The 144,179-nt window shown below is 23.6% G+C and overlaps 20 protein-coding genes and 1 non-coding gene across 21 annotated transcripts in view; 12 read left to right on the forward strand and 9 right to left on the reverse strand.

Moving 5' to 3' along the window:
- Positions 1–1,777: 1,777 nt before the first annotated feature.
- Bma-suf-1 (Suppressor of forked protein, putative) lies at positions 1,778–9,520 on the reverse strand (the record flags this gene model as incomplete). Its single annotated transcript, XM_043079382.1, has 20 exons — positions 1,778–1,945; positions 2,072–2,190; positions 2,309–2,437; positions 2,551–2,715; positions 2,789–2,876; positions 3,448–3,643; positions 3,724–3,793; positions 4,032–4,134; positions 4,310–4,453; positions 4,674–4,825; positions 5,125–5,274; positions 5,403–5,484; positions 5,613–5,771; positions 6,007–6,133; positions 6,243–6,344; positions 6,708–6,805; positions 7,317–7,349; positions 8,342–8,398; positions 8,777–8,872; positions 9,428–9,520. 20 exons carry the CDS (start codon positions 9,518–9,520, stop codon positions 1,778–1,780), a joined length of 2,331 nt encoding a protein of 776 aa, XP_042935316.1.
- A 1,403-nt stretch (positions 9,521–10,923) lies between these two features.
- Bm7317 (NADH:ubiquinone oxidoreductase 17.2 kD subunit family protein) lies at positions 10,924–12,250 on the forward strand (the record flags this gene model as incomplete). The annotated part of the gene is made up of 3 exons (XM_001895143.2): positions 10,924–11,072; positions 11,656–11,782; positions 12,077–12,250. 3 exons carry the CDS (start codon positions 10,924–10,926, stop codon positions 12,248–12,250), a joined length of 450 nt encoding a protein of 149 aa, XP_001895178.1.
- A 660-nt stretch (positions 12,251–12,910) lies between these two features.
- Bm7316 (ATP synthase mitochondrial F1 complex assembly factor 2, putative) lies at positions 12,911–14,734 on the forward strand (the record flags this gene model as incomplete). The annotated part of the gene is made up of 6 exons (XM_043079383.1): positions 12,911–12,991; positions 13,171–13,263; positions 13,405–13,535; positions 13,850–14,022; positions 14,240–14,448; positions 14,585–14,734. The coding sequence occupies 6 exons, from the start codon at positions 12,911–12,913 to the stop codon at positions 14,732–14,734; spliced, it is 837 nt and encodes a 278-aa protein (XP_042935317.1).
- Positions 14,735–17,341: 2,607 nt separating this feature from the next.
- On the forward strand, positions 17,342–19,965 carry Bma-plpp-1.3 (Uncharacterized protein; the record flags this gene model as incomplete). Its single annotated transcript, XM_043079384.1, has 5 exons — positions 17,342–17,545; positions 18,236–18,454; positions 18,644–18,746; positions 19,097–19,213; positions 19,727–19,965. The coding sequence occupies 5 exons, from the start codon at positions 17,342–17,344 to the stop codon at positions 19,963–19,965; spliced, it is 882 nt and encodes a 293-aa protein (XP_042935318.1).
- A 1,317-nt stretch (positions 19,966–21,282) lies between these two features.
- Positions 21,283–26,146, forward strand: Bma-sinh-1 (PAP2 superfamily protein; the record flags this gene model as incomplete). The annotated part of the gene is made up of 14 exons (XM_043079385.1): positions 21,283–21,389; positions 21,704–21,791; positions 21,886–22,103; positions 22,171–22,237; positions 22,662–22,834; positions 23,301–23,471; positions 23,582–23,715; positions 23,908–24,015; positions 24,124–24,240; positions 24,459–24,557; positions 24,871–25,017; positions 25,304–25,458; positions 25,598–25,672; positions 25,910–26,146. The coding sequence occupies 14 exons, from the start codon at positions 21,283–21,285 to the stop codon at positions 26,144–26,146; spliced, it is 1,896 nt and encodes a 631-aa protein (XP_042935319.1).
- A 981-nt stretch (positions 26,147–27,127) lies between these two features.
- On the forward strand, positions 27,128–30,349 carry Bm2742 (Adenosine/AMP deaminase family protein; the record flags this gene model as incomplete). The annotated part of the gene is made up of 9 exons (XM_043079386.1): positions 27,128–27,168; positions 27,437–27,521; positions 27,633–27,781; positions 27,987–28,047; positions 28,390–28,627; positions 28,865–29,010; positions 29,351–29,495; positions 29,865–29,965; positions 30,143–30,349. The coding sequence occupies 9 exons, from the start codon at positions 27,128–27,130 to the stop codon at positions 30,347–30,349; spliced, it is 1,173 nt and encodes a 390-aa protein (XP_042935320.1).
- A 5,777-nt stretch (positions 30,350–36,126) lies between these two features.
- On the forward strand, positions 36,127–37,442 carry Bm17564 (Uncharacterized protein; the record flags this gene model as incomplete). Its single annotated transcript, XM_043079387.1, has 3 exons — positions 36,127–36,238; positions 36,693–36,784; positions 37,359–37,442. 3 exons carry the CDS (start codon positions 36,127–36,129, stop codon positions 37,440–37,442), a joined length of 288 nt encoding a protein of 95 aa, XP_042935321.1.
- Positions 37,443–39,583: 2,141 nt separating this feature from the next.
- On the forward strand, positions 39,584–42,613 carry Bm2303 (Uncharacterized protein; the record flags this gene model as incomplete). Its single annotated transcript, XM_043079388.1, has 9 exons — positions 39,584–39,625; positions 39,906–40,014; positions 40,242–40,411; positions 40,512–40,682; positions 40,747–40,882; positions 41,413–41,532; positions 41,632–41,824; positions 41,946–42,153; positions 42,485–42,613. 9 exons carry the CDS (start codon positions 39,584–39,586, stop codon positions 42,611–42,613), a joined length of 1,278 nt encoding a protein of 425 aa, XP_042935322.1.
- A 1,296-nt stretch (positions 42,614–43,909) lies between these two features.
- Positions 43,910–46,087, reverse strand: Bm832 (Uncharacterized protein; the record flags this gene model as incomplete). Its single annotated transcript, XM_043079389.1, has 3 exons — positions 43,910–44,047; positions 45,444–45,509; positions 45,989–46,087. 3 exons carry the CDS (start codon positions 46,085–46,087, stop codon positions 43,910–43,912), a joined length of 303 nt encoding a protein of 100 aa, XP_042935323.1.
- Positions 46,088–46,492: 405 nt separating this feature from the next.
- Bm17565 (Uncharacterized protein) lies at positions 46,493–53,853 on the reverse strand (the record flags this gene model as incomplete). The annotated part of the gene is made up of 9 exons (XM_043079390.1): positions 46,493–46,617; positions 47,136–47,248; positions 47,676–47,760; positions 47,899–47,986; positions 48,360–48,548; positions 49,184–49,311; positions 49,783–49,907; positions 50,524–50,647; positions 53,778–53,853. 9 exons carry the CDS (start codon positions 53,851–53,853, stop codon positions 46,493–46,495), a joined length of 1,053 nt encoding a protein of 350 aa, XP_042935324.1.
- Positions 53,854–58,350: 4,497 nt separating this feature from the next.
- On the reverse strand, positions 58,351–64,846 carry Bm13712 (Prenyltransferase and squalene oxidase repeat family protein; the record flags this gene model as incomplete). Its single annotated transcript, XM_043079391.1, has 12 exons — positions 58,351–58,484; positions 58,836–58,944; positions 59,209–59,399; positions 59,840–60,015; positions 60,294–60,564; positions 61,303–61,513; positions 61,787–62,273; positions 62,361–62,511; positions 62,728–62,818; positions 63,175–64,013; positions 64,322–64,449; positions 64,752–64,846. The coding sequence occupies 12 exons, from the start codon at positions 64,844–64,846 to the stop codon at positions 58,351–58,353; spliced, it is 2,883 nt and encodes a 960-aa protein (XP_042935325.1).
- Positions 64,847–65,791: 945 nt separating this feature from the next.
- Bma-mrpl-37 (putative immunogenic protein NIP-2, putative) lies at positions 65,792–69,045 on the reverse strand (the record flags this gene model as incomplete). The annotated part of the gene is made up of 9 exons (XM_001895521.1): positions 65,792–65,898; positions 66,071–66,291; positions 66,778–66,945; positions 67,220–67,357; positions 67,553–67,627; positions 67,782–67,954; positions 68,128–68,262; positions 68,387–68,494; positions 68,920–69,045. 9 exons carry the CDS (start codon positions 69,043–69,045, stop codon positions 65,792–65,794), a joined length of 1,251 nt encoding a protein of 416 aa, XP_001895556.1.
- Positions 69,046–70,593: 1,548 nt separating this feature from the next.
- Positions 70,594–84,300, forward strand: Bma-che-11 (Uncharacterized protein; the record flags this gene model as incomplete). The annotated part of the gene is made up of 30 exons (XM_043079392.1): positions 70,594–70,764; positions 71,745–71,883; positions 72,191–72,282; positions 74,189–74,277; positions 74,742–74,848; positions 74,995–75,113; positions 75,187–75,294; positions 75,759–75,899; positions 76,347–76,496; positions 76,707–76,834; positions 77,047–77,179; positions 77,391–77,542; positions 77,629–77,749; positions 78,395–78,526; positions 78,649–78,762; positions 78,902–78,978; positions 79,150–79,330; positions 79,481–79,564; positions 79,706–79,812; positions 79,909–80,004; positions 80,234–80,366; positions 80,679–80,822; positions 81,078–81,206; positions 81,409–81,591; positions 81,742–81,823; positions 82,153–82,274; positions 82,644–82,856; positions 83,529–83,704; positions 83,818–83,959; positions 84,085–84,300. The coding sequence occupies 30 exons, from the start codon at positions 70,594–70,596 to the stop codon at positions 84,298–84,300; spliced, it is 3,981 nt and encodes a 1,326-aa protein (XP_042935326.1).
- A 2,943-nt stretch (positions 84,301–87,243) lies between these two features.
- Positions 87,244–87,724, forward strand: Bm146 (Uncharacterized protein; the record flags this gene model as incomplete). The annotated part of the gene is made up of 2 exons (XM_043079393.1): positions 87,244–87,361; positions 87,534–87,724. The coding sequence occupies 2 exons, from the start codon at positions 87,244–87,246 to the stop codon at positions 87,722–87,724; spliced, it is 309 nt and encodes a 102-aa protein (XP_042935327.1).
- Positions 87,725–90,368: 2,644 nt separating this feature from the next.
- Bm8392 (haloacid dehalogenase-like hydrolase family protein) lies at positions 90,369–102,606 on the reverse strand (the record flags this gene model as incomplete). Its single annotated transcript, XM_043079394.1, has 20 exons — positions 90,369–90,431; positions 90,948–91,166; positions 91,568–91,736; positions 91,997–92,196; positions 92,589–92,752; positions 93,089–93,191; positions 93,548–93,700; positions 94,087–94,187; positions 94,443–94,644; positions 94,926–95,037; positions 95,652–95,785; positions 96,288–96,408; positions 96,842–97,067; positions 97,665–97,859; positions 98,534–98,750; positions 99,193–99,412; positions 100,141–100,253; positions 101,233–101,490; positions 102,009–102,128; positions 102,541–102,606. The coding sequence occupies 20 exons, from the start codon at positions 102,604–102,606 to the stop codon at positions 90,369–90,371; spliced, it is 3,156 nt and encodes a 1,051-aa protein (XP_042935328.1).
- Positions 102,607–103,122: 516 nt separating this feature from the next.
- Bm16785 lies at positions 103,123–103,176 on the forward strand. The gene has a single exon (XR_006228097.1). It is a non-coding gene; the product is annotated as a small nucleolar RNA Bm16785 (small nucleolar RNA).
- A 12,528-nt stretch (positions 103,177–115,704) lies between these two features.
- Positions 115,705–118,804, reverse strand: Bm9759 (LD45826p, putative; the record flags this gene model as incomplete). The annotated part of the gene is made up of 6 exons (XM_043079395.1): positions 115,705–115,903; positions 116,139–116,263; positions 116,483–116,708; positions 117,085–117,275; positions 117,757–117,867; positions 118,580–118,804. The coding sequence occupies 6 exons, from the start codon at positions 118,802–118,804 to the stop codon at positions 115,705–115,707; spliced, it is 1,077 nt and encodes a 358-aa protein (XP_042935329.1).
- Positions 118,805–119,812: 1,008 nt separating this feature from the next.
- Positions 119,813–123,219, reverse strand: Bm4956 (Uncharacterized protein; the record flags this gene model as incomplete). Its single annotated transcript, XM_043079396.1, has 8 exons — positions 119,813–119,969; positions 120,372–120,528; positions 121,072–121,302; positions 121,709–121,782; positions 121,884–122,044; positions 122,429–122,576; positions 122,888–122,987; positions 123,099–123,219. The coding sequence occupies 8 exons, from the start codon at positions 123,217–123,219 to the stop codon at positions 119,813–119,815; spliced, it is 1,149 nt and encodes a 382-aa protein (XP_042935330.1).
- A 932-nt stretch (positions 123,220–124,151) lies between these two features.
- Bm16919 (Uncharacterized protein) lies at positions 124,152–124,974 on the reverse strand (the record flags this gene model as incomplete). Its single annotated transcript, XM_043079397.1, has 2 exons — positions 124,152–124,164; positions 124,886–124,974. 2 exons carry the CDS (start codon positions 124,972–124,974, stop codon positions 124,152–124,154), a joined length of 102 nt encoding a protein of 33 aa, XP_042935331.1.
- Positions 124,975–128,453: 3,479 nt separating this feature from the next.
- On the forward strand, positions 128,454–133,561 carry Bm11612 (Uncharacterized protein; the record flags this gene model as incomplete). Its single annotated transcript, XM_043079398.1, has 8 exons — positions 128,454–128,597; positions 129,065–129,250; positions 130,360–130,510; positions 130,871–131,057; positions 131,328–131,451; positions 132,117–132,254; positions 132,780–132,959; positions 133,337–133,561. The coding sequence occupies 8 exons, from the start codon at positions 128,454–128,456 to the stop codon at positions 133,559–133,561; spliced, it is 1,335 nt and encodes a 444-aa protein (XP_042935332.1).
- Positions 133,562–137,461: 3,900 nt separating this feature from the next.
- The window catches only part of Bm8113 (Uncharacterized protein), a gene marked incomplete at both ends in the record, with an annotated part of 19,895 nt that continues 13,177 nt past the window's right edge, over positions 137,462–144,179 (forward strand). The window contains 9 exons of the mRNA XM_043079399.1: positions 137,462–137,540; positions 138,112–138,207; positions 138,342–138,465; positions 139,115–139,308; positions 140,709–140,891; positions 141,104–141,367; positions 142,071–142,282; positions 143,131–143,355; positions 143,848–143,984. Of these exons, the coding sequence (XP_042935333.1) occupies positions 137,462–137,540; positions 138,112–138,207; positions 138,342–138,465; positions 139,115–139,308; positions 140,709–140,891; positions 141,104–141,367; positions 142,071–142,282; positions 143,131–143,355; positions 143,848–143,984 (1,514 nt within the window). The remainder of the gene's footprint in view (positions 137,541–138,111; positions 138,208–138,341; positions 138,466–139,114; positions 139,309–140,708; positions 140,892–141,103; positions 141,368–142,070; positions 142,283–143,130; positions 143,356–143,847; positions 143,985–144,179) is intronic.

The following is a 144,179-nucleotide window of genomic DNA, read 5'->3' on the forward strand; positions in this document are numbered from 1 at the left end:
AAATTTCATTTAATTTTCCTAATTTAATTTTTTGCACTTCCTCTATTTTCTTTTTAAATTTCAAATATTAACAAGCATAAATTGGTTCTCTGTATAATTTTAATTTTAAAGATATTAACAATATAAGTGTAATATTATGTTGAAAATTAAATTGCATCTTATAAATTATAATTAACAATTATTATTACCACTAATAACCATTCAGAAAAAGCTGAATACATAACTTTAAGTCCCACTAATTTATAATTAATTAATTTATAATTTTACAATTGTCAATTCAAATATCATTTAAAAATTATACTCAACTAAAGATAAAGTATCTCAGCTATTTTCATTTCCATCAATTAACAATTTCTAAGTTTCACATCAATTAATGAATCTTTTGTCTTTTCTTCTTTACAAAAAAAAAACCAGTATTGCAAGTACAATTTATCACTTTTATGTTTATTTTTCCTTCCCAACAAATAAGGTAATAATTTTAAGCTAATTGAATATTTGCGCTAACTAAACAGAACATTTAGATATTTGCAGTATTTGTAACTTTCGTCATCAAATAAATAATGCATTAATGATTTGTTGATTGTTAGAAATGGAAATTTGCAAATTATAAGTGGCAAAATTTGCATTAGTAAATGCTTCAAATCGATTATGATGGCGCAATAAGTTTAGATATGATAGATCAAATAATTGATAATAAAAGTTTATGCAAATTTGTGCATGAAAGCTCAGTGTGTGTTTATAATTTCAGTAGAAATGTTTTAATTTCAAAATCACTTGGTAAAATTGTTGTATTTTATAGGCTCTCGCAGAAATTTCATTCGATAAATTCAATTGACATTTCAAAAGCTCAAAGATAACTAAATGTAAGACAAATTATGGATACATTAAAGTTTCATTTGAAAACTCTAATTCCTTATAATGAGCTCTTTTCTAATTAAATCAAATTTCATTATATCTTTTCAGCATATTATTAATAGCATAATGTTTTTATTGATAATTAAGGCATAGGGCATTTATAATCTTATCTTTACAACGCTTTAAATAAATGCATTCTAACTCCGAATAAGAGCTAGAAAAAAATTAAAATATTAAATGACAATATTAAATGTAAATTAAAATGTAAATTCAAGTAAACAAGAAAATTTGACAATCAGAAACTCATTCAAATAACAAAAAAGTACAGCAGTAACAAAATAAATGGCAACAAAAATATAGACGACAGCATAAATCAAGAAACTTTACAAAATTCTGGATTTTTGCAGAATTAATAAAAAAGGGAAAAAAAACACGTAGCTTCATCTTTTGTCTAATCTTTTGCGCTGGAAGCTCACAAAAATTATAATTTTTTCCATTACAAATTTTGGCTGAACTATATTTATCCTCGATTAGTTGATCAAGAATGGAGATAATAGAGATCAAAATACTTTTAAAAAAAAATCAAAAAAAAAAAAAAAAAAAGACTAATTAATAACTGACGTACAAACATACATAAGAAAAATAACGATGGATGATGCTATAAAAACAATAACACTATGTACACACAAGAAAAAAAAAAAAAAAAAAACTGAGTGAAAAATTTTCAAATGTAATTTTAACTTATCGATCCCAATGACATTTATCAAATGTACAATTATTTCAGAATTTCCTGATAATAACATTAGCAAAAATTATTGCTCAGAAGACTTCCATAGCCTGAAAGGTATGAAAGACTATACAACACACCTTTGTTAGTTAGAATGCGAAAGAAGTACGACAGAGAGAACCTGAATAACAATTATTACTCATGAACTTTTTGATTCATTCTCCTTCGATAAATGTCTCGAACTATCCCTGGTGCACGTGGTGTAGCTTCCTCATCACTATCAGAATCACCACCACCTGCTGCTCGTCTCTTCCTTTGCGTAGCAGCTGATTGTTGTTGTTGATATTCACTTGATGCCAAGATCTAAACTGCGTTCCAAATTTTAATAAAATACTTAATATCTTCGATAAAATATAAAATGTTAACTAACCTTAAACTATCAAATCAGAAGCAGAGAGATAAAAAGAAGAAAAAGACAAAACAACTCACAACATTAGGATCAGTAGTAGTATTTAATAATTGATAAAATTCTTTTTTGATATCTTCTACTCGATGCATTCCAAACATGGTACCATTTTCTAGTTTCACTTTAGGATCCACTGATGGTGCTAAAAAAAGCAAAACTATTTTACAGATAATAATAATAATAATAACTAAATGATTATTAAATAAAACAATCATTTAAGAATATGTTAAAGAAATTTGGTGAGTTTGAAAAAAACATACGTCCACTTTGACTGAACTTCGTTAGACTTTCCATAAGTAAATCTACTGAAACGAACGGACCATTGAAACACCATGGCGGTGGTAACATCTGCATCAACTGAGCCGCCGCAGTCGGTGGCGGAAAAACACCTTTTAAAAAAATGAACTCAACAACTTTCCATATAGATTTTACATATTAATGCAAATTAAAAAAGAAAAAAAATGGAAAAAAATACACATAAAAAAATGAAACCAGAGCATACCACCAGGAACGGGATGATAACTGCCATTTGTATTCAGTTTTGGTTTGAAAGGTATCATCTGATCTGTATCCGGTCTTGGATAACCAGAAATTTCTAAACTTACACCACCACCCATTACAACCGATGGTCCACCTACACCTGCAGTTGGTCTTACTACATTTTGCCCTGAAACAAAAACTGTGAAATTTCAAATACATTATGAAAAAAATGATACAATCATTAACCAAGAAAAACAAACCATTTGTTTGAGCACCATTTGATAGCAAAGAAGCCGTCCCTGAAACCGATGCGCGTCCAATCAATGATGAACCTTGTCCCAGTTTTTTCTGCAGGTGTCATAGAATTCAGAACTTCAAATTTATGAAAAAAAAAAAAAAAAACCCAGCAAAATATCTACGATTAACAAGGAGTTAATTAAATTAATAGTGATAACCAATGGAATCCTAAAATTCCTAACAATTTCATATTTATTCTATTGATGCACACTATAAGGTGAATCTAGTGCAGTTTTCCTAATTGAAAATTGAAAATTCTTTCGTAAAACATCCATGAAAGATTCTTTTATCTATTATATTTGTCTAAAGTCCTAAAGAAATTACATTTGATCTGTGGAAATTCAATATTATATATATAAAGCCAACAAGTAATCTTATGAACTTCCAAAGTGATTTCATAAAATTTCTTCGGTTTTTAGTATTTTCTTTCCAACCATAATATGATTACGGCAAACCAACATGTGTATCTCTACCAGTAAAATAGATCAAGAACATTGGAATATTGACAAAGCTTATAAAGATTATAATTTTCATTACATAACTTATTGAACTACAATAAAATTTGAGTCTAAAAACATCTGTAGGATAAAAAATTTAACTAGATAATTTGTTTGCTACTTACCGAATAACCCATCAATCGTAACTGATCACTAGTACACGGCACTAAATCCAAAAATTTGTATCGATCAATTAACAGTAGCGTTTGCATTTCACCATATTGTTCATTTAGCGCTTCACGTCGCCTCTGATCAACTTTTAAAATACTCGATAAATCACCAACATGCGATTCAAATTCAAGATAACGGTCCCAAATTTCACTAGAAAAACAGGATTATTGGACTTAGACCAAGTAGTTTAAATACAAACTTTCAATATCGAAAAAAAAAAAAAGACTAACATCGATTTTTCAGGTGTCATGGATTCCGAAGTTAATATTCGTTCAAAAACAACACGTGTATTGTTATCCTCTGAAATAATTGAACAAATAAAGTTCGGAAATTTGAAATGAATTAGAAAAAACTACAAAAAAAAAAAATACTACAAATATAAATTTCGACATGAAAAACACTCGAAAAAAATTATAAATTAAAACAGAAACGAGAGAAAAGAAACTTAACAAAAAAGAATACAATAACTAAATGTAAGAGAAGAGAACGTAAAACATAATAAATGTCTTTAACTTTTTGCTAGAAAAACTAGGGTTACCATTTAAGTGTGACAGAAAATCGACGTAAGCAAGAGCATATTCTGGTTCATCGCCATATTTTTTTAGTCCCATATCAAAAACTCTTATCGCAATATCCGTATCCTTAAAAGTAACAAATAATAAAACTAATTTTCACCTAATGCAACTCATACAGAAATATATGTAAAGTTTTAATGCTTTGGAATACCAGGAAGAGTATAAAGAAGATCAGCCTGTCAAAACAAACTTTAATACTACAAAGACAGAGGCTATTAAAGAGAATATAAAAATTAAGAACCTTGCTACAATAATATTCCATTAGTGCAGATGCAACAAAAATGTGAAATTTGCAACGTGAGTCTTGACGAGCACGTTTGAAAATAGCACGTGCATACTGTACACCTTCGGTTCGTCTCACGAATTTCATTAATTGTATATAAGCCTGAATTTTAAAATGATCAAATAAAACGTGTAAAATCTATGTATTTTTATAATTTGTACAACCTTTTTTTTTACTACAACATAACCCTTAGGTTAAAAAAACGAAATTTTTCCGGTACAGAATGTATGATATAGTATGCTGAGATGTGAAATAAAGCTTACAATTTTAGACAACAAATGCTAAAACTAGCACTAGCAATGAATAGAATGTTAGCAATTACCAAAGTAGGATCAGCTGTTTCAATGGCTAGAAGTCGGTCGTAAATCTTCTTCACATTATCAAATTTCATACGCTCTTCTTCATAATCTGCATATGCAAAAAACAAAAGCTGGCTTTCCTTTAAAAGACCACCAATTGCACGTTCGAATAATTCTGAAAAAAAAAAAAACAGAAATATAAAAAAAGAAAAAATGCGGTAAAACTTAAAGCACAATAAAACATCCTTACTAGAATTCACAAATGCATATTTTCCACTCTAAAATCATTTCAAAATCAACGAATTATCGGAAATTAATAATTACTATATGTAAATTTACTTCAACTAAGGTACCATGGAGAATGACTAGTGAAAAAAATATATGTATAAAACGAATATATAGCAGTTTTATCTTGACCTTGAATCGATAATTAAGAAATCAAATTTTCAAAATTCACAAAATGTATGAACTAACGAATAATATCAGTGTTCATTGTAGCTGCTAATTTCACATCACCCTTTTCTGCTAAAACAGCTGCAGCTTGTTGCTGGAACAATGAGGCTTCATACCACATATCGGGATAGTAACCAAGACACAGAAGAGCTTGTTCGTAAGCGTATATTACTAAAATGCAAAGTAAATACATTATTAAATAGCATAAATCTGTAACGGTATCAATCCTAATATTCATATAATAGATTAATATCAGTTTATTTTAATTTTAAGTTCAAATTATTAAAGTTTATAATTACCTCTTTTAGCAAAATATGCATATTCTTCTGTACCCAAAGGATTAGTTTTTTCCCACTGTATATACTTTCGCCACATATCTAGCTGAAAAATAAAGAAACTTTTTATGACAAATTTTTTCCTTGTAATTTCTTAATAAAATGGCAAAAAAAAGGAACTTTGTGAAAATCAAAATCTAGAAATCAAAGACAGAAATTAAAAAAAATCTAAACCTGTTTCATTTCTGCAGCAGTTCCTCGTGGTGGAACACTTACAGCTTGTCGATTTAACCCCCTTGTGACTTGCTCTAACGATTTTGAAATGCGCTTAGCAATTTGATATTCCTTATTCCGCTCAGCTATCAATTTCTCCGCTAATGTAGCATTAACGCTCTGGAATTTTAAAAAAATCATTGAAAAATACAAAAAGAATGTGAAAAAAAAAGAACCAAAGTTTACTGTTTGCAAAGTAACAAAGTTTCTTCCAATTGACAGTTTCTTCCTTCCAATTTATTTTTATTTTGCTCAACAAATTGCAAATTCGCTTCTGCTTTCGTCATGCAAATCATAGTTGATAAAAGATACAACAAATTCACTGGATAACACACAAGAATTCTTTAACTTTTACCTTTTCGTAAGCACAATATTCTGCCCATAACTGTTCAATATTAACCATTGGAGTGACAACACCACGCTGATATACTTTACGAACAGCTGAAATTCGCTGATTCTCTGCATACTGACCAACTGTGGGCCTACAATGCGTATAAATAATTTTCAACAACCATAAAGAATTAAAATTTTAATTTTCCTAAAATAATTAATATAAAAAGTTTAAAAAAAAAGAAGACCGATAAAACTTACGCAGATTTAAGAAAAGAAAGATAATCAGAATAAATTGAATATGAATGCATATCAAGACCAATTTTGTCCAAAGCAAATTCATATGCTTGTGCCATTTTCTCCCTAAAATAGGACCCGATCTCGAAGACTACGAATTAAATACGAGACTCACATCGACTACCGTAGTAGTGAAGTTAGATAACAAACAAATGACAAATAACAATTAGCTTAAGTTTCCTTAAATAATAATCAGCCTCAGTCTCTTTAAAGAATTACGATAAAACTACTTGAGTAAATATCAAACAATTACAAAACATTTAATAACACCGTTTTAATAAAAAGCAATTTCCGGCAATTTCCACCATTTTATTCAATTTATAATCTTAAAGAGAAGTTGAAAGTTGAAGAGCGTTTATGATTAATGGCTACATGATATATGTTATATATAACATATTAGCTGAATCAAAAGAAATGAATATGCCAAACCTGAAAGAGGAGAGATGTCCTTTGGTCTCCCGTACATAGAAAACATAACACTTCCAGAGATCGATGTTGAGAACATGAATAAGACAACGACCAAATAACTGAAAGGAAAAGAAATATTCTCAGAAATGACATCAACGATTGACTAGTAATAAACATATGGATTTTAAGCTGTACAAAAAGTTCTAATCTAAGCATGATAGTTCAATCAAATTTCATATTACCAAAAATACTACTAATTACAGTTTATTACGCGCTACATTATCTAATGATGGTACATCAATGCAAGCTGAACACAAATGTCCAATGTCAACATTCTGCAAATCATGACTATTACGATAATACTCCTTAACAGTTAATCTAATTCGTGTTACTCAGCACATCACAACACTTACAAGCTTCAAATCTCGAGGAGTATATTTTGAATGATGGCTCTCACAAAAAAAAAAAAAAAAAATCAAAATGAAACTAAGGTCCAAAAAAACTAATCGAACATTCAGTGTAATGCGTCCTCTTTCAACCTTCTAACTTCATGCAATCATTCATCTTAACAATTTACAAGTTTTTTAAGATTTCAAACCAAAAAAAACTTAACAAAGAATTCAAACTTACTGATTCCACATTTTCGTAATTTTTGCCACGAAGCTGAAATTTAAGTATATGAAATTTCCTTCTGCTAATAAAAAGTAAAACAGTAAAAAAAAAAGGAAAAAAAAAAAGTTGGAGGTAGAGATCTTACCTGTTAAGGAATTCATATAAAACCGGCCTATCACATGCATTACGTAAAAAGTAATGTCATGAACAGCTATGATAAATGCGAAGAAACACATCATGTCATGTTTTAGATTAATTCAATCAAATAATAACACATACTTAATCATAAAATTTACGACTAAATTTCCCTGTGAAATTTCCAAAATAATGTAATTCATCAATAATTTCGTAATTTGTTAAAAATATAAGCTCAACATTGTGCAACAAGGAGAAAGATGTATCAAAGAATTTCATAGTTCAATCTGGAAATTTGGGAGTATGGAGCTTCAGTTAGCAAAAGTTCTATTCTATTATTTGAGCAAGAAATCATTAATTTCCTAAAATGTATGTGCCTAGACTTTCTTCAAAAAAATAGAAAAAGAAGAGACTTGTTTGAATAATTGTTATTGTTTTCAATTAGTGTATTACTGTTACCGTAAAACGATTTCTCAAAATTCACACCATGGGCATGGGAACATCCAAATTTCCAGTCTGATACTCCACCCCTCTCTCTGTTATCTCTGTCCCTGGTTCTTTTCGTATAATTTCATACGCCCAAAAAAAAAAAAAAAAGATGTAGTGTGAAACAAAGTGAATTTTGAAAAATGATGATTAGTTGCAATGTGGAAGAGATCATATCTGTTGTATATTCTTTATTCTCTGGTGGGAAAAATTTAAGAAGAAGAAGGAGAAAGGACAAATGCAATCAGAATTATGCATTTTATTACTGCTGAGTCACTTTCTTGAGTAAAAATTTTTATTTCGTTCGGGATGATGGCAAAAAATTCATGCAGCAGTAGTAATACATTTGATACTTGTTCAAAACATAGACTAAAGATAGAGTATGTCATTTCCTAATTCACACTTTTTGTTCTCAGTTTCACAGTATTCCCATGTCTGTTTACACGAAGAAGGAGAAGAAGAGCGAGCACCACTGCGCGCTGCAAAATTGCAAAACAAATAAAAATGATGGTATTCAATTGATGGAAACTTGTTGCTGCTACACTCATAATGGTATATCAAATGTCCTCCATGTTCATGATTTATGGAATCATGATTTTAATGAACAAAAATGATTAACAATCAATCCTTGAATGCATATTTTACGAAATTTTATACTGAATTTCTTCGGTATTTGCTTTGGAGCTTCCTCCCTCCCTACTCTCTCCCCTCACTCCCATTGTGTTTCGCTTGCAAATATTTTTAGCTGAAATGATTGTAATGAGTAAATGCAAGTTCAAATATGGCTTCTCGACAAATGGGTTAGGTAATAAAAGCTAAAAATTTTGAAGCAAATCAAAACCTTCAGCAGAACTTACTTCATGATCTATGTATGCTTTCCAGTAACGGCCAGCATTCGGAAACTGCTTCACTAATTTCTCGTAAAACGAACGCACCTGATCAATTGGTCTAGCCTGAAATTCCAAAAATTGTAGGCTTTTTTTGAGTATCATAGTACCCCTCTAACCTGCTTTTTGCCCATTTGAATAAAAGCAGAGAATAAGCAAGTTTATTTCAAAGAAAAATTGTTTCAAAGAGTTCCATCTTTCAAATGTATTCTCGTCATCTAGATCTATGAAGAAACAAAGGAAGTTCAGTGCAAACAATTCAAACTATTTCTAGTGTAAAATGATGATAATTATAAAAATATTCCAGTTCAATTAATCTTCACTACTTTTTACTAAACAAAAGTGTCTCCCCAAATGATACCAAAGTATAATTCAAAAAAAAAAAAAAAAAATTGGTCACAATTATTCCGAAAAGTTTACTTTTAAATGGAATATGTTATAACGTTAACTGGCCTATTCCCTTACTTTAATACTGAAGATTTAATAAAACTGAGATATAGTTATCCTAACTTATGTACCACTTACTACTACTAAAATTTACTCGTTCGTTAAACTAATCAAATTGAGAGTTTACGTTAAACCGAACATCTTCCCACATATAGCATCTGATATAACAAATACCTGTGACTCTCGCAGCAAAAGATTCCAGGCATCGACATCAAAAGGATTAAGTTCAATCCGACGTTCGGGACTTACAATCGAAAGCGAACTCATCGATGACTTAAAATGAATGGAAAAATCATCAAATATTTTAGTTCATGAATTAAACAAACAACATGAATCACTTTGCAGTTTTTAGTTCTACTCACCATACAATACAGTCTAATCACCATCAAGGTATTTTTGATCAAACAATTCTCCTGACTAACTGAAGAAGATACCAGTGAATTAATCAGAAAATATTCCAATCAACTTAAATAAATTTAGAACGTATTCTAGATCATAGAACGATCAACTTTATGGATTGTTCAGATGTAAAAAATTTGAAAAAAAAAAAGAAAAGAAGACAAATCGCTTATTTAAATTCAGGCGTACTTACATAAATATAACAATAAATAATTTTTTTTCCTATTCTAACCTTCTAACACTCTCAATCTCTAATTAATATTAAATCACAATGATTCTACTACTATTTCCTAGGCCCTTCATTTCATTTCCCTTTTGTCCTCCTCATCCATTCCTATAATTTCTCCCCTGAAACGATTATTGTCCTCAAATCTGATGCATTTTCTAACTTTCATATCCATCAATTCATCTCATTCATTCTGATCCCTAATCTCTCTCAAGTCTGTATAATATCTCATTGCTCTCAATCCCTAATCTATAATATCTCGTGATCTTATCAATCTCTGACTCTCTCAAGTATACACACTATCATATCCAAATAAAGAAAGTTTGACACAATTCTACGAACAATGAAAACAACAAAAAACGCATCAGCTCAAACCGAAATGATTACACAAGTTGTCAACTTTTCGTGTTGGGAGTTAAAACCACAATAAAAGCTTCATATGACATCTGAAAGACACTAAGTTACAATAATTAAATTAAAAATTAAATTATAACACATTAGGTATGTATTCATTGATTTACATTGCATTAAAATTTAGATTCAAATTAAAATTCTAAATATCTCATTCTAATTTTAAATTGACTAATCAATTCAGCTTGACTTTAAAGATATGATTTTATTTTGTTTCATAAGAATTGTTCATTTGCATTTTAAAAATATTAGAACATTAAATTCTTTGTAACATACTATAAACGGATAAAGTATTCTATGAATATATGATATTATGAAAAGATCTATGGAATTTATTAAATCAGATATTAGGATAAGATGCCAAAAATATTGTATGAGTAATATCTTAAACTAATGTTTTAAATAATATTGAAGTGTAAGAAATAAATTCAGTTTTGGGTATAAAAAAGATAATTACACGTAAATAGTCGAATATTGGATTACAAACGCATAAATAGTTTCACTCAACTAACTAAAAATATAAGACGTATATGAGACGTGTAATTGCGTATACAGACTGTGTCAAATCAATATATCAGGTGGCTATCATATGTTGTATCTTTTTTTTTCGGGATATCTCGGGAATGAGTTGTTAATGACTCGTCGTCCAGGTGTATTGACATTTATTTGGCGTAATTTTTTGGATTCGCTTGATCGGAAACGATTCCAGAAGACTTTCGTTGGTAATGATGAACAAGGTAACAAATACTACGAATTAACTAAATCTCGACGAATTGTTAACAGGTCAGTAGTGTTGGCGGTGTTGGTGGATTTTTTTTTTCAAATATCGAAACTTTACTTAGGAATTTTGCTTTATTTAGTTTTTTTTTTTTTGAAGAAAAGATGAAATAACGCTGTCATCTTCATTATAGTGGTGTGAAACTACAGGTTATTTCGGTTGATAAAATAACATTCTGATGAGTTCCAATTGTAATTAAATCGCATTAAGTTATGGAATAAATTTCAAGTTATGGATTCATTTTCAATAAAATATAAAATGAGTGGAATAGATTGTGTGGTGAGTTATAACAGATTATGTAGTGAGCTTGAGTAATAAGTCAGACGGGTAGCTGCAGTCATTTCCAGATAAAAATTCTTCAAAAGTTCAGTAGACATATACTGACAGAAAAAATAAATTAATTAAAAATTTTCGCCTTGTCTAGTGCGCGGAATCGATTGTACAAATTTTAATAATTTTTCAAGATTAGAATTACACAATATGATATTACAACAGTAATTAGGCTTTAAATCAATGTGACATGGAGGTATATAATTAATTTCGTATACATTTCTGCTCTTCGTTTTTACAGCATAATAAACATTACAGGGGTTTTGTTCCAGCAAATACGTCATCTCAGGTGCCATCACCAGAATGGCTAACATGGCTACGAGGAATACGGAAATTGCCACCTACAGAAGAAGAAATCTTGGCGAATAAGCAAGCTAGAGAAGAGGTTTATGATTAAAATTTTCATTCAGTTGTTTGCAATGTAGATAAAGTTTTTCTTCAAAATTCTAATTAATTTTTCAGTCAGCAGATGGGATAAGATTGGTAATTTTATTTTCATAAGTCTTTAGCTACAACCGTTATATGATTATGTGATAAACTATTCTATATACAATTTTCGTTTTATTTTCTTTATTGTTATTATTTTAACTAATTATCCAAGCAGCTGTCTTGTATTTTTGTACTTGACAACCAGGAGAATTACATATTTTATGGTTATCAATATTCAGTAATCTTGCAGGTGGTAGAGAAGATGAAAAAACTAGAACAGGATAGAAGGAACGAAATTCCAGCTAATGAATCAAAAAAGATACCTTACATAGAATCGACAACGATATCGGACGATTTCGATTCACAACCTAGAGGTTTTCCACGTTACGTGGACTACGATAAAAAACAGCCAGAAATGTCATGATTGTATTTTTGTTTCTTAGAAATTTTTTTGTTTGAAAAGTTCTTGAGCAAGTTATTCTAAAATTCGAATCTGAATTATTTAAATTATGAAGGATTCAGCAAACTTTTAAAATTTTTAAATCCAGGATTAGAAATGGGTTATCACTTTTCCCATCTGATGTTGTTGAGCCATTAGTGCACTTCAATTAATGTAGGGATGATTAATGTAGAAGAAATTTAAGACCAGCATTATAAGAGTTCTTAGTACTTCTACATTTCTATTTGTGAACTGCATTTTTATTCCGTCGAATTAAATGAATAGCTGAAAAGTGTACTGTTTGCCAATCTTTATCATGAATTAATTTATTTTGTTTGTTAGCTTTCTTGTACATTGCTTCATAGTTACTACACATTTTTCTGGAATACACCTTTTTGAAAGTTTGATTTTTGTCTGATGAATATCGGAATGACTATCATTACTTCATCTCGTATAAAGCTGAAAACAGTTGCTTTGATTAGCTAGTAAGTTTGGTAAACTGATGCGATTGATCTCGGGAAGACATTCTTGGCTATAAACTGTGGTGTGTGTTGACGAATTTCTTGTGTAAAGCGGTTAAGCAGTATAACATTCACCTGTGAGGCTTGACAGAATAAGCAATATGCAGTCTATAGCTTTTTCTAGATGAGCGCAAAATTGTGCCATGCATTATTAGCACGCCGATTATTTTCTGGTATCTCCAGCACAAAGAACCGATTTTATGAGGTAATCATAAAATTGAAAAAAAAAAAAAAAAAAAGATTATGAAGTAATCATGATATTAAATATCCACTTTTAAAGGCATAAAGTGCTTTAGGTTGTAAAGAGAATGATTTTTTAACAAATATTTTGGTTAAATCAAGTGATTTTTCATTAGCGAAAATTTTAAACTCTATTGCTTACAGGAAGCGCGAGTTGTATTTAAGCCTGTGGAAGAAGTTTATAACATATATCTTGATAAACACTGTTTAGTTACACCAAAACGGAACCCAGTAAAGGTTTGGTTTTCTTGCAAAATATTGTTGTGTTTTTTTCCAATAATGACATAAAATTAATCAAGTGTATTCCTTTTTTTTTTTTTTGTCATATGTCATTCAATAAGAAGCGTGAAGGTAAAAGCCATCTGTTTGCTTTTTCAGATATATTCTGAAGCGCTTGCACTTGCTGTAGCGCAGGAGTGGAATATGCAGACGAATGAATTAAGGGTAAACTTAATGAGGCTCACAGGCTTGATTTTCACAGCCACCGATAATCCAATGTCATTGCAGAAGTATGCATTTTTTTTTTTTTTGAAAGCTATATTACCTTACTAATTTTTGTGGAAGTGAGGATTCAGGGTGAGAATTTGTTCTCACTCTGAATTAGTATAGCAATAAGGAAATTAGCTTAGTATGCTGTTCATATTTGCATAAATATGTTGCAGTTAATGTTAACTTAATCTTTAATGTAACTGTTCATAAATTGCTCCTGAACTGATTGTTTAAGACTATTATGTCGAAATAGCATAAAATTAATTTATATAATTCAAAAGATAAGCAGTACGCTCTATTTATCTTTGTTGAATGATTTAGTTCATATTTTCAGATCTGATCTTTTATCACAAGTGCTCCAATTCCTGGATAAAGATACAGTTCTATATCGACTGGAAGAAAACAGTAATTTACTACACCTGGAAGAGACAAATTGGAATCCTGTAGTTGAATGGGTAAACTGGGAGTATGGTTTGTCAGTGAAACCGAGTTATTCAATAGTTGAAGGCTGGTTGAATTTTTTAAATGTTTCATGTTTGTTTTAATGAAGTAGCTAATTTTGCCGTTAAATGACGGTCATCGTGAATTTTTGAGAGTTAATTGTTTAGCACTTTTTCATTATGTTAACAGCAGAACTTGTTAAATTGCATGCAGAAATTCTGAATTCGCAGAAACTTTTGAGAGTTATCCTATCCTTATGAATGATTATTGTAGTATCTTTCAGAAGCTGTGATTGACAATAATTCTCGAGTTCGTTTGGCAAATCAGCTATCAGATTACAATTTTCTACAACTGGTCGGTTTACAATATGCTACTGAAGCGCTCAAATCTGTGTTTCTCACCTTGGCAACCGTATCCTCTCGTTTGGATATTGATGAAGCCGTTGAGCTAGCACTTCTTGAACAGAAATACCAAAGTGATGTTTGGGGAAAGGTTGATAATTCTAGATTGTATATCAGTTTTTGTCCAAAAAAATACTCTCGACCTTTTTTTTTGGCGGAAGCATGATTGTCTATTACTGAAAATAAGCAACTTATGCGTAATGGCGAAGCGATAAAAATAATTGCAGGTTGAATGGGCACATGATATTGAACGAGAAGAGCTGATTTCACGATTATCGGCCGGTGTGTTGTTAGTACATTTGGGTGATTTTGAACTAGGATACGAAGCAGAATCTCAAAAAAATGAAATTGTGAAGAATAATAAAGAAGTGGTCTAAAGTTTTTTCGATTGCTGCAGAATCCATTGATTTGAAATTTTCGATTATATGTAGCTTTAACATAGATAGCACTAATTTCTTCATTTTATATATGTTAGTCGTTTAAGTATTAATAGGGTAGAAGATACTGTGAGTATAAATAATCAAAGACTGATTTGAAACGAAGGTTTTAAACGTTCATTTGAAGGGATAATACTTAGATGCTTGACGTGTGGTAATCATTTTGCTTAAATGTCTGGTGCTCAATTTGTCTCCGGAGAATTATTTGATAACTCTCCATTTGTCATATGGGATCATTGATGATCATTTTTGTTTTGTTGTCTTACCTGTTTTGATATGTAATTGTTAATGATTACATCTAATATTTAATTTGATAAAATGTTTATCACCAAAGTTAATGCATTCATTGTTTGATGTGTTTAAAATTCATCATTTATCTCGCTGATATTCATTAAATTTTTTCTTTTTTGACTATATACTATTTATTATTAAAAATTGAAAACGGGTGCTTCTTATGTGTTTTCTTCTAATTTCGTTAATTTTCATCATAATTAAATCATAGTTGTAATCTGAAGGTTAGAAATTTTTGAAAAATTGAGAAGCAAAGGAGAGAAAATGCAGAGAGTATGAATAGTGGTAAAAGAAAAAAAGCTATAAATGTGTTACTTTAATGTGGCCAAAGGTTAAGTTACTTCACTTAGGTTTAGTTTGTAATTTGTTTTCATAATGTTTGTTCATCTTTGTGTATCTCTGTGTATGTGTATGTCTAAGTTGTTTATTTGTTTGTATGTATGTGTGTGTGTGTGTGTATGTGTGTATGTGTATGTGTGCATGTGTATGTGTGTGTGTGTGTGTGTGTGTGTGTGTGTGTGTGTGTGTGTGTGTGTGTGTGTGTGTGTGTGTGTGTGTGTGTGTGTGTGTGTGTCTGTGTATGTGTATGTCTAAGTTGTTTATTTGTTTGTATGTGTGTGTGTGTGTGTGTGTGTGTGTGTGTCATTTGCATCCAGTTGCTGTCAACATTGACTGTTTTCATGTTTTCATTCTTAGTTTTTTAACTTTTGTGAAAAATTCTCAAATGTTGCAACTTCTTTCACATTGCTTTTATTTGTCAAGGAGTGGTTTTTTTTTTCTAATATAGAATTCATGGATATGATTAAAGTAATCATTCGAAAGTAAGTGATAATATAGAGAGTAGTTCGATAATGAAGAATTAGAATTTTCTACTTAATATTTATGAGGTTTGTGATACTGTTATGCATTTACTTTCAGAGATAGCAATTCTAAGAGCAGTGATAAAGAAAGGAAGGGGAATCGAGATAAAAGAAGACGATTATTGTTAATGTGATGGCATTTTTTATGATAATTTTCCAATAAGCTATGAATGAGTGTTTAAATTCTTTAAATTGTCATTTGTAAAGTTTTAGTTCATAATAAACAATTTAGTTTAGCATAGTATAGGTAAAGAAGCATAGGTGAAAAAAAAAAAAAAAAACTATCTCTCACAACAAATGGGCTGAATATCAGAAATGAAAGTACGATTACTTTAGTTTTACTTCACTCGCTAGTAATTTAGTCGAGAATTTTTACACATTCCTGAGTAACCTTGCTAGTATTTTTTTCGGTTTTTCGTTGATGATTAAAATGAATTAAGATTATTCGTAGGTTTACTGATATAATATGAAGATTATTATTCATACGTTTACTGATATAATAATATAATGTACTAAAATCTATATCGTATTAGAGTTAGCTTATTTTGATAGTATTTCATTTTTTTTTTTTTTTTTTCAAGGAAATTAATATTGAGCGTATCTAGCATGCGTGAATATTCTTAGGAGGTTTTTGTTTTTGTTTTTAATAAAAATTAGCGAAATGTAAATTGTTGATAAACACATTAAATGTATTATTATATGCTACAAATTGTTTTTTTTATAATATATTTTGACGTTGCACTCAGATTCATTTCCAAAAATGAATTTAAATTGTAAATATATATATATATTTGATTTTTTTTTTTTTTTATATTTTACTTTATATATATATATATGAATTAGAGTTATATGTGAGAGTTAAATGTTTAGCATTCAGTGTGTGTATATGTCTGTGCTTTACAAATTATACAAACAATGAGAGAGAAAAGTATGAGTGAGAAATGGTGATTGATTAGACTTGAAGATCCATTAAAAGTATGTTAAATTGTTCTCTTCAGTTTGCTTAAGTTTCCACTTATACTTTTTTTTTTTAATAGTTTTCTACACTTGTAGTTTAAAATTTTCTTTTTTTCAAAAAAAAAAAGAAAATGTCAAAACTTATCTGCATTTTTGAATATAACAAAAGATTAATTATCAGAGGATTTTGGATACAAAAGAAGAATTGATGTCAGTGCTTTAGTTGTAAGAGAAAGAAGTTTGCTTATTTTCTTGATATAGTAGGGATAAATTTTTTGAATACTAATGGCAATAACAATTTTTGATTTGACAAATAATTACTAGCATTTTGATTGGAAGGGTTTATATTTTCATTGCTAATTAACGTTTTTTTTTTTTTTTTCTTTTCATTTCTATTTATATTATATTTGTTATTGATATATTTGTAGAGTTATCAACAATGTCACTACGTCGAGTAACATTTAGTGGACGATTTGCACAAAATGAAAGTAATGCAGAAGAATCAAGAACTATGATTATTGCTAAAGGACTTTTTGCTTTAACAGTCGATGTTGGAATTGCATTAGCTGTAGCATTTTATGCATTAAATATGTTTGTTGGCAAACTTGTTATACCATATGAACGTGGTTTCTACTGTTATGAGGTAAATTTTTTCTTTTTTAAATTTGCAGAAATGAAAAATTTCTCATTATTTGTACTTGCTATATTACTCATATATTTTACTCACAATTAATGAGTAAAAAATATGAGGAAACAATGTGCTATGTTTTTGTTTTTTGAATAGTTTGAGAAAGTTAAATTTACATCCGAAAAATAACATTAATTAGTGAGTAGTTAGGTAAAGAATTATTTTTTTAATAGACCAATTTTTTTCATTAATTTTCTTTCTTTTTTTTTTGTTGAATTTCTGTGTTAAGTTCTTTATTTGTTGCTACGTCTAGTATTGTGAATATCTAATGTATTTGTGATTTAACTTTGGACTATTCCACATTTTTGTTTTTTTTTTTATAACCTCTTTTGTTGTAATTGTTAAAATGGATTTAAATTTGCGAAAAGAAGAGAGAAATCCTACAAAGATTGGAGCATATACTAAGAGATATATTGAAGTGCAAATATAAGTTAGTCGGTGTTGCAAAAAAATACTAAACATATTCTTGAAATAGCATATCTCATATGAAATTTTTGTAAGGTAGTGAATTGCTGCAAATTGAGTTCTCTTCAAATTTTCATGTAATCAGAAATAGTAATAATATTAACAATAACATTATTGAAATTAATAGTTGTGACAAATTTTGACTTTAACAGCATCGCTTAATGTTTGTTTTTCTTCCAGGTACCACATATTAGTAATCCATTTCGTCCAAATACCATATCAACAAAACATTTGCTAGCTGTATCCATTGCTTCACCACTTTTCATCATCCTATTAGTAGAAGCTGTAGTATTTGTAATATCTGATGGTCGAAATAAATTGCGCAAATATTTTCACTTTACCACATCAATCTATCTCATGTATATTGTTTCATTTGTTATTGCAACATTTATAATGGAGGTATTCTTTTTTCTTTCTAATATTTTCATTTCTTTACCTTTATTTATACATAATTCAATGTTCTCATATCGTCCTAATATGTCTTGCACTGATTTGAAAGTTTGAAAATTAAAATACATTCAAATACTAACTCTAAAAACTAATAATCTTTTTTTACGAAGGATAAAGATGAATTTTCTATATTTCCAGGTGCTGAAGTGCGCATTTGCTCGATTAAGGCCACACTATTTAAGTGTTTGCCAACCGAACTGGAAGGAAATCAACTGTACCGATCCAAATGCTTATATCGAAAGTAAGTGTTATTTGTTTTCAGTTTAAGCTAGATTAGTTTGAAGTTGAATGCTATAGTAAAATATTATGAGGAAAAAGAATGAGAGATAAAGCTTTACATAGTGAAAGTAAAAGTAGGTTAGAAAAAAAATTCAGTTTTGACAGATTAGAAAATTTTGATAGGTTTAGTTCAAATTTTTAAAAGAATAAATCTCCAATATATGTTTTAACTTTCTACTACTAAAGTAAGCAATATGTGAATGTGAGTAACAAGCTGAGCGGAAAATATTATAAATGGAATTTTTCGAGGTAGTATGACTTAATTTTAATAAGAAATTATGAAATTTGTAAGTGTGAATTGTTTATTTGTAGGTGTAAATTGTTTGGGAACGAATATGCATCGAATTCGTATCGGACGTCAAAGTTTTCCAAGTGGCCATACATCAGCTGCTGTATTGCTCTTTTTATTCTTTTATTTTTACCTGAAAGGTATGCTACCAAAAAATGTTGTCTAATGGCAAGAAGTTTTATCTAAGCGATATACATATATTAATTATAATAATTTGTAATGATAATGTAATGATAATTAGAAAATATATACTAATTATTTCGTATGATAAACGATATATGTGTTATATTTGTTGGTTCAGAAGAATTCATTAATGATTTTAAATACGAAAAGGTATAAATGAGGACGATATGTTATTTCCAACGAGCTTCTTTTTGTTGAAATATTTAATAAAATTCTCATTTTTTTTAGTATTTCTCTTAAAATCCTTGCTTTCTCAGTTTTCATTCGTTTTATTTTCATTTATCATTTTTTTTGAAAATACTATTTAACTGTTTAAGATAACATTTTTAAATGTATTATTTACTATTCATTTTTTTTTTTTTTATTTCTCAAAAGAAATTTTGCATTAAAGAAAGCGAATATTGTTTTAAGCTTTCATTCTTATAAAGTTGAATTAATCAATTTATTTATTTATTTTTTTATTTGTTCAGGTATTGTTGATGCTACTGGCAATAAATTGTTACGAGTAATCCGTTTTACGGTGCTAATTATAAGTGGTACATGGACAATAGTGGTAATGGTAACTCGCATAACTGATTATTGGCATTATCCGACGGATGTTTTAGGTGGAATAATATTAGCTCTTTCATGCGCGTATATTTTTATTCGGAAGACACACTCTTCATTGGTTTATCAGAATCGTTTGTTGGAAAATATGCATAATTCATAAAAATTTGATTTTTTTTTTTCTTTCCGTCATGTTTTGTTGTTATAAATTTAAAAGGAAAGAAAAGACTATCCGGTTCTTGTATATCATGTTTTGCCTTTATTTTTTTAGAATTTAATTGCTCGCCTATCACTTGTAGCTTTGAATCTCATATTTTATCAATATTAAGTGTAATTCTTGAATGTTTCAAAATCAAATTCTGTTTACATATCAAGACTGGCTGCTAATTTTCTTATATAGCAAAATCTAAATTGAAGCTTTATTTTGTACATATCGATAAATTTATTTTCAAAGAATTGTTAGTGCTAAAATGGAGTTTGATATGAATAATATAATATATACTATATGCGATCATTGGCGACCAATGTTTTTTCTTTTTTTTGTTTTCCAATTTTCTTGGTTTTTTTTTTTTTTTTTTTCTGTTATGTAATTTAGATTTTTGTTATATTTGATATTTCCTCATTTGATATCATATTTTGATGCTTTTCTGAATATGAAGTATTCTTCAGGTTGTTAATTTTAATTGGAACTGGTTGTTATACACTTATTATTTCTATTACTATCATTATCATTTAGCTATGTCAACATGCTTATATCTCAAATTTATTTTATACTTGGAATAGGTTGATAAATTTTCTGTTTTCTTTTTTGAAGGTATATCTACCAACAATAGAAATGACATGTTTTTTTTTTAATTAAAATATATCGCTTTCCTGAGTTTAAATCAACATTTAAATTGAATTACAGTTGTAACTTTGCTACTCACAAGATGATTGATAATTTCTTAGAGGAAAGAATTTTATGAGGGCCTGGAAATCAAAATTAAAGTTTAGATTAGAGCCAAATTCCTTCTCTCATGAAATTCATGGATTCTTAGGATCATCCAAGATATAATGGAAATGCTGAACAGTGAATTATTCGGCTCGATAAAATTTTAAGTGAAATCGGATTCTTGAAATTCCATTTTTTTAGTTAGGGAAGTATATGTGTGAAAATTTAAAATTTTCCTCATCTCTTTTAGTTGTAATTTAGTGAAAATAGTGAGCATCACCAAAATTTTTGCCTATTTATTAAGTTGCCGGAAGTTTTGTTTATTCATTTCAAAAATCATAAGTTTTTCCTGGAGATTCGAAGTACAGTTTCAAATTATTTTGCCTTGTATTAGGAGAAGATAACCTTTATTAAATTACTTGCTTTCCAAACCTAGAGTTGAAAACTTGGAAAGAACCTGAAAAAATGATTTGTATGATGTGATTCTATTTGAACTATATCTTTTGAAACAATTATTCTACATTAATTCAGGTAATACCTGTGCACTGGATGGCCTGTTTTGATCCGGATGAACTTGCCGATTTTATCAGATATCAATGCATTATTAATGCTGATGATAATGGTCTATGTAAGAAGATATTGCGACCACCGGCAAGGTATAACAAAAAAATTAAATTTTCCTTTTATTCGTTTTGAAAAATGTATTTTATTTAATGAATATTAACTGTAGCTGAAGAGAGTAATTGCTTTTTCTAATGAAACTTTTCTTGATTTTATTTGTTTGAGTTTACGTTTCTACCATTTTTTTTTTTTTTTTTTTTAAATGGAATGTTTGCTCTTGTATTTTTAGTTAGTTAAGTATGAATATGTAACTTTATATTCATTTTTGAATGTGAAATAAGTAAAAATGATGAAAATAGTGGACTAAGTTAAATTATTATTCATGTATAAGATTTCAAATTGGTTTCAGAAAAGCAAAACCTGGTGGTTTACCATTGAATTTTCGTTCTACAGATGATTCTGATACGAGTAGTGAGGAACACTCTCCATGCTATTTGGTCTGTTGAGATTACCTCTCTTCATTTGCAACAAAATTTGGATAAATAAAATCAAATTAAATTTACAAACTTGCCGGTTTTTTTTTCTTTTCAGGCTACTCCTGATTACCAGTCAACTTACGAACTATTACAGGAACGATTACGTTCTAGAATTCAGGAAAATGACCTATCAGTTCAAAGTGATGAAAATAAAGAGATGAAAAATGATGCAGTTAAAACACAACTGAGTACATCAGATTTGGAATTTTTTCAATGTGATGATAGATCGTGTAGTTCGTCACCACTTCCTGCGAAAAAATCCATTATTGGATTGTAAGCTGTTCCTATTTAATCATACTTAAGAGTTATTTTTAACTTGGAAATTAATTTTTGCTTTTAGACTTTTGGAGAAAACAGATTTTGTAATCAGATCTGATCTTGCAGCTTATGCAAGGTTTGCTGCATCGGTAAGTATCGTTTCTAAACTTGACTTTTTTTTTTACCTGGAAATATTCGTATTTCAAAAATATGAGAAACAGTAGATCATAATTATTAGCTTTGTAATAAATTAAAAAATTTTCTTGACGTGTCTGTTATTCGTGCAATATTATTAGTATTGCATTGAACATTGCAAAGTATAAAATGTTTTCTTTACCAATAAGCTTTTTTTTTTAGAAATGGACAAATAATTTAGCTATAAAATAAATTTCGTTCTTTTTTTTTTTTTTTTTTTTTTATAGCTAATTGAGTTGATCAGAAAAATTTTCCAAACTCCTTTGGTTGATTTGAATTAGAGGTAAACAAAAAACAGTTTAGTGGAATAAATAGATATGTATCGATTACTGCATAGTATCATCATCTATTATTTGAAAATATTATATTTGTTTTTAGGATATCAAAAATGGTCGAAAACTATTAGTTTTCTACCCTTTTGCCGAATCTGAACCAGGCAGTAGTAAATGTTTTTCATTAATTATCTATGCTCAGTGCGAAATTTGCATTTCTGATCTTGTTGGTTTATGTTGCTATGAATATGCACGGATTCGAAGGACGAATAGTATTGAGTATGCATTTCGGCCTTTATTAATTAGCATGAAAATTATTAATTGATTAACATTGATTCGTAAAATCTGTTTCAAACAAACTTTATTTCATCATAAAGTGTGCTTTTTTTGAATTTTGTCAAATACTACTTTACTAATTTATCATCAGAAGTTCTAGCTACTAGTAAATTAGCATTAATATAGCGCGAAAAGCTAAAATAACCTATTTTATTCCGTTTTTAATCCCTGTTAATGTATGTTTTTGAAATATTTGAGGTTTTATGCTTCAACAATAAATATGAGATTCTTAATAGAAAAAACTATGAGTATAGTATCATAAAGTGCACATTAACAAAAGTATGAAGTTTTTTTTTTTCTTTTTTTTTTGCATGATCTGAATTTGTTGTTGTTTTCAAAAGTTAAGAAATTAAATGAGTCATCTATTTAGAAATTTATATTTATAAAATTAATGTTTCTTTATTTTCAGATCAGTTACGCAATATCATTTATTGATGGCTGAAGAAAATGGTGAAGTGGATCGAGACTTACCGGCAGTTGATGGTCATCGTTTATTAAATGAACTTGGCGCATGTTGGTCAACGGTTGCTCTAGAGAAACGACAGAGTCTTAATTATTTGGGATTAACAAATGTTGTTGTGTCAGTTCTGTTGTCGCGTTTTTTTTTTTTTTTTTCTTTTTTCTTTTTTGGAGTAATCAGTGGAGACTGATACCTTCCTGATGTTTGATTTAGAGGCAAATACAATTCAGGTATACCATAAGTGGTAAACAATATGAATTTTCAATGGATTCATTGGATGTACCCTTGCAATGGCTTCGTGATCAGGCTATCAAGAGACGTATAGAGGATGAGGGTCAAGATTTCATGAGTGATTGCCCAGCTTGTGAGATATTTCATTCATTTTACTTTATTATAATTGTATATTTATTCGTATTTTTTATGAAATAGAATTGTTTATTTAGTGCTAGCACTTATGTTTTCTAACTTAACTTTAATTAGAATTCTGATCTTATTTGAAATGAATTCTATTTTACAAAAGTTGGAAGAAGTAAATTTGTGTTCAATTCAATTTAAGTGCAAGAATATGTTTTGGAAACTATGAAGCAACCTAATGTTGTGCTTGATCTCAATAAGCCAATATCCAGTACGGCTTCATTGGAATTTCTACTGCTGCGCATAAACAGTTTGTTTTGTTCCCATTGTTTATTATCCTCTTAATTTTTGAAAATGATGCATATGTGTATTTTTTGTTTATGTAACGGTTTTGTTTTTAAACAAAAATCTATTCTAGGCTCTAGAGGTGATTTTGCTCCAACATGTAGTTCAAGTCTTAGTCAGGAACATAGTTCAATTTCAAAAATTGAGGAACATTTGATAAGCTCATTACCAGAACGACGGAAGTGCTCTGGTAAATTTTAAATTTATTTAATTTTACGATACACGCTAATGTTGAATAATTCTTTCTTAAAAAGTAAAAAAAAAATTAAAAGAAATATTTTGAAAGTTGGTTCTCTTGTTGAAAATCTCTAGTTTAATTGAAATTCAATTTTAATCTTGAATTTATTATTCGACTCTTTACAATTCAATCTGTAAATGATACAGTAGAATACTACGACACCATTTCAGCATCAGATAGCGATATCAAAGATTCACTAGATAATTCGATTGCATCTTATTCAGTAGAGAAGATACATCGATATAAGCCGAAATGGAATGCTTTATTAAGTAAAAGTTACTCGTATTTATTACTTTGTATCTCCTACGTTTTCTTTTTATAATACTTATGATTTATCATTTATTAAAGGACATCTAAAAAGTTATGCTTTTTTTTTTATGTTTTTTTTGTTTTATGAAATTATCTTATTCGTCGCGAAAACAATTCATGATTTATTAGAAGTTATTTTATCTAAGTTTTAACGGTTGTTCTTTCTTTTATTTTTTTTTTCTTATATCACATTTCTCTATTTTTGTGTAAATTAATTTAATACAACTATAAAAAAAGAACTACTTCATGGGATGTCATTTTTCTTTGTTATAGCTATTCAAAAGAATGGTTTTGAATTAGGACCAAGCCATATGGATCGAATAAGAACACGAAATTCCATATTTTTACATTCTTCTATGAAAACTTTGTACGTAGCATGGGATTACGTTGGTGGAGTTGAAATCACTGATCACTCAAATTGTAATTTTACGGTTTTTGTTATTTAAAAATCTAGTACTATTATTATTTTGCCTAAGTTTTAATCTTCGTTTCCCTTCTTAAAAAAAGAACAAAAGTTTAATGAATTCACAGAGGGATTTAATCTTATTTGACAACATATGTATTGAAGGTTCATTTTAAGAACATACAAATTATATGTTGCATAGTTTGTCTTATCACTCAATGATATCTGTTCAAGAGCTCTGACAATTCTTGTTTTCTTTTTAATCTATGTTTCATTTCATTTCTTAATTCTTTTTATTTGCAGCAAAACGAGGAATAAGGATTGTTTGGTTATCATATCCAGCAATAAATCAATCAGAAGCACTACAAACAAGCAAATTAAGTAGTAGCATGCAACATTCAGCATTAAGTTGCGAATCAGATATATTAACTGAAAATTATGAATTATCAAAGCGAAAGGTTAGTGATATTCATTGGCAATTATTGAATTTTCATTGAATCCATATTGTAGTTCATTTAATGTTTTACTGTGTTTTGATTTTTGCTAAGAGTTAAGAGTTAATTAATTTTATTAGCTTTTTTCTTCAACTATTTTTAGCCTTACGATGATGCATGTTGGAAAATATTGCAGTTGGAGGCAGATGTTGATGATGCTTGGAGTATAGCAGAAAAGGTTTAAATTTCAATTTCTTTTTGAATGATAATATGACTAGTGCTAACAATAATTTATTGTCTGATAAAATGTTTTACTAATAATAGAAGTAAGTGATAATTTTATTGATATAGCATCTAAATCATTGGACAATTTGTAAACCATTTGATTTCAAATTTAAACAAATAAATTTAAATACTGTTAAATTTATTACTCTAAAAAATGTGGAGCTTTTTGATATCCTACAAATTCTTGCAGATAAATACCATAATCGATAATATAAATTCAACAGTTCGCCAAATTTACAAATATTCAAATGGTGGAATTAAGAAGCCAAAAAAAGCAGCTACAAAAGCATTTAGTAGTATCCCTGACATACAATTCAAAAGACAAAATAGTTCTGTTAGTCCTGCAATTCGCACAGTATCCCAGTTAACTTCCACAATGACAAATGCAATTCCGCTACTGTTGAAGCTATTGTCGAAACATAATTAAATTAACCATGTGATTGATGTTATTATGAAGGATACAATTTAAACTTTTTAGGTAAATTTTAGGTTTTGGAATATGCGAAAAGCATTTTTAATTTATAAACACTTTTCTTTCGTTTACTATAAAGCTATGTTGTATTGTACAGTATTGTTTAAATAGTTTACTGTTTATGAACTATTTCATCTAGAAATGGAATTCTGGCGTTTTCTGAATTTTCAATCTCTAAATTGTTAATTCTGATGTTTGAAGTTGAATTAATTGTTAGCCATTCATATTTGGACTTCATTTTGCATTCAGATTTTTGTTCCTAAAAATTCAGAAAGATTTAAATTCTTCCAAAATTATACAGCGCGAAATAAAAAACTCAACAAGCTTTAGACAGTTTTAAACAAAATATTTCACTGAAATATTTTTGAAATAAAGTAACAAATAATAAATGTACATTTACAAGATGAATTATACCTATTGTATTACATCTACACAAACATACACACTATATTTTATCATAAACACTGTTCTTTGTACCTTTAGAACTTTTCGAACTCCTTTTAATATGTTCAATATATTTTGTTCACATCAAATTTATCATAAAAATTCACTACTTCCAGTGTTTCGCTTAGAAATTGAACTGATGTATATAAACAAATAAACAAGATAATATTTTTACTAAAATTTTTTTTTATTACAATTTGTTACATTTTTTTCCATTTCATGAATTCTTGATTGTATCTGTCTAGCTTTTGTTAGCTCAATAGCTGAAATTGATTTTCTGAAAGTGAAATTGGAAATTTGAAATTAAATTTTAAAATGATAGTTTTTTTGGCATGAAAATTTAAGTAATTTTTGTCCAAAATAAAAATGACAAAAGAAAATAATCTGATCATTTTGACAAAAGAAAAATAATCTGATCAATTAGATTCGAAAAAAACTATATATATATATATATAACGAATTTGATGGAAAAAGTGATTTTTGATTTTCAGGATGGCTCAAATTATCGATGATACAAATCAGGAAACATCCAGGTAAAGCATCAGCAGTTTTTTTGAATCCTTTAAACTCAAAAATCATATTTTAAGACTCGTAATTTATATTCCTGAATTCATATTCTTGAATATTCTGTGATTTCGTGTGCTTACTAAATTTCATATAAAGAATAAATGAACCAAGACGTATTTATAAGCCTAATATCATACGAATAACTACTATAACTTTCTATGTTAACAAAATGAAAGCTAAACTTTAAATCGAAAACTGTTACGTGAACTATGCGTATATTTGCTCGTATTTCAGAACATCTTTATTAGATAATTTGGACGCACAGACTGCACACAACATGCATTTGATGCAAGTTTTTTGCCGCAAAATGCCAAAATGCGTTAGTTTATCATTGCTTATTCACTAGGACATCAATTGATGTTTATTTATTCATACTTGAATAAATGAATCATCGTACTTTATGAAATTTCATAATGTATCATATTTTCAGGAATTTCACGCTCATTTGAGTGGTTGTATCAGCCTTAAAATGCTTCGTATGCTGGATTTAAGGCACCAGAGTGATCATGGAACTGATTTAGCTCAGAATAGACTAAAGAGGCTTAATGAATACGACCGAAAGCCGAAGAATTTGGAGGAGTAAGTATGTTTTGTAGTAATCGTTGCTTTAACTTATCTTACATTTTCTTGATCAATTAACATGCAGGTTATCCACAGTTGGATTTTGAAGAATGAATTGTTACTCTAGAAATAACTCCTGATATCACCATTATTTTCATACAGAAATGATAATTCTTTCTTTAGGGGACCAGAACTTTTTGGTAAACTGTACAATATTTTGTAGAGCATTTGAACTGTTTCCGCTCATACAACAGCTGGTTGTTAAATCTGAAGATGTTACACAGGTATTCTTGCTTCTAGTTTTTTATTTTGTCATTCACCTTATTTTCTATAGTTTTTTTTTTTTTTTTTTCTCTTTTCTTTTTGAGGATCAAACAAAGTGATTAATAAAATATTAAAAGGTGGTAGAGCTTACAGTTTTCTGAGCTCATATTTAAAAGCGAGTGCTAGCTTCCGCAAATAGCTTCGAATTTTTAAGTAGCCGTTACTAGTTTTATTGTTGAATAATTGTCAATTAGAGTAGTAGAAACACTGTGTAATATTTTGATATATATTGCATATTATGTTGAAAATTTTTGAGCTTTGCATCTTTCAATTTTAATACATTACTGGAAATCAAATTTAAGGTTACTATAGAGGTGATTAGAGAATTTAGTGAGGAGAATGTGGTGTATTTGGAGCTACGATCTACACCTCGACAAACCACTTTTATGTCGAAAGAGGAATACGTAAAAGCACTTATAACAGGTGTAGTTCAGTCAAGACAACTCTTCCCGAACATTTATGTTCGATTTTTACTCAGTATTGATCGACGACAAACAGTTGAAGAAGCTGAAGAAACATTGAAATTGGCTCTACGTTATGGTATGTAATTCTGTAAGGAAAATATAGTGCTAAGATTTTGGTTGTTATATCATAAAGAAAGCTTAAATCTTGTGAATAGCTTAAGTATCTGTTCTCATGATTAACGATTTTTTATGATTATTCTGAGTCAAAATCCATTATAAGGAAAATTTTTTAGTTCATTGTGCCTTCCAGAATGTTTTGCATATCTAAGAAATGCAATCTTCACATTATGACAGGAGACATTTATTGTTTTAGGAAAATATAATGATGATGAGACGATAAATGGGATCATTATTGGTATTGATATAAGTGGAAATCCAAAATACGATGCGCGGAAATTTTTGCCGCTTTTACAGAAAACTAAGAATGACTTTTCTGTCATTGCATTTCATCTAGCTGAGGTAATTTGTGTTAGTAAATTTTCTTTTAAATTGGCTGTCATAAGAATTTTAGGACTACTTAGATTTATGACTTGTAAAGACTTTGGTACTATGAAGTTTGTACGATTTTCCAAATAACAGTTTTCAGTTTTGAAGTTTTTTTGCTGTTTCTTTCTACGCATTTGTTACTTTTTTGTTGGAGGTTTCAGGGATACTTCTTTACAGTATTTCTTTAACGATTAATCAAGATTGCAATTTTTATTTTATTCATACGAGGATTATCTTTTTTTTTACATCAGTTATGTAAACTAGTAGAATGAGTAGATATTAAATATTTCTGAGTTGTGGATTTTATTTTGAGATGAAAGAATACATAGATGAAATCGAGGAGTGCGTACAGTTTGGACCTACTCGCATAGGACATGGAACATTTTTGCATAGGATTTCAGATGAAATCAAGCGCAATAGGATTTTGGAATATTTATACAAAACCCATATCCCAATAGGTTTTTTTTTTTTTTCATTTAAATTGTTAACTTTTGAAACTGGAAGTGTAGCATGCGAAATATTTATATATTAAACCTGAAAGCCATGCTTTAAATTGATCAAATACTGAAAAAATCAATCTCTTAATTCCAGATTATCTTTTTTGCCGTATCAATTTGTTGTACATTTTTGTCTTAATTACACTGTACCTTATCATAATGTGGAAGTAGAGAAGACAAATGTTGCATTATTAAATTAGGAAGAAAATGAGATTGATGGTTGAGCACAGTCTGTTCCGCAATAAAATGTACGGGAAACCAATTTATGTTTTATGAAAAGGCAACAGAGACATGCATGATGTTTTGCATTACTAACATTTCTAATTATAGAAATATGTCTCAGTTCAAATTTGGTGTGTGGAACAGTTAAATCGGTGGAAGATAGTCATCTCATGCATTATTACGAAAAGAAGCATCCAATACTAATTAGTGTTAGTTTCCATATTATTAATTTTTTTTTTTTTTTTTTGCTGGTAGAGAAGTATCGCAACTGTAAATAGTTTTAAATTTTAATTTTTATTCATTTGTTATTCAGAGATTTATTCAGATGTATTGTTATTATACTGATCGATTTTCTTTCTGCAATTTAATTTTCGTATTTTTTTCAGACCGATGATCGAGCGATGATGCGTTGCAGTTTATCTGATGAGTATGTACGTGCTGGATGGGCGCTAAATTTGAATCCGCAAGAAATTTTTAATTTTTCATATGCCACTACCAAATACATTTGTAAAAATTTAACTGCTAATGAGAAGTTGCACATATTTAATCAATTTCACAAATTTGCAAAAGCTCAGAGTCTTACACTGAAATAGTCTAAAGTTCAGTATTTGTTGTTTATATCTCTTGATTTGCTAGTGTTGTTAAAAAAAAAAAAAATTAAAATTATGTTGATGTTTTGGATGAAACGTTATCACTTTGCTCCTTTATTGAATATTAAATTCAAATTTATGTTGTTTACAAATTGCTCTTTTTTTAAGTTGAAATTTTCGCTTTTAAATTATGTGGTATTATCATTTTTTTAAAGTGCTGTTCCAAGTTTTAATAAAATTTCTCAATTAATTCAATTGCAGCTATCATATTTCATAGTATTGATAGATTGACATGAAAATGTAAAGAATTAGAAATTACCATTCAGTGTGATATCAAATTTTGCCATCTGGATTTCCAACTTTTATCCTCCGACTTCATTCAAAAAAACTATTTAACTATTTGTAACATAGGATGTTAAATGTGACAAATTTACTGTAAATATTATTGATTTAAAATAAGTTGGTAAAGTTGTGAAATATATTTGATAAATATAAGAATTAAGGTGCAAGGATGAATAATCAGAAGTATAAATTAGTGAATGATTAGAAAATACGTTATATCAGAAGTTAGCATAATCTTCAAAGTAAACTTTTTTACTTTGATGTTTCTCCTTTTATCTTTTTTTTTTTTTGTTTGTAAAATTTATCTGTAGTTTCAAGCTTTTCTTTTAAAATATTTTTAATGAGTGTTTTTTATATAAAGGTCAAAGGTTGTAAATATACTTTTATCAATCATATTTTCATTCTTTCCTACTATATCCTATCGTTGTTCCACTTCATTTCATTTCATTTCATTGTAATTAGTATGAAAAGTTCTTTTTATCGATGCTATAAAAGCTTTTATCTCTAATTTCATAGGTTTATTTATATTTAAATAATTTCAATTTAACTTTTATCAATTTTACTTCTCATTCATCATTTCTACGCTTAATTTCATCGCCAAGTTTACATTTGAGCAGAATTACTTGCTCTCTATTACTTTAAAATACTTCTTTTTTTTTTGTTCAATTTTAAAATTTATTTCATTTCTCAGTTTATTTATTCTCTATGCCAAAAACATTTGGTAGAAGATGGTATTTTTGAATTAATTCATATTAATTCTGAATCTTGTGTTAAATTAATTTAATTTTAAAAAAAAAAAAAAAAAACAGTTAATTACTTCTTTCACTGTTTGATTAAATTTATCTTTGAGTTTTTATCTGTCATGAAAATAAATATATATGATAAATAAACCTTATAAAATTGTTTTACTTTTTCTCATTTCCAATCTTTATTGATTAAAAGTTGTGCATTTTTCAAAAAAAAATTTTTTTTTCTGAATTATATTATAAGTTATTCTTATTTTATCTGTCTGCTGTATATGAATTCATAAAATTTCTAGTTTAATTAATATAATTTAATTAAAAAAAAAAAAAAGATAGATATTTGCATATAAAACATACATCAGTGTGTGCACTGATTTATCACAAATAACAAAAAATTTAATGATTCATTGTCAATTTATTTTATTTTTATTTTTTTTATTTTTGTCCTTTGTGAGATTATATTTTCTTCTTAATGAGATCATAATATATCCTTTAAAAAAAAAGAAAAAAGAAAAATGTTTTAATTTCATTAAGCAAATTCACAATGTTAATTTATTACAAAAGTGATTTCAATATATTATCATATTTAACTTCAATAAATTGAAATAGTTTCTAGAATTATTCCTTTTTATCAATTATCAATAAGTTAAAATTCAAAATTAATAATTAATCAATTTCTTTGCTACATTTTCCGCTTCATTAATTTATATCAATTACATTAAGTAATTGAAATAAAGTCTAAGGAATTTGATCATTAATATGCAAATTTTAAATTGAATAATAATACAAAAAAATTGCATAAATTTTGATGAAAACAATAATTTTAATTTTGTTTAGATTTTTCAATTTCAAAAATTGAATTACAATTGAAGTACAAAATTTTCAAATAATTTTGTCAATAGCAAGAAATAATATTTGTATTTATATTTATATATTATCTGTAATAAAATTTTATGTAAAATTTAGCAAAAATAAATTATTGAGAAAATTCAAAAATTTGTCATTTCAAATAATCTTTCACTTTTATAACTTTGACTAAAAATGATAATAAAAAAAAAAAAAAAACTACGTTGTAAAATTTGCAATAAAATGGAAAATTTTTCTTCTTATCAAACTTCATGTAAAAACTAATCCTTATCAAATCTGATATGATAACGTATAGTGCAATCTTTTCCTAACAATCTTCAATAGCTGATTCATCTCAAATCTCATTTTTTAATTGTTATCAGATTTATTCAATTTTCACTTAAATCATTTTAACAGAATGCTTCAAGTAGTAAAGTTAATTAATATTCATTCAATCTTAATCAAATTTTTAATTCTCATTTAACTTCTTTTCTTTTTCTTTTTATTAACTGTTATCACTTCTGTTAAATGATAAACTAGTTTAGCAATCTGATGATGAATTATCATTTTTTTCTTTATCATTTTTCTGATAATCACTCCTTCTTTTAGAAAATTTAAAAACATAAAAAATGAACATTTATTCTCTTACTATAGCTTTTAAAGTGTGTAATTGACAATAATAACAAATTTTAAACAATAAAAAAAAAAAAAACGAAAACAAAACAATGATAAATTTTTATTTGTACATTTCCATTTTATCATAATTATTTGATAAAAATTCTTCATAATTATTCAGTAAAAAAAAAAAAAAATTATCATAATTATTTAATAAATATTTTTGTTATATATTTAATGCATTATTTTATTTAATAGTTTTATTTATGATTTAAAAAAAAAGCAAAAAAAAAAAAAAAAATAAAATTATTTCAACTATTTCAATATATAATGTTAAATTATTGATTATTAGAAATGACAGAAATTAATTCGACATTTGATTGAAATAATCATTCATTTATCATCAACAAATAAGAAATCATTTATCAGAAATGTTATTATTTTTTATCATAAATCATTTTATATATTTATATTGAAATTTGCTACTAAGATAATTTGATAGCTATTAAATCTGCAATCTATTAATTCACCTTAAAATATACCAATTAATCAAAATTTAAAAATATATATATATATATTATTAAATTTTTCTTCTCTTTTCTATCATTTTTCAGCTTTAAAAAATAAAAACATAAAAAATTTCATTCAGTTCAAAATAATAATAATAATAATAATAATAATAATAATAATAATAATAATAATAATAAAATAATAATAATAATAATAATAATAATAATAATAATAATTAATAATAATAATAATAATAATAATAATAATAATGCTTTTCCTTTTTCCTATTTTGCTAATGTAAATGATTTCATTGCCAGTTAATATTAAAAAACTATAATTTGTTTTACCTTGAAAAAGTCACTTCCGTAGAATGAAATAGACTTATGCATTTTTTGCTATAGTTAGAAGCATACATATTTTTATTTTATATTTTATAATTTATTACATTGTTTACTTATCAATGTGACATTTTGCTAGAATAATATTAATCTTTTTTTTTTTTCAAATCATTATCATATTTAAGTATTAAACTATTATTATTAGTAATAGTAAAATTTATAATTGTTAATTTGTTTTTTTTTTTTTTCCTGTATTTAAAGTAAAGTTTATTTGTTTCCACCAAAAGAAAAAGTTGATATTATTATTTTTTTTTATGTTATTAATAAAATTCAATTTGATTACTATTAATTGTTTCTTTTTTATATTTAGTATTTTTCTTCTAATTACTATTTAGTAGAAATGAATAGGAAATACATTACTGAATTCATTTGAATTTCAATATTTAATTTTAAAATATTTAAAAAAAAAAAAAGAATATTTCATATTTCTATAATTTGATATCAAATAAAATATAATATTAGTAGTATATGATGTTTAGTTGATTGAAATTTGATTGTAATGAGCTATTTTTAGTTATCACATTGTTAGGAATTTCATTTCCTAATCATTTTAATTTTTTCTCACAATTCGCATAAAAAATACATTCTTTGATGGAATACAAATTATAGTAAATTTATTATCCATGAAATTTTATAAAATGAAATTTTTTCAAATAAATTATTAAATTAGATATGTCTTTTTCTTTTTTTGCTTTTTTTTTCAAAATTTATTAATTTTAATTTTTAAATATCCTTTCTTTCTTTCTTTCTTTCTCTCTCTCTCTCTCTCTCTCTCTCTCCCTTTCCGCTCATGAAATTATGACGTATAATAATTTTGAATGTATTTAACCTACGATGCATTCAAATTAAATAGTCAATTAACTTGATGAATGAATATATAAAGAATTCAATTGTCCTTCGTTCATTCATATATAAAAATGGTTGACAATAATAATAACATCGATAAAATGATTACTTATTTTTTTTTTTTTTTTTTTTACTTCAAACTCTTTTCTATTCATTTTTTTTTTTTTTTTTAAAAAAAAAAAAAAAACATTTGTCCAATTTTTATTCATTCGTTTATTCTTTTTCTTTTTTTTTTTGACATTTTTATCTATCATAAAAAAAAGTTTATGTAACACAAATTATTCCATTAACAATTTCATCTATCATTTAAAAAACTTTTTTTTTTTTTTTTTTTTTCAGAAGAATAAAAGAAAAAGAAATGAAAAATTTTCATAAAATTAATGTTTCTTTTCTTCGTTTTTCTTCTTTTTTAACATTTCATTTTATTTATTTATTTTTTTGTAGAATTTTATTTTTATTTTTTTGCATGCGATAGTTGAAAAGATTTAGTTTTGTTAAAAAAAAAATTTTTTTTTTTAAATTATTAAAATTATTTGCAGTTGAAAATTTTTCATTTCATTCAGTAATGCATTCAATTAATCAAGTTAAAAATGATAAAAGTAATTTTTTTTTTTCGTTAAAAATATTGAAACTAACTTATTAAAATTGTAGAAAGTAATTTTGCAAAATTTTATCTGAATGAGTAAAATTCCATTGTACTTATTATCTTTATTTAAAATTTAAAATCTTTTAATATCACTGATTAGTAATTTAAAAAAAAAAAAGTCATCAGATTGCATGATAAATCATTTGTGAAATAATTTAGTGATATATGTTTGTTACAAAAAAAAAATTCCAATATTCCAATATTAAAATTTTTTTGATGAGAGCGTGAAATGAGTATAAATAAAAATTTCTAAAACTTTAAATTTAAAATTTGAAAGCTTTTCATTGATTAATTAATATAAAAGAGTATGAAGAGTAAATATAAGCACAATAAAATTTCTAAAATTATTTATCTTTCTCTTTCGTTTGAAATTTTTCTATAAAATTTATGCAAACTTACTGAATGTAAATATTATTTAATTGCTTAAGCTATCTTTATGGATATTAAATTTTAAGCAATTTTCTACTTTTTCAAATCTAAAAATATTATCTTTAAATATAAATAATTTTTTTTTGAATAAAACAAGCAAATAATTAAATTAATTTATCATCAAAATAGCAAAAAAAAAAAAAAAAAAAAAAAAAAGAAATTCTTTTTTAGTTGCAAAGAATCGTTTAAAAAAAAAACAAAAAAAAAAAGATAAAAAATGATTAATTTGTGGAAGAACGAAAAAAAAAAAACATAAATTAATAACTTTTATTTTTACTTATTTTTTGAACTTAGATTACTGAAAATATATCGAGCTTTTTTTTTTAAAAAAAATTAAATTTTAATTTTACAGCTATTTTTGCTAACATTATTTTGTATTTTTAGGCAATTAAAGAATTTGTCAACATGTCATCATCATCATCATCATCGTCATCATCACCATCTATTCATCATCTTTCTGCATTTGTTTTTTGCACATTTTTATTAATGGCTCAAGCTGGTACATGGTTGTCATTCAGTAAGTTTAATTTTTTTTTAAATTTTTCAAAAATTCGAATAGTCAAAAAGAAGAGAAGCAAAAAGGAAAATACTTATTATTTAGTGAAATTTGTTGTTTAATTTGATTTATTATTTATTAATTATTTTCATTATTTCAACTTAACATTTTGCTATTTAACTTAATTAGTTATTTAGTTAAATGATAAATGATTGTTATCTTAATTAATTAGCATATGCTAATAATATCTTCCTTATTACTTAAACTTATTTATTTATTAACTTTCATACTGCAGTCATATCTTTTAAGTTAATATCAATTAGTAAAAGAGTTATTTGCTACACTGTTAATTGCTTAATGAATTAATTATGCTAATGAAGATAGTAAGTGAGATATGAAATTGAACAAATTAAATAAATTAAATATTTAAAAAAAAAAAAAAAATTTAATACTTTCATCGAAAAAGTATTTACAGATCAGAAAGCACCTAGTGCTAATGATTTGACACCATATGTAATCACTGATAAAGATTTAACAAGTGTTATGAAAATGTGCAAAGAAGAAATTGTAAGTTTAACTCTCTTTTTTTTTAAAAAAAAAATTAATTTTTTAATTGATGAATTATTTAATTACTGGATTATATTATGATAATATATAATCGTGAAATTTCTGGGGGGAAAAAATTAACAAAAATAAATTTGTTAAAATGAATAAATTGAATGAATGTCAGAATGAATTATAAAATGATAAATATATAAAAGAAGAATTATTGGTGAAATTAATTAGGTAAAAATAATTATTAATGAAAAAGGTAAAGAAACTATTACAGAAAGGGAAAAATAAACAGTAACAGATATAGGATTAATAGAGAGAGAGAGAGAGAGAGGGAGAGAGAAGAAAGGAGTATCAAGTTGAAATAAATGTTTTAGTAAAATTTTGGAGAATTTATTTGGCACAAAGTCTGTGAATTTCTCTTGAATTATAAAAATTATTGACAATTGAGGTTCAAAGAAACTTAAAATAATCGAATATTTGACATATATTTGTCTTATCATTGATTTAGAAGAGGATATTTTCCTTTTTTTTTTTTTTTTTTTTTTTTTTGAAATAAAAAATCCGAGTGAATATATAATATTTATAGAATATACCAAGGATGATATCTCGATCAGAACGAAGTTTCGCTGAAATGTGTGCTGCATTATCAGACCTTATTTCTCGAAGATGATAACTATTGATATGATCATTTTTTAGCACAAATAATTACAAATGATAAAGAGATATTGCTTGATATAATATTAAAATATCAGTTTTGTGCTTTAAATCATATGAAAGCATATGAAATTATATGTATTTTAAAAAACACTGAAAATTGAACGTTAACAAACAAATAAACAAAACAGAAAAGGTTTTAAAACACAATTTTGAGCAAAGTTTTGTTTAATTTAAATTAATAATTAATTAAATTAAGGATTTATTTCTCTAACAATATATTCCTTCCTTTTTCTGTTTTTGATAAAATTCTCTTATAAAAAATAAATTTCAGTTAAGTTTTTTTAAAAAATATGAAATATCATCAATTACAATCAATTTAATCTTTTCAACTTTGAAAAGTTATTGTTAAGAATGCAATTTAAGAGAATACTCTTTGATTATTTAATTGTTTCTGCTTATTAATGATCTGACAACAATGATAAGTAATATTAGTCATCATGATAAGTAATATCAATAATGATGACTATAAATTGCTAGATGGAATATTGTGAAAATAAATGTCAAACTTTTCGAAAACATTTAGACATTGGAAATACTCCAGAAAAAACTTGAAAAAACTTAGCAGACCATTCCGATATTAAATTTTTGAAATCTGAATATAAACCCATATTCTCTTTACTTATAATTACACTTTTAAACCATAGAATTAAACTGCAATAAAGTCTGAGTAAATGTTGAACGCAAAGTCATATCTAGCGTACGTCAAAAATAAGAAAGCAATTAGAAGTAACTTTATAGCTCCCAGAAAAAATTGAAGAGCAAATTCTTTCAAATCTCAAAAACAAAAACATTAAAGATCAAATGTTTGTAACAACCAAAACTATTTGTAATATCATTTTCATAAATTTATACTGCAAATTTTCTTATTACACATAAGAATAGAAGTGTATTGTGATAAAATATTCAGAACATATTTTTCAATTTTGGATAGTATTTAAATTTTCCCAGACCTGGTATGCCATCTCATATGCAATCATAATATATTTTTCGTTTCTTTCTTCAGCTTTTCAGTCAAATAGTAATGCTTTTAGTGATGTAACTGTTCATAATTCCTCAACTATACCACAAATTGAATTCTTAACTCTCTTTATTTGCCTTTAATATGTTATTTCACGTTGAATATTCAAATTTGGTCATTTCTCAAACTTTTTCCAGAAAGAAACTTAAAATATTCATGTAAATCAATCGAAAATTCGTTCATTATTAGGTTAGAAGGGAATACCTAACAGGTGACATCTGAACAAATGACACAAAGGTGACACCCCATTTCACCATTTAACTATTCTATTTTTCATGTACTTGCACGAGCCATCTTTCACCGACAAAAATTGGAGAGCTCAAATTCGGTATACGATTTTTGGTAAATTCTTAACTAAAATCATTGTGATGCTAAATTTGAAAATTATTTACTCATTTACTCATTTAATCTGTTTAAATAATTAATGATTAGGTATTCGCTGAATTCGTTACTCAATTAATTTTGTATGGCATTACTAGTGAATGGAATGGAGCTAATGATATTAATATATCAACTAATTTAAATATACCAATTAATTGGTCCATTGGTACTTGAAATAATTTAAATCATCGAGGACCTTGTTCGGATTGTCAGATTTGCTAATAATTTCTTTTCATATTTTTTTTTTTGAAATGAAATATTTTAATTTTTGAAGAATATATATCTCTATATAGCTTAACTATGTGCAGATGCAAAAATTGATTGCAGGGAAATTGCTTATAATATTGGCTCTAAGACTGTTTTCATCTATCTGTTGGCTATATATCCGTGTAACCATTACTGAACTATATTAAGGAATTGATTTTTCCAATATTTCTAGTTAATCAGCTCCTGTGCTAAATATGAATTCAAAGATCCGCATTTTTTAATTTCTAAATTAGAATTAACTTATTTGAAGTTTAAGGAAGGCGGACTTTCTTAACATGTGTTCAAGCATTTCCATATACTTATGCACATTTTCATATCTCATTGTTTCATTTTCAGGAAGCCTCATTGTTTCATTTTCAGGAAGACACGTTTTCATATCTCATTGTTTCATTTTCAGGAAGTTTTGGTTGCTTTCACAATTAATCGTAATGGCAGACCGACGTAAAGGTGGAAGAAAAAAAACCACTGATGTAAGTGCTATTTTGATGATTGTATACATATATATAGTTGATTCATGGATAGATTATGGAAATCGATAGTGAACGAATAAGGAATTGAATAAAATCAAGGGATCATTAGTATAATTTTGCCAAGTCATTTGGAATGCTATTTTCCACTGTGGATTCTGCCTAAATATCTTTCTTCAATTATGCTAATTTTTTGAATCAAGTCATATTATTTAACGGAAAGTTAAAATATTGCTAAATGGAATAGTTTCACTTGTTTTTTTTTTTCTTTTTTTTTTTTCAGGGGAATCAAAAGTTGACGAAAGAGGAAGATACTATTGCGCGTTACGTTCGATTCAATTGTCCAACAAAAACAACGATGTTTGAAGGCAATGAAGTACATTATTTTACTGGTATTAGTTTCCTTTCCTATTTTTTTTTTTTTTTTTTTGAGAGATTTTTGCAGAATTGGGCAAATTCATTTTTATTCTGCAGAGAATAGAAGAACGAAAAAAAAGCGAATGGGAGAATCATACTGTGTTTTATAAAACTGGATCACATGATAGGACACATGATAAACTGGTTCAGTTCACTTATTTTTAAGTGATTCCGGTTGAGCTTAAATTGTGAACAGTTTAAGGTACAAAAGCAGTTGATACATTGTATGAATCCAAGAAATATGGTCATGCAGCGAAAAATGTGAAATTCACTACACGTCAAGCAGCTGTCCTATTTATGCGGTCACTTCTGGAAAAAGGTCTATTTTTCCGAGCAAGGAAGCTAGTTCCAAAGAAAAAGGACGATAAGAAGGTTGTGTTTAATGTTTATTTAAAGATAACATAATATTTTCATTTTCTGCCTATTTATTTTCGCGATACAGTTTGTAAGTTATCGAATATTACAATTTTAGGATCAAAAAGAAAGAGGAGTCGATGTGAGCAAATCACCAAGAAAAAAATCAAGTAAAAACGATCAAGCTGAAAGAGAAAAAGAAAAGGAAAGAGAGAAACATAAGGAAGAAAAGAAAGAAGAAAGTGATGATAACGACGAAGAGAATGGAAAGGAAAAAGACAAGAAGAAAGTCAGTTTTTTATTTTAATGCTTACTATGGAATATAATTTACCATTCTCATGTTATATTTCCAGGAAGAGGAAGAGAAGAAAAAGCGTAAAATTAAATTAGAGCTTCATCAAGAACAGTCATTTAATGATGCAAACGATGTGTATGTTTGGATTTTCGATCCAACACCTTTATACAAGAAAATTATTGGTGCTCTTATGGGTTAGTTTGTCGTTTATTGTTCTAAAACTTAAATTGTGGACAGTTTGAGGTAGAACTTAACGATATCATAGCTGCATACAATTATGAATAAGAGATTATTGACTTCTCTTTCTGTTGGTGTTTGGACTTGATCAATATCAAAAAGAAACTCAATTCGGAGTAGGAGAATCAATGTTGGATGTAGGAATTACTATACCTTATTCTTGCTTTTTTCTGTTAATTTGCATTATGTTTATCTAGTAATGATATTTAACGCATTTTATTAATGTTTTTTTTTTTTTTTAATCCCATTTAGCGATGAATAATGTTATTAAGTGAAGGATTATGCGGTTTTTTTTCTTTTCAAATCCTGTTTTATACCTAATTTTGATCTGAAAATATTTTTCGAGACCTTCATTTAATAACATTTTTATGCATTTTATAAAAATCATTTTTCTTTTAGTCGTAGAGTGAAGAATAGTGTCTGAGAAGTCATAAATTCAAAAAGAGGAAAACAAGCATATGGAATGATTCATCATAAATTATTTTAGTACTGGGTACCATTGCGGGTTGTTTATTCCCTCTTTGGCCGATGTGGTTACGTCAAGGCGTTTATTATTTATCAGTTTGTGGATTAGCTTGCTTTGGATTGCTCATTGGTGTTGCAGTAGGTAAATTAAATTTTCACTTTTATTCATTTTTATATACTTTTTATTAGAGAAGAAATTTATAGATTTTTTTTTTTTATACATTTTATTGAATCGTTACAGCTCGGACGATATTATTTGCCATAATCTGGGCAGTGACAATGGGCAAACATAAATTGTGGTTATTACCTAATTTAACGGAAGATTGTGGCTTCTTTGAATCATTCCAACCTTGGTATACTTACGAGTATTGCTCAAGTGGTAACGCTGCAAGTAGTAAGAAAAAAAAACGTGATGGGAAGAAAAAATCAGGCAAGTTTTTTTTTTTTTTTTTTAGTGTAATTTGAATTAGATTCTTATAATAGATGCATCGATGTCATATGTTTTTTATTGATCCCAATAATATTTTAGCAATTAAATAATATTTATTTAGATAGCGAAGAACCTTTGGTGAGTGAAAAAGAGATGAAGAGTGGTGATAGTAGCAGTCAGGCAACTGAAATAAATAAAAAAGTCGGCGAAGAAAAGCAGTCCCGAAGAAAAGAAAGTGGAGATGAAAATGCTGATTTAGGCAATGGTAATGAAAATGATGAAACAGATGAAGAAGGGGATACTACTTCGGATTCGGATGGTCGAAGCAGTCAGGTTACTAACACTTCATTTTTAAAATTTTGTCCTTTTCAAATCTCATAAAGTTTCGCAACTATCAGTGGGAATAGAAAAAAAAAAGATTTCTTCCTGTCATTTCTTCCTAGTTCTCACTATTTATTTAGCCTGTAGTTACTAAATCGTAATGTTATTTTTAAATCGTATTCTGGATTTTAGTAATAGTTGTCTACATTTTTCAAGATAATGGAAAATTTTTTTGAACTGATGATAAGACAATAGGAATAGATAGTGTTGTGAAAAAATCGATCATATTTTTAAGTAAATGACTCATGTACAGATTTTTGCTAAGATTTAATTTCTGTTTCAGGAAACGAATGGTTCATTAAATAATGGCGCTGATACTGGAAGTGGCGGTAATGGTAGTGATGACCCTAAGATACGGTTAAGACGACGTGCTAGGAAAGCAGATGATGATTTCGTACTTGTTCATAAATGATTCCGGTGTGATTAAATATTACCTATTTAAATTTATTCTATTCCACTTTTTAACTTCCATATTCCAGGGATAACACAAAAAAAATAGGATATTGAAAGAGCAAAAGTCATTATTCTTGCAATTTTTCAATTGATATTTAAAGAAAAAAAAATGCTCTAATACTTCGAAAAGAAGAAGATCAAATTTTTTTGTCTTAAATGATTTGTAAATAGATAAGATTGGATTCTTTCATCAGACTCATCTTAAATGATTAGATATAATTTGGTTTTTGTGAATCCTCGAGATAATATCCTGTTTTATGTTAAATTCCTTTAAATTTCTTTTAGCTGCCTATTTGTTCTCATAACATTTCCAGTTTGATTGTATTCATTTTATATTTTAAAAAAAAAAAAAAGAGTTCAGAGTGTAAAAGAATCTCTTCGTCAATTTTTTTTCCTTCTTGCATGCATAAATTGGTGTTTTTTTTTCTTTCTTTTGCTATATACTTTTGTTACGGTGTAAATACTGTAATTAAGTGATGCTTTTCAAATAATTCATTTAAGCAAACTTTCTATTTTTAATTTATTACATATATGTATATATATTTATGTTGTAGGAATGACTTTTATATATCATATATTCCTGTCATGAATAGATTTTATCACTGATTCTCTTACATGCATGGAAATGAACGATGAAAGAAAAGTTAGTTTCTTCAGAAGCTAATCTTTCTCAGTAATGTAAACATTAATGACAAATGATTTGATGAATAGTGTACTAATAGATGATAAAATAATTATGGTTAGTTTGTTTTTAGAATTATACTAAAGTTTTTTTTTTTTTTTTCTAGTTAAATTTAAGCTTTGTAGATACATTTAGTTAATTTAATGGTATAATTTTGACTAGTCAATTTCTTTAACAAAATAATTTCTTGTCTTTATTCTAATCCCTTTTCCAAACACTTTTTTTTTTCTAATTTTAATAAAGCAGAAAATTAATGAAAGGTATGATATTGAATTAATTCATACTGTTTATAGGTATATAGATTTCAAATAAGATAATAATTATGATTAAATTAATTGGGCTTAATAATATAATTCTTCTTGCTACTGCACATTTTTCAAAGTTTTGCTTTTCTCCAAAAAAAAAAACAAAAAATAAAGATCTAAGTGAGAAGATATTTTCGAAATTTTATGAACTCTTCATTACAAATAAATATGTAATGCTTTTATTTACAGTTTTTATTTATGATTCAAAATTTCATTTTAATTTTGTTATTTCTTAATTTGTTTAAGTAATCAATTATGGTAATTTTAATTACTTTAATTTAGCATTAAGAATAATCGTTTTAGTTGGAATTTGTTGAGCTTTTGCTCGTTGCCAACATAATAATGCATTAGCATCATTAATACACCATTGCATACCAACCAATGTATAAATTATAAGGAAACGATCCTGAAATAAATTAAAATATTGTTCGTATTGAAATTTATACTCTAAACAATGACTGAAGTAAGTATTTAATATATTTTATTATTTTATTTAATATATATATACTTTTTTATCTAATGTATAAAGTTTATATTATAAAGTACTAATATATTTTATTGTGATTTTTTCAAGGAAAATACAAAATTTCATACTATATTTTAATATTTTTCAAAAAAAAAAAAGCAAAAAAAAATTTTGATAAAATAAAATTTGTATTGAAATTTTTACTGCAATTTCTTCATTAGTTTATGTAACATCTATTTTTTCAAAGTTGAAAAATATAATTCAATTCTATAAATTATCGTAATTTTAGTAGTAATATTTCTTTTTTTTTTCTCCGCACTACAAAATATCCTTTTAATCCTTCCCACCAATAAGTATGATTGCAAATAAAATTAAAAATTTTAATCCTACCAATAAGTATGATAAATAAAATTAAAAAAAATTCAAAACTGTAATATATTTTGTAATATATAAAAATCATAAAAATTTTTGAAATTAAAAACTTCAAAAATTTCACAAATTCATTCAAAGTAAGTAAATAATTTAGCATAAATTTTGAGTCATTTCATAACTATATAAAAAATTATGTACATAAATTGAAAAAAGAATTCCTTTAAAAAAAAAAAAGTGCAAATAATTTATAAAATTAAATATTTGCTTAAATTGCTTTCAATTTTAATTTCAATTTGGAAGTGTCAAAAAATTTTTTAAATATAAAAAAAGTATGAAACCGTCGCGTTAATTTCACAATTATGACGATATACTAGGATGACTGTTTCACGTTCCGGACGTAATATTCCGGCGCAGTCTAGAATACTGATTCGATAATTTGACGTACACTTAATCTAAAGCTATTTCTGCTAATTTGAAATATTTGAAATGAAATTACTTTGTATAACTTATATGATAATTTAATAAACTAATTCTGATGTAAAGCAATTAAATATTAAATGTTTGAAAATGATTGCTCTTATTGTTTTTAAATAATTAATTAATTTTTTGGATGATTAATCAAACATAGATTATCTTTTTTAGATTGAAAATTATTGAATTAAGAATTTTAAATAATAGAAATTTCTTTTTTGGTTCTCTAAGCATTTTTTTTTTTTTTTTTGAAACTTGTTGACAAATCTTATTAGTTAGTTTGTTTACATAACAAACATTTCAACAATTAATGTAATTGTTATCAAAATAATTCAATTCACTAAAAACTTTTTTTGCTAAAAAAAAAAGTATAAAAAAGTATTTTAACTAAAAAAAAAAAAGTATTACTTAATAATTTACAAAATCATCCAATTATAAATTATGTTAATTAATACTTTATAATTATTAAAATATTCATTAACATTTATCTTGCCTTATAAAGAACAGGGAAATTGCTTGAATTACGTAGTGTTATTGTTGATGAATCATTTAATTTTAACTGAAAAAATTTTTAAAAATTTGTCCTTCAAATTAATTTACAGTTTTTTTTTTTGTTTTAATAAAAATCAATATCTAATTTATTTCAAAGAGCTATCAAATTTAACATTTGATATATAATTATCATCAAAAATATTTGCTTTATGTACTAAATTATAAATTTGCTAATCAGTCAAAAATTAATTACACAATTACTCAGCAATTAATTAAATTAAACTTTTCTCTCTCAGTATTTAACTAAATTAAATTGAATTTTTAACTTCTACAGTCAATTATTTAATTCTTTTTTTTACAGTCAATTATTTAATTGTTTTATTCAAAAGCAAAATTCATTATTTGTTCGGATAATAATTTAAAATTATCAATTTATTCGTATAATTTTTTTTTTTAAATTAGTAAATTAATTCTTATAATTATTACTAAACTAACAGAATCTGTACTTAATTATACTTATTGACATACTTAATATTAATTGCTTACAGTAATAACTGATGGCAGTACATGAAAACCTGTGTAATTTTGTGGTATCTTTGGAAATTCATCCATACCAAATGATTCAATTGCACCACACTCACTCATAGCTATTTAAAAAAATAATTTTTAATTGAAAAATTAAATTTTATTTATAATAAAAGAAATAAATGATTTAAACATTTTTTAACTTTATTTAAATATTTTTCTGTTTTTTAATAAATATTTCCATTTATTATTTGTCATAAAAAAAAAAAAAAAAACGCAAGAAGAATTTTTTGCTATGTAAATTTAATTATACAATAAGATAAATTTTTATTGATACAATAAAAATTTTTAAATGACATTGATCAAATGTATAAATGAAATGAAAAAAGAGATTATACACTGATAAATGATAAAATAGATATTAAGACAAAACATGCAAAAAAAAAAAACTATACCTTTTTTTTAATGGAATTATGAATTAATGAGGTTTTCTAAAATATAATACGCCACGTGTTTTACGTGAAGTCACTTTAATTGCTTTGATTCTCGTTCCATGAAAACACCTTTAATGATAGCTTCCGAAGTTGCTGTCATAAGTAAATTTCCTGTTATTGTCCATAAATGATGTTGAATAAATGCTCTACCACATTCTGAAAAAAAAAAATTTTTTTTAATTTTGTAGTTAATTAAAATAAAAAATAGAAAAAAAAAATTTATTTAATCAAAAATGTGCATTGAATATGTGTTATATTATTAAATAAATAAAGCAAATAATTAAACAAATAAATAAATAAAATAAAATAAACCAATGAAAAATTATCATTGATTAATTGATAAAATTAATGAAAAGTGATAAGATCAGTAATCAGTTTATAAACGTATAAAATTAATAAATAAAATATTGGCATTTATTATTAATAATGCTTTTCGTTTTAAGGAATAATTTGAACATTCTTTCCAAATATTACTAGCAAAGTTAATTACATTGATAAGTAATAATGTTTGTTATTTATTATTATCTATTGTTAGTAATAATAATTATTATTATCACTATTATTACTGTTATTATCATTATTATTATTATTATTATCACTTCTATAAATTATTATCATTTAATTATAACTAATTTAAAAAGATTAAAAACAATCAAAAAAAATGTAAAATTTACTAGCAATAGAGAAATGATTTTCACATAAAAGCCATTCATTGCTATTAATATCATTACTATGAATCCATAAACAATAATCCAATGGTTTTAATTCAGTAGGTGAGAAGCCACGACTGAAAATATTTGATAATTAGAAATTTTTTTTTAAAAAAATTGAAATTACTTTTTTTTTGAAAAAATATTAACTTGTTATTTTTTTATCAACAAACACTTATTTTGTAAAGTTTTATAAAAAATTAATTTTGAATCATATTAATTACAAAATACTAATAATTATACAAAAATAAATAAATAAAAATTTTGAAAAAAAAAAATTATAAAAATAATTCCAAAGGTATTATTTTGCAATAATTTTTAATTAATAATTATTGTATTCAATTTGTTTAAATTACACAAATGGTATTAATATATTACATAATTATTACAATTGTAAGAATGAAATAATCATCAATTAATTAATGATCAAATAAATTTAACAAATCACCTGATTTTTACTTTTTTAAAGATAATTTACCTGAATTTATTAAATGATTGATTTACCTGATATGATATCGTAGCATAGATGGTAGAAGTGTTGTTTCCACAAAATATGATGCCAATAATTTGTGATAATTTAAATTTTCCTCTTTATAAATTAAATAATTAATGAAAATAATGATTGCAATTTAATTTGTTTAAAATAAAAGACAAGAAAATAGGATAAAAATTAAGTTCGAAAAAAAAATAAAAAAAAAAAACTTTGCTAAAAAAAATTATTACTTACCAATTTTTTCTTTTGTTTTAGCCCAAATCTTCGTATAAAAACCTTTCATTGTTGCTGCTGCAAACGAATCAGCATCAACAATACGAATCTATAATATATTTTTATTTTATGCGTACGTACGTGTGTTAAGTTTTTATTAAGTGTTAAGTACGTGAATCAATTTGAAACAAATAAAAAAATAGAAACGTTTTATAAAATGCTTATAATTAAAATTTTTGTTTTTTTGTTTTTTTTTCGAGTAATAAAAATTATTTTTAAAAATAAGAATAAGAAAAAAGAAAATTAATTTTGTGAAGAATAAAAGATCAAAGATTAAAAAATATTAAATACTAAACACTAATATTTGGTACAATTTTTTGATAATTGTAAAAAAATATGGCGCAAATTGTAATTAGTCTTACATTAGTGGCGCAAATTGTAATGAATCTTACATTAATGGCGCAAATCGTAATGAATCTTACGTCAAAGATATCATTGATTGGATTTAATAATATTGCATCAGCATATTTATGAATTTCAACTGATAATGGGAAAATTTCTTCATCTTTATTTTCCAATAATTGTTTAATTGCTTCTGATAATAAATTACAGAAATCAGGCATCGGTGTGACAGGCATGTGACACTGATGTGCTATTGATTCTCGACATGCCTTAAAATATAAAATTTAACATTTTCAAGAAATTATAAAATAATTTATTCAATCATTAAATGATTTGCAAATTAATATATAATGAAGTATCATAACAAACTGAATATTTTTTTTTTTTTTTTTTTTTTAAGTATGTAAATAGTAGCAAATTAATAAGCAAATAATCATATAAACAAATTTTTTTTTTTAATGAATAATCAATATGCTAAAATATTTTTTTTTTAAATAATATTAAGCAAAAAAAGATTCTCATATACTTTTTGTTGTTAAATATAAGAGTAAATTATTAATAAATTCTTTTTGAAATTAATAAAATAAAATGAATTAGGTTGATTTGTTATTTTTTTAAGATAAATAAAAAAGATTTGAGATGCATATGAGAAATAAATTCATTTCTTGCATATATGTATTTATAATACTTAAATTTTACTTAATACTTATATATATAATTTAATATTTAAACATTTTATGAGCATAAATATAATACTTAATTTCTGTTAATGCTTATATGTAATTTAACACTTAAAAATTTTATAATGCTTGAACATATATATGTATATTAATACCTAAATTTCTAACTTAAAATTTTAACTTTAACTTAAATTAATTACTTAAATAATTACTTAAATTTTTACTTCATGAAATGAAACTTCTGCTTTAATTGCTAATTTGCCATCTTGTAAAACGTTTACTTCTCGAATACATAAATCATCGTTTGTATGAATATCTTCTACCTGATACATAATTGGTGATGGTCCAGCTACTAAAATAAATTAAATTTAAATTTATTCCTTTTTTTTTTTGGCAATTATTATCATTTATTATAATTATTCGTATCAGTTAAAAATAATTTCTATTCAAAATAATATTTTCTATATTTTTTCATTCTCTCCATTGTTTTTTTTTTTTTTTTTTACATTCAAAAATTAACAAATTTTATTAAATTTTATAAAATTATTAAAATGAAGTGACACTTAAAGAATTATATGATATTAAATAATGCTTATTTCGTTGAATTAATTGCATTTTCATTGAACGTTTTTTTTTTTTTTTTTTCAGTAAACTTTTTTTGGAAGATAAAAGAAAAAGTTTGAAATTGCAAATTAACAATTTTTTATATTAACATTCCATTTAGTAAAATTTTTTTTTTGTTTACTAAATTGAATTCATTTGTAAATATAATATTTAAAAAAAAAAAAAAAAAAAAAAAACAAATATTTGAAATAGTAATTACTTTTATTACAGAAATATGCGTGGCAACTATTTAGAGCCATTTTTTGTGGAATATTTTTGATTGCAGTTGCCATTGCACGTGATACGATTAATCCATTTGGAATTGTTAATTTAGTTGGTTCATATCTAAAAATAAACAAATAAATAAATAAAAATTATATAAAAAATTATATAAATTATATCAAGAATAAATAAAATTATACAAAAATCTTATAAAAAATTATATAAATTATAATTAAAAATAAAAAAAATAATATAAAAATCATATAAATTTGCATAAATTCAAAAATATTATATTTTCTTCATTTTATGATAAAAGTTACGACTACGAATAAAAAAATACGGTTAATGTTTGCATTTTGTGATAAAAATTACGGATCATGAATAATCACAATTAAATTTATTAAATTAAATACTAAATGAACTAGTGGATTTAAATTTTATTTTGCGATAAAAATTACGAATAATAATTTTACTTTATGATTAAGAATTAAGAATTAAAACAATCATAACAAATTTATTGAATTAAATGCTAAATAAATTCATACACTTAAAATGTTAACTTCTAATATCATTTATTAATATAAAATTTTGAAACTTGCAAAAATATTATTTGGCTTTATTTTAACAAATATTTAAGCAATTCGATGTAACTTTTTTCCCATTCTAAAAATATATCAAATAATTAATTTAAATTAATAATTATTAAGTACTTAAAATTAATAATTATGAATTAACTAACCTGTAAGTATCGGTGCTTATTTGTTCCAAATCGAATAAATTTTTAGCATCCATTAAATTGTTAGTAGTAAATAATTTCGAATTATATGACAAATGATGCGTAAATTGAATATACCGATGAAATGCTATAAATTAATTAAAATAAAAGTATAAAAGTTAAACTAAATTAAATTAAAGTTAGATTAATCACAGAATATTTTTTAAATAAGCAAATAATGGTCAGATTTAATTTAATACTTGATAAAAATAATATAAATTGTGATTTGTCCATTTTTCTGTTTCATTTTATAAAGTTAAAAAATTTAATTTAAAAACATTAGAAAGAGAAAAAGCACAAATCTTTTCTTTTAATTTCTAAAAATTTTCTTTTTTATCACTATTTTGTTATTTCAATTATATTTTTAGAAAGTAAGTAACTATGATTCGTTTAGTTATTTATATTTGGTAATAAAATATCTAATTTATGTATAAGTTTTGATTTTTTTTTTTTTTTTTCAATTAATGAAACAAAAATTTTTTAATAAAATTACAATGCGTAGAAAATTTTTCATTTATTTTTAAATTATCAAATGAGATTTAATCAAAATAGGCAATGTAAAATGGGACAAAATAATGAATCAATTGATTTTAATCAATTATTATGTAAAATTAAGTCAAATATTTACATTAGAAATGATAATTTAAATTAATTATTATTTAAATGCTGTATATCTGAAAGGAATAATTGATAAATGATGGAATTAAAATAGAATAATTAAATTGATGAATGCTTGATTCGAAACAATTCATACGTTATTGCTATGTAGTTTTCTTTAAAAAATTAATCGACTAATAATAATTAAATAATAATTTTAAATTGAATGACTGAGTAATGAACAAATCTAACTATGCATGCTATTAACAAAATATTAAGCATAATATGTTATCAATTATTTGATAATCATTTAATTTTATTAAATTAAAAAAAAAAAAAAAATTAAGCTAAAATTACGATTTATTTTTTACTGCTAGAAAAAAATTTTTTTCTATTTCAAAAATTTTCATCTAAAAACGATTATTAAGCAAAATGAAATTAATAAATGAATGAATTAAATGTTGATAAAATCAATGATAGATTAATACATAAAGTGAACTGAGCAAATTAAATCACACAAACATTTTGCTAAAGTTTTTATTGAAATTTAATTCCCTTCAAAAATTTAATTCGATATTTTTTTATCAAAATTAGTTATTCAAAATAATTATTATATTTGTAACAATCTTCAATAACAATTCAAAAATTTAATTTAATATTCTTTTTATCAAAATTTATTAAACAAACTAATTATCATATATTTGTAACAATCATCAATAACAATTCAATGAAAATGAAATGAAAAATTTAATTTCATATTTTTTCATTTAAATTTAACATTTTCTAAGTTTACTTATTTAAACTCAAAAACAAAAGATGAAGCATAATGATAACACATATATGTGTAGAAGTGAGATTTAAGTAATACTTCTAGCAACGATGAATAAATCTTTGAAACATTGCGAGAAAAAAGAAAAATCAATAGCTTAAAGGGAAGATTCTTCGAAAAAATTTTTTCAAACTTGCAAATAAATTTTTCAAATAAAAATAAAATTTCCTTCAAAAATATTTAAAAATGTACCAAAAAGAAAAAAAAAATTTTTTTTGAAAGTTTTTTATTATTATAAAACATATTTTTTTTTTTTAACTTATTAATTCATCAATATGTGAATTATTAAATATGATTAATCCAAAGAATAAATTATAATTTTTATCCAATTCATTAAAGTGAAATTCAAGATAATTTTTTTTTTGCTGTAAATTTTTTGAATTAACAAAAGAAAAAGAAAGAAATTAAAAATAAAAAATTTTACGATTCATTCGTAATAACTATAATTAATAAATAAATAATTAAATTAGTAATAACTATAATTAGTAATAAAAATAAAAAATAATTCGGTGTAATTGAATCAATCAATAAACTATTTTATTTTAAATTTATATTTGAAGTATTTTTTATAATATTTCAATCAATGAAAAAAAAAATATATATAAATGTATAATTTAATCGATAATTTTAAAGATTTGAAGAAAAAAAATATTTTTTTTCTTTTCTGTCAAAATTTCAATTTATCCTTATTTCATATCTTTTATGGCAAATGAATAAATTAACGAGATTGAAAAAAAAAAAAAAATCCACTTTTCAATTCAAAATAAATCATTTTCTCATTTTGTTCAAATATAAAAGGAACAAATTATAATTAAAGCATTCTTTGATATAAATTTTTTTTTTAAAAAAAAAATACTATTTTATTTTAGTTTAATAATTACAAAATTAGTTTTTAAGTTACAAATTTAAATACACATTAAAGTTACCAAAAAAAAAAAAAGAAATGAAATAAATGAAAAAATTTTGGCTGCTAATTAAATATTAAATATTAATATTAAATATTGATTTAATTTTTGCTGTGAAAAAGTAAAAACAAAAAAAAACAAAAACAAAAACGAAAACAAATTTTCTTTTCAAGATTTGTAATGAAATTTTCATTTCTAATTTTTCATTACCTTTTCACATACTTTGAAAATTTGTTTTTACTTAATTCAATTGTCAATTATTTTATATAATTTTGAAAATTTTACAAATAAAATTTGCTTCCAATTATATATAAAATAGTTATTATAAATTAATAACCAAATATACTAATAGGTATTATATAAAAATAATATTAAAAAATTAATTGATGAGCTTATGAAGTATAAAATTATTATGTTTTAAATTTTATGCTAATTTTTCATTACCTTTTCACATACCAAAATTTTCATATTCTATCAACATTTACAAAGAATTTTTTCCTAATTTAATTGTGAATTATTTCATTTAATTCAAAAATTTTTAAATAATTTTTTTTTTTTTTTTTTTACATTTTATAAATATTACTAACAATTTATGTTGATAGGCGATTAATAGAGAAACTTAAGAAATATAAAATTATTTCGTTTTTTTAATTCAATCATCAATTATTTTATATAATTCTTTAAATTATTTTTTTTTTTTTTTTTGTTTACATTATATAAATTACTAGCAAATTATATTAATTGGAATTTGTATAAAATTAATATTAAGAAATTAATAAAAAAACTTAAGAAATATTTCATTTTTTTTTTTAATTTTTTTTTTTTTATTTATTTATTTTTTTTTTTTTTTTTTTTTTTATTTTTAACTAACAAAAATGAAAGCAAACCATTAGTTAATCGTTGTAAAAAATCGAATTTTTTTCCAAAAATTGATAGAGATTGAATGCCAGAACGTATAGCCATCTTGAAAAATTTCATTATCTCAATGAAATATGTGAAACTTTTCAATGGTACAATTTATATTATTCATTTTTAAACGATTTCCATTTATAGAATTTTACAAAAGTTTTTTTTTTTCTTTTCTTTTCTTTTCTTTTCATCGTTTTTTTTTTAAATTTTATTTTGTCATTATTTTTCATTCGTGTGTGGTAAAACGAGAAAAATTTCAAATAAATTACACAAATTACAAAAAAAAAAAAAAAAAAAAAAAAAAAAGATCCGTTTTCATATCAAAATTAAACTTTGTGCTCATTTATTAAAAAAGAAAAAAAATTAGGAAAAACGAGAATTTTGAAATTATAAAGTTAATTCAAAAAATAAATAAATAAATAAAAGATAATTAAATATGAAATTAAATAAATATTTCCATTTTAGCACTCATTTCTTTCCCACTAATTATTCTCATATTAAAGAATACTTTTCGAAAAAGAATAAATTAGAAAAATTTTGATTTAAATTTTATAAATTAAATTCAAATCAAAAAAAAAAAAAGCGAATATATTATCAAAGAGTAAATAATAATGTGAAAAGGAGAAAGGCTAATGTAATTTTTAAAATGCTAAACTATAAAAATTTAAGAGTTAACTTTATCATTTTATATATCAAATAATTTTTTTCAATTTTTTTTTTTTTTTTTTGAATGAAATATTGAAAATTTATATTATTTTACTAATTATTCATGCACTAAAGAGCATAAAAATAAAACTTCCTATTTCTTCAAAAAAAAAAAAAAAAAAGAAAAAAGAAGCAACATTTTAAAATTTCAAAACTTAAATAACGTTTAATGCTTCATTTTAAGTTAATAAATATTCAAAAAAAAAAAAAAAAAAAAGAAAAGGAATGAAATATCATATTTTTTTTTAAAAAAAAAATATATTAATCAATAATAAACAAACAGAAAAAAAGGAGTGAAATACATTTGCATAAATTACACAAATTACATCTCATTTTAATTTTTGATATATTTTCAAAAAAAAAAAAGGATCATTTTTTTGAAAAAATATTAATTTAATTATTTCAAAAAAAAAAAAAAAAAAAAGAAAAAGCAAACCATTAGTGATTTGTTGTGATGAATTGAATTTTTTTCCAAAAATTAGCATAGATTGTGCACTGGAACAATTTATAATATTCAAAAATTTCATCATTGTTGTGAAAAAAAAAAAAAAAAGTTTGATTAATGTGTATTTGTTTATTTTTATTATTTCAAAATTCACTCAATGTTTTGTTTTGTTATGGAGAGTGAAGATTGATTGTTGTATACAATAAGACTATTTGTGCAGGTATTCTCAAAATGTAAACATTATCGAAAGGTAAAAAGTTAACTTTACAAATAGACAATTCTATGTTTGTCTATTATATTCTTTGATGTAATATTTGTAAATAAATATTGCATCAAATTTTTGCTATTATTGATTTGAAATTAGTTATAAATTGAAAAAGGATAATAATAATAAAAAAAAAATAATACATATTTATATATTAATTTGAATATTACTCATTTATAGAAAATTAATTGATGCATTTCTGTTTGTCTTTTAAATTCTTTGCAAAATACTTATAAATAATTGTTGACTACAAAAATTTATATTAATATTGTTTACTATTGCAATTTTAATTGATTAATAGTCTCTTTGGGAACATATTTCTAAGATTTAAATATTAATAATAATAATTATAAAAGAGTCATTTTTTAAGTTTATAAGTAAATTTATGCAATTTTATTTTTATTTCTTAAATTTTAAATTTTGAAAAAAGTTAAATTTTGAATTTCTAGAACTCAGTGATAGGAAAAGTTTTTCCATTTCCAATAAAAATTTTAAATCGAGCAATAAGAAAAGCTTTATTCAATTTCATTTATGTTTTTTGTTTGTTTGTTTGTTTGTTTATTTTTTGTTAGAAGTAACAATAATATTTCAACAATTACAATTCAATATAATCAGTTCCTTTTTTTTTTTTTTTTTAATTTTTGTAAACTGACCAATTAGTTTTAATTATTAAACTTAAAAGAAGTAATCCATATAATAACATACATTTCATTTTATTCCTTTTATAAATTTTTATTGAAATAAAATGAAACTTTGAATTGTAATAAGAAAATTTTCATTCAAATTCTTTTTTTTTTTTTTTGAAGATTATTTCTATTTCAAAATAAATGACAGAGAGAGAGAGGGAGGGAAAAAAAGCACAAAATTATATAACAGTTAGTTGTCAACGTTTAAGAATTTTATCAAATTTAGCAAATTTTTTTTTTTTTAAATAAATTAAATTGTAATATTAGCTATTTTTTTTTTTGAAATAAAATATTGTAGAAAAAAAAAAGAGAAAATACAAATAAGTGAGATGAAAATTTATTCAAATAAAACTAAATAAATAATTGGAAATGGTGTAAATAATACAATTTCAAATTAGAATTAACAAATATAAAGGATTAGAAATGAAAAACAACAAATTGTATTGTGTAATTGATGAAAAAAAAGATTAAATTAAACTATTTATTTTCCAAAAAATGTTACTTATTATTAAATAAGTAAAACATAAACTAAATTATATTCTCACTTTTTTTTTGTTTTTCTGTTTTTTTCTTAAAAAAAAAAAAAATTCTATACGATAAGAAATAACAAAATTTCATTTATTTTTTACATTCGTTGCTTATTTGAAAAGAATAAATAAATTCTGGAAAAAAGAAGAATTTATTTCAGATTCTTCTAGAAAATGCATATATTTCACTCAATTAACTAACCATAAAATATTTGCAATTCAGAATTTTTTTTTTTTCTTAGAGTTAGAAAATAATTCTGAAAAATACTACAGGAAAAAAGTATTTATATATTTTAATATATTCAAAATCTTTGAAAGCAATAACTTAGCATATTTGAAACTTTTCAAAGGAATAAGTTAGCATTAGCATATTTAAAACTTTTCAAAGGAATAAGTTAGCATTAGCATATTTAAAACTTTTCAAAGGAATGAGTTAGCATTAGCATATTTAAAACTTTTCAAAGGAATAAGTTAGCATTAGCATATTTAAAACTTTTCAAAGGAATAAATTAGCATTAGCATAATTGGAACTTTTCAAAGGAATAAGTTAGCATATTTAAAAACTTTTCAGAAGAATAATTTGAACTAGTAAATATATTATGATTTAAATGCTAAACTTTTCTTTCAATAAGTGTCATACATACTTTTGCATTATTCGCTAATGTCCCATTTTCATTCGTTTCAAATAAAAAATTTAAAACTTTTATCGATTTTTTTTTTTTTTTCCTCTGAGGAAAAGCAAAAATGATATGGTTGAGAGAATGTTTGATAATATATCTAAGCTTTTCTCTATCTACCCAAAGCTTTGCAATTAATCATTTGAAACTATTGCCTACACGTCATTGCACTCAAATCAAATTCATCTTTAAAATATCTATGCTTATTGACTTCAAATGTACTTCATTAGCATATTTGCTTGCTAGCTAGCTATAGGCTATAGCTTACAAATTTTGCAATTTGCAACTATGTAAATTTACCCAGAATTCACGTCAAAAATTATTAACACTCTAAGAAGTAAACTTTAAAGTAAGTTTACTTGAAATTTCACTAAAATATTTAACATTGTAAAAGTAAATTGCAAGAAAATAATACATAATCATAACTGTTTGATTTATAAAAAATTCATTCTTTTTCTTTCTTTTTTTTTTTTTTTTTTTGATGTAATTTTATTATTTTACCGATGAAAGAAAAAAAAAAATGTTTGAATTTTTTTTGCATCAAAAAATATGGATGATTGTTTAATTGTAGACAACAAAAATTAATATCTATGATGATGAAAAGACAGAATGCAAATTGTTCAACAAGCAACAAAGTCACCTGTTAAACAAAAAAAAAAAAAAAAAAAAATTTTTTTTTTTTTTTCAAATAAAAACTGATATAATTGAAGATTGAAATTTTTAATCCCAATATAGAATCTTTCATTCTCTTTATGATAATAGATTTTTCATTTAAATTTTTAACTTAATTATTGCATTCCGCTCAACAAAACTATGAAAGAAGTCATTTGTTTACAGTAAATTTATTAGAAAAACTACTACGAATTGGAGGTTTTGAAAGTATTGTAAAAACCAATAAGACACAATGTTGAGAAAAAAAAAAGGAACGAAATGAAAATTTTAAACAAAACAATAAAATCATTCCAAAAATACTTTTCATTACATTTAAATTTATGCAATATTAGAGAAGATCAAACAACTACAAAACATAAAAATCGAATAAATTAATACTATGAATCTTAAAATGGAAAATTGTACTAAAAAAAAGCTGATAGCAAATATGTAAAATGAAAGAATGAATCAAATGAATGGAATTTTAACATTAAATAATATGATAATAAAATTATACAGCATTGAAACTTAAATTAAATATCATTAAAATCTCAAATTAAATATCATTGAAACATTGCATCAGTACAGATTTCATTTATCCATTTAAATTGATATTAGTTAGATGTTCGGCTGCTCGATTTGTGATATTTAGTGGTGGATATATTAGTCGTAAATTAGGCTCATGCAACAAAGACAATGCAGATATGCTGTAACATGTATGCAATGCATCTGAAATTATAAAGTTATGAATTAATGAAATGAAAAATTAAAAGTAATTCTATTTCAACTAATATTTGTTAAGCATAAAAGAGCAAAATTTTTTTAATAAATAATCTCAAATTTTTTAAAATTTCCATAAGCAAAAATTGAGAGAAGACAATATCTTCCTTCCTCCCACTTTTTTTTTCTTTTTTTTCAATTCCACGATGCTGCTTTCAATTAGAATTCAGATCTTAGAATCAAAATAATATTTAGTTCACGGTGAGAAAAACAAAAATTTATGGCTTAAAACTATGCAAATAATTACATTTATTCCTTTTCCACATTTAAATTTTTTGCAATGAATATTTTAAAACATACCAGGTACAACATCACTAAACTTGCCAAAACCTCCTAATTCTCGATCCTGAGTTGAGTAAATGAAAGATCGTAATCGCTCCCTATCCACAAACATATAAGCATCCAAAATCTAAAATAAAAAAAAAAAAAAAATTTCGCTCAAAGTAGAAAATTTAGAGGGAAATGAAACATTCGAACAGCAAATTGAAAAAAAAAAAAAGGGCACAATTTGAAAATATAAAATGCTATTATCAAAGTAACATTTCAGGATGAAACTTTCATCCTGCAGAGATAAATTGAATGACAAAATTCTAATTATATAACTATATAAGGAATGAAAACAAATAAAAAGAAATATTATTTACTGCTTTTTTTTAACTTAAAATTTACACACCTTAAGTGTTCCACCAATCCAAAATGCATAGCAACTATCATCTGGCTTATTAGCTCGACCGTGAAAGCCTTCATCTTGCTTCCATAACGCCCATTTCACAAGTCTTTCAATTTGTTTATGTGTTAGAACACTCTCATCCCATAGATGTCCTGCCATTGCTAATGCAGCTATAGCACAAAATGTTGAGCCTCCTGAAATTTTAAATAGTTCTAACAATAATACTGATAATAGTTAATTGATAGTATTAACACTTGTTCATTAGTTCTAAACCATCTTATAACTCTAAACGTTTATAATGTTAAAAAAAAAAAAAAATGAACTGAATAGTTGCATTAGATTTAAATAAAGATATATTTCAATTTAAAGACTTATTTCAAATTTCAATTCAAAGATTTATTTCAAACACTACTCACTGCTTATGCTTACCTTAAGTTTGTTTAAAAAGTTGCTATTCGTTTTACACTTTGCTTAAACTTTTACATTTATTTGAGCTCTTTTACGGATTCTTCTCGTACTTTTCTACCTTTATTTTTTCCTCAATTCACTTATGAAATATGGCTTATTTGGAAAGGATTTTTTTCACAAAATTTTATCCTGTCATTGAAATAACTATTAAAAAAAAACTGCTAACCATGACTTTCAAGAAAAGGCGCTTGACCGATACCGCCATCAAAATTAACACATCGTTGAATAAATTTCAGCACTGATTTCATGTTGATTGCACTAAAATCATTGAGTATATAACATATCGCAATAGCACAATACACAAAACGCATATCATTTTCCGTTCCTTGTTGTCCTCGAAAACTGAAAAATAGCAATAATTATTTTTTTTTTTGAAAGATTTGATATTTAAAATCACTAATGATATTATCCTCTTACATCTATTCTCAATAATCTATGTTAATTCATAAATAAAAAAATTAAATTACAAATTTTATCCAGTAAAATACTAATTATCAGAAAGTAAAAGGAACAAGTAAGACTGAAGAAAAACGATAAAATTAGCAATACAAAATTCCAACTATTCTATTCATCCATGCAAAAATTTTAGTTTAAAGATTTGAAAAATAAAAAATCCAAACCTTCCATCACTAAGCTGATCACAACATATTCCTTCCAGTACAGCTTTCCTATCTACTCGACTTAAATCATCTCCGAGAATCAACAAAGAACAAAGAGCTACATAAGTCTGTGAAATATGAGCACTATCATACAAAAAATAATTCGTTGTTGTATAGGTATCCAATTTTGTAACATCTACATCATCACCACTACTACAGTTACGCGTTTCATACCATAATGGCTTAGAAAAACCAAGAGATCCACGAAAACCGTATGCTTCCTTTGGACAACCTATAAAATAAAACAGTCAAATTAGAATATGCAAAAAGAGTAACAAATTTTTAAATCGATAAGAAAAATTTCTGAAATTACGACAATATCTCAAAAATGCAATAAAGAAAAAAAAATGAAAAATGTAAAAAAAAAAAAAAAAGATATCTTTCCTATCCGAAATGCAAGCAAACATGTTAGCTGTGAAAAGAGTATAAATGAGTGAGATTTTTTTATCATAGAAAACAAAGGAAATAAAAAGTATAAATGCAAAAATTGGGTAACATATGTGAAGAAATGTTGAAACAACAAAACTGCAATAATCCCAACTTCTGGAATTGCAGTAATTCCAAAAAAAAAAAAGGACTTCAAATCTCCTTAACTAAACAAATAAAAACACAGTTTAAGACGCGAAAAACAAATTTACACATTATTTCCAAAATCATTCATAACATACATTTGATAGTTTATTATTTCATTCTCAGTTCTTATTTTAACAATTTTAAGAATCCAGCAAAATACAACGTTTTCCATGATCACAATTTATCCATCATTTTCATAGCTCTATTATCATTTGTAAGAAAGAATTTAAAAACTTCATTTCTACCAAATTACTTGGTAATTTCCTAAATTTATTTCTGTATATTAACTTTACCTGACAAGATTTTAAGAAAAAAAAATTGCAAAGAAAAAGAAAGCAGAGGAAAACGTATTATAACAAGTAATAGTGAATTCTTTAGTGGAAATACCTATCCCAACCTTGTAATACAATTTTTGAAAAAAGTTGCTCATCAGCAACATCTCTCACTATTTCTGGTTCAGGATAGTTATTTTCAGGATGTGTATCCAATGGCTGCAATGTTCCAGCATTAGCATTCAGAAGAAGATTTTCTGAAGTACCAATATCAGATTCCACATCAAAAATATTTACTTTTTGCTGATGAATATCAGAATGCACATTAATATCAGAATACGACCTAAAAATTTTTTGTCAAATCTGTTAAAAAAAGTGCACGATAAAAAACAACTAAAATTAAAGGATTAATAAACTGAGAGGAAAAAAAGTTCAAACAATAGATAAAGCATATATGAAGAAAAAACTCTCAACTATTCCAAATTTAAAATCACTTTGCATAAGATTATTATTTATAATTTTATTATCCAAAGTTACTTATGATATTTATGTTACTTACCTTGTTATATCAAGAGTATTAACATCAATTATATCTTTCATTTTGGATGCACCTCTCCACAGCATCTTCTCTGATAGATACTGATCATTGTGAGTACTAATTTGTTCATACCATAGACTTCCATCATCCATCATTCGAAATAAAAACAATTTCTCATTACCAGAATCAGTATCAGTATTGAGGAAAGAAAGAGCTCGTGTTGGTCCACTTCCAAATAAAAGCCTTTCAGCTAAACGTGGAATGTGTATATTATACTTAGGTTGCTCTCGATAAAATGCAACTGCACTACGAGGTTCTTGTAGTCGTTTGATTGATGCTAACGATGACCACGTCGTACCATGCAAATGACGATAGAGAGAAAATGTTTGTACATCAGGATGTATGGTATGTTGCAAGACAAAGATCGGATAAATAGTGCCATTTCGATCAGTATCTCGAATAGGTGGAGCACTTGTAATATGATGTCCACCATGATAGATGCTATGAGATGATTCCAAACAAGTAAGTCCACGCATTCGCTCATCCACAAGCACAAACCTTTCAAATTCATACATTCAATATTACACTTATGTAATCTAAACTCATTAACAGTAAGCTTTTAGTATGAAAAAAAAAAAATCTTACTTTCTCGATGTACAAATAAGAAGCATTTGTGGGACATCAGGAAGACTGTATAACTGATGTATTCGTTCCTTCTCAAAAGCACCTTTGTATTGAAAATGATATGAATTCCGCGATGTATCATCGTATTCAGGAACAGTATAAAGTAAATTACCTGTAAATTATTTGTAATCAATTAATTTTTTTTTCTGCACCACTAAACTAAATGCATCATTTCAGAATTCAAAACAATCAACCAATAAATTCAATATTAAACTATTATTTACTAATCATCTCATTCATGTACTTTGACTTTTATCAAATCTGTAATAAGACCATTCACTAGGAAATCAAAGAAAAAAGAGAAAAAAAGTGTCAGAAGAATTCTAACCGTCCGAAACACCAACTCTCAAATCAATCAAATGAACACCGTCTTTGTTAGCTGCATATATCAATCGTGGATGGTCCGATCCAGCTATCGACTGCAACAAATTTAGAATAATCAGAGTATATGTGGCAGAAAATACACCAAATTAAATATTTACAGCACTCATTTCCTTAAATCCTATATATCACTAATAACGTGAAAAATGGATTTAATAACGGATGCTCTTAAAAAAAAAAAAAAAAATTAATTCTTATCATAAAGTTATCCGGGAGAAATGATCAACACTTAGGTGAATTTTATGAAGTCATGAAGATGAAAAGTTTAACTGCTTAAATATTAAAAATAAGATGATACTAATCTATTATTAGCTATTAGAAATAAGGTAACATAAAATTCAAATGAGTAATTTTGAAGAACAAAAAATTCAAAAAAATATGACAAGATACTAACCTCAATATCATAGCTACATTTTGCTTGAATAAAATTCCCACCCACTTCTCCATACCAAATTCGAGCACTATCATCAAGAAACACTATTTCATCGTTCATATAAGGTATGAATGACAGAGAATGAATAGGACGATGAAAAAGTGTGGATACAATATTATTTTCCGGATCACAAAGATATAATTCTTTTTCGCTACGAGCCAAAATTCGACATCTTTCTCCAGTGGGCTTATAAGGTCGAATTTCAAGTAAGGCAGTACTCACATCTAATGTTCGACAATATTCCGGATTATTAGAACTATGATTATGTATAAGTTGCTCTTCAAATATAGATATATCCTTTTCAGCAGAGGAATTACAATTTCTCTCCGTTATTTCCGTTGTTTCGGAATTCTCTTGATGTTCATCCCTATCATATGATACAATTTTCCACTCATCAAATTCTTCATCTCTTAAATGATGTAAACGAAATTCCAATAAACGTTTCCTTGTTGAAAGCTCACTTACACACCAAAGTATCACCGAACCATCAGAAGAAGGATCTTCGACCACTTCTAGTAAATTTCTATTCTTCAGTCGATTACTATGAGTTTCAAAAGGCCAATGTCCTGCATGTCGCACTGCTAGACAATCTTGAACCCATGGCATTGTTCGAGCTAAAAGTTGTGGGAAACCCACTGAATGCGGTACCATATAAGGCCGTTGCCAGTGATGCGCAAGATTATACTGCGATACATAAAAATCTTTGCTCGGACAACTGGGCCCTTGATCTTGAATAGTAGGATTGATTTTGATACCACCAAGAACAGAACATCCTGTGTCCAAAAATCCAAAATGTGGGGCTGGCGGTGCACAGAAGCCCATTATTCTTATAAAAGAAACTCTAAAACATTTGCAAATAGAAATCTGCAAAAGTTTGAACATATCAAATCATAGAAAACAAAAAAAGAATTGAAAAGAAAGTACGAATGAATGATATGGAATAAAAATAAGAATGAAATGAGACATACAGCAAGAGCTTTAAATTTAACAAATTAACAAAAAAAAAAAAAATATGTGAACTTTGTTACAAAAATTAACACGAAGTTTGCTTGCATTTCGTAAATACACAGTTAATCAGAAGTATTGATATTTCTTATGAAACACTTACCAGAATCACTTTTTAACTGCAAACGATAAATCCATTCGATAAGTTTTTCTCTTAACTCTGCATCCACCTCTTCCTCCAACTTTCCCAGAACATCAAGTGTCGATAAAGTGAAATAGAGAATTGCTGCTCTGAGGTCAAAACTTTTTTCAAAAATAAATTTAGTTTGAAAATCTAAGTTGAAAGTAAATCTAGAGATTCAGTAGAACAGAAATAAGTGTCATAAATTTAATACACATATTTATGTTTGTTTTTCTTGCAACAAAACATAAAAAATATTTTTCAAAAAATGTTTTATTTTTTTCTAGGAACATTTATTTAAAAATCCTAATATCTAACCTATTCTGATTAAAAGTTAATACCAAAAGACAATTTCGATTACTAATAAATATGGGTATTATCCGAAGCAAACAGTATAAAATAAATAACTAACCTGTTTGAATCAAAACTTCGATAATTAGCAGGTAACGTAATAAGATGTCCTCGTAGAAATTTCAAGTGTTGTGAAAGAAGAAGTGTTTCAGACATAAACAACAAATCTACAAAACTGGAACGAATTATATAAAATAATTCTCTAAATACCTAGTTTTCATTTTTTTTTTTTTTTTTCAAGAGCATAACCAAAAAGAAAAAACACACTGTTGTTCTCACCAAAAATAGAAATAAACTAGAACTTCTTCAATATTCAACCATTAAAAAACTCATTTATCACCAATCCGTTTTGATAAACTCTCCTCATCAGTCAGTTTCATCTCATTAACGATTGGTTACAGTCATCAATCGTTACAACCGATCATTTCTGTCAGAGTCTCTATGTTAGGATACCAGTCAATAGTTTATAATCACTTGTTAATGAGATGATATGTCCCTTTTGTTTACCAATTTTAATAGAAAAACCTGCTCATCATACTTTCCATCAACTCAATTAGTAAATAGTAAATTAAAAAAAAAGACTACTTCATTCTATCAGTTGGCACAAAATGTTGAGAAAAAATGAATAAAAGAAAGAAAATAACATTCGATTAACTGGATCAAAGGTCGGAGATACTACGTCTTAATAAAGAATTATCAAAGTCGAAGATAATATATCTTAATCAAGAATTATCCTACGTCTTATATATAAGAAGAAATTATCCTGTATTTATATATGGATTATCTTGTATTATCTCGTAAAAATTGAAAGGAATGCTTAGGTGTAAATATGGTTAGGGGAAACAAACGTGAAATATTTAACAACAAAAATGGTATAACGTATTTTGAAATGTACATAAGCAAAGAAGGTTACGACTATCGAATGCCGAAAGCCATAAAAATGATGTAAAGCCATAAAAAAAATGTATATTATCGGTATAAGATTACCATATGGTGATAAAAATATGCAAGCTTTTTTGAAATGAAATTTTATAAACTATAATAAAATATTTAACAACAAAAATATCATTCATACGAACATATTTTACAATTTACCAATTATCACCTCACCAATAATAAAGCCATAAATTTCCTAAAAGTATCCATATTTAAATCTTTTATGGCATCGAGATTTTCCGTAAACTTCCCACATTTATACAGTTGAAGACCTGAAAAAAAAAAAAAAAAAACTCAGTTAAATTTTATTATTCATTTTGATGAATAATAAAATTTAACTTGTTTTGAGGAACTTGAATCTAAATATATATGTTCTCACAAAAATAAGTTACCAGTCAAAACAAATAAAAATAATAAAAAGAAAAAACTGAACAAAAAATTTACCCGGTTCAATCCAAACAATATTTTTAAATCGACTATTCGATCCTAAATCAAGCGTATTCAACTGGAACACAACTAAATCCAATCGACCGTTGACAAGTTGTACAGCACGTGTAACCACTGGTTGATCTATGAGAGTTTCAAAATTGGACTGACCATGTCGTGTTGCTTGTGCTACTGCCGCACCGAAACATACCATTATCGCCTTAGCACCTAATTGTTCGCTAGAAAAATATATTGATGTAAAATATTGCTACCCTAATAAATATTCATTAAATAAGAAACATTATTTTAACTTACAAAATTCAAACCGTAACTAAAGCTCTTCTCACTCTAAACTTTTACATAATATATTAGTTGAATATTAATTAACATATAAAATTTGAAACGATAGAAGGTCGTCTTCTTCAAAAATTTTGAAAGTAGTTTTTTTTTTTTCCTTCTTTAGCAATAACTCATATTCACCAGTGCACTATTTATCATTTTTCACAAGTATTCTACAATATGGTAAAAATAAAAATATAGTATTCTATAATCAGGAATAAATTTCTACCTTTATTTATTTTTCAGAAAAAACTACCACATATACTGAAATCATAAGTTATTATTACAGAACTGATCATTAAAGCGCACTGGTGCCAATAGATAAGAACCACTTAAGATAGTTGATGAGATCAAACAAATGAAGTTAAGATGTCAACATAACTTACATTGTCCAAGGATATTTTTGGTTTTGTTCATGATACCACAACACCGTATCAATAAAAAGATTCTCTTTAGCTCGTGGTAGTACCACACTATCGTTATAGATGTGGTCCGAAGTGAGATCGATTCGAGGATTGATCGGCGCTGTGTCTGGTATCTTTATATTACTTAATCTGGAAATCAAAGAAATTAATTTAAAAATCTATAAATATAATTAAAAGTTGCTCTTTTTTCCATTCAATTCCTGTTTCCCAAAAACATTTGCTCTTTCTTGAAACGAAAGAGGAAAAAAAGTTGTTCAAAGCAAAAGACGATTTCCTTCTTGTCAGACATTGCAGAACAGATTATTTCCAAAACGATGCACAATTTTCATTGTTAACTTAAAATTACCGTAAAATCCTTTTATTTAATTTAAAAAAACCAAAAGATAAAAGAGATAAAAATTACCCAGCAGCTTTCGTCCACGGTTTGATAGGTTCTGAAGATTGAACAATGATGTGAGGTTCTGAACGAAGGACGAATGGAATTTTATTTTCCACATTATCAACTTGTAACATTGCACTTAATGGTTCATCACGGTCATATCTAAAACTAATTTATCTAAAATCTCCAAATACACATATCTATTCATCAAGTTCCGGTATATAGCAGCGATAACAGAAAATAGTAATATTGCTCTAATTTTATCCGAATTTATTTTCTACATAAATTATTGTTGGATGAATGCCTTTAAACTAATCAAGCATTAGAAAAAAATTATTGAATTCTACTACAACATACCTAAGGTTTAATAACTGTGAATGTTGTAAAGCCATAAGATGTGCAGTGCGAAATAGATTATCCAAAATTATTTTCCTAAAATATTATTTTTGAACAGATGAAGAGTGGTTTTTTTTTTTTCGAATATACATCAAACAGGCCGAAATGTAGATTAGCAATTTTTTACAACATTTTCTTTATGAAAAGAAAAATTCTACAAGATTCTCGTTATGCCTGAAATAAAACACACCCTCTTGTTAACAATGGAGTACCATGTACACGATATGGAAAATAATTTGTCCAAAATATAACAGGATCAAAAAGACGTGGCAATTTTTCCAACGTTGGATCATATCGCTCTCCATGCATTATACAATCACTTAAATGATTCTCGAAATGTTCAGGCAATGGTATTTTTGAAGCCTAAAATTAATCAGTGAAACTGCTGAATAGAGAAAAAATTGCAAAGCTAAATTATGATAATATTGATATAGCCATTACTTGATCTAGAAAGGAATATGTAATTAAATATATCGTTATATTTGTAAATCTATTGAATTTATAAGTACTCAAATATATTGAATTTACAAGCATACCAAATTTAAAATGCTTTCCGGAAAACCAATCCTTTTTACTGCCTTCGACAGAGAGCAAGCCTGGTCAATCCCATCAGTAAATGCTACAGTACCATCAAAAAGAGAGCACTCAACTGATTTATAAAGCGGATGTTGCTAAAATCATGTTAACTAATTATACTATAAAACATTTCAAAATCTATTATTATAACTATTACCATATATTTTTATAATAAATATTTCAACGGTGAATCTCAAAAAGAGAAAGGAAAATTATTACATGAAGTTGTGGTATTTTGTGGGCAGGATGAGAAATGACTGGTAATTCTCGTTCTTCTGTTGCAAAGAAGTTTGGATCATTGGGATCATATATTTTGAATCCTGCCTCCTAGAAATGTGAAAAAAACTTGAAATTGGAAGCAAATTTAAACTTGAATATTACTTGTAAGTCTCTGTGGGAAAACTGTCTATCCATTCAAATCAAAATATCAAGAATAAAATCAAGTATAGAATCTGTTAAATCATTAAATTAGTGATTTTGTAAACACAAAAACTTTTCTTACTTTCTTTGGTGCAATCATTACTCTCAGAAAAAAAAGAAAAAGGGAATTACTTCCGTTCCCTTTTTATTCCCAGTATGACTACTTAATAAAAAAGAATAATGTTAATCGAGAAAGTGAATTAGCAAGAACAGAGAGCATTTTATTTAGCTTAAGGCAGCATTTTTCTATTATTAAAAAAGATAAATAAGTGACAAAAAGAATGGAGTCAGTTGTCGCTTAAATCTGTGCCAGCTAAAAAACATTCACTCACCCGTACGGCTGAAGAAATTATAAATGATGGCATTTTCCGTTTATTCCTTGCTGCCAGAATATTTTTAAATATCCTTGTATCCATCTTTCCCCATTGTTTTTGTGGCTTAAATTTCCGGAATACCATCGTGCTAGCTTCACAAGATTCAACATGCGCATTCAGAAACGGAATTTGTAAATTAAATTATTCAAATCTAAACTTCAAATCTTGTTTAAAAATTCAAGTTATTACATTCAACATAGAAATTCCATATATGGCATTGTGCAACTATATATATGCAAGTCAAAAGTAATAAAGTGAGATATAATAACACTGCTAGATATTTGTTAACTAATAACAATTAAAAATTTTAAATTAAAAAAAAAGAAGTTGAGAAAAAAGAAATTGTTATTTCTTTATTAATTTTAAATTTCATTCTTAAAAAAAGCATTTCGAAATTTAAAAAAAAATAAAAAATTTTAAATTTCATCCCAAAAAATCATATCTTAGAACTTCAAGCTATACTAAGTCTAACTAATTAGTCAATTCAGAAAGAAAGAAATAAAACATATCCAATCCTATTTATTCGTCCATTCATCATCTTTTCATTCATCTTAATCCATTCAAAAAAAAATTTTTTTCATATTTTAATATTTCAAATTCTACAGCAATTAAAGCAGTTTTACTTCAAAAACCAAAATTAAAACAAACAGAAGACCAAATTACAAAAAAAGATAAATTAGCTCACACAATTAAGCTAATTTATCTTAAAACTGTACCCAAGTGCATGTCAAGAAATAACGAGTTCTTCATATGCAATTCCAAAATACCATTTCTTAAATTAATGTATATTGAAATTGCTTATTCACTAATTCATTAGTGCTATTCGAATATTTATTTGATGATACTTAATTAATTAATTGAAAAATTAAGAGAAAAAACAATTTCAAGAATATCTTTACTGTTTTTCTATTCAAAATTTTAATTGGATATTATCGATAACATAAATTTGAGTAACCATAGCAACATGAAACAATGTGATATAATAAAAAAGATTTCACTTTATATATAACTTAAATAAACTGCTATACTAATTGAAATAAGTTTAATTTTTTTAAATCAATTTTTGTTTCCTTTTTTTTTTGTATTTTGTTCCTTTTCATACAGCAATAATTTTTATTTTGATGTCAACTAATCTTACAAACTAATATTGTAAGTAATCAATCAATAACAGGTAATCATGGTAAAATAGTAATCAATAATAAGCAATAGTAATTAAACTAATCAATATAATCAATTAAATAGTAATCAATAATAGTTAACCAATTCTCTTATTCCATAGTTATATCATTAATTCAGAAAAATTCTTGTAGAATATAAAATTCAGGGTAAAATCACATTATATATGGTTTAGAAAACCTTTTTTAGCATAGAAATATAATCTTAAGCTAACATTAAAACATTCAATGACAAAACCGCCCTAAATTCAAAAAAATTTTTTTTCTTGCAATTAAAATGATATTATGCATCATAAATGTGATAATATTAATGAAATATACCATAAATTAAGAGAAAATCTTGATTTTAAACAATTGCGCATTCTTCTTATTAACCGATTAATAATAAATGGAAAATTAAAAAAAAAAAAAAGTTTATTTTCATTTTTTCTACAGGATAAGGAAAATTATAAGCGTAATGTCTGTATTAGTTGGTGAGAAAGTTGATGATGGAAAAAATGGCGCAAATAGTAATGGTGATGATGATATAGAGCATGAATTAATGGAATGGCATGCAACGAGTGGATTACTTGCTATAACAACATATCGCGCAAATGTCGGAAGTGAAATTAACTTTTTCACTCATCAAGTAAGTAAACATTTATTAAGTAAGCAAATTACTTGCTGTAATAACTTATCGCGCAAATGTCGGAAGTGAAATTAACTTTTTCACTCATCAAGTAAGTAAGCATTTATTAAGTAAATTGTTTTGCTTAATTATTGCTATTGTAAATAGAACAATAAGTAATAGTAATGATAAAAATAATTTATGCGTGCATTTGAAAATGAATAGCATTTATTAGATTTTATATTTATATATGCTCTCCAATTAATATTATTTCATATAATTTAATTTAAAATTTAATTTGCTACTAATATATATGAATAAAAATTGATTGCCAAAAGATTAAAGCAATCAAAAAGACATAAAAATGAAAATGTCTTAAAGTAATGAGAAATTTTAGGCTATTTATTCCCACCTATTCATTGATAAACTGATAAGTAATAGATGTTGATAATAATATTTTTTTCCTACTACATCAAATTATGACCAACAAAAAAAAAAAAAAAAAATTTTATTTAATCGAAAAATAGAAGAAAACAGTTTAGCAAAAGAATATTATTATTCAGTTAGAAGAATATTTTAGGAAAAAAATATCAAATATATCTGAGCAAATATATTATAAATAATAATTAATCACATTTACAACTACAAAAACTTGGAAAGCATTCAAAATTCAATTGACATATGCGTTATTAAGTGAATTATTAATTAACACACACATGTATATTAATTAATTAATAATTTGTTGAAGCATATGCTAATATACTAGTATACAAATATGTATTACTAATATTAAATGTTTATGCATTATTATAATTACCAATAAGTAAATATAATATTCATACATACATTAATTAATTGCTGATTTGTTGATGGATATACTAATATACAAATATATATTTATTCATTACTATTTAGTATTTAGGATTATATTAATATTTGATATTTACAAGTACCAATGAGTAAATGTATTTATTATTCATATACGTATATTCCTTGCATAGGCTAATAAAAGTAATTATTTACCTATTCGTAAAAGTAACGCACGTGTAATGTACTTATGTTGGCATCCTATAATTGATATTATTGCAACAAGTTGGGATTCCGGTGATGTGATAATCCGTTTTATTCAAAATGATAAAGGTATGAGGAAAGTTTATTAATAAATTACATTTAGCATATCATATTATCATTATTATCAATAATATAGTCCATCATTATCACTGATAAGGCATTTTAGCATTACAGATGAGTATTTTTTACTTAAATTATCAGTAAAGTATTATTAAGGTTTTTTTTTTTTAATTTAAATTATTATCAAGTACTAGTAATAGTATTGTTTGTTAAAAAGCTTGTAAAGTTAGTTATATAATTGTAAGCAATGATTATTAGTATGCAGTATTATTAATTGTTATTATCATTTTTATTATTTATTATAATTTTAATTTAGATTTTTCGCTTCCAAATGAAAATACATCAAATGATGTGATAAAATGTATGTTATGGGGTGTAATTGAGCTAAAAATATGTATTGTTAAAAAGGTATGAAATAATATTCAATCAAAAATGCTGAAATTATTCATTTATAAAGAAATTTTCATTTTTAGGTATTTAATTTTACTTTTTAAATAGCATATATTGTAAGTTAGTAAGTAATTCAAAAAAGTGATTGATTCATATTGTAATTTTTTTTAATATTAAAATTTAAATTTTAAAAATGAAATGAAATTTGTTGATAATTTTGATAAATTTCAAAACAGAATGGTAGTATTGTTTTATGGAAAATTATAAATGATAACAAAGGAGGAATGTCAAAAATTATTGTTAGTGGTACAATTAATGAAGAAGCCAATTGTATTTGTCGAATGATATCGGAAAGGTTTGGAATTTATTACAATTTATTTTAATAGTGATAAAAGATTAGAATTCACTGGAATATACTTTAACGGTGATAAAAGACTAGAAGTTACTGGAATGTGCCTTAACAGTGATAAAAGACTAGAAGTTACTGGAATATACTTTAACGGTGATAAAAGACTAGAAGTTACTGGAATGTGCCTTAACAGTGATAAAAGACTAGAAGTTACTGGAATATACTTTAACGGTGATAAAAGACTAGAAGTTACTGGAATATACTTTAACGGTGATAAAAGACTAGAAGTTACTGGAATGTGCTTTAACAGTGATAAAAAATTAGAATTTACTGGAATATACTTAAATAATGATATATGATCTAATTATACTCATCCTAGTAGTAATATTTACTTACTATTCTGAAAGTAATTTCAAGTTATATGTCTATGCAAAGATAAAAAAAAATACTTGTAATGTTTTTTTTTTTTTTTTTAATTTTCCATTTTAGTATAATTTAGTGATGCAAATACAGTTAAATTGAATTTAGATAGCGCTTGCGAATATTTTCAATTACAGTAAAATTTTAGCAAACGATAATTTTTAATTAATAAGATTTATTTAAAAACAATAACGAAATTAATTTTTAATATTAATTTTTTAGCAAATCATTGGAAAACAATGATGTCAAGCAAATAAATGCAGAACATAGCGATGAGTTGAAGAAATCAGAACAAAATGTAGTAAAAGTTTAAAATTTCGTTTAAAAATTAAAAAAATTATTTAAAATTTGTTAAATAGCTTGGGAAAAATTTTCCTTAAATGGTATTTTTTCAAATATTGTCTATTAATTTGATGAAATTATTTAATTTACTCTAAATTTTTCCTGTATGAAAATTAAATTTAACAAAAAACAAAACGAAAGAAAAAAAAAACAGTTAGAAGGAAATTTGAATTTATAAATTTGCATCTTGTAAATTGAGAAATTTTAGAAAAAGATTGAATCAAATGAATGTTTTATTATTGGTGGCGCAAATGGTGGTATTTATATTTTTCATCAAAATGGTGAAATTCGAGAAATTCATCGAGTAGTAGTATATTTGTGATTTAAATTCAAAATTTAAAACTTTGAGCTTTTAAAAAATTTCAATATTTATTCTTTCAGCCATTAAAAAACAAAAATAATTGAATTACTTATTTTATTTTTCAAAGTAAAATGTATTAATATTCAGTTAGAGAGTGCAGTGATACAACTATTTTTTATTGAAAGGAAAAATTTACTGCTAGCTTTAAGTGAAGAATTATTTCTTCATCAACTCACATTGATCGATAATCACAAAATTGAAGAAAAAATTCGAGTATGTTTTATATTTTACAATTTTATTTATTTTATTTAAAATATAACCAAAAATTTCAATGGAATTTTTGATTTACAATTATTACAATTAAACTCATAAGGAAATTAAATTAAATTAAATTTTTAAAATTAAACAATATTTCAAAGGTTAAAATTTATTTATCAAAGCCATATAGCTATATAAAATTTTTTGGTATTTAAAATTTTGACAAAAAAAAAAAGAATTGAATCTAGTTTTAGATTAAAATGAGTGGAAAATGGCCAAACTTTCAAATGATAATGATAAGAAATGATATGCTTGCTATGTGTAATGGTGAAAATGAAATAAGGTGTGATATTTGAATTAAATTAAATCATCGTCCGTCTCATATAAGCCAAATAGTTATAAAATTTTGTAGTATTTAAATAATATTTCAATGATCAAAATATGTTTCAAAAATGGTTTAAAGCATATTTATAAAAATATTTTCAAAGATATTTCAAATTTGATTACTTTGGACATGCAGAATATATTAAAAAAAATATTGATTTTACTTTAAATTAAACCATAAACTAATAAAATATATTTTGATCAAATGAAAAGTAATGAAAAAAATAATTTAATAGAATACATTCTTTTTTTATTCTTTAACTTATCTTCTATTAATTTCTTAACTTTAAATTATTCTACTGAAACAAAAATTTCTAATATATTTTAAAAATTATAAGAATTGATTTTACTAATGCAAATTTTAGAAAGTGAAATTTAAATAAAGTAATTTATTAAGCTAATTAATTATTTGTTTAATTTTAGAATTTGGGATTTAAAGAATGATATGAATGGAACTGTATCACTACGAACAGCAAAAAGTTTCAGTGCAACTGATACTATTACTTGTTTATCATATTCAAATATTAAAGGTAAACTTTTCTGATCTTAGCTAAAATAAATGTCCAACACATAAATAATTTATGATAAAATTATGATGCATAAATGATTTAACAATTTTAGTTAATAAAAAGTTTGCTTTAAATTACTTTTGAAATATTTTAGTTAATTTTTGCAGATTGTTTATCAGCTGGTACCGTCGATGGTAAAATTGCTAATTGGAAACATTGTCGAATAGATGAAGAAAAATTTGATAAACAATGGATTTTACAAGAAGCTGTATACATTGGTTCTAAAGTAAATTATTTAAATAAAATTTATTTCAACGATTCTTTTTTAAACATTTAAAAATTTTAACAAATATTTACAGGTGAAAATGATCAATTGGTCAACAATTTCTGGTATTCTTGCTGTTTCGACTGGATTTGCTGTAACATTACTGAAAGAACAACCAATTCTTTCATATATGAATAAAAATGTTAGTTAAATATATTTAATTTATTTTTTTTTTTTTTTTGATAATTTTTAACACTATAATTTATTATTTAATTTCAAATTTTAAATTAGTAATTAATAATTGAGAGTTAAATTTTTTCTTGGTATCATCAAAATATTAGTATATTTGTTGTGATATTTTGATTTTAACATTATTATATGCTATTTTAATAATTTTTAATTTGTCAATTAGTTTTTTCCTTTTTTTTTTCTTTTTTTTTTGATTTTACTTTTGAGTTTTTGAGTTTATTTTTTGAGTTTTTCATTCACTTTTTTAATCTACCAGTACACAATATCATTATAATTAGTGTCGAATTTTACAAATTTAAAAATAATTACTGTAAATTAGAATTAGTAATTTAAAATTTGTACAATATTTATTGTAATTCTAAAAAAAAAAACTTTAATTAAAAAAAATTAATTCAATTCATATTTTATGATATTCAGAGGGCAGTAATACAATCAGGTTCAAAAAAACTTACCTTAATATGTTTACAATCAATCGAGCAGTACGATATACAGGTATCAATCACTCCAAAAGGAGTTCATATAGACGAAAAACACCTGGCAATTTGGGATGATCAACAAGTTAGTAATTTCAAATTTTTTTTTTTTTACAAATTTATAGAACTATTTTAAATCAAAAGCAAAAAATAGGTGAAAAAAAGTTGAATTTGTAGCATTTTTTACAAGTTCATAAAACTATTTTTTAAAAAGTATTTTAAATCATTCAACTTATCTCTTTTTATTTTTTAAACTTATTTTTTTAATCTTTTTTCTCAAAAAAAAAAATTAAAATTATCAGAATTGATTTACTTTTTACAAATTTTAGAAAATGAAATTTAAAAAAAGTAAATATTTAGGAATGATCAAGAATGTTTTATTGTTATAAGAAGAGATATTGATTTCATTTAATCTATTCATTAATCATAGCTAATTAATTATTAAGCAAATAATTATAGTAATAAATTTTTTCAATTAAAGAATTTTAATTTATTTTCAAAATAATCACAAACTTATTTTTACACATTTCAGATATATTTATATGAAATAATTAATGAATCGAATTCAAAATTAAATGTACAATTGGCATCAAATTTTAATTGTTCCGTTTCATCTGTTGTTGTTTATCAAAAGAATGTTTGTTGTATCGAAGATGACAAAATTAGAATTCGAACATTTCAGGTTATATCTTATCATAACAATATTTTTTCTTTAATTATTTAATTTTTCTTTTAAATTTTATGAAATTTTCAAAGTCTTTAAATTTTTTTTCTTAAAGTTTAAATTTTTGATTTAATTCTTATAAACACATATAAAGAATAAAATATTCACTAAATATTATCATAGAAAATATTGATAAATTCTAAAAAATGTTATATATTAAAATTTTAGGGTACTGTTAAACAGGTAATATCGTTGCCCGAAATAGAAGGTAATCCAATAATGATTGATATTAATAATAATTGGATATGTATTGCTAGTACTAATGGTTTTATACGTATTTATGATCTATCTGTAAGGTATAAAAATTTTAATAAATTTAACTCAAATCTAAATTAACTATGTATTTTTTTATTGCTGTTTCAATTAATTGCGTTCATATTTTGTGTTTAATTCAATAATTTAATTTAGCAATTTATTTTGCTTTTAATACAGTAATTTAATTTGCTAATTTAATTCAGTAATTTATTTTGTTTTTTTTTTTTAAATTCAGTAATTGATATCGTTGTAGAGAAGCACGACAGCAATATCATTCGAAAGATATTTCAAAAACGGTTCAAGATTTCAAATATTTTTTACATATTAAACTTAACAAAATGGGTAATCGTGTTAGCTTCACTTATTGCATCGATGATAGTAAAAATGTATGAGTTAATTAATAATTATGTTATATTTGCTTGTTAAATAATATTCAATGACTGAATTAAAAATTGAAAAATAATTGAGTAAGAATTAAAATTTAATTCAATCCAAATTTTTAATAATGAAATATATCTTTCGTGGCATACAATTATCACGCTTGTATGATCAAATTTTATGATTAACTTTAAAAAATTAAAAATTTTTATTGTTCAGGTTTATCCAGGTATTATGGTTTGGGATGCTGATTCAGATGTAATTTCAAATTTTAATTTTTTAACTGGTATGACTGATCAGCAACAATATGAAGCAAATGCTAATGCTTCTTCACTTGCTGCTAGCAAACGACCAAATACTGCTGTTGCACGGTTAATAATGTTTAAAATTTATGACAAACAATTAGTGTTAATGTAAAGTTGAAATTTTCAACTGCAAATTAAAATTAATTTTTTAGTAAAATTCAACAAGAGCAAATACGATATCGTCTTCCGGATTATCTACCCGGTTTTCATTGCTGGGACAGTAATGATTCACGTTATTTGATATGTGAAGCTAATCATCGCAAACCAAATACAGTATGTAATCTTATATTATTGATAAGAATGCTTATGTTATCGATAAGAATGATGTTATTATATTATCAATAAAGATAATTGTGCTATTAATAAGAGTAGTCATGTTACTGATTAGAATAATCATGTTATCAGTAAGAATAATATGATTATATTATCAATAAGAATAATTATGTTACCAGTAAGAATAATGTTATTAATATTATCAATTAAAATAATTGTATTATTAATAAGAGTAATGTTATTATTAACAAGATAATAATTATGTTATCAATAAGAATAATGATGTTATCAATCGGAATAATAAGATCTAATTTAATAAAATAGAGGTGAATAAGGCTCATTACTGATAAATCAATATCACAAGTATCAACAATTTCATTTCTGTTGGATTTTTTAGAAAATTTTATCAAAATCTTTCTGCTTGCTTTATCTAGCTATCTCTTTCCTTCTTTCTCTCTCTCTCCGAAGTTAATCAAACAATAATATATTTCAATTAATTTCTTTGTAACTTTTCAATCACTTATTCTGTATTAGCAATATTTGTTATTTTTTAATCAGCCATTATCATTTTATGATATAATTTCAATCAGTCATTATCATTTTATGATAAAACATTTCAACTTGAAGCATTTCTAATCTTTTTAGGGACCGAATTACTTATTATCAATATTTGTAACATCAGAAGATGGCTTACATATGCAAGATTTACAATTGAAATCAAGAAATTCTGAAATTTTACTCGGTTGCACAGTACCATATATTTACTTTATCCGCTCGGTTAGTTTTTGTTTTATTCCTTTGTAAATAGCATTCTTATGCTCTTATAATTAACTTTTAAAATAATTTATGCAAATTATCCTTTTATGCCGCCTTTTATATTTCACATCAAATAATTCAAGGATAATGATGAAAATGATATTAGCAATAACGAAATGAATATTGGAAATTTACTATTGCGTCAAATTTTTCGCCAATTCATTGGACTTGAAAATTCTGATCCAACAACAAACGAAGTTTGTTAATGAATAATAAATTTGAATTTATAGAAAATTTCAAATTTCCATCAAAAATACGATTATCATTCCAATTACAATTTAAAAAAAAAGAAGAAAGTTTGAAATTTTAGAAATAATAAAATGTATATTACTATAGGCAATGATGAATTTTTCATATTATATGACAGTTGATAAAATGGATGAAGCATTTAAAGCTATCAAATTTATTAAAAGGTTTGAATTTATTAATTTTTGATTATTTTTTCTTTCACTTTTTTTGTTACAAAAAAAAAAAAATAAAAATAAAAATATTAATTTCTTTTAATAATTAAAATTTATCAAAATTTAATTACTTATTGATCTAATTTACTTTTATTTATTATATATATTATGTTTCTAATTTAGTGAAAATGCTTGGGAACATATGGCGCATATGTGCGTTAAAACGCAACGTCTTGATATAGCCTTGCTATGTCTCGGAAATATGGGACATGCAAGTGGTGCAAGAGCTTTAAAAAAATCTATGAAAAATGGTGATCCAATAGAAGTTCAAGTGGCTATTTTAGCCATTCAATTAGGCCTTTTGGTAATTTTAAAATTAAAAAAACAATATGTGAAATGAAATTAAAAAAAATTTTTGTAATTTTATTATTCTGTTAAAAAAAATGTTCCATCCAAAGATCATCAAATAAGTTTATTAATTAAAAACAAAAAAAATAATAATAATTTTTTTTAGGATGAAGCGCAAGCACTTTTTACAAGTTGTGGTCGATATGATTTAGTCAATCGTCTTTTGCAAACACGAAATCGTTGGGATGAAGTTTGTAAAAAGAATTTGAAAAGATTTTAAAGAAAAAAATAAAATAAAAGGCTGTTTTTTTTTTTTAAATTTGCTTTTGAATTTTGTTTTAATTTTTTTTTTTTTTGCAATTAGCCAAATTTTCATAATGCATCATTACAGGCATTTAAAATTGCGGAAAAGTATGATCGAATACATTTACGTAATACATATTATAATTATGCAAATTATCTCGAATCAATTAATTCCACTGATGCAGCAATTGAAAAGTGAGATTTAAAATTTTAAACTATCAAAATTACTAATATATTTACAATAATATGTGTTAAATTTAAAATGTTATAATTTTAAATGTAATGTTTTAGCTATGAAAAATCAGGCACACATTGCTTTGAAGTACCACGAATGCTATTTGATCGTCCTAAAATGCTTGAAGCATATGTGAAGAAAACAAAACATTCGTAAGTTTGCTTTAAATCATTCATAAGTTAACATAATCATAAAAATATTTGTAAGTCAATTATGTATAAATTAATATTGTTGAAAGAAAAAAAAAATAAGAGAGAGAGAGAAGGAAAAATTATTTTGACTTTTATGAAAATTTTATCAGAGAATATTGATCATTTATCATTATCATTGCTACCGTAAACATACAGTGATAAGTTAATTAAATCAATGTTACTATTATAGAGGTGTACAAAAATGGTGGGCTCAATATATGGAAAGTAAAGGTGATGTAAAATCAGCGTATTTATATTATCAGTATGCTAAAGATTATTTATCAGTTGTTCGATTACTTTGTCGTGATAATAATATCGATGAAGTAAGTAATGCAATAAACTTCATTTTTGTTAAATCTTAATTACATTTAAATGAAAATAATTAATTGTGGCATTAAAATTGTAAGTTAAATTTCAAAATTTATTTTCAGATAAATTATAAAATCCAAAGTTATTAAAATTTATTATTTAAAAATCTTGGCAATTTTTTTTTTTTTTTGGCAATTAAGCTTATCTTCGAATAAATGATAGTTTCTTTTATTTTTTTTAAATGATGTCTTTTATATATTTTATATCTGTCTCTTTTATTTTTTCATATTTCTTTTTATCTTTTAAATTTTACAGATTACTTTTAGGCAATTGAAATAGCAAATAGTAGTGGTGATAAGGCGGCTTGCTATCATTTAGGACAATATTTTGAAGCGCATAATGATCCAAATATGGCAGTAATGTTCTTCACGAAAGCGCATGCATGCAGTAATGCATTACGCCTTGCTAAAGTACTCTATCAATTTACAATTTACAGTATGTTAAATAAATTATACATTAAGTTTTAAATAAAGCTAAGTAAGTTTTAAATAAAGTTAAGTAATAATTGAAGTAAATTAGCATTAACAATCAATGTAATTGATTTGTATATATTTTAACTGTTTTTCTAATGCCATTTATCAATAAAAAGGAATTTTTTGTTGAATTAAATTAAATTCAAATTAGATAAAAAAAAAGGTAATTAATTCCTATATAATATTGTGCAGGAAAATAATATGACGGATAAAATTGCTAATCTAGCTTTAATGGCTGGTGGAAATGAATTAGTTGAAGCAGCACAATACTATGAAAATATACCTGGACAAACTGATAAAGCTGTCATGTTATATCATAAGGTAAATTATTAAATAAAATTAGATAATTTTTTGAAAAAAAAGCAAAATTTTAATTTGATTTTAAAAACTAACAATTAGCACTTCAATTCTTTGAATCTGCTTATATAACTAATCTAATTTGCTTTATTATTATAAAATATTTAGAAAAAAATGCGAAAAACAAAAGGTCATGCCAAAGGTCATGCATATTTTTGTCTTTTAGGCAGGTATGATTAATCGAGCACTTGATCTGGCATTTCGTACTGATCAATTTAGTGCATTAGATTTGATTACTAATGAGCTAGATGAAAATTCGGATCCACGAATACTTGAACGAGCTGCGGAATTTTTCAAAAATAATCAACAATATAACAAAGCAGTTCAACTTTTAGCATACTCCAAAAAGGTACATGTATATAAGCTGATATTAGTTATATATATAATTAATGAAAATTTTTTAATCTCATAAAATTATTTAATTTGTTATTTCTTTTTGAAATGCTAATAAATTAATTCAGTTTCCTAAAAAAAAAAAAAAAATCAATCATTTTGTTAGTATTTCGAAGCAATTGATTTATGCAAACAAAAAAATGTTCCAATGAATGAAGAATTAGCCGAAGTATTGACACCTTCGAAAGGTAATAATTTAATTTAATTATAATTATTTAATTGTAGTCCTTGTCTAATTATGAAGAATTTAATTGTGGTGCTAATTGATTTCAGGTAATTAAATTAAATTTTGTAATGAGCTTTGAAATTTTAAAACTAGAATAATTTGATTCAATCATAATTCTAATCTAATAGTAATTGTAATAATCGGCTAATTATGAAGAATTTAATTGAGCTATTAATTAATTTTAGATAATTTAATGAAATTTTAAAATTAAAAGAAATATTATTTAGTATAAATTAATTCAGACCCAAAGAAAAAAAATTGTTCTATTTTAAATTAATTAATATAATTTAGGTGAAATAACGGATGAATCTAATCGGAAAAAACTTCTCGAATTAATAGCAGAATGTTGCGTACAACAACAAAATTATCATTTTGCAGCAAAAAAATACACTCAAGCTGGAAATAAATTAGATGTGAATTTTTTTTTAATTTATTTAGAAAAGAATAAAGTAATTGTAATTGACATTATATTATCGCAATATATATATTTTTATTAGTATCATTTCAAGTCCATTCTTTTTATTAGTATCATTTCAAGTCCGTACCATTTGATAGTAAAACTTTCTGTAATTCAAAACAACGATGTAAATTTTGTCTAATGTTACAGCATATTTATAGAAGAAAGTTAATTTTAAATTTATTGAAATTTCTCTGAATTTTAGTAAAATATTTAAAATAAAAAGTTTAATTCTAATCATTAATGAACTAAAAATAAAAAGATTAAATAAATTTTTAACTTGTATTAAATGAGCTCAAATTATTTCATAAATTGTATTTTATAGGCTATGCGATCATTAGTGAAATCAGGCGACACTGCAAGAATTGTATTTTTTGCAAATGCTGCAAGAAAAAAGGAAATTTATATTTTAGCAGCAAATTATTTGCAAACATTGAACTGGAAAGAAGATTGTGATTTAATGAAACAAATTGAATTATTTTACAATAAAGCTAATGCATATGAACATTTAGCAAGCTTCTATGAAGCATGTGCTCAGGTATTTATTTATTTATTTGCCTATTTACGTGTTCCTTAAATTTAGCTTGAATCATTGCATATGAAGAAAATTTAGAATTACTTACTCTAAATTAACAAATTTCTTTTTAAGACTAAGTTTTTTTTTTTTTTGTTGTTGTTTGAGAAAATGAATAGAAAATTTTTAATGATAAAACAAAAATTGGTCGAAGTATGAAAATCACATTGATTAGAAATTGAAGTAAGAAAATATTGCGAATATAATGATAACAAATATTTGAGAAATTTGATTTATAAATTTAATTTAAAAACAGTAAGAGTAATATGATGACAGTATTTGAAATGTTATCGCTGAAATTAATTAGACTAAAATTACCGAAGAAAATATATATGTAAAGTTAATCTTACTAAAAAAAATACAATGAAATAAATAAATCCGAGTTTTTTTTTAGTATTAAAAATTTTAGAATTTTGGAAATTTGAAGGTTACGTTTTTTTTTCTTTTATTTTAGGTATGATTTTTGGTTTCGACTGTATTAAGATAATATTACTATTAATTATTTTTAGTTTATTAATTTTATTTAATTTATTTAATAATTTTATTACAAAAATGTATTACTTGTTTTTAATTCATCACATACTTCTGAAATTATAAGGAATATTTAACGGAAAAATGAATTAGCTTTAATTTCAGGTTGAAATTGATGATTATCGTGATTATAATAAAGCAGCTGATGCACTTAATGAAGCATTGCAGTGTATTGCAAAAGCATTACAAAATAATCCTAAAAATCAGGAATATTTAATGGAAAAGCAAACTGAATTATATCAAACTATTGGAAATATTAAAGAATTCATTCAAATTAGAACGTAAAAAAATTTAACATTTTTTTTTTTTCAAAATTATTTAAAAATTCGAGTTTGATTTTTTTTTTTTTGCTTTTAATTTTGCTTACGAAATAATAAAAAATTTACTTTTTCAGTATTTATGAATTGGACCCAATTGATGCAATTCGACAGTTAGAAGCATTTGCAGATGATAAACAAGTTTGTAAGAATATACGACTTGGTGACATCTATGCTGTGATGATTGCATACAATGTTCACAAGGAAAACTACAAAAAAGTTCATATTTAGAATTTCAAAAGAAAAAAAAAAAGAAATTAGACAAACACTTGCTTTTTTTTTTTTTGAATTTAACTAATTGAAAAAAAAGAGAGAACAATTTATGGAATTTTGAAAACTTTTAGGCATATTCACTAGTACAGCAATTGAAGGATCGTGAACCAAGCATCGAGCTAAATCGCTATATCAACAAGGAAATACAAGATATCATTTGTGAAAAATTGAAGTTATCATCTTTTATTACTGATAACAAAAATCTATCAGAATGTGATAATGATCAACAATCTACTAATGATGAAGAAGTGGATTATAGCTATGCAATGAAGCGAAATTTTCAATAGAATACCAAACATATAATTTCTCGTATTTCTGTCACAATAAACCCATACTTTTAATTAGTATTAAAATCAAATGGATAAATTTGTAAAAATTTTTTTGTTAAATTAAATTTTAATTCACATTTCGACTTCTCTGTCAGATTTAGCAAATTATAAATATATCAAAACAATAGTAAAAGTAAAAATAATTGTAGGAATAAAAGTAGCTGTAAAAGTAAGAATAATTGTAAAAATAAAAATAACTGAAAAATTAAGATTAAAATTTATTACTTATTATTCATTTTTGGGAATAATATAGTAGAATTAGGATCTTGAATAGAGTTAAGGATTATTCATAAGTATTTCATAACTCAATGTAAATCTTGCTTTTATTACATTCTTTTTTTTTGTTTTGTTGGAAAAATTTTTCTCAAATTTTAATTCCCTAATTTTTTACTTTGAACTTACTAGCACTTGAAAATTGATCACTAGCAGTTTTAAAATACTTAAACCAATTTCTTTCAAATATTAAAGAACGATTAATGCCTCTTGAAAACAAATTTAGCTTCAAAACAAACCAAAAGTCAAAGCAAATCAGTAACCTGAAATTTTAATAGCAAGGAATAGACTAACCATGCACAGTATATAAACTCTCCAAACGCTTCATTAATTAGTTATATGCACCATCCTCATTTATTATAAACAAGTGAATCTGAATCAGATTGAACATATTTTTATTTGCCTTTTATTGCCCTAATTTACCAGATGATAATCTTCCGACTTGCTGCTGGGGCTCAATCACAAATTTCAATTTCAATTAAGTACAATGTGTAATGAGTGACTCTAAAGGCCACATCGAACCAGTGATTTCATCTGGAACTTTGAGAAGTGTTTAAACTTTTAAAAAAATAAAGAAAAAATTTCTTCAATGCTTTAAGACATTTGTAACCTCACTTCCGATCTCTCTCACTAATTGCTTGCTGAATTTGAAAACAACACAATGCAAATGTACTTCCCCGCAATTTTGTAAAAATGGACACTCTATTTATTGAAGTCCCTATTTATATCATATTTCTGAAGCAATCAAAATCTCTTAGATAGCGTCCAACATGCATGAAATTTTAAAATAAATTTTTGTTAATATAGCAGCACTACTCCGATTTAATTTATTATACTGATATTCTTTCTGAAATCTGAAACCAATCCAAGTATCATCCCAAAGATCATTTGTTAGTTGTGTAGACGAAGCGTCTCTTTATATTTCATAATTAATAGCAATAAAATTTTAGAAAAATTAAGTAATATTACATGAAGCAAATACAGATGAAAAAGAAAACAATAAAAACAAACCGTTACAATCTTTCAGTGGTCAGTAATATGAACAAAAGTCAGCGTTTATAATTTTGCAGGGAATTAAACCTGGTTAATATTCCTAATTTTGCCTAACAATTATGCATTATTAATGAACTTAATTAATGATATAGACTTAGGATAAAAACTAAGTAGTCAATAAGAACGACATAATTTTTTTTTTTTTGAAGAACAACAAGCATTTCAAACCAAATTTTGAGTTCTTACTTATTGAATCACACTTGCAGGCGGAAATACTTCTGAAAAAAGCAGCATGGTTCAAAATATTCTCTGGTCTGACTATTTCGCAAAAGGTATGACAATTCAACTGAAAAAAAAATTAAATATATATATATATATATATATATATATATACAAAGCTATAGGAATGTTGGATTAAAAGAACTTATTCAAAGCAGGCTTCAATTAATTTAAAATTTGAAATTTAAAAGGAATGGAAATGGAAGAATGTGAGAGCAGTCAGATACATTTATACCTGAAATACATTTAGAATATTATTAAGCTGAACATGCAATATAAATTTAAAAGAAATAACGAAACCAAAAATAATACAACAATTCAATTGATTCCGCTCAATTACTGAAGAATTTTTGATTAATAAATTCCTAGAAAATATCACAAAAGAAAACAATTCAGCGGAGAAAGTGAAAGAATCAATCATCAAAACATCTAATTCTCATTCTACTCAGTTGAATTAACAAATCATAAATGCGATAATTATCACGTCCAACCTCTACTCTCTAAAAAGGACAAATGCGCCCTACTCGTTTGCTTGCTAAAAGCAAAAATGAAAAGATGAAAAAAAAAAAATGAATATAACGAAAGTATATATGTAATTGAATGAAGGCAGTACTTGACTTGCTGTGAAGGAAAATAAATACCCAACTTGTAAGGAAGGGAAGTAATACCCAACTTGTAGGGGAGGGAAGTAATACCCAACTTGTGTCTCAAATAGTAATATTAAGATATGCACGTGCTCCAAATACTCTTTGAGACTATCAGAAATGCTCTAATGCGACCATACGTGCAGTTCTGCTGAATAAAAGGATAAGTGCGCCCCATCATTTTGCTTGTTGAAAAGAATAAATACTATGAAAAGAAGTGATTGCCTGACTTGCAGAGGACAGAGAGAGATCTCGGAGTACTTTTAATCATTTTATTGTTCATCAAGAGAACTGCACCAAGAACTAATATTTGTTTTGCATTTCAATCGGTAATATTAAGCTGTGCGCAGATAACTCCCATTTTCACATTCTCCGCACACTCGGACTACTGTTTGAGTGTCCTTAGGAATGCTTCAATGCGAATAGTACGTGCAGTTTTGCTGAGATGGAAGGATAACTGCGCCCTATACTTATTTTCTAGAAGTAAAATGGCGCAGTATTAGAGAGAAGACTACTTCAAATATTATGAGATAGTCTTCTTACTGTAATTCTGCTAATCGATGTTATTTATTCATTCTAGTCTTATCATTATTAGTACTTGTTTTGTGTTCTACTCATTCATAAAAGGATAAGTGTGCCCTATCATACTTTCTACTCATTCAGTACTATTCGATACATACCGTATGTATCACGACAAATATTACCAAGTTATATGTCGGGAATTTTAACTCCCTGTTATTTTCTCGTCGTGAAAGATTGTAATATTTCCCGTGCTATTGCATTAAATGCTATTATACAACTGTATGGATTTAAAACTTCAATTAAAAAAGGTACTTTACTCATATCTTTTTTTTATGAAAATTAAAATATATATATTTTATGAGAATTGATGACTCATTTCAAGCAATCCAAATTAGTTCATCCTCTTTTTTTCAAATTTGAATAGATAATATATTTCCCTTAAGAGTATTTTTTTTTTTTAATTTAAATACTCAGTTTCAGATTTGAGTACCAATATTATTCGGTTACTAATACAGAAGGATGTGACTGTGACGCTATTAAAAGTTGGTCCTTCCAGATACTTTATCATTAAAATGTTTATTAATGCATACTATGTATTTCATAAAATATTCTTTTACCTTGTGATGAGGCTAACCGATAGCAGATTGAACTATAATCAATGCACCACTTAATTAAAAAGAGAAACATATGACAGTAGTTTCATCGTATAAAAAGTATAAAATTACATTTCGTGGTGCTTTCGTAATTTTTGCTCACAAAAAAAAAAAAAAAAAATCATTTGATTAATTTTAAGCATTTTAACAGTGTAATATCATTGCTTTTCAGTTTAAAATAAAGCTTTTGTATTTCATGTAGTTTTGGTTACTAATCGATTGATTTTTATCAGAAGGAAATGGCAGTCGATATTCGTTTGTATCCCTTTTCATGGAGTCTTCTGGAAAACTTTCTTACAATAGGTTAGATTATTTGAGGTACGATGATTCAACTGAAAAAAAAATTAAATATATATATATATATGCAAAGCTATAGCAATGTTGGATTAAAAGAACTTATTTAAAGCAGGCTTCAATTAATTTAAAACTTGAAATTTAAGAGGAATGGAAATGGAAGAATGTGAGAGCAGTCAGATACATTTATACCTGAAATGCATTTAGAGTATTATTAAGCTGAACATGTAATATAAATTTAAAAGAAATAACGAAACTAATAAGTAATCCAACAATTCAATTAATTCCACTCAATTCCTAAATAATTTTTGATTAATTAATTCCTAGAAAATATCACAAAAGAAAAAAATGAGTAAACAATTCAGCGGAGAAAGTGAAAGAATCCATCAAAACATCTAATTCTCATTCTAAACAATTAGATTAACAAATCATAAATGCGATAATTATCACGTCCAACCCCTACTCTCTAAAAAGGACAAATGCGCCCTACTCGTTTGCTTGCTAAAAGCAAAAATGAAAAGATGAAAAAAGAAAAAGACTAAAGGAAAAATCAGCCACAAAAGAAAGAAAAAATACAAAACTGCACGTATGACCGATCGCATTAGAGCATTTCTGACAGTCTCAAAGAGTGCTTGAAGCATGTGCATATCTTAATATTACTATTTGAGACGCAAATTGGGTATTACTTCCCTCCCCTACAAGTTGGGTATTACTTCCCTCCCCTACAAGTTGGGTATTACTTCCCTCCCCTACAAGTTGGGTATTACTTCCCTCCCCTACAAGTTGGGTATTACTTCCCTTCCTTACAAGTTGAGCATTCATTTTCTTTCACAGCAAGTCAAGTACTGCCTTTATTCAATTATATATATATATATATATTTTCGTTATATTCATTTAGTCCTTGGGCTAGTGTCGGTTTTTTATTTTTTATTGGGTGGAGGAATGAGTAGAGTTAGGGTGAATACAGGATAATCAATTTCCTAATTTACACGTAAGGTACCAGGCATTCGTGACCAATCAATATCCTTATCAGACACACTATCTTGTGAATATTTGGCTTTCTCCGAGATATTTGTAGTTCTGATTTCGGTGGTAGATGAATTTGATTTCCATTATAATTGAGCTGTTCAAAATTCACTATTATGCAACTCGTTTGACGAAGGCTTGTAAAATCATGACAAATTTGTGGCACCATCAAGGACATGTCGTGATAAAGTGAGACCTGAAACTGGTAATGCTAGACGGATCTATTTTATTATCCAATGATCAAATGGAAATGTTGGTCTGATCTGAAGTGTATGAGGTATTTAAGGGAAAAATTTATCACAAAATTTAAGTTTTTAACGAAAGCCATGATGATTTGTGGTAAAAACATAAGTGCTGATTAAATTTTATTATCATATTGGCATATCATGAAGGAAGACCGTGTCCAAATTAATATCGAGCAAAATGTGAAACAAGTTTAGGCCAGTTTTTGTAATGTAGTTAACCACTTTATAAGCTTTTGTTACAATTATAAAAGAATTTCGTTGCCAGGAGCAAGAAGCCCATGATTTTATAAAATTGGGTTGAGACGAGATTAAAATTGGATTGAGCCTGGATCTGGTCTGCACCGTTATTGGTTAGTGAACTGGACTGTACCTGGTTTGTGATGTGGCTTGTAACGGGATGCAATCGAAGTGCAAGTGGTTTGTTATTGTTTCTAACGCTCTAGAGACTCTTTAATGTATAATTTTGAAATTATGTATTCTATACTATAATAGAATTCTGAATGATCGATCCATAGAATTCCATATCTTCTGTTTAGTATAGAATTCTAAATTGTCTCTAGAATTCTGGGCTGTTTTTAGGAGAAATCTGGGCTGTTTTTAGGAGAAATCTGAACTGTTTTTCAACACTGTATCCTGTTAAATATTTCATTCCTTAAAGCTTTGCCGTTCATCAAATTATTCATTGAAAATTCATTCTTTTTTTTTTTTTTTTGCTTTGAAGAATGAGTAAAAAAAGTTTAGAAATTACAATTACAAATTCCAAAATATGTGGACAATATTAAAATAATCTCCAAATGTATCTGTTGCTAATTACAAGGAATCAAAAAAAGTAAAATAAAAATAGTGATGTCATCACATTTCATAAATATTTTATGCTCGAGGTTTAAAATTATTACAATTTGAAATTATTCAAATGCAAAAATTAAAATAGTAGAGAAATACTGTATCAAAGACAAATAACATTTACATATCAAATATGTCGCAACTATTTTTATACAATAATCCATTAAGAAAGGAAGAAAAAAGACTATGCCACGATGGTATAAATGATAAAGTGGCACTATTATTATATAATGGATTTGAATAAATTAAACCATCTACCATTTTAATGCTCGTATAATATTACTGGTTGGATAGCGTCTAATGAGCCATTTCCGAGTCTGAAAATATTTATATTTTTGAAATCTTTGATAATAATACAATTTCGTTCTATCTATATATATATGTGAAAAATAAATGTAGCAATATTAGATAAATTTTGAATATAATTTTACGTTTTTCATTCTTTTTTCTCACCTAGCTTTGTCATGACATCGCTTTCCATTTCTTCTTTTTTTTTTTTTTTTTTTTTTTTCTTTTATCAAAATGAAAAAATTTTTTCCACGGAAGTAGTAGTTTTCCTTAAATAATGTCATATCAAAATAGCGATAATGTTATCTATTGCAACATTACTGAGTATTTGTTTATCAAAGAAATATTTCATTTTCTATTTGTCTATTTGTATTTATTTATTTATCATCAATTTTACATGAAATAAATTTTTGTACATGAAAGAAAAGAAGAAAGATTAAATAATACAAAATTGTTTAAGAAAAAATGATGTATTAGATAATTTGAGAAAAAAAGTTTTTTTTTTTTGAAAATAATGAGGAAAAGAAATAGAACGAAAAAATAACCTCATTGAAAATAATAAGAATAATACCAACAGGTAAACAAAATAGCCAAACAAATGCTGGTGGATGAGTAACACTAAGCCAATGTTGCACACCTGGCATATAAATCATAAAATTGAGAATGCAAATTTCAATAAGTAATGCAAGAACTGCTGCAATATTTTGCGTGCCATGTTTGAAAACGGAGATTCTTCTCGTTGTGCAAAGCCAAAAATGAAACACCTAGAAAGGATGAAAAAAAAAAAAAAAAAAAACTAAAAATGAAATACTTAAAATTATTCAATCATTTGAAAAAAAAAGAGAAATATCTAAATTAATCTAAATAACCTAAACAAATTTATTTATACATATACATATTACTTGCCAAACAAGTCAAGGAAATGAATATCAAGCTAAAAATTTTATTATTAAAATCAAGAAAGAAACATCTAAATTTATTTACTAAACAAATGAACAAAATGAATATTAAACTGAAATTATCCAATAACTTGAAAATTTTTTTTTTTCAATTACTTGAAAATTTATGATTTTTTTTTTTTTTTTGAAAAAAAGAAAAATGGCTTTATCAGAAATTGCTCATTCTAATTTTTTTCTCTTATATAATTTGAAAAATTTTATCAGACCTGCGACATAACTAATGTAATATGCCATGCAGCTTTTGCTTGACCATGAATAAGCATTTGCATTTCAGCTGTATAATGCTTCCCGGTTGTAGTTGACAACATTTCAGCATTTGGTCGCCAATGCTTAATATTTGAATGAAATAAATCACCTAGACTTATTTCATAGAACCTAGAATAGAATGTAATAATTCATTCATTTCTTAAAATATTCAATAAAAATTTGTAACTAATACAGATATTTGAAATTGAATAATAATTACATTTATGAGTGATAAGTGGATTATGATAGATTATATTTTTTGATTTTATTCAAATGAATGGTTCCAGTTTACTTTAATTTACACATTTATTTTTTCTCAACTAAATTGTTCAAAATTAATTCAAAATTAAATTTAAAATATTTTTTTCTTAAATAAAAAAAATACAAACCAAAAAACGAATAAATATGCAATAAAACATCCAACTGATATAATACTACCAACAAAAATATATGAATAAACAAGAAGTGCTTTTGACACAAGTCGAGCAGTTAGTTTTCTTGGTGGTCTACACATGATATCCTTTTCACCAGCTTCATATGTAAGTGCTATTGATGGTGGTATCTCCGTGATTAAATCTATTGAAAGAACCTAAAATGAAAACTTTATTCATGAAATTTCATTAAAAAGTTTTGTAATAAAAAAAAAGTGTTCTTTTTTTAATACTAAATATTCACTGATAATATTTAGTTAATCATTTCTAATATTAGTTAAATTATCACATTAAAATGCTTCTCTGATTACTCCTTCCCATCTCTTTCTTTTCTTTTTATTAGCTAAAGATAAAAATGATCAATTATTGCATACAAATTGCAGATACACAGAAAAATAATATCAATAATTATTGTAATTTAATTTGTTGATTATTTTCAAGTATTTCATACTAAAAGTATTATCCAATTAGAGTTTGATTTATTTTCTTCCAATCATTTTATTATTTAAAAAAAAAAAAAAGAAAGAAACAATGAATTAAAATATTTAACCTGTAAACTACTTAGACCAATTGGAAAACCAATAGCAAATGCTAGCATAACAGCACATAATTCAGGTACCATATGAGCTAATGTATATGCTATTGTTTTCTTCAAATTTGCATATAGCAATCGACCTTCCTTGATGCTTTTAACAATATGTTTAACATCACTTTCTGTATATACCATATCAGCTGCTTCTTTTGCAAATGCACTTCCGAAAATAATATTTTCTTTCTTTGAAAATTAAATTTTCTATCTCAAACAACCATTTCTTACTGATATAGAAAAAATATTTGTTTTCCATTTATTAAGTTAAATTCAATATTTTTTTTTTTTGGTCGATGTATACACAATGATAACAAATACATTATAATATTATTGGTTGATTTAACAATACTTTTTAGAAGATTGATATTTGCATAAATAATAATAAGTTATATTAGCAGATTAATTAGTGAAATTATTTATTAATAAAGGAAATGGAAATTAATTTTATAAATAATATGCACCAACGGCTTCCATAGCTATACCAACATTAGCTTCCTTTAATGCTGGTGCATCTAAGACACCATCACCAGTAACTGCTACAACTTCACCTCGACGACGACATTCCTGAATTAATCACAAATAATCTAATTAATAAAATTTTTATTAATTTGAATTAATTTAAAAAAAATTATTAATTCGAAAGAAATTTATTAATTACGAGAAGTAATTTTTCAATAATATTAAACTTAAATAAATCAATAATAGTTAGTCGATATATTATCATAATATTATTTTGATATGTTTTTTTTTTACATTACTTATATTATATACTATAAATTACTATAAAAATAATATACTATAAATTTATATACTATAATTTTTACATTACTTGTATTATATTTAATTATATTACATAATTGTTACTGTTATTGTTGCTAATTGTTATCACAGTATTAAATTATACTGTATTTTATGAATACCTTAACGATAATTAATTTATGAGAAGGTGTGGCACGAGCAAATACAACAAATTCCTGTTTCAATATATCATCCCATAATTGCTCGCTTAATGTATCAATCATTTCACAATGAATTACTGATAGCAAATTTGATTTCTTTTCCATTTCCGTATTCTAAATTAAGCATAACATTAATTTCTATTTCATATTGCAGCTTAAAATTTTCCTTAAATCTATCACTTAAATATGAGATATAATTTCATTTGATAATATCAAATTATTATCATTCAAATTCAAGCTTAAAATTAAGCTAATTAATTGCATCTTATCAATCTTTACTAATTAAACCGATCTTTACTAATACTAATAAATAAATTTTTTCTAGCAGTTGTAATGTATTTTAGATATTTTTTAAAGAAATGAACCACTTTTTTCTACTCCAGTTATATTAAATTATATTGATATGATACTATGATTATTATATTGTCGCAAAACAATAAAAGAAAACACAAAAATGAAATAAAAAGTTACAATTAAGGAAAAACGATTATGTAACAAACCAATGAAACAATAGATGCACGTGGTACGGCTAAGCCGAAATGTCCGGCAACTGCAGCAGCTGTTGATGGATGATCACCGGTAACCATAAAACATTTTACACCTTAATAATAATAATAAACAATAGCAGTAATATTAACAGCAATTACTAGCAGTAATAACAGTAATAATTACAATAATAATATAGTAAAATCAATAGCAATAATAAATAATAATAATAATAAAAAATCAATAATAAATAATAACAATAATAATAAAACAGAAATTAAATTAATGTAAGATTAATTTAAATTCACATACTACAAATAATTAAAAAAAAAAAAAAAAAAATTAGAAATGATGAAAAATTTTCTCAAACCTGCATTTTTCATTGTTTGCAATGATTCCAGTGCTGTATCTCGTGGTGGATCATACATAGCTACCATACCAAGAAAGCATAAATTTAATCGATTTAAGCCATCCCATGATCCAGAATATTCAATTAAATTTAATTCTTCAAATTCTGCTATTGCAAATGCAATACAACTCTTTCCTTCATTACCGTACTTGGTATAAGCTTCCTGCAAATATTTATTTATCAATAATTTGAGAAAAAAAAAATTTCTGTTTAAATTAATAAAACAAAAAAAAAAATTTCAAAATATTTCCCATTAATAAAATATAATTTATATCGATATTTCAAAATTTAATACATATGTTATAGGCATAGTTTGATATTCAACTAAGTTATTCAAAATTTAGCTAAATCTTGACATTGCTATGCTAAATTTTAAATCAAGAAGAAAAGAAAAAAATTGTTCCCGTAAGTATTAATAAAATATTTGTGATTTTAAAAATTAACCGAGAATTGAGCAATAAAATCATCCGATATTTTAATACAACCATCTTCGGTAGCTAACAATTTACAATGAGCAAATAATTCTTCGGGAGCACCTTTGACAAGAAAATACAATCTATAATTATTTTATAAAAAAATACTGATTTATTGAATATTTAAATTTCAATTCTTTTTTATATTAGCTCGTAGATTATTACAAACAGTTTTTTTTCCGTCTTATTTATAATAATTTATGAAGTTTTAAATAAATTATTCATATTGTAATAATCTTTTTTTTTTTTTTGCGTTATCTGTATTTTCCCTTTTTTTCATCAAATTTATAAAAATTTTATAAAAAAATTTGGATTTATAATCATTTCTACTCCAAACATTTTTATGTTTAAGCATAAATTATACTAATTGCATTTAATTACAAATAATTACATTTGAAACTAATTCAAATTGTAAATTTTCATCAAAAATATACCTAAAAAAATTAATTAATCTACGATTTCTGCAATTGCGTTTTTTTTTTTTTTTTTTTTTTGGATATTTTAGATCAATGACTTTTAGGAGTAATAAACTGATACTAATAGCAAAAGTGCGATAAAATTTGCTTTTGGAATAAGTAAAAAATTTTCTAATATTATTAATGATTTACAACAAATAATTAAATAATCAAAAAGATACAAAAATGAAAAAGATGAAAGAATTAAAATTGAAAGTTTATGAAGCATTAGTTTAACTTACTTTGTATTACCATTATTTGTGGAATCATTTTTAGATCGTTGACGAACGATTACCATTTGAAAGCGTCGCTGTCTATTAAATGGTACTTCAAAAATAATTTCATAATTGCGTCGAATTCTTTCACCATTTGCTAGCTAAAAAAATTTTTTTACAAATTTAAATTTTAATCATATTTTTTTTTAAATAGTATGCAAAAAGAAAAATATACGAAATGTTACAAATGTCTATTTTCTAGAAGAAATGATTACAATTATGCAAAATTTTATCATGAATTTCAATCATTAATATGCATTAAAATTAACAGCTAATAATTAACAATCTTTTTTTCGGTTCGCTATAAAGTTTTCAGATTATGAATCATCGAAATTTCAGAAAATATCGCGAGTTTTGCTAAAATTGATCAAGCAAGATTTATGAGCGAAAAGATTTACTTCTAAATATTGAAAATTAGATTTACTAGTTATTAGTCATTCATTAATTAATTCATACATCTTTTTTACTATTTTTCTTTTCATTCTTAATTAAACTAATTGATTAAAGTGCTAAAGATAAGTTAAAATAATAAAGTAATCAAGATAAGTTAGAATTATATTTTGTTAAATTTTAATCCTACATAAATAATATGATATACCTTACTTCTTCGACGTATTTCAGTAGTGCAACCTCATTTTCACTTCCAGTAATTACTTTATGATGAAAAGCTGATCGTACTGTACGTTCAACTTCAGCATCTGATATTTTTCCACGTGATACCTTTCTAAACAGCAACAAAAAAAGAAAAACATTTACTTATACATTTAACATTACAAAAAAAAAAAAAAAATATTTGTTTAAAAAAAGTATTAGTTAAAAAAAAAGTTGCTAAAATTTAATTAAATTTTAATTCACATTTTTTTTTTTTCATTCCATACTATATGTATTAATATCAAAAAAAAAAAAAAAAAAAAAAAAAAAAAAAAAAAAAAAAAAAAAAAATTTTAAAAAAAAATAAAAAAAAAAAAAAAATTAGTAGGAATAAAAAAGATCAAAATTTAATTAAATTTTAACTTTATTAAGTTTATTTTTAATATTTTTTGTACGTAATGTTTAACTTTAATATTTTTTTTTTTTTTAAAATGTAATAGTATTGAAAAAAACAGAAAAAAAAAAAAATTTGTACGAAAATACGTACGTGAATGGAAGAATCTTACCCATCCAATAGTGATTGTATCGTAATGGTATTACTTGCACGTGAAAGTTTATTAACCATATGCCACGCATAAATACCACGTGAATTTAACGGTTCCAAATGCGCTTTATTGCATATTGACATAACAGTTAGTAATGCTACCAAAGTATCGTTATTACATTCTGATAATGGTACTGATAAATCAGTTACTGATAAATGCTTTCGTTTAGCTTTCAGTTCATCTATACCTAAATAATTTAAAAAATATTATTAAATGCAAAACTTTTTCCCATTTTCTTTTTTTTTTTTTTTGAAAATTTAATAAAAAAATTTTTTTTATAATTTTAATGTAATATTTTCCAAATATTTTTTTGTTCTTTTTTTCCTTTTTCTATGAAAAAAATGTATAAATTATTAAAAAGGAAAAAAAAAATGTTAAATTCAAGCGTAAATTTAAATGGAAATTACAATACAAACAGAAAAAAAAGTTAGAATTTATTTATAAATATTAATGTTTGCAATATAATAAACATAAAACAATCAATAGGATTATTTATTCAATTAATAATCATTGGAGAAATGAAATCAATAAAATTAAAAATTTTATGAAAAAAAAGTATATCAATAAATTAAATGATATATATATATACTTAAATTTTTTTAAATAACAATTAAACTACTATAATAATAAAATAATGCAAAAAGAAAGGAAAAATTATTACGCTTTTAATTAAAACAAAAAAAAAAAATTATAAAGAAAATTAATAAAAGTTTATAAAAAAAAATTTATTTTTTAATAATAATAACAACAACAATTAGTTTAGTAATGAAATAATTTAACAAACCTTTAAAGTAATGTAACTGGTACCATAAATCAGAAACGGTAATATCATTTAAGGTAAAGATACCCGTCTTATCACACATTACCACTGTTGCTGTACCTAATGTTTCCACCACATCTAATCGTTTCATAAATATATTTTGTTTAGCTAAACGTCGTGCAACAATTGCTAATGCTGCACCAAGTGTAATTGGAAGACCTAAATTTAAATAAAAAATCTGCAATTTTTAACAAAATATTTGTCAAATAATTTTCACAAATTAGTACATTTTCCTTTTTTTTTTTTTTGGTTTCATTTTTGGTTAGTATTATTTTAGAAATTAATTTATACATATATACACTAAGTTTAAGTTTGAATTTATGCATATATATATATCCTAAGTTTAAGTTTTTTTTAAAGTTTGAAATTACTTTATACATATATATTTTTAATACATATACACACTAAGTTTAAGTTTGAATTTATGAATATATATATATACTAAGTTTAAGTTTTTTTTTAAATTTGAATTTACTTTATATATATATTTTTAATACATATACACACTAAGTTTAAGTTTGAATTTATGCATATATATATATTAAGTTTAAGTTTGATTTTATTTTATATATATATATATATTTTTAATACATATATACACTAAATTTATGTTTGAATTTATACATATATACACTAAGTTTAAGTCTTTTTTTTTCTAAAAAAAAAAAATTTTAAATAACTAATAAACAATCTAATTTGTTAAATTTATTAATTCATAAAAGATAATAATTTTAAACTTCTTTCTATGTTAACTAACAAAACTGATACAACAAATCTTTTAATTTAATTAAAAATTCAATTTACTACTACAAAAGAGAAAAAAAAGTATAAACCTTGTGGAATATTTGCAATAATAATAACAAGGAAACCATTTACAAATGTATTTATAAGATGTTGAAAATTTGTAAGCAATAAGCCAATAACAAATGTAATCGTAGCCATTGTAATAGCTAATGTTGAAATAAAATTAACGAAACGTTTATGCTCTAATTCTAAACGTGTTGGTTCACCTTTTTGTTTACTTGTTACACGTGCAATTTTACCAATTATCTAAAAATAAAAAATTTAATTACATTTTATTACGCATAAATTAAATTAAATTATATTTTCTCACTTTTTTCTACACTTTCCATTTAAAAAAAAAAAAAAAAAAATGCTTATTTTTTTTACGTTGCATTCATTTTCTATAATCAATAGCAACTTTCTTTTTTTTTTTTTTTTATTAAATTATTTAATTATCTAATAAATTATTAAATTATATAATTTGTACATTTCTTTTTAAAGTGAACATTATTAAATTATAAACTGTTAATGCTTAACTATTTGCAATATGCATTTCAATTAAAAAAACAATTAAATAGTTTTTTTTTTTTTTTTTTTTTATAAATTCATTTATTAAATATATAAATATTATACAATAAACAATTTATCATTTTTTTCAAAAATTTATCGAAATAAATTCAAAGTGTATAATTATTAAAATTAAACGTACCGTTCTATCACCTGTCCTAATAGCTACACCATATCCGGTACCATTGGTGCATAAGCAACCATTAAGTGCAATATTTTGTGCACCTAAAGCTGTTACATTTTTTGGTACCGTAGTATCACAAAAATCAAGTGGTTCCAATTCACCTGTTATCCATGATGTATCCAATTTTAATTCATCCGTATAAATTAATCGTAAATCAGCTGGTACACGAGAGCCAGGACTTAAAAAAATTCAACTGATAATAAATATTTTAATGATAAAACACCACCATATTTAATAAAAAAATTTGATTTTTTTTTCTAATTTGAAAACTTATTTGTCATAAAAAATTTAAAAAGTTAAAAGAATTTCTCAAATTAATTTTATCAGTGTTTGATTTTTAAACCAAATTCATACCTTAGTCTTATTTCATAAATTCATTTAAAAAAAAAAAAAAATGAATTATATGAAATTGTTTAAAAGTTTATTATCAATAGCTCTCATTTCTCTTCATTACTCACTTTTTAGTCTAATTGGGCTAAAGAATTTTCGGCAAATTTTTTTTTTTTATTCCTAATTAATTGGAATTATTCTAGATCCGAAATATTTGAAATAATACACACTACTATCAATCTTATCGTTATCAGTTGTTTATCAGTTATTTATCACCATTTATTATTAGCTGGATTGTATTTATCACTTGGATATTTAATTTGGTTTTTTTTTTTTTTTTTTTTTTTTTTTTTTTTTTTTTGCAGTTATAGTTTTATTTATAGAAATAATTTTTGTTTCATTAAAATTTCAATTTGCTTTTTGTCTATTATAAAAATTAATAATACTAATTAATAAACAATAAAATAAAACTAAATAACATTAATAATAAAATTAATATTTACATGATAATTTCAACTTTTTTTTTTTTAAATTGTCATCTTTTATAATAACTGATTGAATTGATTATTAAATTACCAGAGATAGACGATGTCACCAATGACAACATCAGAAACATTAATACGTATACGTTCAGCAGCTCGAACAACATAACAATATGTTGTCATCATTGATTGAAAGCATTGCATATTCTAAAAATAAAAATTTTTTTTTTTTTTTTCCAATATTTCAATTTTTTGTTTTTTTCAAAAAAAAAAAAAAAAAAATAGAATCTATGTGAAAAAAGAATTAATTAATTTTTTTGAAATAATACTACTAAAAGATTGGGTAAATGTGGTAAATGCAAATTTAAGTTTTATTAAAAAATAGAAAATAAGCAAAAAATAATTTTGTTATATGTATTAACTGAAGATTTAGCAAATTTCATTTATAATTTAAATTCAAATTTATAAAAATTACTTATAGCAAATAATTTTCATCTTTTATTCAAATCTTTAAGTGATCACATTTAAAATATTATCATAAAATTATCTCAAAAGAAAATTTTCTTTTATTTAAGAGAAAAAATTTTTTTTTCTCCATAAATTTTTAAAATTTTCCTATGATAATCGAATACTACTAATAATAATAATATGGTTTTGCTAGTTTGTTTATTTTTGATAAATTTTGTGATTATATTTTGAAGTTTATCTGATGTACTCAGAAATAAGTGATTTCAATTTTTGATAATCATTTAAAAAAAAAAAAAAAGCATATTCGATTAATATTATAAATATTTTATAGTTCAACATAACACTAGTTTTTTTTTTTAATCTTTTAAATTCATATTACTTACTTAAATTTATTTAAATTCATATCTCAATCATTTCTATTCAATTCAAATAACTATCTCATATTTATATTATTCCACTAAAAAATCAATGTGTTTTGCAGTTTTCTCTTTTTTTTTTTTAAAATTTTTAAATATAAAATTATACACCTACACTTGAAGTGTCAGAATTTTAGTATTTCACTGAAATTTATTACAATAAATAATAATAATTATAATTATAATAAAAATATAGGATAATTATTTCTAATAATAATCAATGTTCACAAGCTGGTTAAGGAATTTAATTCAAAAAATACTGATAAATGATATGAATGATATTATTATCAATTGAAATTTACCTTTTTTGCATGTTGTTCTTGCCAATAACTAACACCACAGAGGATAAAAAATATAACAATTAGAGCAATTCCAAGATAAATTTCAATAAATCGTGTTGTATCCAATGCATAAATGATAAAACAGGTAAGTGCAGCAGTTAATAACATTAATCGAAATGTATGAGAAAATTGCTTCAACAATAATTTTGTTGTTGTTCGACCAGTAACAGCGAATACAACATTACGTCCATCCGTTACCAAACGGCTAGCAGCTTCATCCTTACAAATTTTTACTTCAATTTTTTTTTTTTTTTTTTAATAACAATAATAATAATATCAATAATAATAATAATAGTAATGTCGTATATATAATAATAATAGCAGTAGTAGTAATAATAGTATTGTCGTAACGACATTACCAGTAGTAATAATAATAATAACGATGATAATAACGATAATATTAAAAAAATATATTATAATAGTAATAACTAATAATAATGAAAAATTTTCATCATAATATTACTAATAATCATAGTAGTAATAAAAAGAATAAGAACAAATAAAAATCATAAATAATAATAAATAAATAAATAATTATTAATTTTAAGTAGTTAAAATAAAATAAGCACAAAAAAAAAAAAAAAAAAACTATAAAATTTGTTAACAAATGGGCGAAAAAGGATGTAATGGAAATTTTTTAATGATCAAAAAAAAAGAAAAAATTATTAATATTAATGATAATAATAATATTTTAATTAATGTTAAATGATATAAATAAAATAGCATATTGTTTATACCTTATTTAAACCTTTACTGCATTCTGGATGTTCTAAGTTTATTCGTGATAATGGATGAAGATCACTAAGTTGTTCCATTGTTAATGTATGCTCGAAAAAGTTACATTCTAATTCGAGTTCCTAAAATAATGCTAATATAATTAATTGAATAAACGAAACATAAAAGAAAACTTCAAAAATTACTCACAAATAATAAACATTAAAAATTTTTTTTAAAAAAAAAGATAAAAAAAGATAAAATGTTTAAAATAAATTTAAAAAAAAAAAAAAAAAAATGCATCATTTTCATGATAAAATCTATATTTGTTAGTATTTACAAATATTTATAGTATTTATTATAGTATTTATAAATATTTAATCAATACATAAATAATAATTTAGGAAATAATTAAAATTAAACTGTTTTATGGTAACAAAAAAGACGAATAATTAATGCTTACCTTTTTTTTTTTTCAATACATTATTTCAATAATATTTCTCATCCTACTCAATTATTTCATTAATTAATTATAATTATAATAATTTGAAATACCTTAAGCAAATGATTATGTACAATCGTTGATACATCAATCATATTTGCATGTTTGCCTTTTGTCATTTTAATATTTGCGTCGTCAAATATTGATCAAATTAATCAAACAAAAAAAAAAAAAAAGAAAGAAAAATATCTGAAAATGATTTTAAAATATCAAAAAATAAAAAAAAAGCAATTGAATATATATTATATAATAAATTATTGTGTCGTTTTTTTTTTTTTTTTTAAATACTTTCAAAAACGAAAAGGAAAAACGAAAGAAAGAAATGAAAAAATGAAGTGAACTGAGAACATTTAGAAGTACAATATGACAATGTATTTAACTTTAACTTAAATGGTAAACAGTAAATTCCAATATTTCACTTTGTCTTCCTCTTTCTTTTCATCTATTTTTCTTTTTTTTTTTTTTTTTTTTGTTTAACTTGTTTGTGATGTTTAACATAGAGGTGAGAAAAGAAAAAGGAACACAAGGTAAGAAAGAAATGAAAACATTCTAAAATTTCAAATTATTCGACAACAAAAAAAATATATATATATATGTACATGTATATATAAATTAAAAATAATTCAATCCATAGAAACGCAAAAAATCGTTTCCGTTTTAAATTTTATTTCAAATATTAATGTACTTATATTTATTTTAAATATAAATATGCATATCGTTTTTATATTGAATTTAAAAGAAAAAACGATGCATTAGTAATGTGTAATAAATTAATAATAATAATAATAGCATAAGTGTTGTATATTCTTAATAATGATAATAGCAATAATAATAATGATAATAACAATAATAGTAATAATAATAATAGTGATAATAATAATGATAGTGGTGATAATAATAATAATAGTAATAACAATAATGATAATAGCAGTAATAATAATGATAATAATAATATGATAATAATGATTATTTAATAATATATTCAAATATAAGAAGAAACAAATGAAGAAAAATCTTGAAAAACAAATTAATAAAATATTGTTTTTTTTTTTTCCTCAAATCATTTGTCTATTCAATGAAAAAAAAAATTGCATTTTTTATTGTTAAATTTTTGTTCAAAGAAATTTTTGTCTTTCTTTGCTTTCATTCCTATTTTTTTTTCTCTTTTTCTTAATTAAAATAATCAAATTATGATGTATGGAATAATGAAATTTTGAAAAGTTTTCATTAATTTTAACAATTTAATTTTTCTTTTGTCTATTTCTCATTCAATAAATCTACAAAAAATTTTTTTTCCTCATTTTATTTTATTAACAATTATTTTATCATTTCTATCATATTTCATCAGTGCATGCATCATATTTAAAAAAAAAAATGTCCATAACAATTTAAACTGAAAATAGTAAGGTAATAGTATTATTGATACTAGAAATAGTAATACTTAAAAAAATGTCCATAACAATTTAAAATGAAAATAATAAGGTAATAGTATTAGTGATACTAGAAATAGTAATACTTAAAAAAATGTCCATAACAATTTAAACTGAAAATAGTAAGGTAATAGTATTAGTGATACTAGAAATAGTAATACTTAAAAAAATGTCCATAACAATTTAAACTGAAAATAGTAAGGTAATAGTATTAGTGATACTAGAAATAGTAATACTTAAAAAAATGTCCATAACAATTTAAACTGAAAATAGTAAGGTAATAGTATTAGTAATACTAGAAATAGTAATACTTAAAAAAATGAAAAGAAGGAAAATGGTTTAATATTATTAAAATATTTGCCAAAAAATTTGCTTTATAATTAAAACTTGCAAAAAAAAAAAAAAAAATAAATAAATAACACATATCATTGATTATTTGATAAAATTAATTTGTTAGGAGTAAAAGACAGAAAGAAAAATCGTAAGCAAATCGATTTTTTCTTTTTTTTTTTTGAAAATTGATAAATGATGAAAATAAGAGTGATTAGCAATAATAATGAAGGTAATAATAAACAATAATAATGAAAATAATAATAAAAACAACAACAATAATAATTAAAAATAAAATTGACGATAATAATAATAGTAATAATATTAGTGTTGGCAAAATCAAACATTATTTACTTTATTAAGTATATATTTTTTAAGTAAATATAAAGTTAAGAATCCTTTGATTACATTACCAATATTTTTTCGTTTTTTTTTTATAACTCATTGAAAAAAAAATTTTTATATTGTAAATTTTAAATTAACAATTTTAATCTACGATGTATCACAATTATGTGTGTAATATAAATTTTTTGATAAATTATGCGTAGACATAAAAATAATTAAATTCATATGACAGAGATTTTTTTTTTTTTTATTTTTTCTGATATAACATTGATCTAAATTTATCAGTCTCGAAGTATAAACAATAATTAATATTGTAAAATGAATTAATTATTTGACTAAAACATTAATTTGAACAAAAAATTTTTTACGATTATCAGTGACAACGTTTGCTGAACGAATTAAATCTGTAAACAATTGTTGACAAATATTGTAATTATATAATATTACTTGTAATATAATTTAAGAAAAAATGATAAGACTATATTAGAAAGAATAACGAATAAAAAAAAAAAAAAAAGAGAAAAAATTAAGATAGAAAATATTTGTTATCAGTAATTGTTTTATTGATTTTATTCATTACTGATAATAGAACGTTTGGAACATAAATAGTTTTTGGCTTATCAAATAATCAATACAATTCATAAGTTAATAATATCAATTTTTTTATTTACTTTTTTTTTTTTTAATACTTCATAGCATTTTGTAAAAAAAAAAATTATTCCAAATAATTTCTCATCAATAATTGAATTCGTTTGATCAAATATTCAAAAAAAAAAAAAAAAAAATTCTTTTTTTAACTATAAAAACTTATTTTGGTAAATAATTTTTCCAGCCATTTCCTTCTGTTTTCCTTTTTTTTTTTTTGGTGAATAAATTAAAAAATTTAGGCAACAATAAATTTAAAAAAAAAAAGAAATTCGTATAATTTTGCATTAAAAACAAAAAAAAAAAAAAAGGAAGGAAAGAAAATAAAAAACTTTTTCAAATTAACAATTTTTTTTCCTTTTATTTTTAAAATTTCAAATATTACTTTTACTAACTTACAGGAATTAATATTGTGCACAAATCATTTCAATCAATAATGCACGGAAAAATATCAATTTAACTGCTATTTTTCCGGTTTTTTTTTTTTAGGCGATCATTAAAAATATAATTTTATTTAAATAGCAATAACCAATCAATAATGGAGGAAAAAAAAAAAGCATCGATAACCATAGTCTTATATTAAAAGCAAACGGAACAAGTTTGAATCAATTTAAAATCAAATTTAATTCCAATTTGAAAAAAAAAAAAAGAAAGAAACAAGTTTTGAAATTCTTAGATAAAAATTCGACCGAAATTTGAAAATGAGAAAAAGTTGCAATGTTAAAAAATTTTAGCCATATTTATATATATATTCATTTCTTTCTCATTTAAAGGATTGATTGAAAAGAATTTAACATCTCGACAATAATAAATCATCGATAGTTACAATTTTTTCCTTTTTTCCTTTTTTTTTTTTGAATTTTTAAGGAATAAAAAAAAAAAAAAGAAATTTGATGCGTACAAAATTAATTTTTTAATCACTTAACATTTCAAAATTTTTATTTTAATTGTTATTTTTTCAGTAAGCATATATATATATAATTGTCATATACATAATGCATTACACTATTAATATAAAAAAAATTTTGAAATATTAATGATTTTATTTTGATTGTTAAATATATTTAAATAATTCATTCATATATTAATTATTTTAAATAATATAATTGTTAAAATTATTAAAGCTATTGAAATTATTATTGTTATTAATTATTGTAATCATTAAAATTAGTGTTATTATAATATATTATTATTAATTATTAAACTTTTTATTATTGTTTATTATTACAATTTTGAAACTATTGTTATTCATCAATTGTTAAAATTAGTGAAATTATCAAAAGGAGTTAAAAAAGAATTATATGTAAATTATTAAAGTAATTATTATTATAACTATTAGTTTCCTACTATTATTATTATTACCACTGTTATTATTATAACTAACAGTTTCTTATTATCATTACTATTACCATTATTATTATAACTATCGGTTTCCAATTATTATTACTATTATTATAACTAACAGTTTCCTATTATTATTATTACTATTATAACTATCATTTCCTATTATTATTATTACTATTATAACTATCATTTCCTATTATTATTATTACTATTATAACTATCATTTCCTATTATTATTATTACTATTATAACTATCATTTCCTATTATTATTATTACTATTATAACTATCATTTCCTATTATTATTACTATTGTCATAACTATCATTTTCCTATTACTATTATAACTATAATATTATTCACCACTGCTATAATTGGTACTCATAGCAATGGTTGTAATGATTACAGCAAGTGGTTGACAGTGTCATCAATTTGTTATCAGCAATTTTGTCATAGTAGTAGTACAGTTATTATGAATGAAAGGCAATGGTATCTATTTAAATAGAAAGACAGGGAATAGTATTATGTTTTGTAGCAGAAGAGAGGAAAAACAGAAACTAATCATAAAAAATTTGAAATTAAAAATTAATGAATAAATTAAAATTTTAATGAAGAAAAATTTGTTAATCATTTTAATTGTTAATTAATTATAATTTTAACATTTAACACACAACATAAACAACAATCAACATTTTTTGTATTATTTGCTAAATAATATAATTATATTTGTGAAATATTTTGCTTCGTTTATTTTGCATATTTTAAATGGTAAACATTTTCCAATAATTAATTTCAATTCCTATTTTATATTACTATCTATTTCATTTCAAACTATTTTCTAAAATTTACGTTATAAAATGAAATTATCGAAAATACAACTAACAGTTTGAGTTAAATAAAATAGTAGCAAATGAATATTGTGAATATTTTATCTATAAATATTTAATTACATAAACGTTTGAATTGATAAGATAGTGCATTGTACTAAATGATAAAATGATAAATTTCTTAAACAAAAAAAAAAAAAAAAAAAGTTTGCTATAATTTTGGATTAATTAAAATCATTTTGGTAGTATTAATTATTAACTAATTATTTCTGTAAAATTTCTATTGTTTTTAAAGCCATAGAACTATCATTTTATTTACTGTTATACTATCAATATTTGCTATTATATTTTTAAAACTTTAAAAATTTATAGATAAACAAAAATGAAAGAAAAATAAAAAAAGCTAGAGAAGCATAGGCAATAAGAATAATTTGCAATAGCTTAAATTTTTGCTTTAATTTTAAAAAAAAAAAAATAAAAAAATAAAAAAAAAAGAATTTAAATATTCCATCAAAAAAAGAAATAACAAAAATTATAAACTAATTTATGCATTATTATTATAAAATTTCTAAAAGTTTTATCTACAATAAATTGATTAATTTTTTAAACCAAATTTTCGTCGCATCTTCTCTCTCTCTCTCTCTCTCTTCTTTCTTTTTTTTTTTTTGATTTTTTAAAATCGATAAATTTCTATCGCTTCATTTTTCAATATCCATCTTCTCCTATTCTTATTTACCTTCAATTTTTTTTTTCTCAGTATTGTTTGGTTCATATAACATTTACATACTTATGTTAAACATTACAGATTTGCTATGCTTACTTCATTTCTAACAAAAAATTAAAAATTTAAACAAACATAATTGAATAAGTTTAAATATATATGTAATCAATTGTTTAATAATTATTCATTGTATTCAAATATTTAACTGTTAAACATAATTAAATAAATTCAAATATATATGTATTTAATTATTTAACTGTTAAACACTGAACATGAATATTGGACGCAAATGTGATATGCATAAATATGAACAATCAAGAAAAATTTAAAACAATAATTATCTAATTAAATTAATTTAAAAATGTGAACACTTGTTTAATATTAAAATTTTTGATATAACGAAATAATAACATAGCAAAGTATTAGTTATTATAATATTTTCATCTATTCATATTTATTACAAATAGATATTTGAATTGAATTAAATGTATGATAAATGGGAAATATATATTAATCAGATAAAAATTTGATAAATATCCATTTCGGCAATTTTTTTTTTAAATTTTAAATAAGGTTGAAAAGTGTATATGTCCTTCTCTATCAATATTAATGGCCTTAATTGATGTCACTGAACCGTTGCTGCAAATCATTCGTATTGCAAACGCAATAATTATCGCTTATACTTTCATTTTCACTATAATTTCTCATCATTAACATTAGAATGGATAATTATTTATTATTATTATTCATTATTATCATTAATTATTATTATTATCATTATCATTGCTATTACTGTTACTATAATTCTTATTATTATTATTTGTTATTATTGTTACTATCACTTTATTACTATTATTACCATTATTATTATTATTATTATTATTATTACTATTATTATTGTCATCATTACTAACATTATTATCATTATTATTACTACTATTATTATTGCTAACATTCATTCTTATTAAGAAAAACTTTCGCCATTTTCTGTTTATTATCAGAATAAATTGTCATCTTTAATATTAATAATGATAGAAATAAAATTATTTCTAATGATATCAGCAAGATAATAAAATAAGAATAATAAAAATTTGTAAAAAAAAAAAAAAGAAAAGAAAACACAATTTTCACAAAAGATAATAATAATTATTATTATAAAATGAATATTGAAAAAGAAGTAAAATGTTACAAAAAAAAAAAAAACTTTTGCACATTATGAAGTCTCCTCCATGCAATGTGACAATTTGAAGCGCAATTGTTGATCAAAATTGATAAATTGATAAAAATCTTTGCAACACATAAAAATGTATCCAAAATGATAAGAAAACACTGCTGAATGAAATGAAAATCATTTAAGCATTTATTGATTTTTATAAAATTTCTTTAAAAAAAAAAAAAGAAAAAGATATTTGAAGAAATAAAAAAAAGAATAATATGGAAATATATTGAAATCTAATTTATATCATATTAAAATGATAATTAATTGTAGTTGAAAAAAAAAAGAAAAAAAGTAAAATTTTAGAATTTAAAAATTTTTGCAGTATTTAATAGATAAGATTTTATTTTATTTTTTTATCTTTTTTACTTTTTTTTTTTTTTTTTTTTTATTATTTATCATCATATTGTTTCAATGATATTATAAAATCCACTAAATTTTACTCTTTTATTAATATCATGACCTTGACCTGTTTTCATCCATCCTTATGACCTTGATTCATTTTCATCATTTCTATATCATATTTGCACTATGAAAATTTCTGATCATATTCATACTAAATAATATAATAATTAAATCATTTAAAATTATCGATAATTTTAAATGATTGAATGAAAGTTTGATACTAATTGAAAATTATAAATTGGAAAAAAAAAACAATTTTAAAAAATAAAAAGAAAAAATAAAATTATAATCAAAATATCAAAAATATTTGTTTGTGCTAAATATGTAAAATACAGAGAAAATTACAGAAATATAATGATTAAAAATCAATTTAATTATTAGCAAAAAGAAGAGATGAGGGAGAGAGAGAGAGCGATAGAAAGAAAGAAAGGGAGAGAGAGAAATGATGAAGGGTAAAAGAGAGGGAGGGAATAAATGAGTGAAAAAAAAGAAAAGAAAAAAGTTGACAGGATTTTCTAGTACTATCATATATTTTTGTTAAAAATTTTCTCTCTCTCTCTTTCTCTCTCCCTACCTTTCTTTTTTCCTCTCTCCCTCTCTCTCTTTGTCTCTCTCTTATTTTTTTCTTCTCCTATTTTGTTCCAATTTCTCTCTTTCTCTTTCACTTCACTTTTAACTCAATAAACAAAATCATTAAACATTTTTATTTTTGTCGAAATTTGCATCCCTGCAATTTGTTAATAATAGTGTCAACATATGATAGTTATGTAAGAAAATTTTTCACGTACAAAATGACGTAAAAATTTCACGTGAGAAAAATTTTTTTTTTTTTCATAATTCACTGAAAGTTCGATTTAAATTTATAAGAAAAATAAAAAGAAAAAGAAAATTCAGCAATATAATATTGTATATTTGGAATGAATAGGTTGTTAAATAATTTTGTACAAATATTTTTAAACGAAAATATTTGATAGAAATGATAACATCTATCTGATTATTTTGTTATCTCAATCAATTATTAGCAGTGGGTAAAAGTTTCAATTATTAGCATTGGGTAAAAGTTTCAATCAATTATTAGCATTGGGTAAAAGTTTCAATCAATTATTAGCATTGGGTAAAAGTTTCAATCAATTATTAGCAGTGGGTAAAACTTTCAATCAATTATTAGCAGTGGGTAAAACTTTCAATCAATTATTAGCAGTGGGTAAAACTTTCAATCAATTATTAGCAGTGGGTAAAAGTTTCAATTATTAGCATTGGGTAAAAGTTTCAATCAATTATTAGCATTGGGTAAAAGTTTCAATCAATTATTAGCAGTGGGTAAAACTTTTAATCAATTATTAGTAATAGGTAAAAATATATTTGATTTAGAATAGAGCTAAAATATTTGGGGAAATGTTGATGATATATTAATTTACACTTTTAATTTTTTACATATTTTTAATTTAAATATTAAATATACATATTTTTAGTAAATTTACATATTTTTAACAGGTAGCAAAATTATTACTAAAAATTTAGGTATCCAAATATTTTCAAAAAAAAAATAATAAATAAATAAATATTAGCAAAAAAAAAGAAAAACGCTATAAATCCGAATAGTAAAATATGGAACACTTATGTATCCGATAGATAATTATTTAATTATTAGCCGTAATTAGTTGATTATTTATTTAGTTAAGCTAAAAATGAGAAATTAATTAGTTAAGTTAAAAATGAGAGAAAAAAAAGTGTTAAATGATTGATCGAAGTTAAATGTTAATAGTAATATATCAAATAAATTTATCAAATTACTAACTTAATAATTTTGTATAAAGTATGTATATACAAACCAGAAATTAATAATATTTACCTCTTATTGATAGGAATAAATTGAAAAATAAATGATACAATTTTTTTTTTTTTTTTTTCATTTTTAGTATTATTTAATAAAATTTCATTTTCAACATTTACAATTACATAGCGAAATTCAATTTTAGAAAAGCAATAAAGTCAAATGGAATAATCATAATTCGATTAGTCGAGAAAATTTTACTCAATAATTAATTAGTACTAAGAAGTAACGGATCTTTTCTTGAAAACAATTAACTAATATAATTAGAAAATTAAAGATAAAGTTAAATGGATTAATCATAATTTAATTAGCTGATAGTCGAGAAAATTTTACTCAATAATTAATTAGTACTAAGAAGTAACGGATCTTTTGTTGAAAATAATTAACTAATATAATTAGAAAATTAAAGATAAAGTTAAATGGATTAATCATAATTTAATTAGCTGATAGTCGAGAAAATTTTGCACGATAATAAATTAGTGCTAAGTAATAATACGGTTCTTTTGTTGAAAATAATTAGCTAATATAATTGAAAAATTATTCAAAATCAAATTTTACAAAAGGAAAGTGAAAGTATTTTTAAATTTTCATTTGAAATTGCTATTTGATTTCATTTATCATTCGATTAATTATTATTAAATTTTGCATTTCTTCATTATTTCATTTTATTTTATTATTTAATCATGGATTTTTTTTATTTTTGCTAATTGATGTGATATTTTAATAAAATTCTCAATGAAAATTAAGATTTAAAAAACATATTTTGAATATTTTGTTAAGATTATTCTAATTTGTGATTTAATAATAATAAAAATTTTTAAATCTTTCTTCTATTCTTTTTTTTTTTTTTTTGATATCATTTTATTTCCTTTTTTAATATCATTTTTGTTTCTTCTCTTTCTCTCTCCCTCTCTCCCTCTCCCTCTCTCTCTTACAAATGAATGATGATACAGCAATAATGATATTAATTAAATGAAAATGTAATTAATTAGATAAATGTAAGAGAAAAGGAAAAAATAAAAGAATGGGAAAAGAAAAAAAAAATAATAAATTTGAAGTTATATTAATTTTAAAATAATTTAAAAAAGTTAATAATATTTTTAAAAAATTTAAATATTAATTTAATTTTTAAATCATAACTTCAAATATAAAAATATCATATTAAAATACGTGCAGTTTTGATAATGAAACTAATTTTATTATATTTACTTAAAAAAAAAAACAACATAAGTAATTGAGAAAAAAAAATTAATAATAAAATTACTAAATAAAATTTATCAAAAGGAATTAATAAATAAAATATTAATCAAAATACTTTTATTTTGTAGTTACTTTTACATACTTTAGATACAAATATTTCTTCTTTTTTTAAACTGTATTTTTTTTTTCTTTTGTCTCATAAAAAAATTATTTCATAAATATATTCAATAAATGATATTTATATCAATAATCATTAATGATATTATCAGCTTTAACTTTTTTTTTTTTCCAATCATTTAAAAATCACTTGAAAATATGTTATTTAAAATAAAAATTTACCTTTTTTTTAAAGGAAAAAAAAAAAAAAAGAAAAGAAATGATGATAATATGAAATAAAGTACAAAATAAAAAAAAAAAAAAAAAAAGGAAAGAAAAAATGTATACCTGAATTATTACAACAAAATAAATACAACAATTTTGATATTTCTTTTTTACCGATTTAAAATTTGATATAAAAATAATCTAAAAAGTGAAAATGTTAGATGATAATAACGAGCATTATGAAAAAAAAAAAAAAAAGAAAAGGAAAAAGGAAAAGATGAAAAATGATAGATCAATCATTGATTTGTGTTCATTTCATTTTTCAATTCATCCTAAAGCTCTTAAAAAAAAAAAAAAAATTGAAAAAGAATGGAAAAAGAAATTGATGAAAGATTAATAAATATCATTGTTGAATTAAAAAAAAAAAAAGAAGAAAAATGCATTGAAAAAAAGGTATCACAAATATTTGTAATTGATGTATAAAGTTTACATTAGTATTATCATCATTATTATCACTATTATTATCATCATCATTACCACTATTATTATCATCATTATTATCACTATCATTTTAAATGTCACCATTATTGTCATCTAAAATCATTATATTAGTCAAATATTTTGCTGTAATTAAATCTTTTCAAATTTTTTTTTTCTTTTCTGTATTTAAAAAAAGGAAGAAAAAAGTATTTTTTGTTACAACTCATCTTGGTCATTTTATAACTTTTTTTTTTTGTAAAAATAAAAGAAAGAGAAAAGAGGAAAAAATTGTCGAATAAAATTTGATTGATTAATTAAAAAATTCTTCCAAAAAAAAAAAAAAAAAAAAAAAAGAAGAAAATTTTACCTATATTTGACAGTTTTATATTTAGGTAGTACAAAAAAAAAAAAAAAAAAAAAAAAAGAAAAGGAAAGAGAGGAAAAGTTCAATAAAATCTAAACAAACAAACAGTAAATATAATTTATCATAATTTTAATGATAAAATTGGTAATTTAAAAAAGAGAGGAAGAAAGATAAAAAGAAAATATTTCAATAAATTTATCAAAAAGTAAGGCAATTTTAAAATTATTTATTAAATTCATATGAGCTAACAAAAAATGAAAAAGAAAAAAATAAAAATAAAAAAGAAAAGGAATATTTGATTCAACATGTGAATTTCATCAGAAGGAAGAAAACCCAAAAAAAAAAGAAAGATGAAATTGGTTAATGCATCATTTCAACTTCAAAAAAGATTGTAAATGAATTTTTAATCAAAATGCAAAATACATTTTAATAAAGTGAAAAAAAAAAAAAAAAAGGGGGAGACATAAAAATAATACTTTTTGATCATTGGTAGAGAATATTTAGAGATGATGAAGGAGAATTTTTAATTATGAAATAAACTAATTAAGATTTTATGTTTGTTATTTATTATCAATTAATGTTAACAATTCCTGTTTTCAACTCATCCTAATTGGTAAATAATTTAATAATTAATGTTTGGTTGCAGTTTATGATGAAAATATCATTGAAATAAAATATTTTTCGTTTTTGTATTAATCATTGATCAATTCAGTTAGCGAATGTTGTTATCATTCTATAATAATCGTTAAACTATTGAGGAAAAAAAGAAAAAAATTGATCTTCTGAAGTTTACAAGACAAACTTTTTTACCAAGTTTGAATGTACATATTTGGACTTTTTTTTTTGATTAAAGGAAAATGAAAACTTTTTGTAAATATTGAAATTTGCTGTCAATTCTATTGATTTGGAATTTTTATATTTTTTTTTTCTTTTATTATCATTAGTTGCTAATTTGTCCAAGTTTAGAGTAATTGCTTCCATATTTTTAATGGTGGACATTGTTAAATTCATTGAAATTTCAATCCTATTTTTCCTTGAAATAAAATTAAATTATTATTTAATTACTTACTTTCATTGCAAAAGTTTTTCTCATTTCAGCTTTTACCAATTACTACTTTTTAAGTATCACCTAGAAAAATTCTTTCTAATAACCGATTATTTAAATTAACATTAGAATTTCAAGAACAATTAGAGAAATACATACATACGCATTGGCATTTCATCATGTGACTTTAATTTTTTTACGAAAAAAAAAAAATTTATAATCAAAGATTAGAAAATTTATTTACTTCCACTTACATTTAAGGAAAACTAACATTCTAATAATGCATGGGACGCATTTATTTTACGAAACAATGGTGAAGGCAAAAATGATCGATGATTGCTGCTAGAACATTGAAAAATATAAAAATATTACCTTGAAACTATCACAACAGTTTTTGTCATTTTTGAACGAATTAAATATGAAAATTCAGGTTGATATAAGTAAAGAAAAGAAGATATATCAAAGCTAACAGTTCATAAAAAAAAAAAATAAATAAATAAATGAAGAGAAAAAGCAGTTTTTTTTTCTCTCTACAGCTACTAATTAAAGCAAATTTGAAAGTATATCACGAAAAAATAGAAATAATAATTATGAAATGATTTAAATCGGAATATATCAAAAATTTTCCAATATTAAACTATGCGAAGAAAATTCATAACATTGGTGAACTTTTCTTTTTTTTTTTTTTTTCAAAATGATATCTACAAATCTTTTACTCTTTCCCTATTTTCGGATTATGATCATCTGGAAATGACACTTTTCCTTCAACAAATTTGCTAATATCTTTGAATGATGCCTTCTGTGAGCCACGTTTAGCTGGTTTTGGCATTAAAGGACCGGGACGCCAACCAATAAATGAAACAATCTGAAAAGTTGCTGGACATGGCGCATCATCACGAGAAAACATTGACCTAAAATACGGATAAACATTTATACATGGTGATTTATACAAAAATAAACATTCTAGAAGCTTTTTTTCACGTTTATACGTAATCAAACTACATTTATACAACAACCTCACCTATAAATAACATAATCAGCTATAAGCTATAAGAATATCTCTTCTAACATACAAAAATAAACATTCTAGAAGCTTTTTTTTCACGTTTATACCTAATCAAACTACGTTTATGCAACAACCTTTACCTATAAATAGTATCAGCAGCTATAAGAATATCTTTTCTAATATGTGCTGATCGATTTCGCAGTGCATTCGATTCACCCATACCTTGTAAATCATAGAGTAAAGCAAAAATATTCGGATAACCAACCTGAAAAAAAAAAAAAATGAAAAAAAAAAATGAAAAAATTTCGATAGAAAATAGAGGAAAAAAAAAAAAAAAAAGACAGAAATTAATGTGGAAATCAAAGAATTTGGTAAATCATAGCAATATTAACAATTTCTCAGCTTAAAATTATATTATTTTTAATGCCATCAAAATCAATGATTAGTTATTAATTTCAAAATAAAAGATAAATATTACTATTACCGTCAGCTCATCCGTATCCAATGTAATCATTCCAAAACCAGCCTGACTCATTAACGATCCCACATCATCTGCTCTAACAAACGGTGAAATATGCAAACCAATGCCGCCCAATCTCTCCATTTCAGCTAACTGTAAGGCTATTCGAAGTTCATACAATGTTTCATTAGCTAGCATAGCACCAATAAGTGGACAATCAGGACGAAGGATCGATAAACAACGCGAAAACCTGAATTTTTTTCTAGAAAAATAACTCAGATCAAGTTTAACTGCATTAATATTAAAATCAAACTTCTAAAACACAACGCAAAAATAAAATCTGGCGTAAAAATACGACAAAACAAAACAAAACAAATACAAAAGAGCATTAAGACATCATATTAATCATAATCTAACCATCTTTAACTATTATTTTTTAAAAAAAGAAAAATACTTCAATTCGAAAAAACTAATCACGAGTAAACTATGTGGAATAAAAACAAAAAAAAAAAAAAAAAAATCAATAAATGAATAAGAGACATTATGGAATGATACTGATTATTAGCACCGATATGCAATAATAATGCTTTTCTTTCGTCATTTCAAAAGAATAAACAAATAGAAACCATTTCTCTAGGTCGTTAATCCAATGGGCACTAAGGCTGGATACCACCAAATCAGCTGACTTTTCCCGGAAAGGTGCCATTGATTCATCTGCAATGACACTCAAAACAGGTACTTCAGGATCAGCTGCACCTCTACTTCGTCTTATCAGTCCTGCGCTCATATCACATTGAATAATAACACCCACATTTTCCTATGAAATCATAAACATTTTAACTATTTATTATCCATATGTTGTTATACTTTCATGCAATATCAACACTCTTCCATGTAAACAATTCTATCTTATCAAATTTTTTGCGAATTATTTTCATAATGAATTACCTATATTGAAAGAATATATTATAATCATAAAATAAACTATATGGTAGACTTTCTCTTGGAAACATAACTGTATGCTAAAGAAAGATATTTATAGATCGTTTTCAAAAAGCTTGTGATACCTTTACTCAAATGATCCGAATAAATTTACTCATTATTTAATTTTTCACTATTTATAGATTATCTGTCATTATTTTTAGATCATAATATAAAATCAACTGAGCTATTGAATAACTTAAATATTTATTATTTAAAGTGAAAATTATGAAGCACTGGATTGAATCACACACTATTATCGATTAGCAAAAATAAACAATATACAATTTACTGAATTTAAGAAGAAAAGAAAGAACCTTAATCAAATTCGTCGCAATATGGCCACTACCACATCCGATATCAATGCAAATATCGTTGAATTTGGTTAAATCGAATACCTTATCAGCTACACGATAAGCTATTTCATCCTAAAATTAATTTATTACAAATGCTTCTAATGACTTCAAAAATTTCATACATGAATTAGGAAAATGTTCTGGATTTAACATACCATTATCCAATTAAGGATTGGAAAACCAAGAACAAAAAATTTCCCTATCACTGATAAAATCAACCAGAACAAATATGTTACTACTAGTTACAAAAGGTTAATTATTTCTTTTTTTTTTAAAAAAAAAAAAAAAAATTGCCAATATCGAAACTTTTTTCTTGAATCAATAAACATTTGAATTGTTACATCTTTCTTTTTATCGTTCACACTAACATAAAAACAAAACAACGTATTATAGTCTCCTACAAATATTATTTCATTCCATTTTAAAACAACAACAAATATAACAATATAAATTCATAGCAATTACTCAAAATCATGAAAAATGCATACTAACATTAAAAAAATACTAGCATCATGTAATAATGCTTATTATTATATTTCATCACTTGAATTCGCATATTTCCATATATGATTAAATAGTTCAATATCAGATATCAATTTTAATTAACAAAAATTTTAAAAGAGATGTCAAATGAATAAGTTTAAAAAATGATAAATGAATTTCAAATAAAGCCAAAAAGCAAATGGAAAAACAAAAAAAACAAAAAAAGAAAGGAAATAAACATTTACATAGGATTTTCTTTCCTTTTCTGAAATATAAGAATAAATATTAAATAACAACTTACTTTAACATACTGGCAAACATCATAATCATCCAATTGAGCAGCTCTATTGCGTTGAATTCTCTTCGTTTCACGATCAAAAATTATTGTACCTTCCGAAACAGTACATAAGAAATGTTTTCCAATTAAATTTTTTTTAAAGAATATCTGATCGAATTTTCTTGAATTTATCGATAAATTATGAAACAAAGACAGAATTGTGCGAGAACAAGAAGGCAAAGATGTCATCCTGAAATTAACCAATTTTCTGAATCATTCAATGTAAATTTTTAAAGGCAAAATGACAAGAAGAATATGCCCATATGAGTTTGATATAATAATCAAAATTAATTTTTCAAACTGAAATCACTGAGGGGAAAAAAAAAAACACTTATAAACGGTTGACTTTCATCTATCTTCAAGGTAAATAAGTTATAAGGTGTAATATTCGAGACAGTAGAAGCCATTGAAATGATCATATTCAAACTATAGTCGATATTTTTTGAACAAATTCACTTAAATTGTCATACATGTTTGTCATATAATTTATATAGAATGTCCTTGCACAAAAGAAACTAAAAAAAAAAAAAAAAAAAAAAAAAGATTTTTCTCTTTTGTCACAGATAAACATAAATGGTTACATGAATGCATGGTTGATCATTCAGCTGATCATTCAACTTTGTTAATTCAGAAATACGAATGAATAATAAAAAAAAAGAACCAAAGGTTTACTCCATTTGATGCCTGCAAATTTATATGGTAAAAATTATACGAAAAATAGAAAAGAAATAACAATTCTATGAATCAAAGCTATATAGAAACATAGTAACTTATCTCTATGACATTGCAGAAATATTATTACTAATTAAATTAAGCAATTCATTTAATTACTTCAACTTTGCATTTTATTTTTCACAATTTATCATCCTAAACGAATAAAAATAAAAAAATAGGAATTTGTAGTTGTTATTGGATCTTCATTAATTCATATAAGCTCTACAAGTTGAACAACATAAATTGATGCAAATTTCTGACATCCATTCTGAAAGGAACACAATTTCCATAAAAATCCAAAACTCCCCACCAACTTTCTGTCATTATTTCGATTTTTTTTTCCAAAATTTTCTCAAAAAAAAAAAAAAAGCTAATTGAGCAGCTTTAAAATTACTGGGACGAACCTGAATAGATATTAATATAACATAAACAATTTCCTGCCAGGAAAGAAGACTTCAAATTAGATGAAGCAAAAACAAAGATTTATGTAATTTTATGTATTTTCAGATTACTATCATTATAATAATCATGTATCAATATGCAAAATATAGCAATGTGAAAGCAATGAAGCATTGCTGAACTGATAACTGTCGAAGGATAGGTATTCCAGCATAACTCAATTCCAACAAGAATACAGCATCTAAAAATCCGTAAGTTTTTTTTTTTTTTTTTTATATTTTCGTTGTTGTTTATGCTTCAAAACAAGTAAACAATCTTGTCAGTAAATGGGATACACCAAATATAAGTGTGCAATACCAGTTTCGTTCATTATTTTGAGGAAAACTAGTGATACCAAAAATTATTTGATAAAATATAAAGTTTGGTTAAAGAAAATACCTTAAAATTATTGACAATGGTGATACAGCATCAACTGATCTGTAAATATGAGATATTTACAAATAATTAAAAAATTTTACACTTTGATATATTTTGTTCATTCCAAGAAAAAAGTGCTTCGAGTATTTCTGCAAACAATAAAGTCTGTAATATTATATCATATATTCAAAGAATAACAGACGGAATAAAAAATAAAAAAAATTACTTTTGCATGGATGTTATTCTGTCCTTGAAAAACCAATCACTATGGAACGGTAAACCAGCAAACAACAAATAGGGTAATGTATAAAAGTACCAACTGTAAAATTGATAATGCAATGACCGAGCAACGCATATACCAATTAAATTTGCTGTGAACAAAGCTATAAGCATTTCTGAAAATTAAAATTATTTCAAAAAAAAAAAAAATTACTCATAAAGTTGTGGTTATGCGATATGCAATAAAAGAAAAATAGAAATTGATTTAACTTTAAAAGTTGCAATCATTCAATATGTAACAAATACCAAACTTGATGAAGGAATTTTTTTTTCAATAAATTTATATTTTCTAGAGATAAAGTAGAATGAAGTAAAGAGAATACCATTAGTACTCAATAACAATTTACCATACTTCACCATTGATAACATATGCATATATCCACCATATCGCCTGAAATTATTTAATTTCAAAATCTTATAACTTAAAGTGATATTTTTGTAAACATTTCAAATCAGTTTATAATCACAGCCAGATAAAAGCAGTTATTTCATCTGCTCATATATCAAGTTTTTTTAGTCACAACTGTCCTGAGAAAACTCACTGTTTGATATTTCTAAACATTTCAAATCATTTTATAATCATATCTAGATAAGTAATCGAATGTTCAAGAAACATTATCAATATCCCGATAAAATTAACGCTTAACTTGATAGAAACCAAAGCTGAATGAAAAAAAAAAAGTACCTAAACCATAAGTATCCAGCAAAGAAAAGCAAAATAATATGAGTGGCTAGTAAGAATATGTGAAACCGATGATCCAAAAATATTTCCTCTGATAAAAAACGCCAATTCACTGTCCATTTGAAGAGAAAAACTCTGCCCAAATCGAAAGATCTTTGCAAGTACGAGAATGGATCATGCAATAGGAACGGAAGTGCTAAGACAATCTATAAAATTAGCATAATATAAGAAAATAAAAATAAATGAGGAAAAAAAATCCAATAAGAAATTTTTAGGATAGCAAAATTGCTATAATTGACAAAGTTATCATATGATATAAGCATACTTAATTTACTTAATTTTGAAATTAACAACACTACTTAATTTTTTTAATTTAAGTAGCATTTGTAGCTAATCATAGTGAACGATTTTCGATATGAAAACAGTAAATTAATTAGGAATATTCCTTAATTTTAAACATAACGCCACTGTTTACAAATGAAAGCCAACAATTCCTTTATTCCTTCATATGAAAATAAAAAAAAATGTATGTCACTCTCACGTTAACTTGTTTACCTGAATCGTAGCGCATAATACAATTGTTTTGAACGTATTCCAGTAACCAGTATTCAAAAGAAGAATGAACAAAAGTGCTGGAGAAAACAATAATGTATTCATTTTCACTGATACAGCCAAACTGAAAATATTACTAATCATTTGAATATAGTAATTTGTATAAAAATTTTTGTAGGTTTTTAGACCTTCAAAATTAAATTAATTCATAGTAAAAAAAAGAACCTATAAAATATGGAGCCAATTTGAAAATAATGACTAATCCATAAATTAACAGCCAAATAAAAGAGCAACATTGCAACTGGATCATTGAATAATCGAAGAAGATAGATGGAATGAATTCGATATGATATACAACACAGTATAATTAGTACAAATGGAGGCAACTGGAAACAAAGAATTGATTTTACTCAAACAATGCTGAATTCATTTATTTATTTTAGAAAAAAGAAATGAGAATTGAAAATCTTTATCGTAACAAAATGCAATAATATATGTCGATGCTATGTTATTCTACGATTAGACTAAGTATAAAACATTTTTCAAAAAGTAATTTAAATGCATACTGGAACTAAGTCATACTGACATAAGCATCACATATATTAGTACATTTTTTTTTTTCTTCGCTATTCTGACTTCACTTCAATAAACGGCTATCAATGAAACAGTTCAAATCGTTTAATCTAGATTATAGTGAGTTATATGGTAAAAAAAAGATTTAAAAACAAATTTTTTCTCAAATAGTAATAAGAAATTCTTTTAAAACTTACTCTATGGCTCATATAATATATACGAAAAACTAATAATAAGCTTGTCAAATACAGAAATCCGAAAATATATTGAGCCGTACGGATATCATGTCCATGATTGGTGATATGAGAAAGGATTAAATAAAACCAAATATGACCAGCTGGATACCTGAAAATTATTTGCTCAGGTTTATTTAATAATTTAAACGATACATTTTTCTTAAAGAAATCTTTAGATGCAAACATTTGTCTCAAATTATCAGTTGTTAGTTCATTATTATTGGTGGATTAGTTTATTGCCTCACAACCTATCAAACCAATTCATTTACAGTCCAAGCAACCATATACCAGTTTTGCTAAATTTTTCAAGCTACTTCACAATTTTTAAGCTATCATTCTAATCCTTCATGAATTGCATTAAAAAAAAGAGCAAAATTGCTTAATGAAAAAGAAATTTAGATAAAGCAGAAACAAACTAACACGATAGGACCGGTATCACCTTCAATTTTTGTGTAATTACGAATTCCTTGTTCATAGCAACTCACCTGTTGCATGTAAGTAGTCCAATCTATTTCGGTATCTGTAAATGTTGCTTTTGTATTTAAAAAAAAATGAAAAAATAAGAGAAGCAAGCAATCGAATCATTTTACCTGACAAAAAATCTTAGACAGCATGAAAAGAAACAACTTACATGGTACTTTTCGGATGACTAACGTGCATAAAACAGCATCAAATATCCATAAAAATACAGCAAATAATTTGAAATTTATTGGATTGATATGAAATAAAAATGTAATCAGTGAAGATATCATCTGAAATAGAGAATAATTTATATTACCACGTACTAATATAATAAATTATCAAATGGAGGAATACCAAAAGATGGGATACCAGAGTTATATCACAGTGGTGTTGAAAAGTCCACGTATCCACGAAAAATGAAATATTAAAAGTCATACTTTAGCATAAAGTACCGCCATTAAATACAACCTTACCAACACTATTAACTGGCAATAGCTGTATTATGTATATCTTAAATAATTACTAATTCGTGATTATTTCACTATCAAATCCATAATAATTGTAACCTTTGACATCTCCATTAGCCTTGAAGTATATAATATAGGTATGCTGTCCGGTATAAAGTCGCACTACTCTTAAAACTTCAGCTATTTGGCAAACTTTCTGTAATTTGTTTGCTACTTCATTCCCTTTTATATTTCACCAGCAAATCACATTAACGAAAGAAAATTTCTTCAGTAAAATGGTAACAATTTCTGCGAAACATCTTATAAAATTCGAACTATTTATAATTTTTTCGGTGTAATCATATAAAATACAAAAACAATTTCAGGAAAAATTTACAACAAATGTAAACTCTCGAAAGATACTTTTGCTAAATTTCCGAAACTTGCATGTCAAAGGATAGGATATGATATATACAGCGTGCGAATTGTGCAAAAAATTCTCTTCAATGACTTAATTCCCTCTACAGAAACAGAATGAAATAAAACTTTTGAATTAAGCACTTAGAAACAACCAAAAAAAAAATACATCCGACAAATCGGGATAAATATCACAGAAATTCATCAATTTCGGAATGTTCTCTCACATTGATCTTTACTGCTTCACCATCCATTTACATGAACTTTTGTTTACGAATCTTTAGTTTCATGATTAACCGATCAATTCGTCCCTAACATAATTCTTCGTTTTGACTTTAATCTTCAACATTGTTCATCGTTCATGCTGCCTGCCTGCAATAATGCATTAAATTTCGAATTATCGATCAATAATATTTCACTAGAAAAGGAAAAGGGTAGAAATATATATATTATTCACTTCGAATATGTTTTACTATATCACTTATAAAAGAACCCATAGAAATAGAATGAAAAGTGTTCAATTAGGGACATTTCAGATGCGAACACTTTAGAGTATTCATTCGTACGATACGAAAAAAAAAAAAAAACAGAACTAACAAACAAACAGAATTAATCCAAAAGTTTGCTGAAAATTCTATGGATTGTCACTGTCATCTTCTAAGTGATAAAATACGAAATATGACAACTTGCAAAACAAATTAAATCAAACCTACTTTTATTTACTCTAAATTATGCAAAAATTATGAACGAATCATTCACTGCTATAATTATCATAATGAAAATAAGTTAATAGACTTTGTAAATAAATTATATCAAACATTTCATAAATAAACAAATGTTAACAAATAAACATTAAAGTGGTAAGAACTTATATGCATTGTAATAGCTTACCATATACACCAATAAAACCTATTAACAATATATAATAAGAATCTGTATCATTAACTTCAAAAAGTAAGTCCTAAAATTACTCAGCCGTTAACACTCATGACACCTATCTTGAAAGAATAATGAGTATATAGATATTTAATAAATATTGACGGTTGTAGATAATAATTTACATCAGGTAATGAAAGATATAAATGCAACCGACCTTAACAAGAATGAATGATAAATTTGAAAATCTGAATCGATGGTAGCAAAAATTAGCCATAAAGAAATTATACAATTATTCCCTTTCATACCATATTTGCGATTTTTTGTATTTTGTGTCAACTATCTAAAAGATGATCAATTCAAGAATTTTTTTTCCAAACAGCAATTACAATGAACAACTAATTAGAATGTAATAATCATATTAAACGATATTCTCATCGTTTGTATTTTTATATAATTCAACGAAAATTGATGAAATAAAAATGATAATAAAGATAAGCAAAGAAACTGAAAAAGAAAAAAGAAACCAGTTATACAATTAATTAAGCATTACATGTTTAATTTTATTCAATTTTCAGCTTTAACTTACTTTGGCTTATTCCATTTGCTAATTTGCATAACTAATCCCCTTCCCTTTCTCCTTCCTTTACTTAGCTTTTATTACAGCAACAACTTGAGATGCTAAAGTTGCATTGAAGGCTCATACATTCAATTTTTGATTTGATGAGAATCTCTCATATTATTATGTGTTATTTAATCTATTACTCTCAATCTCTGCTTATCAACCAGAATACTCTTTTTTCATATTCCTCTTCTCTTGCGCATAATAAATTGACATACTATCTTCTAATCTTATCTTTTTATTGTTTTCTATCATTTTCTTTCGTATTATTTTCTAAAAATGTTAAATTTCTTCACGTTAACACGTAACGTTTTCAATTTTTTTTCCAAATAAGAATTTCAAATTTGTATTTAAAAAAAAGAACAAAAAAATTTGAAGTTTTTATCATAAAAAATTTCTTAAAATGCAAGGACAATTCGAAATTCCATTTTATTTTATAGTGAAATTAAAATTTTAGCAATAATTTCAAATCAGCAAATACTTACTTTACTGATATTCGAAACTTTAAATTTATTAATAGATTAAATTTTTATCCATTAAAATTAAATGAATTTCGGAATATTTGCTTCATTATTGAAAATACAAACAAAACTAAATTAGATCATTCGTTGTAAATCAAAAGGAAAAAAAAAAAAAAAAAACACTTTTAGCATAGCCAGAAAAATTTTAACCAATATCAATGTAATTTATATATAATTCGAATAATATCAATATAATTCATTTTTTTTATGTATGATTTTAACAATTAATATTAGCAATTAAATTTAGCGCGAAATTTCAGATGCTAATCGGAATCAAAGTGATAAAACACAAATAATCGTATAAATGCAAATATTTTAAAGAAACCAACAATTTTGTGTATTCTTTTAAATCCTATTTATAGAAAAATTTCATTCAATCCATGATCAATTATCTCTTATCATCTTATCATCCAAATTTGATCTTATATTGCTATAAAATTTATTTAAATTCAAAATTAAAACTGATAACACATAGACAGGTATGAAAATAAATTCCGAAACACGCAAATTAAAGTTTTATATTTACTTCTATTTTTTGCAGCTAACATAAAAAGCATATAAATATTTGCTGAATAGAAGAGAAATTATTAATTAATCAATTATCAATTAATTACTAATCAATCACTAATCACTGTAAAATTATGATTAGATATACATAGTTGAATAATGTAAAATAATAGGAAAGCCATCTCAATCGAATTAAATCAATTGGCTCTCGAATATAAATGAAACAAAACAAATTAAATCGGTAAATCTACTTTTATTTATTTTAAATTACAACTGAATCATTCACCGCCATAATTAGCACAATCAAAATAAGTTGATAAACTTTGTAAACAAATTATATCAAATATTTCGTAGATAAATAAATAAATAAATGTTAACAAATAAATAAACATTAAAATATCTATGCACATATATATCTTTCAATATTTATTTATCAAATAGAATGAAATTTGGAATTTATGAAGCAAATTATCTAATATCTATTGTTTAAAAAAAAAAAAAAAAAAACTGACAAAAACTATTTGCAAAAATCAAATTATTTTGAAATGAAATTGCTAATTTCAATTAATATTTTCAATTCCAAAAAATTTTTTCACCATATATACACAAATATGCTATTTGTATTAATTTAGCTAAAATTAGCATAATTTGGTTAAAATTTTGCTTATTTATTTTGCTTAAATATAATATTAATAATTTAATTAAAAATGTTTCATAGCGTTTTCATTTTTTTTTTTTTTCAATTTTTATTTTTTACTTTGGTATTAAATAATATATTTGAAAGATTTATGTATGTTCTGATATCATAATGAAATCTTATTCCAAAAATAGGATAAAATTAATGAATAGCTGAAAGTAATCGTTATTTTCTATATTATATTACATCATTAGCCATAAATCTATTATGGCTAATGATTTATTGATTAATACTTCAAAAATATTTTTATGCTAAAATAGATTGTGAATAAAAGCTAAGAGTTAAAGATGAATCATTGAATGATATGGATGATAATACTATCATCATTTCCTCAATTTATCATTTCAAAAAAATAAAAAGGAAATGAAAAAAATGAAGAAAGAGAGAGAGAGAGAGAGAGAGAGAAAGAGAAGAAAAAATGAATAAATAATTAAATCAACTTTTTTTTTTTTTGACTTTGTTTAATTAAACCAATTCGTTGGTTAAAATCAACACAATCAGATAATTTTTATTCAGTTTTTGTAAAATTCTTTTTCCTTTAATATTGTCACTAACTTTTTTTTTTTTTTTTTTGTTGATATGTTTGTAAAAATATTTTGTAAAAATATCAACAAAAGAAAAAAAAAATGTTTTTCATAAAATTATTTGATTAAAAAAAATTTTTTTTTAAATATATAATTTAATTGATAGTTGTTTACAAATTAATTTTTTTTCACACGCTGATTAAAATTAATGTTAATTTTCTCACAACAAATTTTTGAAAAAACTAAAATTAATTATTGATATAAAATATCTTTTGAAAGTAATTATTTATTAAAGTATTTTTAGAAAATTTACTAAAGTATTGTTAGGAAATTTATTTTACAATGAAATAGTATTATAATCTATTTTAGACGATTATTTTTATGCAATTTTTAACTTATCTGAGATAATTTTACTTAACGATAAGTGTTTATTATTACAAATTTTATTCTTTCCAGCAATTTTCATTTCATACTTTTTTCTCTTACTTATATTCTCTTACTAATAACAATCAAATATGATTACAATTTTATTTTTTTATATATTTTTTTTTTTTTTTCAAAGTGAAAATTTTGTTAATTTTACAAACAGTATAATGCCATAAATTACAGTTAATCGAATTCCTTTCTAATTCTTTTTATTTTTTATTTTTTGTTGTTGTTATTAGTAAAACTGGTTTCAATAGTTTTGTTTTGATGAAACGATAATAGTTTTAAAAATGAAGTTTAAATTTACTTTTTTGTACTTAAAATCAATGTATGAATGTCATTTTGTTTGTTTCTTCTCTCTTTTTTTTTCCTCTCATTTCTTAATTAAATTCAAATTGTAAAATTTAATTAATTAAGAAATTATTCATTTATTTTTTTTCTGAAAAAATAATTGAAGAATTAATTTTACAGTGATAATATAATCAGTAATGTTTGGTTATGTTTATGATGATATCATGCAATTGCATGCAAATCCATACGATCCAAATGGAAGAACACAGGAACGACCGGAACGAACTTTTTTAATTTATAACAGATTGAAAAATGATGGTTTACTTGAAAATGCAATAAATGTTTGTTATTGCAATAATAAAAAATAAAATTTCAAAAAAATTTGAAATTAATAAAATTAGAAAATTGATTTTTTTTTTTTCACAATAAAATCTGTGTGAATTTTGAAAAAAAAAAAGAGTTAAATAATTTATATTTTAATTTTGACTAATAATTTTTAATTTTTCTATATAATTTAAATACGCAAAATGCTAGAATAATTGAAAATATAATATAAAACAAAAAGTTTTTCTTTTTTAAGAGAAAAAAAAAGAAAACATTAATGAGTTAATAATTACATTTTGCAAATTTTTTTTTTTTTTAAATCAATCAGCAATTTCTTTTCTTTATTATTTGCTAATTATCGTTTACTCTTTAATCAATAAATGAATAAATTGAATCATTAAATTAATTAAACAAATTCTTTATTTATTGTCATTTCTACAAAAAAAAAAAAAAAAAAAAAAAAGAAAAAAATTAAATATTAAAGATTAAAATTCGAGAAGCAGAAGATTGGGAAATTTGTTTAAATCATCCACAACAACTAATCAAAGAATTGGAAGAAATGAAAACAATTGAGAAATTAGAGGAATACTGTCAAGGACATGAATTACTTTGGTTATGTTCTGATAGTGTTCGAATTGCTCGACTTGTTGTTGGTGGTGTAATTGATTTTGTACGAGCTAATATTGATGGCAGGTAGCTTCTATATAAATTTTAGTTTTTCTTATCTAATTTTTTTTTTTAAAAATTATTCTAAATTTTTTTTTTTTTTTTAAAACCTAACTATATATGATTTTGTTAGTTTAATTTATTTTGTAAGTTTAATTCATAAATAAAATAAATGTAAGTTTAATTCATAAATATGTAATATATACTACAAAAAATAAATAAATATCTTAGCTGTTTGTTTGTTTACTTTGTATTTGCTAATTGTTTTATTTGTTTTTCGTTAATTGTTTGTTTTGATTGCTTACTTGTTTGTTTATTGTTTATTAACCAATGCATTATCAAAGATTATATGTGTTTATACTTATATTTGGCTCTATTAGTTGTTTGTTTATAGTTTTCTTTCTTTTTAATGTATATCAAGTTGAATATATATATATATATAGAAGTTTTTTTTTAATTTTTTTAAAATTATTCTAAATTATTTTTAAACCTAACTATATATGATATATATTTAAAAATTTTTAAATTGTAGGTATAATTTAATTTATCAAATTAATTAGTTATATAATTATTACAAATATTCAAAATTAGTGTAACACTAATTTTTACGATTTTCGAATTGGTAATGGTTTTGCAATTGTACGACCACCTGGTCATCATTCATATGGAAAGCTACCGCAAGGATTTTGCATTTTTAATAATATTGCAATTTGCGCCAAATATGCTGTTGAAAAGTGCAATATTAATAAGATAAGATTTACAAACAAATTTTTATTAAACTAAAACGATTGATCAGTTTGAAAAAATCATTCAAAATTTAAAAAAAAAAAAAATATTAATTCAAATATTATTATAATTTCAACTCAATTAAACTAGCATTGCAACAAATTTTGAGCAAACAGTTAAAAATAATTAAGCAGTAAGATTTAAGCCATTACACAATATCAGTTAAAAATAAGATTTAGGAAATTGAATGTATTAGCAAATTACATAAGCAAAAATTGTTTAAAAACACGAGAAAAGCCGAAAAGTATAAATTAAAGTGACTTAATTGGATGTAATTAAATTGAATTAAATTAAATTATTAAAGAAATAAAAAAAATTTGTTTGCAGATACTTATAGTAGATATAGATTATCATTGTGGTAACGGATTATATCATTCATTCAAAGGTGATAATCGATTTTTGTACATTAATTTTCATGCTTATCATTATGGAGCATTTTGGCCATATGAAGAGGAATATGATTATGATAATAAATATGGTAATCATATATTTATAATAATAAATATTATAAGTTAATAAAAAAAGGTATTAAAAAAAAAGCCAAATTCTACAATAATTCAAAATTAAATAAGTATATTATTAATAAATATAGCAATTGTATAATTATTTTCATAAATGTAATTAAAATAATAGTTAATAAAAGGCGTAAGAATGTTAAATAATAGATATGCTGAATATAAAATAAGGACAAAAATTTTTGATTAATAAAATTTTAATTAAATTTTAATTGAAATATAACAGAAATATGTATATATGTAAATTGATTTTGTCACATTTTAATTTAAATTCAAACTGATAAACTCTCGTATTTTATCATTGTATTTAACAATATTATCAGAAAATATCATATCAATTCCACTAAACAGTGCAATGAATACGGAAGGTGATTATATTGGCGCACTACGCCATCTTGTAATACCAATTGCGCAAGAGTATCAACCAGAATTGGTACTTGTTGCGCTTGGATTTGATAGCGCTTATTATGATGATTTACTAGAACATGGACAAGGCATAAAAGCTCATGGGTTTGTTTATTTTAATTCATTTTTTTAATTGCTTTTTTTTTTTTGTAAACATTTAAAAATTAAAAATTCTCAATTAAAATAATGATTTTAGATTGAAAATTTGATAATTTGTTAAATAAAACAACAACAACAACAAAAAAAATTGTAATGCGATATTAGCAAATGTTATTATAATTTTACAAGGAAAGAAAAGAAAAATGACAGAAAGTGACAAACAATTGAAAATTTTTTTTTTTTTAAAAAAAAGAATGTGATAATTTAATAATATAGATTTGGCCATATAATGAAAATTTTGGATGATTTATGGCCTAATAAAATTTTGGCTATTTTGGAAGGTGGTTATTTTTCTGGAAGTTATACTGAATGTGCTGCTATGAGCGTACGAGGTTTACGTGTATGTATTAAAATTTTTTTTTTTTACGTGTATTAAAAATTATTCGTCAAACAAAAATAAAATAAATTGATTAGAGAGGTAAAATTAGGTCGAATAGAAAGAATAAAATAAATGAAAAATATTTGCTGTTAGAATAATTATTAATACTTGATTTGCTAACCTGTTTTACTCATAATTTATCTAATTAATCTAAGTGATTACTCATCTTAATTAGTTTGAAGAAATTTAGTAAAATAAATTAATCAATGTAATTTATTAGTTTTTATCATTTTGATAAAGCAGTTATAATTACCTGTGATGGAAATGATAATATTAATGATTTGAACAATCATAAATGTTTGTTGATATAAATTGTATTTTAATACTCTTTTTTTGTTATATATTTTTCTTCTTTTTTTCCTTTTTGTTTAGTTATAATTAAATTTGATTCAAATTTTAATATAATTTAATTTAGTTGAAAAAACTTATAATTATAATTAAGTACAAAATACATGTCATCATGTTTGCATAGTTTTTCCTTCGTTTTTTTTTTTTTTTTTTTTGTTTCTTCTACGCAATAAATAGTATTTCTTCTTAATACATACAATTTAATACATTCATAATTTCATATTGTTTTATATTTTTGATTTTTTTTTTTCATTTAAAATTAAAATTAAAAATTGTAGAGAATGAAATTACCAAAATTAGAACATCCAAAACAAATTAATGCATGCATGACGGAAACATTATGGAATAGTTTATGTTATCATGCAAAACGTTGGAAAAATATTGCTAAACATTTGGAGAAATTACAAAATATGCAGGTTAAACATTTGTTTTATCAATTATTTAAATTATTTAAATTTTTTTTAAAAAAAAAAAACAAAAAAGAAAAAATATTAAATATGCTTTAATTGGAACACTTAAATAGTGAAAAAAAACAAATGGAAGAAGTTTTAGTTAAACTTTCAATAATTTTTTATATAACTAATTTAAATTTTTACATTGGCAAATTGTTTTTCTTTTTTTTTTTTTTCTGGAAGACGCTTGTAAATTTAAATTTTATATTATGAATAATTAAATGATGAATGATTTAGATACCAAAAACATTTTATTTTTTTCAAAAGTTTTCAGTTTTTATTTTTTAAATTGCATAATTTAATTGAATTTTATGTAATCAACTAACTCAGATTCTTCATTTTTCTTTTTTCTTTCTTTTTGCATGATAAATTGGAAAAGAATGTTCATTATTTACATTTTTATTCCTCATACAATTAGAATTAATTCATATCATGAAATGATAATGAATAAGTATTGAGAATTAATAAATAAATTTGAGATAATTATAGGTCAAACATGGTCTCCAAAAATATGTACCGCCAGCTACCAAAATTTTCCTTGGTGATAATTTTCGTAAATTGTGGAATGATGTACAAGAATTGAAGGTAGCACGAACACGTGATTGGATACCTGGAATGTCTGACGATGATATTTGCATTGCTAGTGAAAAAGTTAATGAATATATACAGGTAATGAAAATATGATTGCTTCATTACTGTAAAACAATTATTACGATTACTGTAAAACAATTATTACGGTAAAGCTATGTTACGGTAAAAGCACAATTTCATATAACATTCTTTCTTTTATGTTCAACATTTCAATGAAGTATAAACATAATAGAATGCTTTTAAATATCATTTTAAAATAACGAGAATGCAATAGATTACAGTATCCTCTGAGGCAATGTGAAAATGATACGGTGGCACTATAGGTTACGGTAACGCAAAAACAGTAAGAATGTCACAGAATACAGTACTTTCTAATGTGATATGGAAAAAAAATAGAATACATCAAAAATATGATTTTAAATCAATATTAGTATCAATATAAAATTAATTTTAAGCAATATGAATACGATAGACCAACCGATGAATTAACAGATGATGAATTTCTTGAGCAATTACTATGGCATTCAAAAAGACGTGGTGAAGCATTCCTGAAGTCAATCCCGACAACGCTTTTTTTTTATAATAGTATGCGAGAATGTATGAAAAATGAAAAAGGCATTTATTTAATTATTGATATGTATGCATATCGTAAAGCTGCTCATAAATATCGTATTATGTAGAAAAATTAAATATGATAAGTATTTTTTTAAACAAAAAAAGTAAATGGTAGTGGTTGTGTCTGTTTCTATTAATGTTGTCTCTTTTCAAAAAAAAAAAAAAAAAAATGGAAAAAATTTTTAGAAAATTAAAATAGTGATAGCGAGAATCATTTTATTGTTAATCGTAGTAATGAATATGTAATTATTGTAGTTGTTGTAATTATGTAATTATTGTTTGTGGTATGAAGAAAAAAAGAGCTAAGAAAAGTACAACATAAAATATTGTCAAATATTAAAATGATATTAGAACTAGATTAATTGGAATAGTATTTAGTGTAATAGTGAATGAATAAAGTTATATTGCAAAGTAGCTAAATCTCAAATATTATAAATTATAATAAATGTTTTATTTAAATGTTTGAATCAACTGAAAAATAAAACTAAAAAAAAAAAAGATATCAGACTTCATAAAAAAAATGAAAACACAAATTACCATTGTTATCATATCAATAATTTCAGTATCACTGATATTCAACAATTTCTATAAATCAATTCACACTGACAATAGTTTCATCTGTAATACCAAATCAATCAAAAAAAAAAAAAAAAAAAATTAAAAAACTATGATAATTTAAAACAAAAGAAAAAATAGTTATTTTTGCTCTTCAAAATATACTTTAAAAAAATCCTAAAAAAAATTATCTAATCTTACTGAAAATGTAATAAAAATACCAAAAATAGAATAATATAAAAATAATAATTAAAAAATAAAATAGCAACAAAATACATAGGAAATTATTAGAAAGAAGGAAACATATATAATTCTTCGAACCATCTATAACCATTAATTTGATTATTATAATGAATGATAAGATTTCTAGAATTTCTCTTTGAACTCTATGATCGATCAAGAAATTACATTTACCGAAAAAAAAATCAAAAAATTTTTAAGATCAAAAATTAAACAAAAAAAGATCGTTTCAATAAGTAAACAACAATTTAGTTTGATATTTTTTATTCATTCATTTTTCAAAATGTGTTCGTTTTTTTTTTTTTCTTTTTTCTTTTTAACTGTTCAAATTTGTTTAACATAGGAATGTGTTCATCTAAAATAATCTGAAATTAATCACTCCGAATAGCAATTTTATTAATTTTATTTTAAACATAAAAATTAATAAGAGGATTAATTAAGCAATTTGAGTTGCATTCTATTTATTAGCATTAATTGTAACACTATTATTAAGTATTATTTAAATTTGAACTTCATAAAAGTTTTCAATAATCATATAGAATCTATTTTTTAATATTTAATCATATAAAATCTATTTATTATCATATTACATCATTTAGAATCTATTTATTAAACAATAATTGATGTGATTTTACAAAAAATTTTTGCTCTTGTATAATCAAAAATTAAAGTGGTTATTAAAATGATAAATTTTAAAATAGTTATTTTATCAGCCAAAAATTGAAAAGAATTTTTCATATCAACAAAAAAAAAAAAAGAAATAATCATTAAATCACTTTTGTACTGTCAAAAAATAACAAATCTGAAGATAAATAGAAAAAATGAAGCAGCAATTTGTGTAAATTTAATATAAATGTAACATAAAATATTTTTATTTGTTTTAAAAAAGTCTTATAATTTTCATTTTTCAAAACATTTTTTTTTTTAAAAAATATTTTTTTATTTTCTTTTTTAAAAAATATTCTTATATAAGAAATATTAAAAAATAATAATTATGGATGTTATATGTCATTGAAAATGTAAAAAAAAATGATACTTTTAGAGACGTTCCAATGATATATCTGAAAATTAAGAAAATAATTTTTGCCGAAAATACTAAAAAATTTTCTAAAGTTTTTGTTGCATAATTTGTTAATTCATTAAAATTGTTGTAAAATCAAAAATTTTTTTTTTCACTTTTTCATTTTCTTTGTCACTCTGATGGTATTTTACAAAAAAAAAAAAAAAAAGAAGAAAGAAAAAGTGAAATGAAAGAAAAGAAAAAAAGGAAAAGCAACAAATATTCATTAATCATAAATTAAAATTAAAATTAAATTTCATTAATTAGTTTTTAAAAATTTCGCACTTTCATCCATTTGTATTTCTCTTTTTTTTTTTTCCTTTTTATCTTTTATTTCTGTTTATTTAATAAAATAGAACAGAAATTCAAAAAAAAAAAAAAGTTTCGATTTTTTATTTCTTTTGTTTGTTCATTCATTTGTTTTGTTTTCTTATTTTCCATTTTATTTCTCATTTTTTTTTTTTTTTTTTACATTCACATTTCATTTTTGTTTTAATTTATTAAATGAATATTTTAAAATAAAAATTTATTAATAATTTTTAACAATTTATTGTTTTAGTAAATTCATACTATAAAACTATTGCTAAATTGTAGCATTTTATGATGTAATAAAAATATTAATAAATGAAATATTTAATTTCCAATTAATAATTTCCAAATTTTTTAATGGAAAATTTTTGTATATATAAAATGAATAAAAAAAAAAAAACTGATTTTGATATCATTGTATAACATTGCCAACCTGAATTGAAAAATCATTTTTAATCATTTTAATAAATTTATTTGTAATAATTATAATTTCATTTAATTAAAATAACAACAACAAAATTCTTAATTACCATTTTCAAATTTTGATTTCAGATAATATTTTTTGAATTTTTTTTCAAATTTTGATTTCAGATAATTTTTAGGCAGAAAAAAAAAAAAGAGGAAAAGAATGATGAAAAAACCATTTTGGTAAGAATTTTTTATCATTTCTGTGACACATTGACCTAAATTAAATGTCACACAAAATATATTTAATTAGACTTATTTAATCATTGAATTGGAAGTTTTAATTTTTTTTTTTTTAGAATGAAAAATGTTAATTTTGTCAAATGTTTGAAATAGTTTATATTTTTACAAAAAAAAAAATTTACATGAAAATGTCCTAATTTTATAGACGAGTATAATGAATTATATATATTGTAATTTTGAAGCATTTTATACTTTTTCCTCAAATAATTATCCTAAAACTTGTTTTACTGATAATATAATTATTTTTTAAAAAAAAAAAAAAAATGATTTAATGTTAGAAAAGAAAAAAAAAAAAAACACATCAGGTTATTAAATTTTGTATTTAAACATACATTTCATTCATTAAAAAATAATTACATTATCAATTGTTATCATAATATTAATCAAAATTTAATACTGAAAATAAATTTTTTGATTTTATCAATTTTTTTTTTTTTTTATTAATATCATTTCTTTTTCTTTTTTTGTTGTAACATTTATTGCATCCAATAATTAAAATTTTATTTAATATGCAATAATAGTCTCATATTTAATTTTAATTTATAAAAAAGAAAAAAAAAATTATTTTTAATTTTTCCGTTTTGAAATTAAGTCTTTCAATTTTATTTTGCAAAGCAAATTTAGCACTAATATTTTTCAAATTGTATCATTTTTTTTTTTTTTGATAATATTTTTTGTATTTATTCGATTCACTCAGTTATTTGAATTTAACATTTAAAATATTAAATTTAAAAAGTTAAGTTTAAACTGTAAGATTATTCTAGTGATCTGCTTCATTAAATTAATTACAAATTCTTCCTAAATATATTATAATCTAATAGCAAAATTAAATATCTCAAAAATTAATTAGCACATTTAATTGCTTTTGTTAAACAAATTTTGGTTTCACTTTTTTCTTCTTATTAATTAATTAATTAACGATTTTATTTATTTCATATATTCGTATTCTGTCATTTAATTTTATGATAATATTCAATTTGTGCTTTTTAAAAAAAATTTTTTTTTTTGTTTGTTTGAGAAAAAAAAAAGAAAAGATCACAGATTAATATTTCAAAGTTATTTCAAATTTGATAATATAAAATTTTATTTTCAGATGTCACTAAAATTATGCATTTGGATATCACTACAAATTATTATACCCAATGGATATGCTGATAAAACAGCGGAAGAAAGTAAAATTTAAATAATAATTTTAATAATTCAATTTTTTATTTATTTTGTAACTTATAGATTAAATACAATAAAATAAGTTTTATAAGACATATTAATTAGTAATTTAAGTTAATCATTCATTTTTTTTTTTTTATGAAATATTTCATTAGTAATTATAAAAAAAAAAAAAATTCACTTATTATATTTTAATTACATTCTACAAAACAAAATTTTGTCACCAAAAATTATTTTCATTTTATGAGTTTCTTTTTTTTTTTGTTGTTGTTTAAATTTTACATCATAGAATATAATTTCAATATGATAGAAAATTAAATAATTGGTTTATTGTTTAATAACAAAACTAAAATTTATTTTTCAAAAATTTTGCAAAAAAAAAAAAAGAAAAAATGGCAGAAAATTTTTTTTGGAGAAAAGAAAAAATTATTATAAATTGTCATTTTTTCAAAGAATAAAAAAAAATAAACAATTATAAAAAATTTTTTCATCAAATTATTACATTAACAGATTCAATTTCAATTCAATTCATTTACTTTTTTCAATTTTTTTTTTTTAAATTTTAAAAATTTTTAGAAACAATTGATAAAATACTTTTGAATGCATTCAATGATGCACGACAAAATATCGATGAACTTAAACAATTTTATGATGAATCAATTCTAACACAAAGTATAAATTTAAATTAATTCAAATGTGTTATTTCAACAATTCTTTCTTTCATTTTTTTTTTATTTTGTTTTTCCTAAAATAAAGTTTAAAATTAATTAATTAATTAAATCTATTAAAAAAGAAAAAAATTATAGATGTAATGGAACAAATACAAATACCATTTAAAATATGGAATTTGCATACAACAAATCAATTAAATGCTCAAAAATTATCACATGCTGCACTTCACTCAATTGCTGCTACTAAAAAATTAAAAAAGTTTATTTTAATTTCTTTCTTTTTTTTTTTTTTTTAGGTATTTTAATAACTTTGCAGTAAATTTGTTAATTTTGAATAAATGAAATTTTAAAATTTAAGTAAATTTTGAACTTTTTTAAACGGTCAATTTTACATTTTTTTTTTTTTTTGTTATTTTGAAATGGAAAGCAAAGAAAAAAATTTATACGTTGTAAATTTGATCAAAAAAAAAGTGCTTAAAATTTTGACTATTTAATTAATCATTTCGAAATTAATATAAATTAATTTTGAATTTAGTCTAGAATCTTTTTTTTTTTGTTAATATCACAATAATAATAATAATAGCAATCTGTAATGATGAAAAAACTTAACACAAAAACTTCAAATTTCTCCATTTTTTTTTTTTTTTTTTTTTTTTGAAAATTTGCAGTTCAATTTAAATAATTTTAATTTTTGTTTAATTTTTTTATATTTAAAATTTTTCTTTCTGTAACATTTATAAATAACAAATTTTTTTTTTTTATATATAGCATAAAAAAACATCAAAATATTTTTTTTTTTCTTAATGCTTAATAATTATTAAATGTAATGATAATAATTAAAAAATTATAAATAATTAACAATTTTTAAATTAACAATTAAATTTTACAATTCTTTTTTTCTTTTTCAGTGATGGCATTAAAATAGATAATAATTTACCAATTATTTTAAAATATATTAATGAGTACTGTCCATTAAATGAAATTAAATGTACAATTAGTAAATATCGCACCATTGATGGTACCTGCAATAATATTATTCATTCAAATTGGGGCGCTATTGGCATGCCAATGCAACGTATCATTGAACCATTTTATGCTAATGGTTATTTTCTCTTTTTAATTTATAATTCCTAAATTTTTAATTTTTAATTTATAATACCCAAATTTTTAATATTTAATTCTTATTTTTAATTTATAATACCTAAATTTTTAATTCTTATTTTTAACTTACAATAGCTAAATTTTTATTTTTTAATTTTCATTTTTAATTTATAATAGGTAAATAATAAAATTGTCATATTTTTATTACATTTCTTTTCTATAATTTTATTATGAACAATAAAATTATTATATATTTTTTTTTAATACTATTATTATATTTCTTTTTTTTTTTTTCAAAATGATAAATAAAAAAGTGAATTTTATGAAAAAATATTGAAAAAATGAAATATTTAGATAATAAAAATAGGACTTATCATTAATTATTTATGTAATCGAAAATTTAAATAGAATTTTTCGATTACATAAATATATAGAAAAATTATAAAACGTATATTAATGTAATAGGAAATTATAAATGTATTAATTAATTTAGTATAATCAATAATTGATTGATTGACTGATTTATTAAAATTTAATTATGAATAATTCTTTAGTAAATATCTTAAATTTTAAATAAAATATTGATTGCATAAAAAAATGATCGCTTCATCGGATTTCTAAAGAAATACTACAATTATTATTATTATTGTTTATTGTTACTATCATTGCTATTTATGTTAATTTTATTGTCATTGTTATTGTTTTATTGAAACTGCTAATCGTTATTCTTATTGTTACTACTATTCTGTGTTATTGTTTTATAGATATTGTTGCTTGATATTTTCATTGCTACTATTATTGTTATTGTCCTTATTATTACTGTTTGCTGTTGTTTTTGTTATTTTACATATAATTAATTGCTCTTATTGTTATCATCGCTTTTCTTAATTATATTGTTATTACTATTGTTTATTGATTGCTTTCATTTGGAATTCATTTTTAAATGCCAAATAAGTTAGAATTAAATTTCAAATAATCTTTTATTTCTGTTTATATAAAAAATTTATGTAGTAAATTTATAAATTATTGATTCTAACAATAATATTTTATAATGCAAAAATGCAAAAAAGAAAATTTAATGCATAAAAATTCATTTCATTTATAAATTCTAAATATAAATTAAATATGAAATATATTAAATATAAATTTTATTATATATCAAAAAAAAAAAAAAAAATTGCCTCACAATTTTATATGTAAATTTAATGTTAAAATTTAATATATGATTGATGGTATGAATTAATCGCATATCTTTTTAAAATTCATTCTCTTTTTGCTATGCACAAGTTTAAAAGTTTTATAAGTTTAAAAATTATAAGTTCGAAATTTTAATTAAAATAAAAATCAAAAAAGAAAATGAAAAAAGATTATTATTATTATTAATAATAAATTATATTTTAGGAATTGATGAATTGCGTACATCAATTATTGACAACAGTGAATTACCAAATGTTTTACATTTATCAAATTTATTCTTCATGATGAATCATTCAACAGCATTAAATATAAATATGCTAAATGCGCTTTGGGCGCATTTTATTTACACTGATTTAGTACATACCAGTAGTCTTCAATTATTAACAGGTTTGAATTAATAATTTGCTTTATTTTTAATTATTTTTAAAATTCATACTGTAAAATAAAAACAAAAAAAGAAAAATTCTCTGTAATATTACTAAATTAATTTGCATAATATTAAGAGTTAGTAATTATTGATTGATTTGAATTAAGATAAATTATTGTTTACTATTTAAAAGATAAATTATTGTTTACATATCAAAACCCATAATTTTTAGATGAAGTGGAAATTTTATTACCATGTTGTGGAACAAAATTTAAGCAACATTCAGAATGTAAACCAATTATGGTACCAAAAAATGATCCTAACTATAGTAATTTACCTGATTGTTTATCATATACACGTACCGCTCCAGCACCACATCCTAATTGTAAATTAGGTTCACGTGAACAAGCTAATCAGGTTACGAGCTTTCTTGACGCTAGCATTATTTATGGTACTACCATACAACAAGCACGTGCTATACGAACATTTAAAAATGGTAAGTATTATATTTTTTAATTTCTTTATTAAAGTTTTCCTAAGATTGTTATCATTAATTTTTTTTTTTTTTAAATGAAAAATAAACAAAAAAAAAAATTTAGAAAAAATGCGTTAATTTTCAACGCATTTATTTCAAAAATATTTTCATATGAAAACACAATAAAATTTCCGTTATAAAATGTAACATAAAAATTTTTACGCAATAATGCGTAAATAACATTTTAAAAGTTTGGAATAATCAAAAAAGGAAACTTATGCAATCGTTAGATAATTAATTAATTAATATTTGTATATAAATGGGAACGAAATTAATTATTGTTGTTGTTGTATAAATTTCAAATAAGAATAAATATTAGACTAAACATTCTATAAATCTTTTATCTTCTAATAAATAATCATTTTTTTTTTTTTTTTAAAAAAAGATAAATAAATAAAATATGAAATTAAAAAAAACAATTTAGTATTATAAAAATAAATATAAAAAACAAATGAATGAAAAATATCAGCTAATGATTAATTTTAATTATCTTTTTATGAATTTTTTAGTTATAAAAAATTTTTTACTAGAATAAAAACGCATATGTGTATAAGTTATCAGCAATTGATATAATTAATTTTTGTTAATTTATTATGAAAATTAATTAAAATATTGATAAATTATTAAATGATTATTATTATAATTATAATTATACTTATTTTAGGTCATCTATTAACAAATTTAAATTTAATGAATTCGAATATTTCACCAACAATTAGCACATTTTGTAATTTATTACAAATAACAATTGCTAATTGTGATTTAACAAATAAATATTATTCATTGAATTCAAATCATTTAAATTTCTTACAATCTATTATCATTCTTCGTAACATTTGGTTACGTCAACATAATCGAATTGCTACTAATTTAAAGGTAATTTTATTGTTTATTTATTTATTTTTTCCATTTCATTTTTTAATTTTTAATTTTTATACTAAATTTTAATCAACAAAACAGAAAAATAAAAGATGAAAAGAAAATATTCAACATCAAATTATACTTATTAATTTTTTTTTTTTTTATTTTAATTAATAAAATAAGTGTAAGGTGATTGTTTTCATTAATTGTCATTAAATTAAATTAATAAATAATCATAATTGTAAATAATTAAATAATTTTTTATTTACATCTACTTGTAATTGGTAATTATAAAATATATTAATAAACTTTAATTTAGTTATAAATTTACTTTGTAGCTTTTTGATTTTCTGATAGAAAATGTAACAAAATAATCAAAACAAAACATTGATAATAATTTTAATTAATCCATTTGTAAATGTTCAAAATTATCAATGATTAAAATTAATTTCATATCAGAATTAAAAGACACAAAATAAATTTCAATTTTTTTTCTCATATTTTATTTGTATAATAGATAAAATGTTTTCATAATAATTTCGAAAAATTAGCAACTATTAAGATGAATTTAATTCCATAAAATACAAATATTATATGATTTTCATTTTTTTTTTCTTTTTGCTTTTGTTTTTTTGAATCATTAATAAATTAATTAATATTATTTTTAATTTAAAATGAATTATCGATTATAAACTTTCAAAAATTAGCAAACAATTAAGATTAGTTTTCATATCAAAAATAAAAAATACAAATAAAAATATAAATATATATTAAAAAATAAAACTTTTTCTCTCAATTTTTATTAATCATTAATTAATAATTTATTTTTTTTTTTTTTTTTTTTTTTAAAATAAAAATTTTAGATTATAAATTCACATTGGTCCGATGAACAATTGTATCAAGAAAGTCGACGAATTGTAATTGCTCAATTACAACATATTACTTTTAATGAATTTTTACCAAATTTAATTGGCAAAAAAAATTGGTTAAAATTTAATTTACAATCAGAAACAATTGGATATAGTAATAATTATAATGATAATACTGATTCAACTATTATCAATACATATGCTACTACTGCTGGACAAGTTTATTTTATTTCATTTCTTAATTTTTTAAAACTAATTAATTAATTTATTGGTAATAGATTTCTAAAAATTTTCCATTATTCTTATTCGGTTACAATTGAAATTAATAGTATAATGAATATTTTACTTTTTTGAATTTTTAAATGACTTCAGTATTATTATTTTAAAAAAATTTGATAACATTAAGATTTGTTTTTTTTTTTTTTTTTTTTCATAGATAAATTAAGAAAAATTAAAATTTAAAAATGTACATTTCAAAATAATAGTATAATAAATATTTTTTTCTATTGAAATTTTTAAATGATTTCATTACTGTTATAAAAAAAATTTGATAACATTAAGATTTGTTTTTTTTTTTTTTTCATGGATAAATTTAAAAAATAATAAAAATTTTTTTTTCTAAATTTATAATTATATGTTTACATTTTGATCTTTTTTTCTCTTTGCCTTAATTTGATGAAATTTTAAAATATTTTTTTTTTCCTTTTACAGTTCTTTGTCACAATGTTTGGCAAATATTTTCAATGGCATAAAAATGATGGCATTAAAATACTTGAACGATCATTAAATGAATATTTTAATGATCCCGAATTACTTTTTTCAAAAGATCAAACTAGAGATTTACTAAGGTATGCTTAAATTTATTTATTTATTTAGTTGTTTATTTGTTTATTTGTTGTCTTTTGATATGATAATCAATAATATAAAGATATATTGATGAATTGAAATTAATTCTTTTATTTTTATACGATTGGATAATTTTGTTCTTACTTAAAAACAAAAACTACGAGAATGAATGATTAAAAGAATTCACTAAAATAATA

The sequence above is a fragment of the Brugia malayi genome, assembly GCF_000002995.4.
Source record: "Brugia malayi strain FR3 genome assembly, contig: Bm_v4_Chr2_contig_001, whole genome shotgun sequence".
In the NCBI taxonomy this organism is placed as follows: domain Eukaryota; kingdom Metazoa; phylum Nematoda; class Chromadorea; order Rhabditida; family Onchocercidae; genus Brugia; species Brugia malayi.